This window comes from Protopterus annectens, chromosome 11.part0, assembly GCF_019279795.1.
Source record: "Protopterus annectens isolate FY-2018-M chromosome 11.part0, PAN1.0, whole genome shotgun sequence".
NCBI lineage: Eukaryota > Metazoa > Chordata > Ceratodontiformes > Protopteridae > Protopterus > Protopterus annectens.
In genome coordinates, this window is record NC_056745.1 from 21,228,684 (window position 1) to 21,372,862 (window position 144,179).

The 144,179-nt window shown below is 39.6% G+C and overlaps 1 protein-coding gene across 1 annotated transcript; it reads right to left on the reverse strand.

Moving 5' to 3' along the window:
* Window positions 1-10,223: 10,223 nt before the first annotated feature.
* LOC122815135 (zinc finger protein 501-like) lies at window positions 10,224-83,529 on the reverse strand. Its single transcript, XM_044087388.1, has 4 exons — window positions 83,350-83,529; window positions 61,386-61,512; window positions 49,222-49,344; window positions 10,224-11,943 (listed from the first exon to the last, which is right to left on the reverse strand). The coding sequence occupies exons 1-4, from the start codon at window positions 83,359-83,361 to the stop codon at window positions 10,805-10,807; spliced, it is 1,401 nt and encodes a 466-aa protein (XP_043943323.1). The 5' UTR covers window positions 83,362-83,529; the 3' UTR covers window positions 10,224-10,804.
* Between the last annotated feature and the right edge of the window lie 60,650 nt (window positions 83,530-144,179).

Sequence of the window (144,179 nt, forward strand, 5' to 3'; positions counted from 1 at the left end):
CTGAGGTGGATACCATGACAGGCTGGAACATGCGATAAAATGGAAGTGTAATTAAATGAGCTGAGGTGGATACCATGACAAGCTGGAACATACAATAAAATGGAAGTGTAATTAAATGAACTGACGTGGATACCATGACAGGCTGGAATATGCGATAAAACAGAAATGTAATTAAATGAACTGAGGTGGATACCATGACAGGCTGGAACATGCGATAAAATGGAGGTGTAATTAAATGAACTGAGGTGGATACCATGACAGGCTGGAACATGCGATAAAATGGAAGTGTAATTAAATGAGCTGAGGTGGATACCATGACAGGCTGGAACATGCAATAAAATGGAAGTGTAATTACATGAACTGAGGTGGATACCATGACAGGCTGGAACATGCGATAAAATGGAAGTGTAATTACATGAACTGAGGTGGATACCATGACAGGCTGGAACATGTGATAAAATGGAAGTGTAATTAAATGAGCTGAGGTGGATACCATGACAGGCTGGAACATGCGATAAAATGGAAGTGTAATTAAATGAGCTGAGGTGGATACCATGACAGGCTGGAACATGCGATAAAATGGAAGTGTAATTAAATGAACTGAGGTGGATACCATGACAGGCTGGAACATGGGATAAAATGGAAGTGTAATTAAATGAGCTGAGGTGGATACCATGACAGGCTGGAACATGCGATAAAATGGAAGTGTAATTAAATGAGCTGAGGTGGATACCATGACAGGCTGGAACATGAAATAAAATGGAAGTGTAATTAAATGAGCTGAGGTGGATACCATGACAGGCTGGAACATGAAATAAAATGGAAGTGTAATTAAATGAGCTGAGGTGGATACCATGACAGGCTAGAACATGCGATAAAATGAAAGTGTAATTAAATGAGCTGAGATGGATACCATGACAGGCTGGAACATGCGATAAAATAGAAGTGTAATTAAATGAGCTGAGGTGGATACCATGACAGGCTGAAACATGCAGTGATAGTACAGCTGCAGAAGAATGACCCATTAAAGGAAAGCCAGATGGCACAGAGAACCGAGTCTGGAAGAGACCAGGCAGGACCATGAAAAGGCTGTCTGGAGTATTTATTCAAAGTTCAGTGTCATCCCCTTTGGTAAAAACTCTGTACCCATGAACTACCACATAGGCAGCAATCTACTTAACACCAAAAGTGTGATAAGAGACCTTGGGACCCAGGTGGATAGTAGTCTCTCCTTTGATAGTCACATCGCCACAGTAGTCAGGAAGTCCTTCTACGTGGCACACCTCATCATAAAAGGGTTCTCATCCAGGAAAAAAGAGGTCATTGTTCCCCTCTACTTGTCACTCATTAGACCCATTATAGAGTACAATGCCCCTTTTGGAATGTACCTCACAAGCCATCTGCAGCAGCTGGAAAGGCCACAGAAGTACCTCACAAAGAGGATTACTGGCCTCAAACAAATGCCCTACACTGACCACCTCAAAAAACTCCAGCTTTACTCTGTAGCATATCACCTACTCCGAGGTGATCTCTGAATAACATATAAAGCTATGTCAAACCCAGAGCTGTTGGACATGCTACACCTAAAGAAATCCCGATCCCTCCGAGCTACACGCTCTAGGGACCTAAACCTTGTCACCACAATAAACAGGACACGCTGGATAAATAGATTCCTGTCCCAGAGATTTCCTATACTCTGGAACAAGCTACCCATCCATGTCAAGCAAAGTTCTTCATTAGCACTCTTCAAGAAAAATCTTGATGAGTGGATGGGAAATAGGAAATACACCCCGGGGATCACTTCTGTGTCTCTGCTGGACTTGGGTGCATGAAGCTATGCTGCTCTGGGCTAGGCCTTTAGGCAGGCCTGGCCAGATAGCCTCACCTACCTATATGAATATATATATATATATATATATATATATATATACACACACATATATATATATATACATATATATATATATATATATATTCTTTTACTAAGCAATATTACATCAAAAGTTAACAATATCATATGAAATGAAGTGGGGGGCTTCGCCCACCACACCCCCCAACTATATATTCTAACTCCAGGGTCGCACTACAGTGGGGAAGGGGGCATATTCCATTTTCTTGCTAATAATTCTTGTCGGTCAAATAAAGGGTCGGACAAATGAACTTTCAGTCAAATGGGGTCGGGAAAATGAGTGTCGGGCAAATGAAAGAAAGTAAAAGTGAATATATATATATATATATATATATATATATATATATATATATATATATATATATATATATATATATTTTTTTTTATCTAAGTCAGCATATCTTGGCAAAGAAATTACCCGGTGACTACTTTTTGAGATAACTCAAGTACCAGAAATCCATTGCAGTATTATTCAGCACCTAAGAATAAGTAGTTATTTATTAACCAACTGATTTATAATTGAAAAACACAAAATGCCCAAATGAGCAGTGTCCAATTTCACTGTAGTCCAAATGAATAAAATCATTGTTGTTATAGTTTATCAGTTACCAAACGAATGACTCAGTAAGCAATAAAACTAGAACATTTTACAATCAGAAACAGAGTATAGAGAGGTTAGGTATAATCAAGTTAAAGATTTAGCCACACAAACAGTACTTTAAAAACAGAAACAAAAAAATTAACTTGAATATAAGACAAGAGAAAAATTGCCACTATTAATACTCATTGGCAACTTTTTGTTAACAGAAAGTGTAAATCACTAAAGAAAGACAGCCTTTCTGATTACTCTAGAATTTTAATGTTTCTTTTTTATTTTTAACAACATATTTATTTGATTAAACACAACACATTTCAAATTGATTATTTTATCTTTTTTACATATTTCATTTAAGGCTGCAGTTTTCAGTGTTATACTTTTACTATTTCTCTCTGTGTAGATTTGTTACTCAAAGTTTTGGTAAGCTTCTGTAAAGGTCAAAGATCATCATAATGCAGGTTCTAAGCTTAGAGTAGACAGCTGTTGAATGATTCTAGCGCATTATGTATTCCTTAAATGTAATGCAAGTCTGTCCCATGATCTTGCAATACTTACTGGGAAAAACTTTGACTGAAAGCTGGTTTTGTATTTTGCTGTTTGCAAAGTAGAATTCCCCCCAGGAGAAATTCATCCTGACTGCAACAGCTCAATACTGAAGAAAAATTGTTTTTTTTTTCTTCATCATGAAGTACATGGTACACTAAGCATAATCTGCCATATAAACATTGGTAACTGATAGAAAATATGGGACTTGCGTTCCCAAGCATACCCAGTACATCAATGCTTTGAAACGGAAGCAATGGAGAAAAGAAAGTCTCCGTTTCTCTGTTTTTTTCTTTTCTTTTTTATTTACAGCCATCTGTGATGGCTTTAATAGTAGGTAATATCTTGTTCCATTCCATTTAATTTATTATTCTTCTGTTCTATACCTTTTACTGAATTTTCTTCTAAGAGATTGTATGCATTAATTCTAGTGAATAGCTTATGTACTTTTGGAAGACTAGTTACTGGTCTGTAGTTCTTAGGATGGTTTGTGGACTATTTTTTAAAACAGTATACTTTTACCTGTTGTTAACCATGTTGTTTGAGTTCAGGATGTGCATATATGTAAATTTACTCAGCCAGTCCCCCCAAAACTAGTTAAACCAGGAATAGCAAATTGATTTAAGCTTAAACTTCATTCCTACACATCAAGGTAGGTTTCAGTGTTATTAAGGAATACTTCAGAAGACTAAAACTGTTTATTTTCATTTGTTCATGTTTTGCTATTGATCCTTCATCTATTTCAAAATATGTATACACTCATTCCTGCAAAAGTTTCTTTACATCACATTTCTATCCCAGACTGATATTTTCCTGGTGACACAACTTTCCTGTTTTAACTGTTGCTATTGCACAGTTAACACTAAACGATATTCTTATACCATGTGAGAAAGATTTATTCATTTGTAATTGTGTTTTCACCATCTCATCTGATGAGCTATACACAGAAGGCAGATGAGAAATCTGTAAACAAGGTTGGCTTCTGGGAGCCAAATTGTACCCATAGCCTAATCTGTTAAGTAAACAGCTTAATGGGTTAAGGGCAAGACAAAACACCAGCAGTGACAAAGAATCACCCTGGGAAATTGCCCTTTGAATGTTTTTCCTTGGGATAATAATTTGCCCTTCATCATGGCTCAACTGCAAAGTAGTTTGCCAGTGTTTCATGGCCACTGCAATATAACTGATCAGTGTAGGGTGTATCCTATAAATCTGAACGTATTCCTTTATCTATGAACGTTGAATGCTGTCAAATGCCTTTTTGTAATCATGCCATACAGCTTGTTCTCCTTTACACAGTTTTCTGTTATGGCTTTATTTACAACAAATGATAATTAGTTCCATATGACTTTCTTTTGTCACCCTTTTGGTCCATTATCATAATTTAGTTTTTGCTAAGTGACTCTAAACTGTGTCGGTATGAATTCCACTATATAATTTGTCTATTGTCGGGGGGAAGTTATTGTGCTATAGTTTTTAGGATGGCCTGCTGGTTCGTTTTTCCTGTTGTTAGCCAGGTTAGTGTCCATTTGTGATGTGCATGTAAATAATTCTTACTGAGGGCTATATTCTTTGTATATAGGTATTGTGTTTGTGGTTTTCCATTTGGTAGCTTTTGTAAATTGTCTCAATTTCTCTGGCTGTTACTTCATCCCATATCATATCCTCTGCATTACAACTCCTTACTTTTTTATAGATCTTCTATCTATTCAGCCTCTTCATGTTGAAAGGGGTCTACATAAATATTCCTGCAAACTGTGTTAATGTCTTCTTTTTCGGTGTTCCTATTCCTGTCTTTCCCAATTCTCTATACACCTTTTTCTGTCATCAATGAATTGCTTATTTTGTACTGTTTCCTCTATTTATTTGCATATCTGTGTTTCTGCTTGTTCAGATCATTTTAGCTTATTATCAATAGTGTACAATAGCTGCTGGTTTGTTTTGATAATGTGCATTGCTTGTGTGACGTCTAGCTTTCCAAACCTTTTGAATAATCTGTTCCCTTTTCTGTATTCTTGTAAAGTGATACTTTCTGTCTTAATTGCTTTATACCTTTCTCTGTTTGATGTTTCCATGGTGCCATTTTACTTGTTCCCTTCCTTTGTTACTTTACTTTTTTGGGGTAACAGTTACCTGTTATTAGTTTAGCGACACAGTCATACATTTTATTTATTTTTGTTATACCAAGTGAATTTCTCTCAGCAGTCCTGATTAATGTGTATATCTTTACCAGTCTTCTATCCATTTGGCTCTTATTTACTTTCTGTAATCTATTGCTTTCATCTGTCTTAGTATGTTTAGCCATCTCTATTAAATCAAGCAAAATCTTCCCTTAAAACATTTTCTTTTGGACTGAGAGAATCACCTTTGCTCTCCGTTTCCTGTGAGTATTTCACAGAAAGTTCCAGAACATCTTTCTGTGATGCATCCTCTTCAGATGCACCCTGCTGCTTGTTCAAATGGGAGCCCACTGTCCCTCAGCAGAGTTAAATGGGAACCCACTGACCCTCAGCAGAGTTGTCACCGTTTCCTGCTCTTTTGATTGGTGTGCAACTTCAGCTGGACTTTTGCACCAGTCTCTTACAGAAGGCTCCAGAACACCACTATGTGGCAACTTTTCTTCAGATGCCTGCTGCGCCATAATCTGGAGACACATTATTCCATCATGCTGCAACATTGCCTGCGTTGGATTCTTCACACTAAATCCTTCATTCACAGATAGAAATCCAAGTTATGGACTATTTATTTAACTTTTACCTTACTAATCCTCTTTTTTATATTCCCCCTTTGTATTATTTTTATTTTTTTTTGTATTGTAAAAATTCCCAGAACTGGGGACCTTATATTTATCGTTAAATATCTTTGGGGCTACTATTTCTTTTGTTTTTGTAAGTGTGGCTCTCTCCTTTGCACAAAAATTGCACCATATCAGATCTTTCTTTCTCATATCCAAGTTTCTTTTTTATATCTTTCAAAAATCTCTGGGTTTTCTTCATAATATGTTTGCACTTCCTTTGTTACTTCTTTTTCCAAGCAGCCCAAAGTTTCTTCGTCTATGTAATGTTTTTCATAGATCTGTCGTATTAATGAAAACATTTTTTTTCTTTGATTGAATTTTTCATGCACAAGTATTTTTTTTTCTTTCTTCAAATTTCTTCCTTAATCTTTCTGAATGTTCTATTTGGAAATGTCTTTGTGGGTAATAGTAAAGATTCAAAATGTTTTCCTTATCCTCCAATAGGTCACTCTGTCATCTTAATAACTCTTTTTTTACCCTGTCAGTCTGCAAAAAAACCACAAAACTATTATTTTATTCTACAATGGTGGTGGTGGGGGTGGCATTTTCTATTCTTCTGTGTTTAATTTCTCAATGTATTTTGTATTTCTGACACCACGATGGGAATGGACCCCTACTCCTAAGTCAGTGTATTATTAGAATTTGTGAAATTAGTACTGGTGCTGTTCTCCACACCTGCTGTGTGCCCAGAATTCCTTCCTCCTGTAATTCATATGGAGTTGCATGTATTGTAACATATCTAAGTACAACTGTAAATACTTAGAAGCATTGCTCTACTGCTGGAACTGTCTGGGTATCTCTTTCTTCCACACTGCTTTCATCTCTTTTCTGCCTACAAATCCTGATATTTTATGACTCTGTCTCACTCTTCTCTCTCTACGTAAGACACTAATCACTGGGTACAGCAAATATTTTCATGGATTACCAGATCTATTTTTTCTTGCATCTATTTTTTGAATTGTTGGTAATTGGTGACCCCATTTGATATATAATTCATTCTCTATAATGCTTTGTGGTTCAGGTTCCCACTGCTGCTCAGCTACTTCTATACTGTAGTGTTTGCACAATCCCCAGTGCAACATTCTTGCCACCTTATTAGGTATTTCAGTGTACAGACCTTCTGCCATGAGTGTATCACACCCAGTAACAACGTAAGTGCTTCTAGTTCTTTCTTACAGAACCTATATTTGTCCATTTTTTCATTCTTTTCAGAGGAATTTGTATCCCAGTGTGTATGCAAGTCCTCTATCCTGGGCTGCCATTATTAACTGTTCGTCTTTTGAATTCATTTCAGCTCTTGTTAATCATTCTTGCATCAAATTTTGGTCAACATGAGGTTGTTCCAGAAGATCTTTGTACCTGGTATTATATTTATGAATTTTCCAATTTCTTTCCTTCTCATCTGATTTTCCCTTTATATACTTTCATTTTTTGGCACATTCCGTTTTGGCCTGATTTTAACTACTTCTTGTTTGATTTATATTCCTGCTTGACACTGAAATGGTTCTGTGAAGCAAAGCACAGATGCCATCTTTGACTACTATTTCACACATCTTAAAACTTTGACTACGTTTTTATGTGATAAGGTCAGAGATATACAAGCAGACCCATGATTGCAGATCTATACATGTAGATCAATTTCAAGGAGGTCTATACTTCCTACAGAGCAACAAACATATAACCTTGGTAGACACTGATTTTTAAAATCATTTGATAAGCATTTTTCTTGTTTTCATGTCCAATTGATCCAATAATTGTTGGGGTCAATCTAGCACCCGAAAACTGTATTTTAGAACAGGAAGAACAAATTGGTTTATAGTTTGGACTTGATTCCTAGATGCCAAGGCAGTTTTTAATATAAATTTTAATCTTCTGAAGTATTCCTTAAGGAGATTGATTTGCATTTGTACATTTTATTGTTGATCTTTCATCTATTCTTAAGTATTTATGCACTCCCTCCTATTCCATCATTTATATCACATTCCTGTCCCAGGTTGATATTTTCTTGGTGCTGCAGCTTTTCCATTTTAAATTTTGCTTTTGCACCTTTTATCAAAACCAATTGTCATTCTTATATCATCTGAGAAAGCTTTTGTGCTTTTTACTGTAGTTTTTTTGAGGAGATAGGAGGACCCGGGAGATAGGAGGACCCGCTTCATTGTGAAACTCTTGACAAATTTAATTTCTCCAAATTTTAGGGGTTTCTAATGTTGTGACAAGAATATGCTCCCTTCCTCAAGTAAGGGTATGTTTAAAGTTTAAGAAATTATTACTTAATCATTCACCTTTGCCAAGAGTGTGGTTCTCAACACTCAATATATCCAGGAATGTCTACTTCTGCAGTTCATATTAAGTTGCAGGTACTGGTACAGTATTTAAGCATGCTGGAAATGCCCTTTTTATTATACTTGTTTAGTTTCTGTTGTACTTTAGGACTGTCTCTCAGCATGCAGGACACTGTCACCACAGATGTTATTACTTTTCTCCTTTTCCTTTGACTACTGTATCTGTTTTCCTTATTTCCGGTTTCTTAGCTGTTAGTATTGGATGATCCCAAGTGATCAAATGTCTTTAACTTCTTCATTTTCAAATATTCTTCATGGTTCATGTTTCCAGTACTGCTCAGCTACCTGAATGTTACAGTACATACACAAATCCTGTAGCAGCAGTCCTGCCACATTATTACGCATTTTCAAATATTCTTCATGGTTCAGGTTTCCAGTACTGCTCGGCTACCTGAATGTTACAGTACATACACAAATCCTGTAGCAGCAGTCCTGCCACATTATTACGCATTTTCAAATATTCTTCATGGTTCAGGTTTCCAGTACTGCTCAGCTACCTGAATTTTACAGTACATACACAAATCCTGTAGCAGCAGTCCTGCCACATTATTACGCATTTTCAAATAGTCTTCATGGTTCATGTTTCCAGTACTGCTCAGCTACCTGAATGTTACAGTACATACACAAATCCTGTAGCAGCAGTCCTGCCATATTATTATGCATTTTCAAATATTCTTCATGGTTCATGTTTCCAGTACTGCTCAGCTACCTGAATGTTACAGTACATACACAAATCCTGTAGCAGCAGTCCTGCCACATTATTACGCCTTACTGTATACAAACCCTCAGATACGAGTATACTGCAACTGTCAGAAAGATGTACAACTCTTTTTAGTTCTGTACTACGGAGTCCAAATATCTGTTTTCCCAAGTTATTTTCTACAGACTTTGTAAACCAACATGTATGTAACCCACTTTTCAACATTTGATTGTAAATTTTCCTCTTTTGACATTCATGCATCAAATTCCAAATCAACATGTGGTTATTCCAAGGGATCTCCATTCTTTCTACTTTATAGGGGGGGATTCCAATAGTCTTTCCTTTTCTTCTGGTCATGTTTTTATATAATTTCTTTTGGTCATGTATTTATATAATTTCTTTTGTTTCTGATGCTTTCTTTTGCTGCCTGACCTTTTCTTTCCGCGTTTGCATTGATTTTCATTCCTACTGCTTTACAAAATGTTTCTGCTAATCTGAGAAAACATGTCATGGTAGGCTTGTTTTCTTCATAGTTTAGAACTTTCAGTATATTTGGATCTGATGATACCAACAAATATGTATGCAGTCCCATGATTGCAGACTACTCATCTAGTCAATTTCTAGGATGCCATTACCTCCTTCAGGTCAAGGGATGATGTCTTGCTATACACTGTTTTTATATACCATGTGATAAGCATGAAATATTTTTTTTCACTGTCCACCTGATGCAGTACATTTTGGAGCCACTCAATTACAACAAAGCTGTAAGTTAGAACAGGAAGAGGAAGTGGAAAGTGGATTTGTATCTTGATCTATCAAAGGAGTTTTCAGTATTAGCTTTAATATCATACACAGTACTCCTTACTAAGCTTTGGTCTCGTTTCTTCATGCTTTACTAATGACCCTTTATCTTTTCCCAGGTGTGGATAAACCCCCTATGGAGTTCAACAAGTTGTACAGCACATTCCTCTCCTATGCTGATATTTTCTAGCTGTTTCAGTTTTCCTGATATGTTTATGCACATTTAACAAGGCCAAATATAATTTTATATAGTCTGAGAAAGTCTTGACCATATGTAGTTGTACTTTCAGGTGCTTGACTGATCACCTGTACAGTTTTAAATCATTCAAAACCACCCATCTTCCTCAAAAATTAGATGAAATAGGGTTCCTATTAAATGATCAAAGACGCATTCTTTGAATGCGTCGATCAAACTTGAAAGCGCGAAACGGCATATAAGGAAAGAAATTGCTTGGCCGCTTCCATTATGTTGCCATTTTCTTGCCTGTAGTGTGATCTCGGAGTTGGTATATTGAAGTGGGGGGGGGCAAAGCCCCCCCACTTTATATAATGTTTTAATTTTTTTTTTGTGGAACAGCGATTTTTCACTGTTATAAGCCTTAGAGACTGTAAGCTTTCACTTACATGGGTTCGATAAATCATCGTTCGCTTTTTAAAGCGTTCGATGATTTAACATAGACCCAATGAAATATCATTGGGTAAGATTGGTTTCAAATAATTAAGACCAGGACACGTTTGCAAGTAAACAGCTCAATGGATTAAGGCCAAGACAAAATAGCAGAAGTAACAAAGAATCACCCTGGAATATCTCTCTGTGGATTATTATTCTTGGGTCACATTCCTGAGACAGGTTACTATTACAAGAAATTAGCACTGCTTCAGTCTTTGACATTTGCCAAGTGTGCTCTTCTCAGCACCCATAATGTACCCAGAATTGTCCCTTTCTGCAATTTGTAGAGAGAAACATGTATTGGTAGCATATTTAAGTACACTTAAAAACATTTTTTAGCCCTGTTGCTCCTTCTACTACTACTACTGGAATTGTGTGTCTTTATCCATCATTCCATTTGTTTCTGCTTGGAAATCCTGGTGTTTAATTACTTTGTTTTTCTCAGTAAGTAGGACAGGGTAATATAATACAGAATATAGTATTCCCTCCAATATGAGTTTTTTCGTGGTACAGGAGACGACTCTTCATAAGAAAGCTCTTGCCACATGTTGTACATTTATGTGGCTTGTCTTCAGTGGGTTTTTTTTCATGGTATACAAGACTACTTCTGTGTGTAAAACTCTTGTCACATGTCGCACATGTATATGGCTTATTACCAGTATGTGTTCTCTCGTGGATTGTCAGAAGCCACTTTTCTGTAAAGCTCTTGTTACACCATGCACATTTATATGGCTTCTCACCAGTGTGCATTTTTTCATGCTTTGTGAGTTGGCCTTTCAATATAAAACTCTTGTCACACGCAGCACATTTATATGGCCTGTTGCCAGCGTGTATACTCTCATGGCATGTCAGTAGCCACTTCCGTGTAAAACTCCTATTACACAGCGTGCACTGATATGGCTTCTCCCCAGTGTGCATTTTCTCATGCTGTGTGAGCTGACATTTCAATATAAAACTCTTATCACATGTAGCACATTTATAAGGCCGATCACCGGTGTGAGTTCTCTCATGCGATACGAGTTGAATTTTCTGTATAAAACTCTTTTCACATACTGCACATTTATATGGCTTCTCGCCTGTATGAGTTTTTTCATGGTAGAGGAGACCACCCTTCTGTTTAAAAGTTTTCTCACATGTTGCACATTTATATAACTTCGTTTGGTTTAATTTCTGCAAGTCACACTTCCGCTCAGTGTGAGTTTTTTCATGGTATACGAGACTGTTCTTCCATGCAAAAGTCCTGTCACATATTGAACATTTATACGGCTTATTGCCAGTGTTTGCTTCCTTACTGTTTGTGAACTGGCTTTTCTTTTTAAAACTTTTGTCACATGATTCATATTCATATAACTTCTCCTCACTGTGGGTTACTGCATGGGATGCAAGGTTCTTTAGTTCATTCTCCTTACTAAAACTAATATAATTGTCCACGCATTTAATATATTTATTTCCAGATGGAGTTAATTTCTGCCTATTGGCAAACATCTGCAATAAGCAGCTTGTGGCACATCCAGATTTCGGAAGCTCCCTCTGTAGTGACATCTGGTGTGGACTCCGGCAGCACTGTGTACCCCTGCAGACTTAATAGAACAGTTAATAATGTTATTAAAAATTAAAATGATGGTATCAGCTGTGTACAGTACAAAATCACAAATACTTTTATTTATGCATTATGTTATATTTCTGTACTTAAAAATTTACCCTGCCAACACAGAGTACCACAGAGATGTATACATAATCATCTTTAATCTACACAACTTTGCACTTTGCTCAGATTCCTATACCTCTATCCAGCACATGCCTTAAATATTTTAATGCACTTCCTAAATTTATAAATCCCAACAGTTAACAGGGGTTTGCTGCTAGTATTGAAATGCTTGTATTTTTCTACCAATCTGTAAGCAACACTTCTTGGTGTTACCATCATAGGTTTATAGGTTCATACTAAGCTATCTGCCCTAGGGCATTTATAAGCCTAGCCAGAGTATGTTTGGCTTTCGCCACCCATTTTAAATTAATTTTGCTATGCCCTTTTTCGAGGTTAGTATACTGTGCCTCTGTCTAACAGTGACACAGAAGTGATACCAGGGTAAACCTACGATCTCCATCCACTCATCAAGATTCCTCTTGAAAAGAGTCAATGAGGGACTCTGCCTAACCTGGACTGGGATTTTATTCCAGAGTGAAGGGAGCCTCTGGGTTATGAATCTGTCCCTCCAGCATGTCCTATTTATTTCAGTGCTGAGGTTCAAGTCTCTCGTGCGTGTACCTCGATGGGATTGGATTTTTGAGGTGCAGCATGTCCCTTAATTCCGGGTTGGACATGGCCTTATACGTCAGGCACAGGTCACCTCTGAGCAGGCGGTATGCCACTGAGTAGAGCTGGAGTTTCTTTAACCGGGCAGCATATAGCATCTGTTTGAGCCCTTTGATCCTCTTGGTGAGGTACTTTTGGGGTCTTTCCAGTTGCTGCAGGTGTTTGGTAAGGTACATCCTAAAGAGCATTGTACTCAATTATGGGCCTGATGAGGGATGAGTAAAGAGCGATGACCTCCTAATCTAGATGTGAATCCCTTCATGATTAGGTGGGCTATATAAAATGTTTTCTAACCACTTTCGTGGTTGTCAAATGAGAGATTGCTATCAACTTGGGTCCCCAGGTCCCTAATTACTTCTTCTGTGCTTAATGGATTACCACCTATGTGGTAATTTGTGGGCACTTTGTTTTTGCCAAAGGGGATGACTATACACTTTTTGGCGTTTAGCTTGAGGCCATGGCTCTGGCACCAGTTGTCTGTTTCTGTGAGGCCCTTTTGGAGGATGCTTGTGTCGGCTGGAGAGTCAATTATGGCGCCCAGTTTGCAGTCATCTGCGAACTTGGTCAGCCACAGTCCTTCCGTGTTGGCCTGTACCTCCGAGAAATATATACCAAACAAGAGAGGTACCAGGACTGAGCCTTGTGGGACGCCACTTGTAACTGGTTTGGAGTCTGACATGGCTCCAGCAATTCTAACCATGTGGGTTCTGTCCTTAAGCCAGTTTGCAACCCATCTAGTGACACAGGGGTTTATATTTAAGCTGGTGAGCTTATCTATAATGCCAGTGGGGTATTATGTCAAGGCTTTTGCGAGGTCCCGATAGGCTGTGTGGACCACCTTCCCTTCGTCAATGGCCTTGGTGACTGTTTCAAAGAAGTCAACCAGGTTTAAGAGGCAGGATCTGCCCTTAACAAAGCCAAACTGGGTAGGATCCAGTGTCTGTAGGTCCCCAATATCTTTATTTACGAGGTCCATGATGATCCTTTCCATAGCTTTGCAGACCAAGCTAGTCAGGCTTATGGGGCAATAGTTTCCAGGGTCCGTTGAGGCACCACCTTTGTGGAGAGGGACCACTGTTGCTGTATGCCACTCTTTGGGTACATATCCTGTAGTAAGGCACCAGCTGGACCAGAGAGGAGATTGACAACTGACCTTTGGACATGCTAGAATAATATTGGGAATTCCTTTATAACATCACTTCACATGTACATTGGACAGAACATTAAAGGCAGTATGCATGACAGCCAGTGGGAGGAGTTAATGAGGGATGTAATGCTGGTGTATGAGATGACTGCAGAATGACATCATCTGAATTCCACCAATAGTGCAAAGTTTGATACCGATGTCGAATCTTGGTATGCTGTTTTATTTGTAATGCTGCAAAGGACTGAAAAAATGAAAGTGGCACCAAAAATACAGGAGAAAAGCAAATATCAGAAATCATGTTTTTGTAAACAAGCTCCCCGCATACCTCCAAAATTATACATATCAGGCTTGATATTGCCATACCTTAGAGCAAAGGAAATAATCCAAGAAATAACTGTTGTGTTCCATCTTGGTAATACCAAGGGCCAACAAGAGGATCAAACTTGCATTTAACAAAACTATGGATGATTATAGCAAATCCATGTAAAATAGAGGAACGTTAAGAGCAAAAGTCATCAGTATGCAGGCTGCTAGCGGTGTGCAGCTACTTGGACTGCCAGCTGTGGCTCCTGCAATTCTCTGCAGCCAGAGTAAACCCTGGTGTAGATTTGTTACCAGGAGCACTTCACTGGATGCATAGTGGCAGTACCTGCTTACACAGCACCTTATCTCAGTCGTGTCACTAATCAGAGTAAATAGGATATAAATTGTCATAGTTATGGTCATAAATAACCAAGCACTGTTTATAACTGGTGTACTTTGCCTGGTGAAATGATACTGAAATTAAATTTTAGGGTCCCCTAAATCTGTAGGCACACCACTTGTGCATATAACAAACAAAAATAATCAATAGCTGGAAAAAGAGGAGTGAAAGTAGCATGTCCTCTAAAAATTAAAAGACAAGCAAGTGATGTACATATTGTGTTCAGCAACGGTTTAAAATGCCAGTACTCACAATGCTTGAGTCCTAAAATTTGGGTGCTGAATGACCGAAAACCCAGCCATACATATACAAAGTCTGAGATTGCCGCTTCTTGGACTGTTGCCCTATTTTTTGAGGTATGGTCACATTTTAACTACTGCACAGACATGAAGGTCAAAGATAAGGAATTATGAAAGCAATGCTCAACAGGCCTAAGCCCAAAGCTCTGGAAAGGGCCTGCTGAAATTTGTATAAGAATAGTATTCCCAAGAGAAAAAACACAATCTAGAAAGATATATGCATGACCAGAAACAAAAGGAAGAACAGAAGGCTGGGTTTAAAGCTCTGAACAGACAGGAACAAATGGACATTTTGTCTGAAAACTTAATCACAGTAGGCTAGCATGTGAGCTCCTTGAAACAAACAATAGAACAACAACAAACAAAGTGGAAACTGTTTAGAAGAAGGCAAGGCATTTATTAAAGCTGAGTTGCAGGAACAGAATAACAGAATACAAGAGCTAACAGACATAAGACTCACCGAGAAAAGATGCTTAATCTTGAACAATCACTCAGGATGAAGCAACAATCAGGATAATTAGAGTACAAGAGAGACGAGGTGACAGTGAACTGGAGCAGTCTGTAAAGCAGCTATTACAGGAGATCCATCTACTAGGAAATCAAGAGAACTTATAGGATACAAAGAGTAGGAAGGCAGCATGCAACAGCAAAAAGAGTAGGAAGGCAGCATGCAACAGCAAAAAGAGTAGGAAGGCAGCGTGCAACAGCAAAAAGAGTAGGAAGGCAGCGTGCAACAGCAAAAAGAGTAGGAAGGCAGCGTGCAACAGCAAAAAGGAGATAAAGGCATGTTTCAGCATGCTTCCATTCCTTTGATGTAAAAATATGAAATAACAAGGCAAGTAAAAGACAAAGTTATCCCTTTTGCAGAAATAAATCTTTGTTGAGGATTAATCAGAAGCACTCTATAGGTTATGGGAAATCTATGCTGGATATATTAAATGAGCCAAGTATGAGTGAAACAGCTGTGTGGTTGAAATAGTCCACAACACTAGAAAGTATAGCAGGAAGGGGAATGATTCAGGCTACACAGTATGGAGGATATTCAAATGTTTTAACAAAGATATCAGATAACTAAGACACACAGGCAGTAAAAAATTCTGAATTGCTTACGAGACACAGACTAGGGGAACAACAGATGTAAGGGGTAATTTAAGCATAAAAACAGAAAGAAGCACAGCAGACAAGGAAAGCTGTAGGGAGATGGGGCACTGACTGTTTCATCTGACTCAGACGTGAACTGCTGGATAAGTGAGGGAGTAAGTACACTGGAGAGAAGCATTTATGATTGATGACACAGTCAAAGAGAAATCAGAAAGAAATGGGGGCAATAAATAAGTGAAAAGAATAGAAACTGAAAAACAAGTGACTGAGGGCAGGGTAGGAAGACTGTTTTAAATGAAGCATCTAATTAACTTGCAAAACACACACTAGGAAACAGGAGATAATGGGTTTCTCGATTTTCCCTCATAGCCTGAAAATTTTTTTTAAGCACTTCCAAAATTTAAAATCCCCATTTAAAAGGTTTTGGCTATTTTAAATGCTTTTTTTTTCCCCTTGAAGAAATTGGGTTTACCTTTCCAGTCTTTGAAAAAAATTAAAAACTATGTGAAAGGGGGGAAAGGGTTTGAGGGATGACTTTTTGGCGCTAAAAGCATTCTGCCCCCAAATGTCGTTTTTGAGCCTTGGAGTGTTTTTTTGTAATTGCGGGTGAAAAATGAAATGGCCCCAAAAAATCGGGGCTATCAGAAATTTTTTTTAAACAAGCCCCGATCCCTTTTAAAAACTTAAATTTTTGATCCTTAAGCGGGAAATAACCAAAGTCTGTTTGCCATTTGGGAAACCAAGGGCCAAAAAGGGTAAATTGCAAAAAAAAAAAACTATGGATGTTTAAGCTCCAGTCCACTTTTAAAATTTAAAAGGCTTGAGCAAAAGTCACAGTTAGGGCGGGTTCCCTACAGCCACTTTGGCCCCCCGGGGAAACCCCCTTTAGATTTTTTCCAGGAGCCTTCCTGTGCAAGGGCAGTCCGTTTAAACCAATTTCCGTCGCACAATGGAAAAGGAATTTGTATATTTGGTTAAATCCCCCTTTTTATAAGGGACCCCGGGGAAAGAATGAAAAAAAATTTTGGGCCCCCTAAATTTGGAAACCCTTTTTTAAACAAACAAAAATAAAAATGCGGAAAAAAGGGGGAAAAGCAGCCTTTAAAATTAAAAAGAAAGCGTGATGAATATTGGTTCACAATTTAAAAAATCCATATCCAAGTTGATCCAAAATTTTGGGGTGCTAATGAAAAACCCGAAAATTTAACAAATCGAACCCCTTCGGATTTGTTTTTTGAAGGTCCTTTTTAACCCCCAAACATAATAAAAGATGGAATTTAAAGCAAGAAACCAAGAAACTTGGGGCCTTTAAAAATTTTGAAAAAAGACCCCAAAGGAAAACAAACTAGAAAGATATATGCATGCCAGAAGACAACAAGGAGACAGAAGCTGGGTTTAAAGCTGCTGAAAGAGGAACAATGGACATTTGTCTGAAAACTTTCACAGTAGGCTAAGCAGATGAGTCATGAATACAAACAATAGCAACAACAAACAAAGGGCAAATTTGTATAAGAATAGTATTCCCAAGAGAAAAAACACAATCTAGATAGATATATGCATGACCAGAAACAAAAGGAAGAACAGAAGGCTGGGTTTAAAGCTGTGAACAGACAGGAACAAATGTACATTTTGTCTGAAAACTTAATCACAGTAGGCTAGCATGTGAGCTGCTTGAAACAAACAATAGAACAACAACAAACAAAAGGGGAAACTGTTTAGAAGAAGGCAATGCATTTATTAAAGCTGAGTTGCAGGAACAGAATAACAGAATACAAGAGCTAACAGACATAAGACTCACAGAGAAAAGATGCTTAATCTTGAACAATCACTCAGGATGAAGCAACAATCAGGATAATCAGAGTACAAGAGAGACGAGGTGACAGTGAACTGGAGCAGTCTGTAAAGCAGCTATTACAGGAGATCCATCTACTGGGAAATCAAGAGAACTTATAGGATACAAAGAGTAGGAAGGCAGCATGCAACAGCAAAAAGAGTAGGAAGGCAGCGCGCAACAGCAAAAAGAGTAGGAAGGCAGCGTGCAACAGCAAAAAGAGTAGGAAGGCAGCGTGCAACAGCAAAAAGAGTAGGAAGGCAGCATACAACAGCAAAACGTAGATACAGGCATGCTTCAGCATGCTGCCATTCCTTTGATGTAAAATAGGAAATAACAAGGCAAGTAAAAGACAAAGTTATCCCTTTTGCAGAGATAAATCTTTGTTGAAGATTAATCAGAAGCACTCTATAGGTTATGGGAAATCTATGCTGGATATATTAAATGAGCCAAGAATGAGTGAAACAGCTGTGTGGTTGAAATAGTCCACAACACTAGAAAGTATAGCAGGAAGGGGACTGATTCAGGCTACGCAGTATGGAGGATATTCAAATGTTTTAACAAAGATATCAGATAACTAAGGCACACAGGCAGTAAAACAATTCTGAATTGCTTACGAGACACAGACTAGGGGAACAACAGATGTAAGGGGTAATTTAAGCATAAAAACAGAAGCACAGCAGACAAGGAAAGCTGTAGGGAGATGGGGCACTGACTGTTTCATCTGACTCAGACGTGAACTGCTGGATAAGTGAGGGAGTAAGTACACTGGATAGAAGCATTTAGGATTGATGACACAGTCAAAGAGAAATCAGAAAGAAATGGGAGCAATAAATAAGTGAAAAGAATAGAAACTGAAAAACAAGTGATTGAGGGCAGGGTAGGAAGGCGGCTTTACATGAAGCATCTAATTAACTTGCAAAACGCACACCAGGAAACAGGGCAATAATGGGTAAAACTGTCAGTTAAGGGGGTACAGGCACAATATAGCTACTTAATGACGTACAATACCCTGCAGTAAACATATGTTTAATAGCAAAGCCTAAGAAGAAATAAGCAACTGCTGGTGATGTAACAACTGGGAGAGGGGCAAGACAATGAATGTATTGGGGGGGGGGTGAAAATAACCAACAAAAAATGTGAAATAAAGGAATAGTGGTAGATAAGTGTCACAGTGGAGAGCTAGAAGACTGCAAAGAAAGAAAAAACACTGGACTGTCACAAAAATGAAGCTGAAGCACCAGACAAGTGATAAACAATGGGGAGGGTAGTCTGATGAATGGAATGATTGGGTATAAAAAGACTGTGACATCAGTACTGGGCTGACATGCAATCTGTGAGGGACACTAAAAGAAAACAAAATAAAGTCTTAAAAGACCCATGTCCAGGTCATATCCATGCAAATGCGAGAGCCAAAAGGCAGAGATCCAGTGGCTGGGAAGGGGGGGGGGGGTGTCAGAGTAGACAGGCACTAAAGAACACAAAGTTCAGCTTAGACAGTAGGCCAAGAGGAAGGGGAATGCCAAAAGGCAGCAAATGGGAAAGTGGCATGAGACAGGAAAACCAACAAGGAAACGTCAGATAATTGTGTGGAACATCAGGGGTTCAGCAAATCCTATCAGAACAAGAATACAGGAAAATATAAACGGGACTGGGACAGACATTGTTTTATAACAACAAGGAAATGACAGATAATTGTGTGGAACATCAAGGGTTCAGCAAATCGTATCAGAACAAGAATACAAGGAAAAGATAAACAGGACTGGGAGAGACATTGTTTTATTACAGGAAACAAAACTGAAAATCAGAAATAGGGAGAAGATCCTTATGACTACCCACAGTGAGAAATGGACAGCAAGGCTGGGAGAGGAAAGAGGGGAGTAGCAAATGTATTTTGTAAAAGGCTTCATACAACCACAGAGAGAGAAAGTGATAACAAGTAAGATAGGAAGACGGACTGTCTGGCATGGAAGTCTGAAGTGGCACGTCGGACAATGGGAGACATGTATGCACCAAACAAGGATGAAGAAACATTTTACAAGATCTATTTTGCTAACTCAGCACAGAAAAGGAAGGTGGTCATTTGGCAGAAAAGGTATCCAAGGAGAAGGAAAAATACCTTCACAAGAAACATTTTTGTATAGGAAAACTGACAGGTTCTTAGGGAAGGAAACCCTAATGGAAATAATGGAAGTGACCCAAATACAAGAAATATATATAAAATATATATATATAATATATAATATATATAAAATGATGTGGCAGTGAAGCATAAAGCGAGTGTGCAGGAACGGAAAGCAGTGAGAAGTCAGTGGATGTAGGTTAGTCGTAAATGGAAGGGAAGCTACGAAACACTGCAAGGTCTAGTGAAGGAGTTTAATACAGAACAATATGAAAGGCTTGGGGGGGGGAATAGATGAGCACTGGGTGGATAGAATCAATGCCAGTGTCAGGGGAAAACTGATCAGTGCAGAAGAAAAAAAAAGAGAAGACAAGGATGACTGAAGAGCAGGAGGAGGTTACAGGAGAATTTAAAGTAAAAGAGAAGTGGTACTGGTCAGAGAGAAAAACAAAAAAGAGTTAAGATTATTACAGAGCAAGAGATTCCAGATTGGTAGTGAAGGGACTACTGGTGGATAGTGCAGGAGTCACAACAAAACCAGCTAACCAGGAAATACAGGAAACAGACAGACAGGTACATAGAATTATGGGAGGAGATGGGGAACATTTAGAATAGGATTAAATAATCAGGGAAATATTTAAAGAATCCTCTAAACAACAGGAAGGGACAGAAGTCTCAGAATATAATGGGGAAAATAATGTGGAGGTATACATGCTGAAGGATGAACAAAGAGACAAGATGAATGAAGAGGAGATAAGGGAAGCCATATACAAACCAGAGGAGAAAACAAGTTGGGGGGCCATATGGATTCCTCTTAGAATTCTACAAATGGGGAGGGGAGGAAATGTGGAGGGTTCTATTGGATCCTTCCACATTTATACACACAAAAGAACACAGGACTCAGATACAACATCTAAAAGCACAAGGACCACCAAGATAACCATGATATCACCATGATATCATGATATCAACATGATAAACATAATATGTTCCTACATCCCTCCAGGTAAGAACATCAATACCCTGGAAAATATCCTTAGCTGGGCCTCCTGTAGCTTTCCCCAAGAAACCATAATCTTAGGTGATTTCAACATTGACTGGAACTCCTGCAAATCCCCCACACCCTCCACTCACCTTAATCTCTTCAACTATCATCAAACCATCAACTCCCCTACTAGAATAAATAAATCCACCAACAAACAAACCATTCTAGACTGGATACTAATCAACAACAATCCCCTCTCCTATAAAACAGGAATACTCCCTGACAATATCAGTGACCACCTCCTTACCTTTATCACTAAACAAAGATTCAACAATCCCAAACCAACTACTTTCCGTACCAAACATAACAAAACAGAATTCAACCTAGCATCCTTTCAAAATGAACTCAAGGAATACAACTGGTCTACTCTAAAATACCTCCCAATAGATGAGGCTGTAACCTATTTCAACAATACCTTCCTACAAATTCTAAACCAACATGCCCCATCCCGCTTAGTCAGAGTCAAATCCAAAGCAGCCCCATGGCTCTCTAAAACAACTAAACAAACTATGCGAGCTAGAAATAAACTATGGTCTAAATGGAGGTCCACAAAAAACCCAATTGACCATCAAAACTTCAAACAGCTGAGAAATAAAGCTAAGAAGCTGACCATTCTGGACAAGAAAAACTACCACCTTCAATACCAACAAAACCAGCACCAAAACCCAAAACAATTTTGGTCAGGAATAAACAAACTACTCCATCCTGGCAACACCAAAACGCCTACCCCAGCTAGCCTAGCACAAACCCAACCTAACATAATAGCCGACACTTTCAACAACTTTTTCTCTCAAACAGTCACCTCACTTGCAAGTACCATGACTCCCCCCCCAACCCTCCAAACTACCCCCACTCAAAACAACACACATATGCTAAAGTTCAATACTGTCTCAACAACCTATATACATAAGCTTCTATCTAAACTCAAACCCTGCACCCCTTCTGCAGACAAGCTTCCAGCTGAATATCTGCAACTAGCTGCATAGAGATAGCCTACCCAGTCTCCATCTTAATAAACAGAACCATAACTGAATCCAAAATCCCATCCTGTTGGAAAATCTCCCATATTATTCCCCTCCATAAAGGAGGAAACTCCAACGAACTCTCCAATTTTCGGCCTATTGCCCTTCTATCTCCTCTATCCAAAATAATGGAACGCTGCATTCACCATCAACTTCTTCATTATCTCTTAAATAACAACTTGCTTGTAGACTCACAACATGGTTTTAGACCCTACCACAGTACTTCAACTGCCCTTCTCTCCTTCACTGACTCTATCAATAAAAACCGCAACAACAACCTGTTCTCCTCTGCACTATTCTTAGACCTCTCAAAAGCGTTCGATATGGTCAACCATAAACTTCTCCTCGATACCCTACAATCCCTCTCACTTGAATCACAAGCATTACAGTGGTTCAACTCATACCTGACTAATAGAAAACAAGCAGTCCTCTGGGACAGCCATCTATCCTCTCAACTCCCAGTTACTATCGGTGTCCCACAAGGATCCATCCTAGGTCCCCTACTTTTCTCTATTTTCATAAATAACCTGCCCACTTCCCTCCCAACATCCACTTGTATACAGTATGCAGATGATTCCACTCTCATCTGCTCTGCTTCTTCCCCAGCACAACTCCACACTGCTACCCAGGTGGTCTTCACTGCAGCAGAAAAATGGTTCCAACATATCTGTCTCCTCCTAAATCCCAAAAAAACCAAACTTCTACTGTTCACCCCTACCTCTAAATCCACCCCTATCACTTTTTCCATTGTATCATGCAATGGCACTGTCATCCAACCTGACTTTTCCACTAAACTACTAGGCGTAACCATAGACAATCAGCTAAATTTTGACTATCACATTGACTTAACTATCAAGTCAGTCAATAAAAAGATGGGTGCCCTTTACAGACTTAAGCCCTTCCTTACTGCCACTTCCCGAGTAGCTCTCGCCCAAACTCACCTCATTTCTACATTATTGTATGCTTCTCCTTCCTTTATCAATATATCTAAAGCTAATCTTCAAAAACTGAATACCGCCTACCACAGTATAGCCAGATTTGCCACTGGCTCTCTATTCCAAACTCATCACTGTCTTAACTTAAAAAAACTACACTGGCTTGAACTTCCAAACCTAATACTACTACAACAACTAATCATCACCTTTAAAATTCTACATTACCCCTCCAACACACCCACACTAAATAAACTCATCACTCCTTATAAAAATCTCACTTCACTTAGATCAGCCAACAAGCTACTAGTTACTACCTTGAAATCTCACAATAAATCAGGTGATTCCTTATTTGCAAACACTGTCGGTTCTTACTGGAATAAACTCCCCACAGAATTGACCTCCCTAGGCTCATGTCATCTTTTCAAAAAACAAATGAAAACTCACCTAATAACTCACTGGCTATGCCCCTGCTCTAATCCTGACTGACCTCAGCAAATTTATTACTCTCCCGAATCTGCTCCTCTGTACTTTTGCTCTTCAGTTCTAACTTCAACTGACTTCCACAGTCCCTTTTTTATACCTCCACTCTTCTGTTCTTAGCTCTGTTTGACTCCCCCTCTGACCACTCTGTTTTTTCTGTCTCTTGCATCTATTAGCTGACCTCTTATAATCCTGCTACCTTTTACATTTCTCACTATCTTTGTTTTTCCCCCTCTCCTTTACCTACTGCCTCTTCCTTAGCCTCACTAAGTCCAGAAAACCTATACCTAACAGTAACTGTACTTTATTATTTCCTTTCTCTTTACATCATTTCTGCCTCTTACCTATCTCTAACCTTTTAATATCTTTTACACTACTAACCTGCCTGTTTTAACACTATATATTAACCACTTTTATGCTTTCAGCCAATACCTATTTGTTGTTATTACTAGCTACTATGGATATTGTTTTAACTTTAAATTGTTTTTGATACTGAAGCTTCTCTCCTCAGCCCCTGACTGAATTTTGATTGTCATCTAGTCAGATTTGTACATGAAAAAGGATTTGCATTTGTATTTTGCCATATTATACTATATTAGATTTAGTTGTATTTGTATAGTTAGTACTATTAGTGACTTCATATATTGTAGTGTATTAGTCTGATAGTGGAGCTTTTCTCCTCGGGCCTCTGCTGAAAATGGACATGTATCCAGCCAGACTAGCCCGGTTAACAAATGTAAAATAAATAAAATAAATAATAAAATAAATGTAAAGGAAGAGGAGAAAGGGAGGAAGTGGGAAATTACAGGCCTACCTGCCATTAATGTTGATGATACGTAAAGGAAGAGGAGAAAGGGAGGAAGTGGGAAATTATAGGCCTACCTGCCATTAATGTTGATGATACGTAAAGGAACAGGAGAAAGGGAGAAAGTGGGAAATTATAGGCCTACCTGTGATTAATATTGATGATACGTAAAGGAAGAGGAGAAAGGGAGAAAGTGGGAAATTATAGGCCTACCTGTGATTAATATTGATGATACGTAAAGGAAGAGGAGAAAGGGAGAAAGTGGGAAATTATAGGCCTACCTGCCATTAATGTTGATAATATATAAAGGAAGAGGAGAAAGGGAGAAAGTGGGAAATTATAGGCCTACCTGCCATTAATGTTGATGATATGTAAAGGAAGAGGAGAAAGGGAGGAAGTGGAAAATTATAGGCCTACCTGTGATTAATGTTGATGATATGTAAAGGAAGAGGAGAAAGGGAGGAAGTGGGAAATTAAATAGCTTCATGAAGAAAAAGAAAGCAGAAAAAATGGTGAGACCTGTTGGAATCTCTGCACTGGGAACAGACACAGAAAGGGAAAAGTAAGATTGTACAGTTTGACCTGCAAGGCCTTTGACATAGTGAGGAGAGAATTTCTAAGGAAGATGCTGCAGCAAAAACAGGTAGGGGAGATGTTCATACATTGGATATAGGCCATACACCAAATCCCGAAATCTGAAACACTCCTAAATGCAGGAGTGTCTAAGGAGACGAGGATAGAGAAGGGGCCAGAGAGGGGTGCCTCCTATCCCCACACTTGTTCACAACTGTAACTGGAGAGCTGGAAGTGGAAGTCAGACACAGTTTAGTAATGTTTGAAGAAAAGGAGGGGATAAAAATGGACAGCACAGTGGTGTAGCAGTTAACGTTGTTGCCTTACAGCAAGAGGTTCGCCGGTTCGATTCTTGGTTGGGGTGGCTTTTGTGCAGAGTTTGCATGTCCTCTCTGCAGTCGTGTCGGTTTCCTCTAGGTGCTCTAGTTTCCTCCCACATTACAAAGACATGTGTCTGGAGCATTTCTCTCCAGGCCTCCCCTGAAAATTCGCTTGTTCCAAGTCAGACTTTCCCGGTAAACAAATATTAAATAAAATAAAAATAATAACATAAAAATCTGTTTGTGTTCTATACAGATCACGGTATGTTTATGTGGCAACAGCAATGGGAGCTATAAGAGAGGCATTCAAGAAGTTTAGGAAATGGTAGGATGTAGGTACAACAACAAAAGGACAGTGGTAGTGATATTAGGGAAATGGTAGGACGTAGGTACAACAACAAAAGGACAGTGGTAGTGATATTAGGAAATGGTAGGACGTAGGTACAACAACAAAAGGACAGTGGTAGTGATATTAGGAAATGGTAGGATGTAGGTACAACAACAAAAGGACAGTGGTAGTGATATTAGGGAAATGGTAGGACGTAGGTACAACAAAAGGACAGTGGTAGTGATATTAGGGAAATGGAAGGACGTAGGTACAACAACAAAAGGACAGTGGTAGTGATATTAGGAAATGGAAAGGAACGTTCCTGATGCACCTAGGACTTCATACTTGGAATACCGTTAGACAGGTAACTTAGACGATACTGGAAAAAAATGTAATGAATACTTTGCAAGGGGGAAGGGGGACTTATCCACTGCTTGTGAGAATTAATGCAGCAAAGGTGATGGGATGAGGATACCACCAATAAGCCCCCACCTAGTCTGCAACATAAACAGACTCCCCAGGGACAAAAAGACAGAGCATTGGGTCAATAAAGGCAAGTGGAAAAGAGTGAGCAAAGCAAAAAGAAGGCTGAATAGGATAAGGGAAGGCTGGGGCTTCCACATCTTCCCATGTAGGCACTGACATGTAACATCATTCACTGGACCAGATCTGAATGGAGAGATGATAAAATCAGCAAGAAAAAAAAAAAACAAACAGTAGTATTGCTGAAAATGAATTCATCCTCAAGTCTTGGGGAGTACCCTCACAAGGTGGACCTTGGTTTTAAAGAAACCTAACCCAGATAACACTGACATATAGACTTTTTATGTAGCATATATCATGGACAGAAGTAGGTTAAAAATAAAAAAAAAAGACAGCTGAGTGCTCAAATCCCAGGATAAAAAAAGTGCCCAATCTTGGTAGGTACACTGGTGTCAGGACTGGAAAAATGACAGAGCAGAATCCTTGGGTTAGGCCAGGCTCAGGGGGAAGATGGTTCAACTGTTGTAGAAGGAAAGTAGTCCACACAAACTGAAAAAAATGTAGCACACAGTTGCTACAGTTTATACCCTGCATGGAGTGCTACAATGCACGTTTTAGTTATTTTTCTTTAAGCTGTAGCAAGCAGTTTGCAACAGTACAGTGCTCAGGTTTGATTACAAATGCGGTAAAGACTTTTAAAATCTGGTACTGTACTAAAGCGCAGTTGGGATGTGGATGGCCAATCATGTCCACTAACACTTTGCACTTGGACAGTTGCCCCTTTTGCCCCTTCCTAGCTACTCCACTAATTTATTTATTTACTTGTCTCTGTTGACTGGCATAGTCTGATTGGGCAAACCCATCTGCAGTGGCCTGGGGAGAAAAGCTCCATCTAGTTTCAGTCTAGATGCATATTATATCAATAATATACATGTACATGTACAATTTACAATAGCATATTATATATACAGGTACAATTTTTTTGTTTAGCAACAAATGATCCTTTGTTCAGCAACAAATGATCCTTTGTTCTATACAACTTTCGTTTCCCTTTTATTCTATCACCATAAATGAATCAAATAACCATAAACTCTGCATCAAGTCCAGTATATAATCTGTATATTGTTGGGAGGCAAGGCATTGGTGTATAGTTTTATGACTGTGTACAGGCTCACTCTTAGAAGACTATCATTTTTTTCTGTTGTTAACTATGTTTGTGTCGGTTTGGTTGTTAACTATGTTTGTGTCGGTTTGGGATGTGCATATAAATAATTCTTACTCCGGTTTAAATCTGTGTGTAAAGATGTTAGTACATTTCGCCAGACGTTGTCTGCACCTAAGGTTTTCCAGTTAGATTTTCTTAATTTTGTCTCGATTTCTTTGGCCACTATTTCATCCCATGTCATATCCTCTGTATTAGAACTCCTTACTGTTTCTTTTAAATCTTTTATCTGTTCAGCATCTTTAATGTTCAACAGTGTCTGCATAAATATTTCTAAAATGCGTCTTATTTTATCTTTGGGTTTCTATTCCTTTTGCTTTGTTTCCCAGTTCTAAATAAAACCTTTTTGGGTCATCAATGAATCGCTTATTTTGGACTATTCTTTTAATGTTTATCTACATATCTTCTACATTTTTCTGGTTGTGCTAATAATTTTTAATTTTATTATTAGTAGTAATAGTGTATGACAGATCCTGCACTGCTCTGACAAATATACTTCATGTTGCTTTTAGAAGTATTTTTGTTGATCTATTCCCTTTTCTATAATCTAATAGTGATACTCGTCTTAATTACTTTAGAGTTTTCTCTATTTAATCCTTTGGTGGTAGAAATTCTCTCATTTCCCTTTGTTAGTCTATGTTTTTGTTAAGAATTTATATTAGTTTAGCTGCACATTACTATATCCTGTTTACTTATCGCATGAATTTCTGTTAATAGTTTTGATTACTGTGCTCACCTGTTTTACCAATCTTCTAACATTTTAGATCTTATTTACTTTCTGTAATCTATTTCTTTCATCTGTCTCAAGTCTATCCATCTCTGTTAAATGAAGCACATCTTCCCTTAAATCTTTCTTCTGGACTGAGAGCATATTCTTTGCTCACTGTTTCCAGCACGTATTCCACAGAAATTTCTAGAACACCTTCCTTTAACATATCCTCTTCAGAATCACCATGCTTCATCTGCTGTTCCTTCCTATGGGACCCATTGGCCCATCACTCAACATTATCCATGTCAGAGTTGACACGGTTTCCTGCTCCTGTCTTTGCTGTGCACTTCAACTGAGCTTTTATACCAGTTTCCTACAGAAGGTGCCAGAGCATTATCATGTGGCAAATCTCCGTCAGATGTCTCCTGCTGCTCCTTAATCTGGGGACACGTTGTCCAATTACCTGTGCTGATTTATCCACACTAAATCCTGCACTTTGCAAATAATCCATAACATAACTTCAGTTTCTATTTGCTTAACATCTTCCTTCCTAATCTCCTCTTCTAAATTCACCCTTTGTTTTCTGAAATTTTCCATAGCCGGGCGCCTTTGCCTGTATTTCTCTTCAAATATTTTTGAAGTTGCTTTTTTGTATTCATTAGTTTGGCTTTCTCCTTTGCGTAAATATTGTACCATAACAGATCTCTTTCTTTCCCATGTCCAAGTTTATTTTTTTATCTGGGTTTTGTTCTTCATATTTTCACACGTTCTCTGTCGCTTCTCTTTCCTGATGGCCCAAAGTTTCTTCATCTATGCAATTTCTTTCATGGACCTGTTGCATTAATTGTTGCATTACTCAATAAAAGGTGGCAGATGGGTTTGGAATGTTTTATAAGGACATTTGAGAGGCTTTGTATTCAGCATAGCATTGACCAAGGACAGTGGGTGAAGTAACTCCCTTCCTCAAGGATAAAGCAGTATTACCAGTTTCTAAGTTCAATGGTACAAGTATGTCAAAGTTAAAGAAATGTTTTGCCTGGTTGTTTTAAACTGACACCAGAGGTGCACAGAAAGAGTTCTGAAAGCACAAGAGGAGGAGTATGACTGAGCACATTGCAAAAATCAGCACTTATTTTCACAGATGCGTGAACGGATGGAAGGTCACCATATTTAAAACAATTGCAGATCTTTTAGTCAGGGAACAAGCCCTTAGCTCTGTGGCCTAGAAGATGAGGATTTGGTTGTCACACCCAGGATGTAACACTGCTGAAGAGATGGGCAGGAATGGGAACCTTTACCTAACTGGTGATTTGTCACTGCATAGGAGAGGGGACCCAGCACTGGGTCTGAGTGTCCAGAAACCCATGAGGCAACAGCCAATACATAGGACAAGTGAGAAGCCACAGGTTTGGGTACATGCCCAGGTTTGGGGCTTGGATGTTTCAAATGTAACCAAATGGTGGACATATGGTCTCACAGTCTACTAACGCAGAAAGAGAACATAGACTTAAGGAAGCATCAAACAAGATTAGCACTGTAACAATCATGGGTTGTTTTGAGACAACAGTGGTGTCTAATTATCACAGAAGTCTGTGTTCTAACCTGGTAGAAGGAAAAGAGGCAATTGCCAAAAGGGACACAGGTTAGACGTTACAATAGCCAAACCTGCACTGGTTAGACAGGAGCGCTACTTGCTTGGCATTCCAGTCCAGTTAGGGCAATCGGTGGAAAATATTTTCTGGTATTTTGGCCAGACCTCATGTAGACTGGGAAGGGGAGCAAAGCAATAAGCAGGAGGCTGTGAGTGAGGACATTCCTGCTGATGTTCTAATAGGGAATGACTTTGGCAATGCATGACTTTATGCCTTACTGCATGTAACAGCATGTGCAGAGACAAACTTGTGGGGAGGATAGTAGAGTGGCGATCTAGATGAAGACCACTTCTCCGTCTGGGACCGGAAACATGGCAATCTTAAGGAGGCAGCTCCTCAACAGTAGTGACCTCCGATCTGAGCCACATGAGGGGAAAGGGTACCATGCTTCCATTAGAGTGCGATACTTCTAGGGAAGAGATAAGCAATAGTAGTCCTAGAGAAATAAAGGCACAATCGGCAGACAGTAACAGACATCCTCAGTAAGGGGAGCTGGGGATGGTCAGTTAGGAGGAACAGAGACAGCCCCAGCTCTCAAACCATAATTTATAGGACTTTAGCGTTGGCAGCCAAGCAGAATTCAGAAACTCAAGGGCAGAGGTAGTCCACACACTGGGACAAAGGACTGTTGTACACAGAATTTACCCTTGAAGGACAGCTACAGGTTTAGCAGTACAGCGGCTGGTAGTACACAGGGACTACCAACTTGCACTTCTAGCTATAGCCTGTGATATTTCTTTTGCAGGCCATATATGGGCATAAAGGATATTACGGACAGCTAATGCAGAATTTTAAATGGCCTGGAACACCAAAGAATGCAATAAAGGTACTTTAGGGTGGCAAACTGGTGACAAAAGTAAAGGCTACTTTGGGAAAGTAAGTTCCACAGGCAAGAAATACTGCCTAGTAGCTGTGGATTATGCCACTATGTACCTAGAAGTGGTGTCTATCTCCTCCATTGAAGAGCAAGGAGGTAGCACATACTTTGCTAGACATTTTCAGCAAGGAAGACTTTCTTCAGGAAAAACTGATGTATACAGTTGCTACCTTTATGTTAGACCTTCTGGTATGGTTGTGCTTGGGGGATAATGCAGCTAAAGACTATACCCATCACCCAAAAATAAACAAACAGTCTGGTGAAGAAGTTTAATTTTACACTGAATACCATACTGAGGGCATTTACACACCAAGTATCTGCCTCATCTTCTCTTTGCATACAGGGAGGTGCCCCAGAAATCTACATTTTCTTTTACCCTTTGAATTTCTGTGACCACAAGGTAAGAAGGCCTCTGGGTTTAAGTCATGATGAGTTGGAGAACAAGAAACAATTGGCATAATGGTTAAGGTCTTTGCTTCCAAAGCACAATGTTATAGGGTTTGATCTGGACTCCTGGTAAGGGTTTGATCCTGACTTCTAGTAAATGCCATTGTGTAGTTTGAATGTTCTCCCATTTGTTATTGTAGGGTTTTCTCCTACCACCCAAAAACATGCTGGATGTTTCCACATCAGACTTACCCAAAACTGAATGAAGTCATAGGCATCACCTAGAGTCAGTGCTGATGCCCGTCAGGGAAAGAGTTGTGTAGAGCAATTGTTTTAGGCATTAACTGTGGTGCAAAATAGCCTCTACATGGAAAAACACAGACCAGACTGTGCATCCTGTCAGGACTAGCCATTCAACAATTTAAAAATTGCCTTATTAGCCTCACTGACATGTTGCCAGATATGGGCATGGGTATTTGCTAGTGATAAATGGTTTGACGGCATGGCCTGCTTCAACCTATGCAATGGAAACAAGCAGACAGTGGTTGGGGTCCATATGGCTCTGTTCACTAGCAGTATCTGCCATAAAGCCCCCCATCCCAGGGTTAATAAGCTACTGTCCAGCTGTCCAGCCTAAATTACCTGGGATAGCACTGTTGAGCAAAAGCTGGACATAAAAGCAAACATTTGCCAAATTTGAACTAAGGATTGCCACACTGAGTGTACGTTCATTGACAGAACACAACTTGGAAGTGGATGATATGATGGAAACTGGACATCCTATGTATTCAGGAGTCAAACAAGGTGGACAGGCAGTTCAGGAGTCAACCAAGCTGTACAGGCAGTGCAGCAAAGGCACTAGGCTTTGGATCCAGAACTGGAGCGGGATCTGTGCTGTGGCAGAGCCTTCTAAAGAGAGGGAGGGATATCATCAGAATTACTGATAGATTCATGGCAATCAGACTCTAGTCTAAAGATCAGCTAGTATTTATAATCTCAGTATGTGCCCTACTGCAGCGTTTTGATGGGAAGGAAATGACTGCATTCAGGCAGCAGTTGCCAGACTTACTACATAAAGCAGGGCAACATGACTTGGCGTTGAGGAAATATGTGCAGTTGATGAAGAATGGCAGTGCCTCAAAGAAGCAAGTGTGAGGACTACAGAACAGGTATGTGGACAGCATGTGTGAGGACTACAGAACAGGTATGTGGACAGCATGTGTGAGGACTACAGAACAGGTATGTGGACAGCATGTGTGGGGACTACAGAACAGGTATGTGGACAGCATGTGTGAGGACTACAGAACAGGTATGTGGACAGCATGTGTGAGGACTACAGAACAGGTATGTGGACAGCATGTGTGAGGACTACAGAACAGGTATGTGGACAGCATGTGTGAGGACTACAGAACAGGTATGTGGACAGCATGTGTGGGGACTACAGAACAGGTATGTGGACAGCATGTGTGAGGACTACAGAACAGGTATGTGGACAGCATGTGTGAGGACTACAGAACAGGTATGTGGACAGCATGTGTGAGGACTACAGAACAGGTATGTGGACAGCATGTGTGAGGACTACAGAACAGGTATGTGGACAGCATGTGTGAGGACTACAGAACAGGTATGTGGACAGCATGTGTGGGGACTACAGAACAGGTATGTGGACAGCATGTGTGAGGACTACAGAACAGGTATGTGGACAGCATGTGTGAGGACTACAGAACAGGTATGTGGACAGCATGTGTGAGGACTACAGAACAGGTATGTGGACAGCATGTGTGAGGACTACAGAACAGGTATGTGGACAGCATGTGTGAGGACTACAGAACAGGTATGTGGACAGCATGTGTGGGGACTACAGAACAGGTATGTGGACAGCATGTGTGAGGACTACAGAACAGGTATGTGGACAGCATGTGTGAGGACTACAGAACAGGTATGTGGACAGCATGTGAGGACTACAGAACAGGTATGTGGACAGCATGTGTGGGACTACAGAACAGGTATGTGGACAGCATGTGTGAGGACTACAGAACAGGTATGTGGACAGCATGTGTGGGGACTACAGAACAGGTATGTGGACAGCATGTGTGGGGACTACAGAACAGGTATGTGGACAGCATGTGTGAGGACTACAGAACAGGTATGTGGACAGCATGTGTGAGGACTACAGAACAGGTATGTGGACAGCATGTGTGAGGACTACAGAACAGGTATGTGGACAGCATGTGTGGGACTACAGAACAGGTATGTGGACAGCATGTGTGAGGACTACAGAACAGGTATGTGGACAGCATGTGTGAGGACTACAGAACAGGTATGTGGACAGCATGTGTGAGGACTACAGAACAGGTATGTGGACAGCATGTGTGAGGACTACAGAACAGGTATGTGGACAGCATGTGTGAGGACTACAGAACAGGTATGTGGACAGCATGTGTGAGGACTACAGAACAGGTATGTGGACAGCATGTGTGGGGACTACAGAACAGGTATGTGGACAGCATGTGTGGGGACTACAGAACAGGTATGTGGACAGCATGTGTGAGGACTACAGAACAGGTATGTGGACAGCATGTGTGAGGACTACAGAACAGGTATGTGGACAGCATGTGTGAGGACTACAGAACAGGTATGTGGACAGCATGTGTGGGGACTACAGAACAGGTATGTGGACAGCATGTGTGAGGACTACAGAACAGGTATGTGGACAGCATGTGTGAGGACTACAGAACAGGTATGTGGACAGCATGTGTGGGGACTACAGAACAGGTATGTGGACAGCATGTGTGAGGACTACAGAACAGGTATGTGGACAGCATGTGTGAGGACTACAGAACAGGTATGTGGACAGCATGTGTGAGGACTACAGAACAGGTATGTGGACAGCATGTGTGAGGACTACAGAACAGGTATGTGGACAGCATGTGTGAGGACTACAGAACAGGTATGCAGCCAAGGCAGGTAGGGAAATACAGGTATAAGGAAATCTGGTTCAAGTCCAGGAAGCTATCAAAAGAAAGAAAGGAGTGCAGGAAAAAATAGGAGATGGAAAAGCTAGACCTGGCTATGAAGCAATACTGATTGTTAAACAAAGATGCTAAGAGAGCAGCTACAATAGCAAAGACCAAGCATGGCAGGTACTTGATCAGCTTCCAGAAAGTGACTCAGTAGATGGCACAAAGAAATTCAGGTTGCAAGGAAAAGATTAAAGTAAAGTAGTTAGTCATTAGACACTATTCATAAGGGATGCCAACAACAATCTGCTCACTGGTCCACAAGACATCAAAGGCAGATGGAAGGAGTACTTCCATCAAATTCTGAATGAAGAAAACCTCACAGAAACTGTACTGGCCCACAAGCAACCTACAATGAAAGAAGAAGAAAAGCTCACCTAGAAGAAGTAAAAACATCACTAAGGAAAAGGAAGTCAGGGCAAGCAGCAGGCTCAAAATATGCTCAAGACGTTGCACGAGTTTGGGGCAAAATGGTTCCTGAGGATAGTCATAGCAGTGTGTAGAGGAAGCGTATTCCAGATGACTGGAGAGTAAGCATTCTAGTGCCAGTGTACAAGAATGAAGGGGGCATTCACAACTGTGGATGTTATAGAGGTATCAAACTCCTGACAGTGCATGAAAGTGCTGGAGGGGATGACTCAAACTGATGCACAAAGTAGAAGAAAATAAGACGGAAGATAAACCGTTCAAATTTAGATAATGTGATATTTGCACAGAGTCAGAGAGTAGAGAGAAAGGTACAAATAATAGTGTCTAAATAGGCATTCCTAGACTTTAAGAAAGCATATGACAAAGTCCCAAGAAACTTGATTTGGGCAGCCCTGTGATTAAGTCCTAGAAACGCTGGCAGAATTAGTGTAGACTATGTACAAGAATCCAATGTATGAACAGTGTACGGCCTCAGAGGAGCTCCCAGTGGAGTGTGGCTACATCAGGATTAGTCTCTTAGCCCACTGCTGTTCATGCTGGTGAAGGACATTAGCTAACAGGTTGGAAGGGACAGAGAAACACAACTGCTGTATGCAGATAATGTGGCATTACAGGCAGACTAAACGGGAACTCCTGCAAATAATAAGGGAATGGAATGCAAAATTCAGCACTCACACAGGATGAAAATGAGTCAGACAAGATTGCCATAATTGCAGTAGATCGGGGAAAATTGCAAGAAGCTGAAAATTGAAACAGAAAGAAAACAGAGGAGCAAGTTAAAAAAAGCTTCACGTATCTGGGAAGGAAGAATGAGAAGGAAAGTCTGAATGAAGACGTCAAAACTAGAATCAGTGGGGTTGCAACCAAATGACAGGAAGAAGGGAAGGGAAGATAAAACAATAACACCCAGCTAAGAGAGGATGGATTTCATGAGAGAAGAGCTATGGCAGTCAGGCATGACTGCTGAGGAAGGTAAGAAAGTGGCAATTAACTGAGAAAACTGGCAGCACTTGATATGACACCCCAACCCTCACGTAAAAAATGGGGAAAAAGGGTTTATGATTATGATGATGAGCGGGAGGGTTGTTGGATTCCCACAAGGAGTTTGTTGTGGAATATGTCGAACTTTAAGACGAGGCTTAGAGAGCTCAAGGAGCTGAACCAAGATCACCTGGCACAGGTGTGGCAGCAGTAAAAGATCTGGTATGACAGAACAGCAGGAGCAACAGAGCATTCTGCAGGGTAACAGGTGATAGTGGGACACAAGTTGCAGACAGCCCTGAAAAGGCCATTTCTCCAATGCGAGAAAGGAAATGTCAAGGACATGATATTGTTGTTAAGCAGGAGGCCAAAGTACAAAAACTCTGCCATGTTACCATGATAAAGCCTTAGCATGACAGACACTCCCTGGGACTTAACAGCTGCAGTAAGTTGCAAGAAGAGCCAGATGGGGATGTGCAGGTAAAACCCGGTGATGCTTGGTCAGGCGCCTCAGTGAATGGAGTAGCTCTCTCCCTACAACTAACCCATACCCAGGTTCAGGAAATATGTGTAGTATTGCAGGAATTTGGGGATATGTTTACTGGTAGGCTAGAGTAAACCCACTTGGAGTACCATGTAGATATGACACCCCAGCAACCCATCAGACAAGCTCCTTACAGAGTACCCAAAAGAGTTACAGAAACTCTGAAAGAGGACCTGAAGGGCATGTTGGAACTGGAGTCCAACAGCTTTTGGGCCTCAGCAGTAGTACTGGTGCCAAAGAAGGATGGCGGCATCCCCAATTATGTGTGCATTACAGTAAATAAGTCACACAGCTGAAACCTTGGAATAGCTGGGAAGGGGTTAAGCATAGAAGTACTACTGACTTGACCCAGAGTTATTGACAGGTACCCCTGACATCTGCAGCCAGGGAGATGCCAGTGTTTGTAATTTTATTTGGGAAGTTCAAAAAATGCCCTTTTTATGAAGAATGCCAGACCAACCCAACCAGTGGATGGCAGATTGCAGCCTAGCAGGAGATTATGCCCTTGCTTAACTGGATGGCACTGCCATCTACAGCTGATCATGGAAAGAACATATGCAACATGCCATGAAGTGCTGCCAAGGGAAGGTCTGACTGTCAAGGTGAAAAGTGTCAGTTGGGTTACCTGGGTTATAGTGTGGGTAGTGGAATGATGAGGCCAGAACCTGCCAAGTTTGAGGCTATTCAAGCATGACCAAACCTTACTATAAAGAAAAGGTACATGCATTTTAAGGCAAGCAGACTACTATAGGAAATGTATTTTCTAGTAGTCTGACTGCTACTCCACTCACAGAACTCACCAGGAAACCAGAGCTGATGATGTGGTCTTAGCAGCAGCCTGTGATTACGCATTTCAAAAGCTCACGGATGTTCTTGATGGACCCCAGTTCTAGCCATTCCTGATTACAGTCAAGAACTCACTGTACAAGTAGATGCTTCTAACTATGGGATGGGGGTTATAAACAGCCCCTCAGAGGGGAATGAGAACCCTGTCATGTTTATAAAATGCTGTCTTCAGCCAGAGAAGAGTTATATGCAGCCATAGAAGGAGTGTCTGAGTAAATTCTGGCCTTTGCAAAAACTACAACCCAGCTTGCATAGCAGAAAGCTGTGTGTGGTTATAGACTGTAGCCCTTTAAAACAGCTACACATACCAAATGGACAGAATGAGAAACATCTTAGATGGTCATGTTATAGGACTGCAAGACTTTATTTATTTTTATTTTATTTTTTATTTTACATTTGTTGACCGGGCTAGTCTAACTGGATATATGTCCATTTTCAGTAGAGGCCCAGGGAGATAAGCTTTGAGAAAACAAAATCACATATACAAAAATGAATGTATACAATGAACATTGCAGGTGCAGTACAGAGAATAATCAGAGAGGTCATTCGTTCATAACATAGTGCAAAATATACTGATACAATTAGTACAATACAAAATGTAGTTGTAATACATCATAAAGAAAAAGATGGCAGCTGAATTCTACAATATATTAGTATACAAGTAGTCATAAAGAAAAAGTAGGAGCTGAAATTATACAATATATTAGTAAAAGACTGACACAGACAGGGGAAGCACCAATAGTAATACAGAAGGTTTATCTAGAAAAGGTATGGGGTCACATACCAAAAGATTGCAACCTTGTCTCAAGCTGCAGGGATGCTTCTAGAAGACTTGCCTGAGTTTCTTAAAGGGAAATGTGAAGTCAGGGGTAATGCCAAGCTAAAGGGGATGGAATTACAATGTAATCTAATTTTTCTTTTCTCTCTCTCTCTCCCTCTCTCTCTCTCTCTCTCTCTCTCTCCCTTATCTGTAATTAAACTGCCTCATAATTTGGGAAAGTGCAACTTTGCTGATGAACTTAATGACTTGCACATCAGTGGAACACATGGTACATCAAGGATGTAAGGGAAGCAGACATGAATATGTCCTAGCAATCTTAATGGTTTCTATGACAAATAAAAGAAATGGCTATGCTAGTTGTTTTCTCCAGCAACAGGAGAAAGATACCGTGGACACTGAGGGCTGGAGGAAACATGCTATATAACTGTGCATGCTGTGAAGATAAACAATGGCTGACTTTTGTGTGGAAACATCCGTATGTACTAGTTACTAACTTATAATAGTTAAGGATATTTCTGTTGCAGGCTTTGCAAGGAGTTTTCTGGAGCTTAATTTTTTTCTGTATGAAATTTGCCTGTTTTTATTGAGTTTTATTTCTGTGCGTGTCAAACTACACATTTTACTCTGTACTTGTACCATTTTCTTTACGGTTTAACAAATGGACTTTACTCAGCATTTAAGTTCTTAAGGCTGGTATTTACTTATTTATAAGAGTATTTAAGTAGTGTTATTTATCTGACATTAGGGTAAACATTACTTAAAATTGTTTGTTAAAAATGCATCGTGTACATTTCCCATTAGCCCACTTCTAGGTGAAAGAAATATTGACTGGTATGCTTCATTCTTTGGCTTTATTTAGAACAGCCATGTAACTGGAGGTCTCTGACCCTAACTCAGGAGTGGTGGTAGTACTACCCTGCCAGGAAGAAAGCTATGGGGAACTGGAAGATTCCACCAACATTCCCTGGGAGGTGTGTGTGTGTGTTTGTAAATACCTTGTGTGAAAGGAAGTTACTGTGACTATAACAAGCACTGAAGACATTGGTTCATAGAGTAGTGGGGAAAAGGTCAGTGAGTGTTTTGACAAAGACCCAAGCTAGAAGAAGCCCATACCCAGGATAGTACAGATTTCCTTTATGGTGTTGAGGACTGTAGCTACGGAGATATACTTGTGCACACCTTCCTTCTTTTACTTCACCCTTGTTGGCAGTGGTAGAACTGAAACCCTGTTAGTGTCAGCTATCGTAATTCATGGCATCCTGCCACCTGGGGATCACAGGGGTGGCAGTGGTACTAGCCTACCAGCCCAGTGCTCATAAATGATTGTAATTTAATGATTACCAATTATATTTCTAGATATTACAGTATTTCTGCACAATAACTGCTACTAAATATGTTATAAATGAGTGACCTGAATCCATATTTCAGGACAGACAGGATAAGATAGGATGACTGCCTCGGTTCAGATGGGTGGGGCAACAAGAATAAAGAAGGAGAGGCCATTCTGGACTTCTGCTTGACAAATGGCTTGGGGATGACCAACACATTGTTCAGCAAGACAGGCAGTGAAGAGATCACATACAGGAGTGGCCAACATGCAACTCGGGTCTTCTTCCTCCTAGTAAGGACAGGGTATTGGGGTAGAATCAGGGCAGAATCACCAATTGCAAAGTCATCCCCAGTGAAACAGTCAGCATACAGCATAAACCACTGGTTGCCATAATCAACTGCAAGCAGTGGTCAGAAAAGGCTCTAAGGTCAATACAGACCAGGCAGAAGACCTAGAAGTTGACTGGAGAGAAAGTACAAGACGTCAAGGAATTACTCTGGTATCTTAGCACCTCAGGAAGAGGAGGAAATAGGTGGAGCTGATGAAGAGTGGCAGCATCTCAATACAGCATGTGTGAGGACTACAGAACAGATATGAGGGTGAACCAGATATGGGGAAAAGGTGCACAATGAAAGCTGGTGGTCAATGCAGAGGTCAGAAACACATCAAAACAAATAAGGAGGGGACTGATAAATGAATGTGCACAGTAGTACAAAGTAAGACAAGAGATAAGTGGTTTGGATTCAGATCAGAATTCAGCATAACTGAGCAGAGTCTGTAGTGAGGCAGGTAGATGAGAAGAAGCTTGAGATGAGGAAGCAGTCCAACTGGAAATCTACTTGGAGAAAGCATTAGGACATGGTCCAAGGAAAGCTGACATGGGCAGTCGTGTGGTGGTCTGAAACAGTGGTAGAGCTGGTGTAAGCTACGTACAAGGACCCAATGACTCAAGTCTAAACAGTGTTCCATCTCACAAAGGGATTCCAAGTTGGAATGAGTGTGCATCAGGGTTCAGCCCTAAGCCCACTGCTATTCATATTGGTGATAGACTAAGTTAGTAACAGGTCGGAGTGTACAGATCAATACTACTGCATGGTACAGAAACCTGAACAGTAAAGGCATAGTGGTTAAGGAAGCTAGAGGTGGTGGAGATGAAGTGCCTGAGATGGGTGGTAGGATGCACACATGGGATAGATGAAGACATGAGGACATCAGAGCAGATGCCAGAGTAACTCCCATTGCAGAGAAGGTCAAAAGATAACAGATTACGGTGGTTCAGGCATAAGTGTCAAAAAGCAGAAGACAATCTGTTGAAGATGATTTGAGATGGACAAGAATACGAAGACAAGAAGAAACAAGAGTGTCCAGCAAAGAGGTGGATGAGAGAAGGTGGTCAGGGGTATAGGGAAAAAATCGACAAAGATGGTGACAGTTGACAACACCTCATGCAGAAAATAAAAAGAAGGAGGTCGATAATGATTAAATATTTACACAAATTACCATTTTCATGCTATGGTGGGTGAAGGCGCTAACGAATCTTACAAAGCAATTAATACAATAACAGTTGGTGGGTGGTCTGGAAGCCCGTCATGCAAAGTAAGAGCAAAGTCAATAAACACTGATGCCAGACCATCTAAATACGGGTCAGTGAGAAATAGCCAGGCCATCTAAACAATGGTCTCCGAGAAATGAAGCGACTTGTCAGGAGACATCAGCAGTTCAATATAGAGAAGAAAATATAGATAATATTGTCAGTAAATGCTTAACAGTTAGAAGAGAAAATTGTAATTTTTAGGTGGAATTTAAATAGACTGGCTAGGAAAGAGAAAAAAAGGGTACTGGTGGCCATAAAAACATAGATGGCCATGATGACAGCACTATAGGCGACTCACCTTGATAATAAGGAACACCTGACATCACAAAGACAGGGGATTAGACTGGCAGTATGTGCCTCCTATCCAGGGAGTAGAAGAAGTGGGTTTGTTCTTCTCTCATATTTACTGCAGAGTAAAAGATTCAGTAATTATGTAAAAAAATTAATTTATGTATAAAAGAAACTCTGCAGTAAACGACAGTAAAATATGGGAAGAATAAACGTCGCACTCTGAATGACTAATAAAAGAATCAGCTATGATCACAACAAAGAATGGAAGGAAAAGGCTGACGAAGAGGGGAATTCCACTGAGAAATGGGGTTATATTGCCAGGATGCTCAAAGTCCCAAGAAACGCAGGGATATTTAGAATTACCTTGAAGTACACACCAACAAGCAAAATGTTTACAGCAGCAGCACACGATAGCTGCTGGACATATGACACTGTAGAGATGGAAGGGGTTATATGCTATTTCGCTTTGTTTGAATTGGCAAATGTTTAAAACTTAAATCCAACACATCACAAACGAGGTATTAGCAATACATTTACAGATTATATCTTAACAACATTTTTTAATCCTCATGGAAGATGATGAACATAATCGAAAAAGCAAAATGTTTACTTACCTTAGACATTAGAAGTCCAGAGTTATACTTCTGGTGAGGGAACTCAGAGCTTTGTTGACAAAGAAAGGTCAACAAAGAAAAGACAAAGGGAAAATTTCTCAATAAATGGTACCCCTAGATGAAATATATTGATCAGAAGAAGTTTAAGGTTGGAGTTAAATGCACATGTATCACACAGCTAACAATTGCCCCCTTAACACAGCCTCACCTAGTTAACACTTTCTAAAAGCTTGTGATATTATTGTTAAATTCAGTATGAAATAGCCTGAGGTAAAAATTACAGCGACTGTGAAAATCTTAACCTTAAGTAGCAAGACTCTGAACTGAAAGTAAGCAGCTTTTTCAGATTACAGTTATTATGTTTTTGTTTTCTTTTGATCTTTCTTTTGTTTTTGAGAAACGATTTAATTTTAATGTAACAAAATCAAAATAAGTGCAAATAGTTGTTACTTACCGAATTTTGAATAATGTTCAATAAAAATCTATACAATACTGGCATCTATATAGGGATCCTTCTACAAGAAAGGGATTCCATTTTACTGACACACACACACAAAAGGCAATAATCTATCTTTGTAAAATAGTTTCCATCATGTATCTGTGAAGAGGTATGCCTTTTTTTCCAGAGTACTATAAAAGGTGTAGTCAGACGGGTGGTCATTTACATACAGTATGGAGTACACACTTTATGGTTTGAGGTACATCTAGAGAACTACAGGATTATTCTCGGAGATCATTTTGCCATTCTGTTCAACAGAAAAATTCAGATTTTTAAAGCTTTGCTTCAACTGTTTCAGATGTCTCGCAGCTGCAGGATCTAAATGCGTGCATCTGTAAGGTTGTAACTGTGCTACACAAATATTACTAGATTGCTACATGGGGAGTAAATATTCTTTAAGTTCAAATTATGTCTCAATTTTTCATGAAGAAATTTGTTTTAATGCTGACACATGGATGCTTCTTTCTCTGTCCACATACTACGACAACTATGCAAGTCTCTCTCCTGCCACATGCCCCCATTATTCAGATGCCTTTTGCCACTGCCCAAGTACTAATGATTCAGAATGGGATGTTTATGGTCCCTCCAAGGACCTTTCTTCTGTTTTCTCTTACTGTTTAAATTAGTACATTTTTGCTTTTACTTTCAGCGTTGTCTCTATACTCATCACGATTCTTTCTACAATTGCCCAACAACCCTGTTTGTGTGCTTACAGTGATAATTATTTAAAGTACTCCAGAACTACTTAGACTAATCTTTTGTTAGACACCGATACTTTAAGCTTATGACTCACATTAAACTGAGCTCTTCTCGCTGCAGGGGCCAGGCCCACTCAATTCACTATGCTTTCTGCTCCCCACCCTGCCCCCATTGCATTAACCTTAAACCTAACCTGACCTCTCCCCACACCTCTCATCCACCTATACCATAACCCCCCAATTAGTCTCCCAGTCATACCATACCTCCTACCTCCCCACCCATTCTAAATAGGGCCATATAGTGCTCCATCCCCTAAACTATCGCTATCCTGCTCATATTCATTCTGTTATCACACTGCACTTAACCACCATCATGTCCATCACTACTATTACTATGATCTCACCTCTCTCACTTACACTCTCTCTCTCCTGACAATAATCACAACTCTCCAGACACCCAACATACCTCCTACACCCACCTGTACAACCACCACACAAACCACACTTATCAAGTTACTTGGTCATCCACCCTAGCTTATTCACAGCTAATACTTCTGTACTATCCAAAGTAAAAATTCTAACTCTCCAAAGACACCCCCATTATCACACCACCAGCAGCAACTATACCATTTCTAGGAAAAAAATGATAAGTATAACCCACATAATTTGCCAAAGCATTAGATCCCAGTGCAGTGATATACAACCCAACCCAGGCCCCAACCGCCCTCAGCCCCAGCAAACCTAGCAAATCTCCCATATGCTATCAGCCATAAATCTCCAAAGCCTTAGAAACAAGATACATGAACTCCAGGCATGGATTTCACAAAACAACTAGGATATTATACCAGCTAGCAAAATCTGGTTGAAATCGTATGTAAACAAAATACTGAATTTCTCCCTCCAGGCTTCTCAAACCTAAGAGACAAATCGGCCCCACAAGAGTGGAGGGGAGTAGCAATACTCTTTCCTACTTTAATTCTCTACTCAAAACCAACACTCAACTTCTCCCCAGGTGAAGTACTAATCTCTAGATTAAAACGTAAAAATCATAAAAAATATTTGCATAATTGCCCTTTATATTCCTCCAGGAAACAACATACCAACATTAGAGAACATACTTGCCTGGAGTTCCCAAAACATAGATAATGAAACCATCATCCTAGGTGATGTAAACATCGATTGGCTAGACATTGCCCACAACAACCCCTCAAAAAACATAAAACTTTACAACTTCTCCCAACTAATTCAAGACATCACCAGACCCCACAAAAAATACAACTGGGGCCCAACAACAGACTAGTCTCCCACCCTAACAATACCACCACTGCAGGCATACTACCTAATGCTATTAGCAACTACCACCCAGCATATATCATACACAAATCTACCCTAACCCCAGGCCAACACCAATATAAATCAACCAAAAATTTGACTAAGTTCCAACCATCCATATTTAATGAAACCTTAGCTAAAGTAAATTGGGAACCCCTCAAATCGCTACCATTTATTGAGGCTGTTATTTCTTTAACTCAACATTCCTAGACATCCTAAATAGGCAAACAACCACCTGGCAAAAACAAATAAAGCATAACTATGTAAGCTGGTTCTCAAAATCCACCAAAGAAGTCATTGTCCATAAGGGATAAAATCTGAAAATCATGGCAGAAACACAAAGACCCCTCAACTCTACTACATTACAAGCAACTCCATAACCAGGAAAAAGGTCTAATAACTAGAGATAGAAAAACCCAATACCTCCACCTCTAAAGCCAACATAAAGATATAAACTCAAAAAATTCTGGTCCTCCATCAGCCTACTATTACACCCAGGCTCTCAAAGCAATCCATCCCCTGACCCACAAATCGCCCCCACTGTACTTGCTACCCTCTTCAATTCCTACTTCACTGACACCACAGCTAACCTAACCGCCACCTTTCGTACAGTTAACAGCACCACCACCAACAGAGCTGATGACCAAATCATCCCAGAAAACAAGTCTAGCCTTAACCCTAACCTAAAATTCTCCGGCATACCCACCAGCACAATAAAAAAACTTTTACTTAAGCTAAAACCCTGTACTCTAGCCCCTGACAATCTACCCCCACGCTTCCTGCAGTGAGCTGGAAACTCTATAGCTTATCCCATCAGCATACTCATTAACAGATCAATTAAAGAATTCCTTGTCCAAGACATCTGGAAAAAAGCATTCTCCCCTTACATAAAGGCCGCACCAACACAGACACCGCAAACTTCGGGCCATAGCAATTCTCCCACCCGTATCTGAAATATTGGAAAAATGCATCCATGTCAAACTCCTCAACCACCTGCTTGAAAGCCAGATTCTCTCACCCACTCAGCATGGTTTCAGACCAGGGTACAGCACCACTACCGCCCTCATATCCTTCCTTGATACAGTCTCAGCATGGTTTCAGACCAGGGCACAGCACCACTACCGCCCTCCTATCCTTCCTTGATACAGTTTCAGCATGGTGTCAGACCAGGACACAGCACCACTACTGCCCTCCTATCCTTCCTTGATACAGTCTCAGCATGGTGTCAGACCAGGACACAGCACCACTACTGCCCTCCTATCCTTCCTTGATACAGTCTCAGCATGGTGTCAGACCAGGACACAGCACCACTACAGCTCTCCTATCCTTCCTTGATACAGTCTCAGCATGGTGTCAGACCAGAACACAGCACCACTACCGCCCTCCTATCCTTCCTTGATACAGTCTCAGCATGGTGTCAGACCAGGACACAGCACCACTACTGCCCTCCTATCCTTCCTTGATACAGTCCCAGCATGGTTTCAGACCAGGACACAGCACCACTACCGACCTCCTATCCTTACTTGATACAGTCTCAGTATGGTGTCAGACCAGCACACAGCACCATTACCGCCCTCCTATCCTATCTTGATACAGTCTCAGCATTTTGTCAGACCAGGACAGAGCACCACTACCGCCCTCCTATCTTTCCTTGATACAGTCTCAGCATGGTGTCAGACCAGGACAAAGCACCACTACCGCCCTCCTATCCTTCCTTGATACAGTCTCAGCATGGTGTCAGACCAGGACACAGCACCACTACCGCCCTCCTATCCTTCCTTGATACAGTCTAAGCATGGTGTCAGACCAGGACACAGCACCACTACAGTCATCCTTTCCTTCCTTGATGCAGTCTCAGCATGGTGTCAGACCAGGACACAGCACCACTACAGTCATCCTTTCCTTCCTTGATACAGTCTCAGCATGGTGTCAGACCTGGACACAGCACCATTACCGCCCTCCTATCCTTCCTTGATACAGTCTCAGTGTGGTGTCAGACCAGAACACAGCACCACTACTTCCCTCCTATCCTTCCTTGATACAGTCTCAGCATGGTGTCAGACCAGGACACAGCACCACTACCGCTCTCCTATCCTTCCTTGATACAGTCTCAGCATGGGTTCAGACCAGGACACAGCACCACTACCGCCCTCCTATCCTTCCTTGATACAGTCCCAGCATGGTTTCAGACCAGGACACAGCACCACTACCGCCCTCCTCTCCTTCCTTGATACAGTCTCGGCATGGTGTCAGACCAGGGCACAGCACCACTACCGTCCTCCTATCCTTCCTTGATACAGTCTCAGCATGGTGTCAGACCAGGGCACAGCACCACTACCACCCTCCTATCCTTCCGTGATACAGTCCCAGCATGGTTTCAGACCAGGACACAGCACCACTACCACCCTCCTCTCCTTCCTGGATACAGTCTCAGCATGGTGTCAGACCAGGGCACAGCACCACTACCACCCTCCTATCCTTCCGTGATACAGTCCCAGCATGGTTTCAGACCAGGACACAGCACCACTACCGCCCTCCTCTCCTTCCTTGATACAGTCTCAGCATGGTTTTAGACCAGGGCACAGCACCACTACCGCCCTCCTATCCTTCCTTGATACAGTCTCAGCATGGTGTCAGACCAGGACACAGCACCACTACCGCCCTCCTATCCTTCCTTGATACAGTCTCAGCATGGTGTCAGACCAGGACACAGCACCACTACAGCTCTCCTATCCTTCCTTGATACAGTCTCAGCATGGTGTCAGACCAGGACACAGCACCACTACCGCCCTCCTATCCTTCCTTGATACAGTCTAAGCATGGTGTCAGACCAGGACACAGCACCACTACAGTCATCCTTTCCTTCCTTGATGCAGTCTCAGCATGGTGTCAGACCAGGGCACAGCACCACTACCACACTCCTATCCTTCCTTGATACAGTCTCAGCATGGTGTCAGACCAGGGCACAGCACCACTACAGCCCTCCACTCCTTCCTTGATACAGTCTCAGCATGGTGTCAGACCAGGAGACCAGGGCACAGCATCACTACCGCCATCCACTCCTTCCTTGATACACTCTCAGCATGGTGTCAGACCAGGACACAGCACCACTACCCCCCTCCTATCCTTCCTTGATACAGTCTCAGCATGGTGTCAGACCAGGGCACAGCACCAGTACCGCCCTCCTATCCTTCCTTGATACAGTCTCAGCATGGTGTCAGACCAGGGCGCAGCACCACTACCGCCCTCCTATCCTTCCTTGATTCAGTCTCAGCATGGTGTCAGACCAGGACACAGCACCACTACAGTCATCTTCTCCTTCCTTGATGCAGTCTCAGCATGGTGTCAGACCAGGACACAGCACCACTACCGCCCTCCTATCCTTCCTTGATACAGTCTCAGCATGGCTCTGTACCTGCTCTATAAACAACCCTTCCTGGCTCTGTACCTGCTCTATAACAACCCTTCCTGGCTATGTACCTGTCTAGAACAACCCTTCCTGGCTATGTACCTGCTCTATAACAACCCTTCCTGGCTATGTACCTGCTCTATAACAACCCTTCCTGGCTCTGTACCTGCTCTATAACAACCCTTCCTGGCTCTGTCCCTGCTCTATAACAACCCTTCCTGGCTCTGTCCCTGCTCTATAACAACCCTTCCTGGCTATGTGCCTGCTCTATAACAACCCTTCCTGGCTATGTGCCTGCTCTATATCAACTCTTCCTGGCTATGCACCTGCTCTGTAACATCCCTTCCTGGCTACGCACCTGCTCTATAACAACCCTTCCTGGCTACGTACCTGTCTATAACCACCCTTCCTGGCTGTGTCCCTGCTCTATAACAACGCTTCCTGGCTCTATACCTGCTCTATAACAACCCTTCCTGGTGATGTACATGCTCTATAACAACCCTTCCAGGCTGTGTCCCTAATCTACAACAACGCTTCCTGGCTCTGTACCTGCTCTATAACAACCCTTCCTGGCTATGTCCCTGCTCTATAACAACCCTTCCCGGTTCTGTACATGCTCTATAACAATGCTTTCCGGCTATGTACCTGCTTTATAACAACCCTTCCTGGCTCTGTACCTGTCTATAACAACGCTTCCTGGTTCTGTACCTGCTCTATAACAACGCTTCCTGGTTCTGTACCTGCTCTATAACAATGCTTCCTGGTTCTGTACCTGCTCTACAACAATGCTTCCTGGTTCTCTGATTGAATTCATCTGGAAACCAACTAAATTTCTGCTTTTATGTATATATTCTGTATATATTACTGTAATCAAATCAACTAAATTCCTGCTTTTATGTATATATTCTGTATATATAATTCTAAATCAAACCAACTAAATTCCTGCTTTTATGTATATATTCTGTATGTATAATTCTAAATCAAACCAACTAAATTTCTGCTTTGTCGAATTTTGTATATATTATATATTGATCACTGTGTACACTGTTCTACTTCTCTGTACAATTAATGTTTAATTTTTCTTTTCTACTACGTTGTTGGAGCTTTTCTCCCTGGGCCTCCACTGAAAATGGGCTCTTTTAGGCCCAGTGGACTTTCCTGGTAAACAAATGCAATAAATAAATAAATTCTCACTCTAAGGATGCATATTTTCCTTACATTCCACCTATCAAACTGAACACACAAAATCAAGCTGCCATCTCCAACTACCTTACTAGTCTCTGTCCACCGGCAAAGCTACTTCTTCTGTTACCACTACAAAGCTCTTGGTATTATCAGCAAACAAGTTAACCTTGCTCTTCTGTACCTCTGCGTTCTCTGTTGTTACAAAGGACTGTTCCCAGCATTGAACCCTGCTTCTTCCTATTACTTAACTTACCTGCTTTTTCATGAACTATTACCTCTACCTCTAGTCAGTTTCCTATCCATGCAACCATTTTTTGGCCACAAACTCACATCTTTTAAATTTTTTCACCCTACAAGATGCAGTATCACAGGTCTTTGGAAGTTCTAATTCATTGCATACACCTTAGTAATGACCTAGTCAAGTAACAGAGCTAGTTTAAATTGCAAACTATAAAGGCATGCATTTGGCCTTATGCAAATGAATTAGGAGCCAGGAACCCTACGAGCCTGCTACAAAAACATTTTTATAAACTTCTCTGGGATAAGAGCAAGATAAACTGGTATATAATTAGTGTCTCCGTATTTAAATACAAATAAATTATTAAAACATTAATTAATGAACTTACAAAATCTTATCTTCTAAATTGTGATATAACCATCATATATTTACTACCCCATGTCTCCAACCAGTCCCTTAATTTCCTGTTGGGCACAAACAAGAAAATCAAACCAGTTCATAATGCACCAGGTGTAACAAGCATTGCACTGGTTACACCTGACCTGCATGAGTGTGTAAAACCAGAATTTTCCCTTTTATACAATACAGGTTTTGCAACTGTGTGTGAACTAAGAAGTAAAAAATACACGGTTCTTGCATTCGATCTAAATAAATGTTCTGTGTGCAAATTGAACATGGAACAATGACAGGATACCAGCCATCTACTTACTGCGTGTGGGATCATCACACACATTCGGCCCAGGTATGGTGTCTGCTCCTTCCAAAGATTCAGGTACAAGTTTGTCATGTTTTCCAATCAGTAGCAGCAGCTGATCCAATGGGATATTGTATCCTGTACAAGGAAAACAGAAGAAATGTATTTAAAATAACCCCTCCCAAGAACTGGTATAATATTTATCAAATCAGACAGGGCAGATAATGATTCACATATATTTTAAACCGAGACACAGGCCATAAAACATGCTTAAAATCAAACTACAGTCTCCTGAAACAGAAATTCGCTTAAAAAAGATTCACATTAACTGTGGCCCATAAAACCTGCACATTGTCCATGCCAAGGCACATGTACTGCTCAAAGATCTTGGATAAATAATGGCCATTTTGTGTTATCTGCACATTCATTGTATGAAATCATTATGTTGCTTGTCAGTGCCCACATTTAGAACCTTTAATAAATGTAAATGTTTTATGCATTATTTTAAATCTAAATTTAAAAATTGTATAACTGTAGCTTGAAAGATCATACTTAAAGACAGAACAGGTTTTGGTGCCCTCGTATTTGAGATCAGAAGATTAAGACAACATCCTCATTCAACTGCCTTATGACAGGAAGTATCTGAAAGGGCTTGGAATGAACACACACTACTTTTTTTTACCTGGTATACACTGCAGAAAAGATATTAACCACGGTCACTTTTTATGCATATGCAAATTCTTACATAATTTTATCAGTGAAAACATTACAGAAAACTGGGAGACAGAAAATACATTGCAATATATACATGAATAGCACTAAAAAACATAGATCAACAGACTACTGCCTGACATAAAACAACTTCAGATGGTGCTCTTGAAAACTGTCACCAAAATGTTCAATTCAATTTGTTCAGCTTGTCAGATAATGTTAATCAAACTTCTCCAAACATATAAACTATCTTGAATGGAGCTGCTTGAAGTCACGTGAGATGCTGTATGGCTAAACAAAGTGCTACTGCAAATGTGTGTATTTGCATTACAAACTCAGAAAAATATGTACATTTACAGAAAAATTAGAATATTAAATCCATTAGGCTATGCAACTACCATTTAAAAAAATAACTACTATATTTCAATTTTCTTGTTAAATTTTTCAAACTGATATGTGTCCACTGCTCCTGGAGGGTAAACTACCTTCCTTGATAAGCTCAGTTAGTCAGCAGGAGGATGGGCTTACTGCATCTGGACAGTAAAGCTTGACCTTTTAAAAACAAACTACTGCATCTGAAACATTTACAGGCTATCTAGCAACACAAGGACAGATGAACAGTTTTAGAAATACGTTTCTTTGGGAAATAAACAGATCAGTCATTTATAACTGCAGTTATTCTGCTCAGCAGGATCCGAATAATAAGAACATTAGGAAAAAAAATACAAAGATATTCTTACAGAGTGTCAGCTTTACAGTTTTGCAGAAATATGTACACAGTTAATATGTTTATTTCTTTGGGTCGGAGGAAATTGTGCGTGTGCTTGTGTGTAAGTGCATGCATTTATTTTAAGCCAAGGCTCAGTTGAGACAATACTACAGAAAATTATATAAAAGGGCACAAAAGTGATACAGACTAAGAACCACCAGCTTGTAAATGACCGACAAAGAATGTTAGTTAAGGAGAATAAAATATAATCTTTACTACAGATCATTTTGATTTACTGCTTTAGAAAATAAAAAGGCTTGTTGTTAAGAAAAATAGAAAAGGTAATGAACTATTCTTATAACAGTAAAGCATAATTAATTATGTTATACGAAACAGACCCGATTCCCAGAGAACATGAAACGTTTGAAAGGAAGAAGAATGGCAAGGAGGGTTTCTTTGTCGGAACAGGCCGACAGCAAAAGAAAGGGGTCTTATTATTAACTAGAGACAGTACAGGAATTAAGATTGAGAAATGAACGAAAGAGAGGCAGGGTAGATTCACAGTAGTGTGAGGTTACTGGCACTATATAAAAATTACATTGGCTGCACTACACAATCCAATCCATCAAACGTAGTGATATGGGATATAAAGAATATTATGGGAGAAGCTACAGCCTTTCATCAAGGATGCATCACACTTGCAAGAGACTGGAACACAATAGGAAATGAGGAAGATGCCTCTGGAAGGTGAAGATAACATGGAATACTGGCTGAAGGTATAAGACAGAAAGACATGTAGTAAACATTTTGCTCTGAAATATGGTTCTTGGATAAGATCAGATAGATTGAAAGAATACGCCAGCATGGTCCAAACGAAGAAAACACATACAGTGATAGTGTAAGATTATGCACCTATATTAATGATGATCAGAACACAGATTTAATGAGTGGGTAGATCAAACATTAACTGAAATTTCATTTCATGTGAACCAGAGTAAACACCTTGCAAAAAACTGTGACTATTGTATACTGAAGATAAGAAATATGGTCACAATAAATGCAAATGAGGTACAGAACAGCCATAGCAGTATCTTAAAGGCTTAAAGATGGTAAGGGATTTACAGAAGTAAAAATGAAAGTGTGGCAAGAGACCTTGGAACATGGGTAGATAGTTCCCCTGCCTTTGACAATCAAGTTGCAGCAGTGGTTAAAAAATCTTTTACTTGGCATAGCTGATTACAAAAAGATACAAGAAAGCTGTTATCCCTTTAAGTTCTGCAGACCTATTATGAAATACAGTGTCTTGGTTTGGGATTTATCTTATTAGGCATATCAAACTACTCTAAAGACCCCAAAGGTTCCTACCTAAACATGTCACAGAACAAGAGGTGCCAGGAAAGGCTGGTAGTGCTGTCCCTTTACTTCAATATATGTGCCTTGCTTTTTGAGCCATTCAGGAAATAGTAGTCAAATACCTCTTATATCCAGCAATTCAAACAGCTCCACTAACAAAAACCAGGGATCTAAATCTGCTTCAGTTAGGGGCTGGCATAATGGCTAAGGTGTGTACCTCACAGACACAAAGTTCAGGTTTTATTTTCACCATTGAAGGGAAATTGTCTAGGCTTATAATGGCCTACAAGGACATCTAGCCTAGTACTTACATATAAATTTGCGAACACAGTGGAGACAAATGTCACTTAACACTTCACTTAAGAGTGGAAGTTGGTGTCAGTGAAGGTTAGGCAATGCAACACACTTCTCTTCCTTTTAAAAGGAGTTAACAGCATGGGTATCCACAAAATCATTCCCTGATATGACAGTCATGTTGCTACTTGAAAAAAAAAAAAAATGCACAAATGCCCACAGGGCAATGAAGAGCAATCGAAATAAGCTAGAATGTCTATGCAACATGAATGAAAATTAGAGTAATGACCTAAAACAACTATGTTTTGATGATAACCCTACCACAAGCAAATTGTTGGCTCAGTGTCTGAGGCAATTAAAAGGTTAAAAGGCTGCTGACTAAAAATCAGAAATTATGAGAAGGGCTGGGTAAAAGTGGACCCAGTAAAATTATGAATGCAATGGTGAATTACTAAAGTACACTAGACAAGATGTAGATGTTGAGAGAAACACACAGGAAATAGTAACATTTTCAGGCTGTACAACTTCCTCAGTTAATACACCTCATTCAATGTCTGTTAACATTGAAAATCAGGAAACTGAAAATAAAGAACCAATGAAAAAACAGAATAAAGGGACACCCTGTGGGTAGTGATGGAACTCCAATGGATGTGCAGAATTAGGATCAGGAGCTAATAAAACTATGGGTAGAATTTTTTAACAATATTTTCTGAGTGGGGATGTACCTTTAGCTTAGAAAGAAGCAGTAGTGATACTTATACCAAACGAGGGAAACGATTTCCTAGATCCAGGCTCATACAGCCTTACTGCAGTTCTGAATCATGATTATAAAGTGTTTATGACAATTCTGACAAAGAATGGCAGAAATGTTGCCAAAATAATAGACCCAGGTCAGCATGGATTTATTGGAGGTAGGCAAACATCTGACAATATCAACAGAACCCTTATTATTCAAAACAATACAATGTAGAATAAGTATATACAGATAACAATAGGTCTGGATGCTGAAAAAAGAGTTTGCAGAGTAAGTTGGGAATTTCTTTAGAAATCCCTGGAGGCATTTGGGATTCTAAAAATATGGACAACGTTAATATTCAATATACACAGAACAGCTAAACTTATGATGAAGTGTGATGGTGTTTAGTCTTATAAAAGACAAGGTTGTCCACCTTCACCATAAGTCTTTGCTTTATATTTAAAGCCATTAGCCACACACACAAGAAACATAATTAGATATAAATGGAGAAACACTATGGACAAAATATTCCTTTTGTGGGTGGTATATTATTATTTATTACCAATCCAGAACAGGACATAAAATTATATGTGATAAAATGAAATGTATAAAAGGTAATGAATCAAAAACAAAGACTACAGTAATGAACTATGTACAGAGGTTCCCCTTTTTGTCATGTCAAAACAGAATGGGATACTTGCAGATTTGGCTGAAATGAGATATTGAGCAAGCAGCTAAGGTATCGTTGGAAGAAACTAGTCAAAAGATTATAAATAAGACAAGACTACGGAAACTTATTTATGGACACTGAAAGATGCAAGTGATTAAGATGTCTTTGGTCCCTATCTTTTTTTTTTTTTTTAATACAGATCAGGCATATACATATCTACTGAGAGACCATATATGAAAGAATTTAATTCCCTTTTTATATTCATTCCCTTCTATTCTCCTTGGGTTTGTTCACACATCTGTTACCACCTTTGAATGGCTCTCTCCTCCTGGATTTCCCCTTGCAAAGCTGGGCATTCTGTACTTTGATCTTCATCTGTGCTCCTCCCGAGCCTATAATTAGAGCACCTCTGTACCTAATCACTCACCTTGTCCTATTTTTTGCAGTTCTTTTTTTGGCCCTGTCCTGCTTTCACCTATCCCCGATTGTCCTCAAGAACAAAGGTAGGGACCAGAAGCAAATAAAAGAGATAAGACAAACTTTTTTATTTTCTAAAGCAATAAATCAAATTTATACAGTTGCCGTTTCTGGTTTTCCTTTGCATTTTTTTATATTACTTTTATGACGTTTTCATATATTCCACTTCATTCTGTTCTAATACACTGCAGTCAAATCCAAGACTGGTGTTTACATAAATGAAAAATGGAGGAAACAGAAAAAATTGGGTACCACAATGCTTCTACCCACTGTTTCAAAGAGAAAGCTTAATTTTTATGAATATATAAACATGCTATAAAAAAGTGGTAAATTATAAGAAAGACCATTCTAAAAAGGTATTACACTATAAGAAAGACCATGTAATTGCAATCTGCCTATTTGTGCCCCCCACCCCCCCCACCTTACCGTGCACTTTTCTCTTACAACCCTGGTCAAAAAGGTTCAACCTGTAAAACAGTTTGGAAGGGTCATGCTAGAGGATGCTACTAAAGTGTGCAAGTGCATAAAATTACTGCTGGAACACAGTGCATTAGAACACCTTTTACCCTTAAATAGTGCCCCGTCTTCATAAAATCTTCAGACCTTTTCGATTTCATTTACTACTTTTGTCCCCTCACTTCCATGACTTCAGTACTTTCGGCATGCAGCTAAGACCCATGGATTGCATACCAGGTTCATATCCACTCATTTTTCTCTTATACTGCCTATTGTTTTTCTCTGAGCTATCTCCATTTAATTAGTCTGTCCACTTCCTGATGCCTTCTCTCCACCTGGCCTCCTCCTCTGGTCTAAATTTTCCTGCCTCTATTAAATTTCACGCTTCTGCCCCCTCCTTTGACCAGTGGTCCAGCACAAGCATTCTGAATCCCCCGAGACTTCAGCTGCTCTCCTCTTTGGCTGCATGTTCTTTTCTGCTTCTTCATTCTCTGTCCCTGCATCTGGCTGCATTTGCTGTGGACACGCCTACCCAGTTGGGTTTTTGCTTTGACAAGCTTGTTGTTCTTCTTATTGTATCATTTCTGTATATTTTTCTCATATTTACATTGTTTGCCTCATTTTACTTCAATTTCTATAGCCTGCTATGCCCAGAGTCTTGTCCACATCACTCTGTGTACTTCTCTTTTAGTACTTTTTACAACAGCTACTTCAAATGTTCTCCAGGACCCTTGTAATCCCTCCTCTAGCAAGACCCTTCCACGATACTTGTAATTCAACCTCCAGCATGACCCTTCTACGACACTTGTAATTCAACCTCCAGCATGACCCTTCCATGACCCTTGTAATTCAACCTCATCTCTGTCCCTTTACAAGTTTGCATGCTAGGCCATTTCTAGTGGGATATTTGAATTTGAATTCCTTTGCATCTGTTGCTCCTGCTTCTATTTTGGACAATTTCTACAACAAAAGCTTGTGCTTCCCCTCTCTGTGAAACCTGCATCTGTTTCCCTTCCATACTACAGTTGAGAAGGCACAGTAGTTGATGCAGGAATTCCCTGAGCAATCAATGGCTCAAACAAGTCAAATATCCCTTTGCTTAGTTCATGCAGTGAATCAGACTAATCCCCCACCAGTTTTACAAATATACCATTAATAAGTATCAATTTAGGTGTTCTGGCATGTTTTGATTTCTTCATTAAGTTTATAGCTGTGTGGGCAAATTCATGTGCGCGTCTCATGTGTCCTACTCTTGCACTCCAATTCTACCTTCTCTGTAGGTTCTTTCTATTACAGAATCTTGTAATTTGGGTAAGTGAAATCATCAAGAAAAAAAGGAGGTCATTGTCCCACTGTACTCATCCCTCATTAGACCCATTATAGAATACAACGCCCCATTTGGTATGTACCTCTCAAGACATCTGCAACAATTGGAAAGGCTGCAGAAATACCTCACTAAAAGAATCACAGGCTTAAAGCAGATGTCCTATGCTGACTGTCTTAAAAAACTCCAGCTATACTCTCGCATATCATCTACTCCGAGGCAATCTCTGCTTAACATATAAGGCCATGTCAAACCCAGAGCCGATGGACATGCTACACTTAAACAAATCCCAATCCCTCAGAGCCACAAGCTCCAGGGATCTAAATCTTGTCATCACAATAAAAACATGCTGGAGGGATAGGTTCCTGACCCAGAGACTCCCCAGACTCTGGAATTGCTGAGTGCCTCTTTGGCCTTCTTCAAAAGGAACCTTTATGATTGGATGGGAGAAAGAAAATGCACCCCGGGGATCACGTCAGTCACCCTGCTAGACAAGGGTCCAGGGAAGAAATAGCCAGAGAATTGTTATAGCTAGGCTTGTAGCCTAGTACCAATCTATGAACCAATGAACCTATGTTTTTGGCAATTCCAGCCGCAAACCTTTCTATTTTTTTTTTATCCAGAGTGTGCTCTAATACCTCAATTATCCTCATCTTATTTCTCCTAGTGTCTGAACCTATTTTCTAGGTCATTGAGCTTTCCTGTTTGCCTTTGTAGCTTTTTGCTATTCCTAGCAGCCTTCTACTGTGTTCCTACATCTATGATCACACTGCTGTTCTCTTCAAAATCCTGGATTATTTACTTTTGCTTACTCACACTGTCTTTGTTGATGGCTTATGGTTTCTCTCATTATGCCTACATCATCAGGAACGGACATCAGATTTTGGAACAGTTTACAAAGTTGTTCTTTCAGTGAAGCTACTTTAAACTCTGCCAGAAGATGCTCTTTTTTTTTTTTAAACGTGGAACTGTTTGATAAATTACTTTTTTCATTGACCGTTTGTCTATCTTGGGCTCTATGCCATCACCTACATGTTTAAGGAACAATTTGCAGAAGGCCTTTGTTCTTCAGATGTGGCTACCTGGAAACTACTCTTCAGACTGGACAGTCTTCCTAGACAAAAAGTCAGGAATTCACTGAGGCAACTGCCCCATAACAGCCACCATGGTAGCTGCCTCTTTCTGGTTCACCTTCTGCTTATTTCACTCTCATGACACAAAGACTGGTAATGATAACCCTGCAAATGCAACTTCATTACGATCAGTGTGTACCCCAGGCACATCAGTCATGATGTCACAATACACATATGCACAAACACAATTATAAATGTAACATGTAAACACATACCTATACAGTCCAAGTTTAGAAATGCACTGAAGAAAAGTTATATAACCCAGGTTTACTTGATAAATAAAAATGAAAAAAATGCAACTCTAAATACAGCTGTTAATAATACAAGCACAAGAAATAACATTACAGTGTGCTGCTTTAATTGACAACATGCAAACTTGAGGTGTGCGACATTTCTACAAAATATGAATCTTTCTGCTATTTTTTTAAATGCAGCAGGTGGCTGTGCTACTTTAGGATATGCCATTATCAGTACAAGAAGGATACAGTTTGTTAGTAATCCACAGCGCTTTGAGTTGTGATTCTAAATTAGAGTGAGGCACTGTATCAGCATGCTTAGGTAATATATCTGGAGGTAAAAGACAACTGTCAAAGAACAATGTTCTTATACACTACAAAACTTCACCAGTATTTGACCTTGTAGCCACACTCCAGTTCCATGCAGAAGGTAGTTACCATACTGTCTGTAAAGAATATCTGCATACCTCCCAACTTTGTAGTGTAAGAAGTCTGGACAAGGCCATACAAATGGGGGGACAAAGACCCAGAAATAGTGATACTTTGCTTTAACAAACTTAGAAAGCTGATAGAGTAATAGGTTTTGCATTAGCACAAATTAAGTCTGAAACTCAAGTGCCTTATAGGAGATCCTATCGACCCAGAGGTCATTTTAAGCCTAGACATTTCATCCAAATGTAATACCATGAAAATGCTAGTCAATACCCAAGATTGCATTTAGTGATGACTGCCCATGTCCAGGAGGGTTGTGGGCTCTATCCCCGGTAAGACTTTATGGTGCCCCATCCACTCGTCCAGATTCCTCTTGAACAGTGTCATACCGGTGCTCTTTTTCACATGAATTGGTAAGCCTGGTCCAAAGCCATGGCAGTCACTGGGAGATAAATCTGTCTTGTCATTATTTTCTGATGTCAGTCCTCAATGATTTACTGATGATTTGCCAGAAAACCAAATTTTGAGGAAAAGACCAAAAATATGAGGCAAAAATCTGGCCAGCTGAGAGGTATGATGAATAGCTGACACACTTTAGTACTGCTGTCTATTCACGTTACAATAAACATTTCCATGTACTGGAAGTCCTCTACCAGTAGAGGGCGCTTATTCTGTACAGAAGTGTCTCTGAAGTGGCTGTTCTAAACACACTTTAAAGAATCATTGTAAAATCATTCAGGAGAGTCATGAGAGTGATCCAGCAGTTCTCTAGAGAATCTGGAAAAGAATCTGGGAACCATCAAAGGTGCAACAGCAGAAGTGAGAATCCTCTTGCAAGAACTAAAACAAATCTGTAGCTTACTGTAAAATTAACGAGGGAAATATTAAATGGATACTGGAAAAAGAATTAGAATACAAGAAAACATCTGAGGAAGACAAACTGACGAAATTATTCATCTGTTGGTAAAAATTATATTCTCCTAGCATATGAACTGTACATATGGGCCCACAGGAATATGTATATATTACTTCAGTCTGCAGATTACCGCAGTGGTGGTGCTGCGGTAGTGTTGTCGCCTCACAGTAAGACGTTGTCCTGTTCGATTCTCAGCTAGAGCGTCTTCTGTGTGGAGACATGCGTGAATGGACGTACCTTCGTTGAAGGTTGTGCATCAGGGCCGGCAACTCGGCATTTAAAACTCTACTGCCAATCATTAGTGGACCGAAGTTCCGCTGTGGTGACCCCTAACTGGGAAAAGCCAAAAGACACAACTTCAGTCTGCAGATTATATGAATGAAAGACCTTTTGTAAAGTTTTACAATAGGACATCATCTGCTAGCAAGAAACCAGAGAACTGACAAACAGCTAATGAACCATGATATAGAAGAACCGGGACCTTGATGTGTGCAGAATACAGCCCTTGACAGGTGCAGAACAGAGCCCTTGGCAGTTAAAGAACAGGGCCCTTGATTTACACTACTGATGCTGGACATACATGGAACATGTGCAGAACAGAACTCTTGATGTACACCACGGAACATGTGCAGAACAGGGCCCTTGATGTACACCACCGATACTGGGAATACATGGAACATGTGCAGAAAAGGAGCCTTGATGTACACCACTGATAGTGGACATACATGGAACATGTGCAGAGCAGGGCACTTGATGTACACCACTGACATTGGACATAAATGTAAAATGAGGACAGCACACAGACTAAATAAAACATCCTCACCAGCCTAAAGGTCTGGAATGTGGTGCAGGGCAGTTGATTCTGAGTTATGTAAACATTCCTGTTTTGTAAGCCATGTGCATGTTTAATTCTGTACCACATGTAGCTCTGCAACCATCCTACTTATCTAATAAAACAATAAAGTTGTGTGCTCATAGTTCTGTAAGCACCTGTGTGCTTATCCAATGATGCCATGTGTATCATGTTCTGTATCATAACCACCTGTGTGCTTATCCAGTGATGCCGTGTGCTTGCAGTTCTGTATCAACCACCTGTGCGATTATCCAGTAACATCATGTGCTCATAGTTCTGTATCATAACCGCCTGTGTGCTTATCCAGTGATGCCATGTGCTTGTAGTTCTGTATCATAATCGCCTGTGTGCTTATCCAGTGATGCCGTGTGCTTGTAGTTCTGTATCATAACCACCTGTGTGATTATCCAGTAACATCATGTGCTCACAGTTCTGTATTATAACCTTCGTGTGTCTTTTTTTAGCTCCGGCTCCAATGTCCTTACCAAATGACATGACATTCTAATAATACTGTACCGTCACGTTCCTGTGTGGCTTTGGGAAGATTTATTTATTTCACATAAGTAACTGAGTACATATACCAGTTTGAGGATTCTTTTCAGGTACGGTTCAGATCACCAAGTCAGTAAGCAAAACAAAGCAATAGATAGAGGACTTAACCACAACAAAGTTTGCCTGTAAAAAGACCATAAATTATCCTACTTTAAAATGAGTAAAGAACATACAATTTTTTATAGACGACAATCACACCATGTGCTGATAGCTTTGCACTCACTAGCTCTGTGACCACCCTCATTACCTAATGAATCCATGGTCTCAGAATTTTGTGCTGTCACCTCCCTAACTAGCCCTGGAGGGATGTTCTTCACTGACAGCATATGCTCATAGTTCTGTAGCATCACCTCTCTGTGTAAATTTGCTAAGAGTTCCCTTGTCTACAACACCATGTGCTCATAAGGTTGCCACCCGTCCTGTTGTCAGCGGGACATTCATGGGTTGAGCTGCCTCATACCGTTGCCAGCTGTGCAAAGTAGTGGGACTTGAAAGTCCCACTTTACAATCGCACTGAATTGCCGTGGAAAAGGCGCAATTACTTCTGGCTTTTCCACGGCAATTCAGTTACGTCACCAACCCGGACCTGCAGGCAAAGCTGCTGCCTGTTAGGTCCGGGTGCTTTAATTAGTGCAGCAATTGTCTGCAATTCTTGAAAGGGGTGGGGATTGGGGCAGGAAGATGCCTGCAAAGATCGTGGCTGTAGGAGAACTTTGTTTTAAGCACATCTACAGCCGCTAACAAACTACCGAGATTTGTTTTTTTTTCTTTCTAACGAGCCATCCAGCCAGCCATCCATTCATGCAGCCAGCCAGTCATCCATTCATCCAGCCAGCCAGCCATCCATTCATTCATGCAGCCAGCCATCCATCCGGTCATTCATCCATCCAGCTGCTACTCCCACCAACCAGCTAGCCACTCCAGCAGCCAGCCAGCTAGTCAGCTAGCCACTCCAGCAGCCAGCCAACCAGCCACTCCAGCAGGCAGCTAGCCACTCCAGCAGCCATCGTCGTACCCATAACAGCATCTCCTTCACCACTCCTGTGGTGACATTATGGTAGAGGGTATGGCCAGTGTCATATTGGCCATACCCCCATGTCCCACTTAAAAGGTAGGAACCCTATGTGCTCATTGTTCTGTGACATCACTTTATTGTGTAGCCTGGGTAGGATTTCTCCTTACTTACCTAATGACATCATATGCTTACAGTTCTGTACCATCAACTCTATGTATAAATCTGATGCAAGTTTCCCTACATAGTGAAATCATGTGATCCTGCTTTTGTGACATCTCTTCTTTGTGTAGCTCTGGTAGGATTCCTCCTTACCTAGTGATACCATGTGTTCATAGTTCTGTGACATCACTTCCTTGTACAGTTCTTTTTCCTGGTCACTCAGGATCTTCCACTCTTCCCTTGAAAAATCAACAGCCACATCTTCGAAGGTTTCTGGTATCTAAAAGAATAAGGGAGTTATTTAACGTTTGATAGCTTTATACACAAGAAACTGAAAATTTACAGGAAAATGTTAAAATATGATAGCATGTCTAAATTACATTAATGCATTTGCTTCTATACCCAACAATAAACAGACATAATAATCCTAAAATGTTTCTTAGGTTTGCAGGCCGAACACTGGTCTATAAGGAAACACATGGCTGCATTCATAAAACATGGGTGTAACACACTGCAGTGCAATGATACCCATGTGGCAGCTCCACAGTTGCAGAGGTAGGTAGATGACAACACTGGGCTATTCGTGGAGCAGGAAACGTGGCACAAGGTAGTATGTGCTGAACTGAAACTTTCCAAGAAAATGTTAAAATGTGACAACAGGTGTTGGCCAAATTTTATTAATGCTACTTTCTGGCAGTATAAAGTGTATTTTCTTCTACGCTGTAACAATAAATAAGCATTAAAAAAAGAAAAGAAATGTTAGAAAGTCTCTTAGGTTTGCAAACTGAATTCTACAACTAGAATGAAAACACATGGCTACATTCAGAAAATGTGGGTGTAGCACATTGCAATAAAATGACATCAGAGTGGCACTACTTTGTACATGAAAAAATGGGCAGAAAGTGACATTGGACTATGCAGGAAGAATGGAATTTGGCAAAGGATAGTTTGAGCTGTCTGATGAAATGCTACATGTAATTTATGCATATTCCATGCAAGCCCTGTGAACTGCCAGCAATAAAACTAGGTGAAAAAATGGAAGACAGTACTGGCAGTAGAGCAAGGTTTTTGCCCCCGTACAGGCCTTTCACAGTGGACCTTGAAAAAAATATTGAATCCTGTACTTCAATGTAACTGTGCACCTGTGAATGGGGAATACAAAATGTCAAACAATGATTCAAGCCTTACTCTACAAGGGGATCAATCAAGTGTCACAATTTTGGCAGAATGTCTAAATTGTTGCCTCATATTTTTGGACTGTTCCTCATAATTTGTGGTTCTCCGGCAAATCTCTGGGGACAATCTGAAGACTGAAATCACTAAATAATGACAGACATTTCAGTTTCAGACGTCATCATCTTCTTCCGGCTATTCCCGTTAGGGGTCACCAAGATGGATCATTTGTTTTTTATTTCTTCCTGTCCTCTGCATCTTGCTCTGTCACACCAACCATCTGCATGTCCTCTGTCACCACACCCATAAACCTTATCTTAGGCCTTCCTCTTTTCCTCTTACCTGGCAGCTCCATCCTTAGCATCCTTTTCCCAATATACCCAGCATCCCTCCTCAGCATATGTCCAAACCAATGCAATCTCGCCTCTCTGGCTTTGTCTCCAAACTGTCCAACCTGAGCGGACCCTCTAATATAAAATTCCTAATCCTGTCAATCCTCATCACACCAAATGCAAATCTTAACATCTTTAACTCTGCCACCTCCAGCTCTGACTCCTGCCTTTTTGTCAATGCCAAACCACATAACATAGCTGGTCTCACTACCCTCTTGTAGACCTTCCCTTTCACTCTTATTGGTACTCGGTCTGTCACAAATCACTCCTGACACTCTTCTCTACCCATTCCACCCTGCCTGTACTCTCATCTTCACCTCTCTTCCACACTCACCATTACTCTGAACTGTTGATCCCAAGTATTTAAACTCATCCACCTTCATCCCAAGTACTTACTCAACCACATTCATCAACTCTACTCCCTGTATCCTCAGCATTCCTCTATCCTCCCTCTCACTAACACACACATATTTTGTCTTAGTCCTGCTGACCTTCATTCCTCTCCTCTGTACAGCATATTTCCACCTCTCCAGGGTCTCCTCAACCTGTTCCCTACTCTCATTATAGATCACAATGTCATCCATAAATATAGTCCACGGGAACTCCTGTCTGATCTCATCTGTCAAACTGTCCATCACCACTACAAATAAGAAGGGACTCAGAGCTGATCCTTGATGTAATCCCACCTCCACCTTAAACACATCTGTCACTCCTACTGCAGATCTCACCACTGTCACTCCACCCTTGTACACATCCTGTACAAACACCTACATACTTCTCCACCACTCCCGACTTCTTCATATGATTTCTGTAAGTCCACAAAGCAACTCCTTTGGACCTTCTCTATACTTCTCCATCAACTCTCTCAGAGCAAACATCACATCTGTAGGGCTCTTCCCCAGCGTGAAACCATACTGCTGATCACTAATCATCACCTCCCTTCTTAACCTAGCTTCCACTACTCTTTCCCATAACTTCATGCTGTGGCTGATCGATTTTATCCCTCTGTAGTTACTACAGCTCTGCATATCACGTTTATTCTTAAAAAAAATAATCAGTACCAAAACACTCTCGCTTTCCAAGATTTCATTAAACAATCTGGTTAGAAACTCCACTGCCATTTCTCATTAACACCTCCATGCTTCCACAGGTATGTCATCTGGACCAACAGCCTTTCCATTCTTCATCCTCTTCATAGCTATCCTTACTTCCTCATTGCTAATCCATTGCACTTCTTGATTCACTATCCCCACATCATACAACATACTCCTCTCTTCATTAATCATCCCCGCAAAGTACTCTTTCCATCTGCTCAACACACTCTCCTTTCTTGCGAGTACGTTTCCCTCATTATCCTTTATCACCCTTACCTGCCGCATATCTTTCCCAGCTCGGTCCCTCTGTCTAGGCAATTGGTGCAGGTCCTTTTCTCCCTCTTTAGTGTCCAACCATTCATACAACTCTCCATATGCCTTATCCTTAGCCTTCACCACTTCTCTGTTTCACCATATGCCTCATCTCCTTGTACACCTGTGTACTTTCTTCATCTCTCTGACAATCTCATTTCTTCACCAACCTCTTCCTGTGTATACTCTCCTGTACTTCCTCGTTCCATCACCAGGTCTCCTTGTCCTCCTTCCTCTGTCCAGATGTCACACCAAGCACCTTTCCAGCTCTGCTGTAGTTACCCAGCTATTTGATAACTCTTGACTGCCACCCAGTGCTTGTCTTAACTCTTCCTTGAACATCACCTTACAGTTATTTTTCCAACTGCCACCATTTGATCCTTGGCACTGCACCTCACACTCTTCTCCTCTTCTTGATTACCATCATCCTACAGACCAACATCCTATGCTGCCTAAACTACACTTTCCCTTGCCACCACTTTACAGTCTCCAATCTCCTTCAGACTGGCCCTCCTGCATGGGATATAATCCACCTGTGTGAATCTTCCTCCATTCTTGTACATCACCCTGTGCTCCTTCCTCTTTTTAAAATACGTATTCACCACAGCCATGTCCATCCTTTTCACAAAATCCACTACCATCCTTCTCTTTCAGCCAACAGTACCCCAATTTCTGCCAGCACTCTGCTGGCTAACAGTACTGGTGGTGGTCATCGTTAACCCGGGCCTCGACCGATCCGGTATGGAAATCTGTATTGTTGTCCACCTGTGTTATTTGGCAGAGGTTTTACACCGGATGCCCTTCCTGATGTAACCCTCCTCATTTATCCGGGCTTGGGACTGGCCCGAAGAAATGCACTGGCTTGTGCATCCCCAGTGGCTGGGTTAGTTTCAGACTTCATATCCTTCAGAAAATGCATGAAAACACAAATACTGCTATCCTAGCAAATCTCTAAGTTTATAAGAGCAATATTAAAAATCTGTCCTTGTTTTGGGACCTTTGTCCATCGTTATGTGAGACTTTGTCCATATTTCTTGTGCTATGAAGTGGATCACTGATCTTTCTGTCACCATGTCAGTGCTACGCATTTTCCTGAAGAACAATAAATTACTTAAATACAGTAAAAAGAATAGAAAGTCTGTATCAAGAAGCTGGCAAACTGGATGTGTAAATCACAATGTTTATACACTCTGTGAAAATAAAATATAAGCAGCACTACGATCTGTCTAAACAAGAATATAAACTTTTATTTTCTTGTGGGGAAGACAATGTAACCAGATAATGCAGAGAACAGAGAAGCTCCAGTTACCAACATGGTCTGCACACAATCCACTGTAAATTATGAAGCACAGTATACATGCCATGATAAATAAGGCAGACACTGTACTGTGGAAAACGCTAGGCATATACAGTATATAATACACATCATTTTTAAGTTAAGTGGAACAGAAACAAAAAAAAAAAAAAAAACACAGACAGTAAGAGATTGTGCTTTGCTACTGAAAAAGTTCAAGATGATATTTAACAAATAAGGACATCTGACACTTATTTTTTTACATAGCATGCTATCTACAGTGCTGGAACAACATGGCTTATGAAATGGGATAAGAAAAGCAAACGGGGCAGGTTGAACTCATATTTGTAATGGTGACAATTCTGACTTTTACTTCTTCGTTTTTCTAGTTCTGTACCCAATGCAGGTCAGCATTTTATATTCCGTAGATTTTCAGCAGTTTATATTATTATGTTTATTCCAACATTTAATACATAGTTACAGGTTCATAGGTGTTTAATAGGCCAATGACCAGAAGGGCCTATTTAACCCTAGCCATGCATCCAAATCTCTGACAAGTTCTGATACCCTTGATAAGTGTAAGCAGGAGCTTGGGAGGTGAACCATTTACAGGTTACCTGTTTGCATTAGAGACATAGGTGCCACACTAGGGATGAATTTCCGGTTTCTCATCCAATTGTCCATGTTGAACTTGACTTGGATTAGGGAGAACTATGCTTCACATGGATGGGGAGCCTGTTCCAGAGACGGGGTAGTCTGGGATATAGGCCTATCTCTCCTGCAGGTCCTATTTATATCACAGACAATGTTTTAAGTCTTCAGAACAGATAATTCTAGTGATGTTTGTTATGTGGAACATTCTGTGGAGCATTATATACATATATGCATTAATTCTAGCCAGTTTTTGATATGACTGCTTCGCTAACACTTGCCCACTAATACATGCTTGCTCATAGATACTAGCACTCACATGCACATAATGCATTAGATCATGCATTAGTTCATTCCAGTTTTCAAAAACAAGATACTGAAGATGATTATCAGAGTTCTAGTTTCTTGTTATGTACTGCTCCGTGAAAAATCAACATAAATCAGTCATATGTCAGGTATCTGTGAAGGGTTGGCTGCATAATACAAAACTGTTTGTTTAAAAGTTTGCAGTTGTGTATGCTACTTCTTGGTGTGTGTGTGTGTGTGTGTGTGTGTGTGTGTGTGTGTGTGTGTGTGTGTGTGTGTGTGTGTGTGTGTACTTCAAAACATCTAAAACCCATAACATCGAATTTCATAACATCTAAAATGTGCATCATAACATCGAACACTACAAATCACATGAAAATAACATCTCCTCCGCATATAACGACACCAAACTACCAAACACACTTTTTAGTATGTTTCTGCAAGGGAGCAAGCCACCCTGCACCCCCACACCCCCCGTAAATTAAATATACTAACTCCGAGATTGCACTACAGTGGGAAAAAGTTAATTTCCTAACCCCACTGTATCAAGCCCCCCTGCAGAAACGTAGTAAAAAGTGTGTTTGGTAGTTTGGTGTCGTTACATGTTGAGGGGGTGTTATTTTCATGTGATTTGTCGTGTTCGATGATATGATGCACATTTTAAGAGGTTTTGAAATTCGATGTTATGGGTTTTAGATGTTCTGGTCTCAATGTTATGAAATTAGATGTTATGGGTTTTAGATGTTTTGACCCGTGTGTATATATACATGGGTTACTAACTTACATCAAAAAGGCTTTTTCTGAAATTATGGAAAAGCAGATACTACAGCTAATCAAAAAAAAAAAAAAATATATATATATATATATATATATATATATATATATATATATATATATATATATATATCAGCTGATTGGACTGAACCCGCTTTTCCTGAGCAACACTGCGGTACAGGGTGGAGTGGGGAATTTGCCCCTTTCCTCACATTAGTGTGATCTTGGATTTGGTATATATACTTAGCAAGGGGTACTAGGGCATAGCTCCCCCATACATGTAAAAAAGATGCCTTTTTGTTTTTGTCAATCTTTTGAAGATTGATATTTTGTGTTTGATGTTTTGTGGCTCAGTGTAATGACATTTTGCTGAAGAAAGTCCAAAAACAAAAACTTTACAAATTAAATAAATTTTACTTCTTGTCTAAATGTTGTTACTCTGTGAACAGCCGCAATCACACATTGATATATCCAAGGGTTGTGGCTGGCTAGTTGGAGGATTATAGGCCTGGTGGTGGGATCACCACTGTCTGGCTAAGGCCAGAGGTGTTGGGTTGTTATTGGTCTTGTACTGGGCCTTCTAAAGTTCTATGTAGTTTAATGGTTTATCACATTGCCTTGGTAGTGTACACTGGTACCTTGTGGTGGGTTTGATACAGATTTACTTATTAACATGTGTGTGTGTGTTTGTTTGTTGTTAGTGTGTTACACCACTCAGTTCTAAAAATTGTTGGTTACTAGTTAAGAAGTATCTACTTATCGATTCATGCCCACAATGCGGGGGTAACATTAAATGCTACGAACTGGCATATAAAATCAGTGTTCTAGGGAAGTGCTTATATAAATTAAGAGGTGGGTGTAGTTCTTGTGCAAAAGAGCATAAAGTAAATAGAAAGTACAGACAATGTCTGGGTCAAACTGTGGAAGGCTGACTAATGTTCATTGATTAGTACTAGGCTAACTGCCCTTGAGAGCCATTTTCAGCTAGACTCAAACCCTGCACCTTGTGTTTGTAAGGCAAACACCTTAACCATTAGGCCACCCTCCCTATGTCTACCTCAAATACTGCAGTGGCAATCGTTGTGAGCCAGAACATGTGGTGGATTCTTATGGATAGTATGAAGACAACTTCAGAGGAATGGGTCATGGCCAGAGTTCAGAACTCAGGGGGCAAAATAATCTTAGGTCAATATTATCCTGCCTTTGCAGCACAGTACACGACTGCTTTAGAAGGTTTTAATGCTCAACACTTGCCAGCCCTTCTAGGAGGTGATTTTAATGGAGTAGAATATTCAGTCTTGGACAGATCTAATCCCAGAAGTGAAAGCCACCCTAAGGCTCAGTCAGTGCTGTATACCACTATGGGAAGGATGCGTCTTATATGTTTGGAGCCTAATCTAACCTTCTGACACAGGCTATGTGACCTCTATAGGGAACATCTGCAGCCACCTGGATGATCTTTTAGTGTCAAGAGACACAGTTCATAGGTAGGTACTAGGCTATTGGCCCTGGGGCCTATACAAGCCCAGCCAAAAAGGTACCCTGGCTTTTGCCACCCAAGAAAATTATTTTCCTGTGCCACTGTCAAGCAGAGTCACAGAGGTGATCCCCCAGGTGAATTTCCTATTTACCATCCAATCATCAAGATTTTGCTAATGAGGAGCTTTGTTTGATATAGATAGTTTATTCCAGAGTATGGGAAGTCTCTGGGACAGGAACCTATCCCTCCGGCATGTTCTGTTTATTGTGGTGACAAGGTTTAATTCCCTAGAGCATGTAGCTCGGAGGGATTGGGATTTCTTTAAGTGAAGCATGTCCAACAGCTCTAGGTTTGACATAGCTTTGTATGTTAGGCAGAGATCACCTCTGAGTAGGCAATATGTGACGGAGTAAAGATGGAGTTTTTTGAGACGGTCTGCGTAGGGCATCTGTTTGAGGCTGGTAATCCTCTTTATGAGGTAAAGATGTTATGGAGGAGGAAGTCCTACCATGTCTGATCTCAGACCACGAAGGAGTCTAGATCTAGAGTTGGGTCCACTGGTACAGCCTGTTGAGTTGATCCACCAGTGGTGGTAGATAGTGAATGGCAAGTGTGGATTTTGTGTATATCACAAGAAGTGTAAGAGTCATAAAAGATATATACCTCAGTTAGGGACAGGTTTATGGACAGTCTAGACAGGCACATACAGAATGTGGAAGAAGTTTGTCATGCATACAAAAGGGTGAGGGTTACTAGGCTTAAGAATAGAAAACTGCTGCTGCTCCAGTGGCAAAGAGGGAAAAAGCCCTGACTACAGCTTTGGATCACATCCAGTTTTCTAACTACATACTTTAGCCATGATGTTGAATATGGACAAGTTCCATAATTTCTGGAAATCCTCCTGAAACTCATTTTGTGTGTCATTATGTTTGGTACTAGATTGTAAGAGCAGTGTGTTACTTGCTTACATAACTAGCTTGAGACATGGCAAGTCAAGAGTGGAGGTTGTTTACAAGGATTAACAATAGAAGATTACATGAAACAGACCTTTGTGGAACTCCCGTGTCTAGAAAGGTGACAGAGAATCCAGAATTGCTGTAGTCCTCTTGAAATGATCTATTTTGTCAATAGCTTTGAAACCATTAGTGATTTTATCAAAATTCAGTTTTGCCAACTTATTAAGAAAGATGTTATGACTGTTGTGAAGGCCGTAGTTTCCGCTGTTCAAATACAGATATTTTCTTTCATTACAAATACTAAATGCTGCAGCTACTTAAGTCTTACCTGAAGAGAATCATCTGTCCCTGCAGTGATAACGAATTGGATCCTGACCCTCCATTACTCATTCCACTTTCGTCCTTTTTCTGTCCATGTTTGTAGTCTACGTAAACATGGCACTTCCTGAAACATGAATTCAAACTCAAAATCCCGATGCTATCCTTATATTTGAACCCTGGCTAAAAGTTTAGGCTTCTATTTCATCCTCACCTTCCAATCACCGATCATGTCAACTTCTACAAGTGACCAAGTCCATCTGAGAATGAGGTGTAATTTCTTCTTAAAAAGAGAGTTTCTTATAACAAACCATTCATTAAATTCATACTCCCAATACTACATTACTGTTAAAACTAACACCTGGTTACCGTATTAATATTTTTATATCTAAAGTTTATATCAATCCTCCTGCCACTGTGTACAACAGCTAAGCTCATGGCCACACAGGAATATAAAACCTATCATTTTGGGAGATTGTAATCTTAACTAAGGAACAGAGATTTTTATTATGAGAGACTGTAGCACAATGTCTTGTATTGCAGGCATGAATTCCTACAATCTTAAAAGCTGCCCATTGCATAAACAGTAAGATATCAATTAAAAATAAAAGTGTTACTGTAGGGGAGGTCAGCTTCTTGCATCCTTCACATGTCCCAAACATACATACAACTTCACTGATGACATAATTATATGAAGTGGTGACCAAGTCCCCAAAACAGCACATAGTGGTCTTGAGTAACAAGATAAGGTAAGTGATTTCAAAGATTTCACATTTGTAGGACACACGTTAAAGTAAGGAAAAGGAAGCCTCTGATCTCCAAAGTTTCAAAAACGACAAGACCTAACCTTCTTGCTGGATTTTAGACTGGAATGTTATCTCTGCAGCTGAAGAGATGAAACTGATGCCAGAGCAAGATAAGAAATTGGGGATGTTAAGCACCCATGTATGGGGTGAGCAGAGTGAAAGAGAAGAAGCAGGCAGAAAGCAGAAAAATAGGGCAAGATCCATGAGATGGAGGGGAACTGATATGGCGCAGAGACAGCAAGAGTTCTCACTAGAGACCAGAAGAGAGGATGGGGGGACATGACATGGTTACAAAAGATCATGTGAAGCAAATGTGAAGGGTTATCATTAATAGAAGGGACAGAGGGAGAAGTAGGGACAAGGGGGTAAGAATACAGGAGTAACTACTAACTGGAGCTTTGAAAACAATTCTTCAGACAGAGGGTGGTAGACCAATGGAAAGGACTACCAAAATAGGTGATGAAGAGAGGCCTTCAGGATGGCATGTGACAAGTGAAAAAAAAAAGTAATGGAGGTAAAAGGTACAATGCAATAAAAGGGCAGACTAGACGGGCGTGTTGCCACCAGCGATTAAGCAGGCATAATGTACAAGTTGCTTGCAGTTGTGAGCATAGAAATACCACATTCTATTATATTTTTCTAATGCTCTTCAACAAATATATGCCAAAAAAGGACATTATGTTCAACAATAGGTCTAACAGATGAATAAAGACTAACTGATTTCTTTGGACCTACAGAAAATATCTTTGGAAATTAGTTAAGTCAGACAAAATATTTCAGAATTACTATGGAAAAACATGATGGTCAAAACAAGACTGCTTAGAGCCCTTATGTCAGTGGTTCATTGGGTTGTGTGTGTGTATCACTTATATGGTAGAAAAAAGGGCTACTTTGTTTACCAAAATAAAATGAACTACATTTTTCATATTTAGGTTGACACTATTGTCCTTGTTCCAGTTATTAACGCAGTCTTAACTCGTGTCAGAGTAATTGTGAGGAATTAACAACACCACGTAATTTACAGTTGTTTGCAGATTTAAAGAACCATCAGCCAGTGGTATTGGGATGAAGGTCTGAGAAATAAATGACAAACTGGACAGGGTCTACACTGAGCCCCACAGTACACAAAATGGACAGGGCCTACACATAGCCCTATAGCACACTACTGGTAACCTTTTTGCAATTAGAAGCAACACCAGCAACTCTAACCACATGGGTTTGGTCAAGTAGCCAGTTAGCAATCTACTGCACAACAGATGGATCAGCATTCAGATTTACATGGTTGTTGATAATACCTGCATGGAAACAGTGCCAAAAGTCAGGCCATATGTGATGCATGTGTACTGTAGAATCACTAAACAATGCTTCAGTAACTCTCTCAAAAAATTAATAAGGCTAGGAAGGCAGAACTTGTATTTGACCAAAGCCAAACTGACGATGGCGTAGGGTAAGAGATTTCCGATGTCCAGACTGATGAGGTCTGATATAATCTGTCCCACATTTTTATATATTAGGGAAGCGACATTAATAGGCCTATAGATACCATAGTCTTTGGCTTGGAAAACCTTGCAGAATAATTTTACAATTGTTGCTTTCCTGCCTTCAGGAATGCAACCAGTGCAGACACTTAGGTTAGAGAGGTTAAGGGGGGGGGGGGTCAGTCATGCAACTTGGCATGTTATTATGGCATATGGATTAAATATCCTTGAGGGCTTGTTCTACAGAAATTATATGGGTGGATGGGATTATGAAAGAGTTATAATTGTGGGTAAAATGTGGCAGGTGGGCTATAGCTTTTTCCTTTAGATCAGAACAAACTCGTACTATTGGAGAATAGCTCCAAACAATGCTGGGTGCTATTTCCTACCTTCCTGACACAGTTAAGGGAAGATTTGCAATTATTTTTCATTTCAGCGGCTTTTAAAGTTCATACTCAGCACTGAACTTCATAACGGTGTCTTTAAACTCTTTGTTAGATTGCTTAAGTTGGCTCTTAATGAGGAAACAGCAGGACCTTTTATAAGCATGACTTTACTTTTTATATAGGAGGTAAAAACAGGACTTTTATAAGCATTAATTTCTCTCTCTTTTTATATAGTATTCCACAACAAGAATTTATGTTTAGCCTTCCCATTATATATTGTGCCTTTCTAATACCACTAATTATGAAGTAGTACATGACAGCATACAGGCAGGAGCTTTAGGAACAGAGGTCTGTCAGATGATTACAGTAGAACGTACTTCCTTTATAAATTAAATTATTGATGAAGGTTAGATTTTAAACATCGCTAAACACAGTGGTATCTGGTGAGGGAAGTAACACCAATGTTAAAGGAAAAGTCTGTAGTTTAGAATACAATTTAACAAGAGATGATTATACACACAGAGGTGGTGTGCATGAAAAGGCCATCTTTGGGAAGGGTAGAGCAAAGATATTTAAAACCCCAATAGGATGGTTTATTATTTGACAAAAGGAACAAGAATTAGTAAAATCAAGGAATTGCTGGACATGACAACTGTAGGTCTAAGTCAGCCAGTTAACTGATGGATCATTGAAGTTCCCCAATATAAAGCTGTTGGGACAAAGGAGGGCTTTGGCCAAGGCACGAAGATAGTCATCACGGCGTTAACTGATGGATCGTTGAAGTTCCCCAATATAAAGCTGTTGGGACAAAGGAGGGCTTTGGCCAAGGCACGAAGATAGTCATCATGGCTTTAACTGATGGATATAAAGCTGTTGGGACAAAGGAGGCCTGAACACTTAGCACAGCTGTTTAAGCATAAGCAAAAGCAACCATCATTTGCACTGATGCAAACTTCTTGACTACTGGGAATAACTCCAGATGAATGGCCATGAGCCAAGACTTGCACTTTCACACCCAGACAGGAATTCTGATAAGGAGTAACTCCAAAACAGTGACCACACTAATTAAGAAGTTTGCTTGCAGAGGCCTTGCTGTGTATAACTGAGTCTGACTGTATCCAGCTGGTACTTTTTTCATGATTTGCACCAGATCAGATTGATTCTCACCACTGAGATGAAGCTCCGTGTCTTTAAAGTCAGCTTCCTTTGTGAAAGCCTATGGTACAAGATTCCATCAAGCTCATGTTTGTTACCCAACTGCATTACGCAGCCTTCACCTTTCATCTTGCGGGTAGAAAGCCCATAACATAGCTGTAAGTAGCCAATACGAGTAGTGCCTGGTTGGGACATATTGCTGCCCCAGGTGCCAGACACTCTCCAACATTCATCCACCGGCATTGTGCAATGGGTGTGCCCCTGTAACACTACAGCAGGCTGGGGCCTCGCCTCCTGGACTAATATGTCATTACCACTTTTTGTCTGCCCCTTCATCAAGTGAAGCCCTCCTATGAATATAGACTGAAGATGATTAAGACACGCAAACCTCCCTACCATGCCAAATTTGGCAATCCTTGGTCTCAAGAAAGCTTCTGAAACCAACTGGTGTAACAACTTACTGTTGAGTTTACAACAAATGGCATTGGACGTCAGTGTTTGAGTTGTGTCAGAAACAAGTATATACCCAAGTGGACAATTAGTGGAGGTCTCTGTAAGATAGCCATCCACTAACTTTCAAAGTCTTAACCACAAAAAAAAATTTAAATATGGCTGGTTTGGTTTTACTCAGTTATAAACTGGCTATGGCGGTTATGGACATATAGCACACTTACTTACTCCAGTCATGTCTATGTTTCATGTGTAACTGGTAAGGAGGCTGGAGGGATAACTTTAAACATTCAAAAATATATAATCTACTTATGTTGCAGCAATCCCAAGAAACTAAGTTTTAAAAAAACATTTATCCCTTTTGGCATCCCAATTCCCTTTATTATGCTACAGCACTCAATGTCCATCTGTAACTACAGTACAAGAAGCAAAACACTGGGGGCAATAATGCCCAAACTATTACTTTCAGCATGACGGGAAAATGATGTCACTACACAGAGCCCTCTGCCACCCTCCCCTCCCCTACAGTACTATGTCCAGGTCTGGGGAGCAAATGTCAGAAATGACCTCACACTCTTTTTACCTAACATAGCATTACTGTTAAAAGACAGAGGGATCATTTGGTTTAACCAAGCAGAACACGACTCCAAAAATAGTATTCGACAGCACCAGCTAATACAACCCTCTGTAGTCACAGCCTTTAGTAACAATGTAAGGAGGGAATGTCCATTTTCTCTGTAGTTTGTGTTATTTATTGACATCTGATTGCCAAGAAAATCTAATTGGGTAGGTGCTCATTTTCAGCACAGGCCAAGGGAGATAAAATGTTCAGCAACATTTTAAGAACAATGCTTCTACAATCCTGAAAAATAATAGTAAAAAATATCTACAGGTTAAATAATTGGCAACATTGGTTAAAAATAGATACAACTTATATGACAACAATTTAATACTTGTATAAATTAAGGGTACGTTAGTATAACATTTATTTATTTTACATTTGTTTACCGGGATAGTCCCACTGGATACATGTCCATTTTCAGAAGAAGCCCGGGGAGAAAAGCTCCACATAGACAAACTTACATAGATTACATAGAAGTTAGCAAACAATTATAAAAACAAAGTGATTATATACACAATGGGTTAGTAGTGTTCCCTAGCAGGGACTCACAATTCTCATGGACAGACACAGTTAAAAGAAACAGACATCAGATTGGAAGCAGAGCTTGGTGACGTAGTTACAAGTTATGATAATTACAGAATATGCTTTCAGTTTATAACTTAACCAGGGTTGGCACATGGACATAGCCAATTCACTTTGAGATACTGTTTAAGGTTTTTTTTGAAGAGACTTTTGGAGGATTGTAGGATTATATAGTTTGGCAACGAATTCCAGGTTTTGCCAAAGAAGTTGGCAAACAGGGATTCACCAGCAGAGTTACTAGCTTTGTGGGTTTGGACCAGTAGTTTAACCGGCTGACCGTAGGGATCTCAGGTTGCTATATGGCTTAATAATATTTTTAAGTGAGGGGGTATCCTCAGGGTGGTACAAAATTTTATGGGTTATTAAGAGCTGATTGAACTGAATTAAGCTGGGCAGTTCTAGCCACTCTAGTTGTTTAAGGTTCTGGCAGTGGTGGGTTCTATAGGTGGAGCCAGTGGTGAATCTGGCAATATGATTGCAGCTATGGGACAGCTTACCTAGTTCAGATTTTTTGAGGTTTGAGAGTACAGGCGGACCATATAAAAGAGTGGAGAGTAGGTGTGATCGGGCGATTGCAGTCCTAGCCATTGAGGTTAAAAAATGTCTTGTTTCTATACAGTGATCCAAGCTTCTTATTGATGGTCTGTACGGTTTTGTTGACTTGTAGGTCAAATTTGAGATTATTGTCTATGATAACCCCTAGCAGTTTGTTGTGATTATCTGGGGAAATAGTGGTACCATTGTTCGATGTGACAGAGAATGAAAGTGTGGTGGATCTACTAGTGGGGGAGAAGAGTAGATGTTTAGTTTTACTGGGGTTCAGAAGTAGGCGTTGATTGGTGAGCCAGTTCTCGATAGTGTTAAATGTATTTTGGGTTAAGGTTTGCATTTTGGACGGGGAGGTGGCTGAGCAGATGAGAGTGGAATCATCTGCATATTGAATACAGGTAGTTTTAAGGATAGCAGTGTGAAGGTTGTTGATGGGGTGGCCACAGTGGTGCAGTGGTTAGCATTGTCACCTCACAGCAAGAGGTTCTCCGGTTCGATCCTTGGCTAGAGTGCCTTCTGTGCGGAGTCTGCATGTCCTCCCTGTGGTCGTGTGGGTTTCCTCCAGGTGCTCCGGTTTCCTCCCACATCCCAAAGACATGCTGCAGGTGGATTGGACACTCTAAATTGGCCCTAGGTGTGAGTGCGTGTGTGTGTGTGCCTTCTGTGGAAGGTTGGGCGCCGGGCTGGCAACTCGACACTGTAAAACACCACTGCCAATCATGAGCAGACAGGTGATCCGCTGTGGCGACCCCTAACCGGGAAAAGCCAAAAGAAGAAGAAGAAGTGTGAAGGTTGTTGATAAAAATAGAGAAGAGTAGTGGGCCTAGTATGGAGCCTTGAGGGACACCAAGTGTGAGAGGAAGCTGGCTGGAGAGTTTGCCCTGCCATAATACCGCCTGTTGTCTACCAGTTGGGTAGGACTGGAACCACTGGAGTGCGGGCTTGTTGAGGGAAATAGATTTTAGTGAAAGAATGAGAATTTCATGGTTGACCATGTTAAAGGCTTTTGCTGGGTCAAGAAAGAGGGCAGAGGTTAGCCTGTTGTCATTCCCGTTTTGGTTTATGGCAGTAGTAAAGGAAAGGAGGGCTGAGGTGGTGCTGTGGTATGGCCTGAAACCATGCTGGGAGTTGGATAGTAAGTTATTCTGTGAAAGGTATTGCATTGGTTGCTTGTGTACACATTTCTCCATTATTTTGGCTAGTGGGGGAAGAATGGCAATGGGTCTATAGTTGGATATGTCTGAGGAGCTACCACCTTTATGGAGTGGGATGACGTGAAATATTTTCCACAGGGAGGGGATAGTGCTTTCGAATAAGGTTCTGTTGATGAGGATAGATATGGGATATGCAATGGCATCTGCAGCTATTTGTAGGTACTCTGCAGGGAGGAGGTCAGCAGCGAGGGTGGTAGGTTTTAGTTTTTTTAGAAGTGTTTTGATAAAACTAGTGGATATTGGTTAAATTTGGGGTGATTATTGGGTAGATTAGGCATGTGGCTTAAGTTAGAGGGGGTTAGTTGATTTGCTAGGAATTGGATTGTTTCAGTGAAAAAGTTATTAAAGGCACTAGCTATGGTCTCTGGGGAACTATGGGTGTAGTTAGCCAGAGTTGGGGTGGTGGAATGACCTGGATGAAGTAGTTGATTTAAGCCTGCCCAGAACTTTTGAGGGTTGTTATGGTGTTTTTGTAGGAGATTTTGGTAGAAGCTTTTTTTATCCAGTAAAATAGATTTTTTTTGTATCATTCTGAGTTGACGATATTTTAGATGGTCAAGTGGGGCTTTGGTTGTTCTCCAGCTGGCCCAGGCTCTGTTTCTAGTTTTGATTTTAGATTTGGTATCTTTTGTGCGCCATGGTGCTGTGATTAATCTAGTTTTTATTGTACGTGCTGGAGCATGGGAGTCAAGGATAATTAGGAATTTAGTGTTAAAATGATCTATGGCCTCCTCTAGTGTTAGATTTTTTAGTTTTGACCAGTCAACTGCTTTTAATTTGTTTTGGAATATAACAGCATCAAAGTTTTTCCTGTTTCTAACTTATATTTGGGCTGATGAGGGTTTCCTGCCTTATGTTTTATGATATAGGTTAGACAATGGTCACTGAGGTCATCAGGGAGAGTACCAGCTGTGTACAGTTGGGGTTGGTTATTAACTAGGATCCAGTCTAGGATACTTTCCCTGTTGGTTGGTTTGTTTATCCTAGTGGGAGAGGTTATGGTCTGTTTAAACCCAGATAAGTTTATATAGGTGGGGAGGGTCAAAGGAGCAGGGGTGCCAGTCGGTGTTAAAGTCACCAAGAACTATGGTTTCTTAGAGGTAGATAACCAGTAAAGGATATCTTCTAGGGTATTTAGGTTGTTGCCTGGTGGAATGCATGCACAGACCATGTTCAAGTGCTTGTTTTGGTTACTCTGTAGCTTGGTTATGAGGAGTTCCACATTATTAATTTGGGGAGGTTGAATGGTGTCTCTATTAATGGTTAGAGTATTTTTGTAAAGGACTGCTATCCCACCTCCTTTCCTTGTAGCATGGTATAACCAGTGAATATTATATCCTGGAGGTAGTATCTCACTGTCAGTAGTACTAGGTTAGTACGGTCTAACCGGTGAATATTATATCCTGGAGGTAGTATCTCATTGTCAGTAGTACTGGGTTTTAGCCAGGTTTCCGTAAGACACATAATGTCTGGGGAGTGGGTTGCTAGGAGGGCATGTAGGTTGGGAATCTTATTGTTAATACTTCTAATATTTAGGTGAAATGCTAGGAGGGAACTAGTGGGAGTACTCATGGGTAGCTTGACTGTGGGGGTTGTGGTAGGGGAGTGGAGGTTATTGGGTGTGTTACAAGGTTATAGTGACAGGATATTCTGAGCTTTAGGAGTTTGTTTATAAGCTTTATATAGTCTTTGTCTTTAGGATTATGTTTTGTGGCTGTACAGGGATGGTATTTTATAGAGGGTCGTATATTCGATGTGCTGGGGAAGGTAAAGTGTTTGGTGTTGTGTGTGAAGTCATGGGTGTCTGTTTGACCATTTGGGTAGTGAATACTATGGTTAAGTGTTTGTTCATAGGCAGTGAGATGGTAAAATAGACACAGTATAGGCATTTGGGTAATTAGTGTTTTTTTGCTTGTTTGCATTTTGTTAATACAAACAGGAATTGTGACATGAAGTGAGAGAAGAAAACAGGATTATAGCACATTTAGATATAGAATCAAGGGAAAGAAATTAATTGAAGTGAGAGAAGGAGGGGAAGTAAGGAGGTGTCAGGTATGAACAGGTACTTGTACAGGTAAGAACAGGTAATTGTTTATATTTAAGGATATAGTCTATCTTGGGGTTGAGCAAAAACGGAGACAGATTTTGGCAACGAAGTCTTTCAGAATGATTTTAAAGGACTGGAGGGAGGGTTCTGACCTGATGGGTACAAGCAAGGAGCTCCAGGACTTAGCAGCATGGTACAAGTACAGACCATGCCCAGCAGAGCTGATAGGATTGTGGACACAGAGAGGAGTTTTTGGTGAATGGATTGTAATGACCAAATGTGAACATACATTAGTAGAATGCTATTTAGTGCTGGACAACCAGATGGATGCTGAATAATTTCATCAGTGCTAAGAAGATGTGTATGTGTTAATTGACGGGGCAGTTCTAAACAATTTAGGATTTTTTATGCCATATAGTTGTTAGTTCTGAAAGTGATACATACCTCTCAACATCTTAGCACAAAAAATCTGGACAAAGGCCCCAAAATAGGTACAGATTTTAAATATTGCTCTTATAAACTTAGAACTGATAGAATGATAAGATTTGTTTAGCATGCACTTTTATGAAGGCTATGAAGTCTGAAACACAAATGTACATCATTATTTAGTGACTTCAATCCTCAGATCATCCCAGTGATTTGCCAGAAAATCATAAACTTTATGAGGAATAGATCAAAAATATGAGGCAAAAATCTGTACAGTTGAGAGGTATGAAGTGATATTTGCTGCAACTTTATCACTTTATTGTAGCACCGTTCAAGTTTTGCTTTTTGAGATGCCTGGAGGTTAGCACAGAGGGGATCACCATAAAATAATGTGGGGAAGAGGTAAGAGTGGCCAGTGTAACTTTTAGCTGAGTTTGTGAGAGTTTTTGGCTCTACCCGTGAGTGTTTTTATGCAATTTTTTTATCTGTATGTCGAATTTAAGATTAACATCCGCTATCATCCCTATTAATTTGCTATGAAAAATGACTTCAATGGTTGTATTATTCACAGAGAGGATTTTAAATTTTGTTGTTTTCATGAGAGGGATTTGGGGAAGAAAAAGGTAGTAGTTTTTTTTTTTGGGGGGGGGGTGGCAGGGTGCGAGTTACAAAGCCATGACTCAAGTGGCTGTTAAAGCTTACAGTATAATTTTTTGGAGATGGGCCAGGTTGTCTAATGGACACATGAGTGTGGAACCAGCAGAGTACTGCATTAGGGAGGCCTGCTGTGTAGATGTGTGGAGGGTGTTGGTGAGAATGTTAGAGAGGAGGGAACCAAAGATAGAGACTTGTTGTACAGTGGTTGTGACAGATCAGTATGGAGACAGGGTGGAGTGCCATTTTACTTACACCTATTGGGGAAGTAATTTTTGAACTCGACACTGTAAAACTCCACTGCCAATCATGAGCAGACAGGTGATTTGCTGTGGCGACCCCTAACCGGGAAAAGCCGAAAGAAGTAGTAGTAGTGTGGGCCGAGACAGAGCCAGCGAGGACATTTGAAGTAGAAGTTTGCAGTGACAAACTGTGTCAAAAGCTTTAAACAAGTCTAGAAATAAGGAAGAGATCAGTTTGCCATTATCTACAGCTTTGATAGTATCTACATAGGTTAGAAGTGGAGTTAGTACTATGGGAGTGATAGAAGCCATGTTGTGTGGGGGATAGGAGTTCTACTCCTGCAGGGGACTGTATTCAAAAACAATTGCTAAACTTTTGTCATCTGTTTTGGAGAGGGGGAATAAGATTACTATAGGTCTAAAGTTAGTGATATCCGAATTTCCTCCTTTGTGTAGACGGATAATGTGTGACTTTTCCAGTGAGAGGAAATGTTACATGGGATTCCTGGAATGATCTAATTATAAGGATTGCAACAAGGATAGGCAATACCTTCCTGACACCAAATTTCTTCGAATGAAATAGTGAAGCAGAAATTATTTTACCTTCCATGAAAAAATAATGCAGTAATCTGGCACATGGACTCCACCAAGCAGCTTTACAGACTGTTGAAAGGCAACAGTTTAAAGTTCACAAAGTAAAGGAGATACTTTGCTTTGGAGCCGTTGTAGAGGAGTACCTTTAACGTGATATCAGAGCTGCCACCCTCTACACATTATACCAGGGAGGTAACTCTACCCCCCCCCCCCCCCCATCTTTCGAACCCTGTTCTGTAAATATAACCTACTCACATCATGTACTGCAAATGGAAAAGTACAAGAGTGTCTCACAAACTGAATCAAAGGACTTGTACCAAAGACTACAGCATTTCTCCCTATCCTTTGAAACTTATCACTCTGTCGTTGGCCCATGCCTGACGCAACATTAAATAATCCCTTACCGCTTGAAAGCCTTTACAGTACCATGTGATGGCCAGAATAAAGAAGCTACTTGGCTTCTATGAAAATTATACAACAATACTGTGAAATGTGATAACTTTACATTTCAAGCAATCCCACCTGTATGGAATTAATTCCTCCTCACAGTTAAACTCACCCCTTCAAACTATAATTTAAACATGGGTGTCAGATGAGCGCTTTTGTTCCCTTTATTAGTTGCAATGGAATGAAAGGACTCCTCTGACACCCATGTTTAAGTTATTCTTTCCTCAAGTGGGGAATCATTGTGTGTTTTTTGCTGTTATATTGTTTGTTTATTTGGATCAAACATTTCAAACAGGAACTGGATTACTACACAGGCACCTGAAACTTCCAACAGGAGATCTGGGTTGTCAAACTCTAGATGTCCAAAAGGCCTTAAGCTTGTTCAGCAAATCTATTCACCTATGAAGCTTCTGATCCTTGCACATTTAAACATGATTAAAGAACTGTTTTCATTTATTTTCCCCATTGTCATTCTGAAATAACATTGCTAACACTGAACTGTTTTCTTAGAAAACACACACAACTTTAAAACCTTGCTAACAAGAAAGGGATCCCAGCATTCCATGCTATAAGAGCAGCAAAGATGTTGATGGCAGCCTAGGACAGAATGGAGTCACAAAAGGAGGTGGTATGTCTGGTCCTTTCTACCATACCTCTCAACCTCGTTAACACAAGAAATCTGGACACAGCCTAAAATAATGGGGGGACAAAGGCCCAAAAACAGAGACAAGACAGATTTTAAATATTGCTATAAACTTAGAAAGCTGCTAGAATAACAGGATGTGTTAGTATACTTTTTTGAAAAAATAAAAGTCTGAAACTGAAATATACGTCATTATTTAGTGACTTCAATCCTATGTGATTTGCCAGAAAACCACAGATTATACTAGGAACAGACCAAACATCAGAGGCAAAAATCTGGAAATTCTGTGAAAACCCATACAGTTGAGAGGTATGCTTCCTACACTATGAAAGCAGGTGCCTCAGAAAACGATTTCCTGCTACTTCTAGGTGTCACTCCTGAGGTAGGATTCCCTCATATGCTCTCCATGAGGGAGGTGATGAACAGGCTTTGGGACCACTTCTTCCTTTACCCCAGACCCTCTAAAGCCCAAGTTGCTGTTAGAGCTTGGGCCTCCAGCAATACAGACAGACATACAAGCTACCCCTTCAACACTGGGCTGATTTATTCCAAGGCACAGCTATGTTACTGTTAAGGAGAAAGGGAAGTTCTTCCTGAATGGGACAAGTGTAATTAAATCTACATATTTTGTCCAGTATTTCTACTGTACGTGTGGGTGTGTAAACATATGATACTCACAAAATAAAGTTTAATGTATTCCATTTTAACTTAAATGGCCTACCAGAATGGCTTCTTACACAATAGAAACAGTATGTATGGACACAGCAGAGGATCTTGTGTCTGTCTGGACAAGGATTTCAGCATAATGATACAGACAGCTTAAAACAGTAGCTGATAAAACAGTCACTGTTAAAAAATACAAGCAGGAGTCACACTCTTAGCAAACAGAACTCTCAAAAAGTTATTTAGTACAAAGTAAATTACATATCCTTTAATGTTAAGCATTCCTGGCATTTAGCTTTACTTTAAACAACTTTAGCCAAAAAAAATACTACGCTGAATTTTTTTCTGATAACTAGAACCCACATCATACAAACAAAGTCATGTGCAGTGTACTCTAAATATTACTTACCTCTAGCTTCATGGCTCTGTTTCAGACTTCAAAACCACAAACTATACTCTTCAGAAACATGGGCAGACGTTCTCTCCACAGGTCAAGCAAAACAGCACAACAGATGATACCAAGAATTACAAATTCTTTTGATAGAACAAAGAGAACTTAGTAGCTTAAACTTCATTTCCTGTCCATCACTGAAAGGAGTTCCACCTACATCATGCAAATTCACTTATTAATATTTATAGCTGGGCAGCACCGTAGGAGGAAGACTTGAACAGATTTCCAAATCTGCTCATTAATATGTATAAAAGGGCAGCACTCTAGGTGGAAGAATTGAGCAAATTTGCAAATCTACTTATTAATATGTATAAAGGGACATTATCGTAAATAAAAGACTGGAACAGATTTGCAGATTCACTTATTAATATATATAGATTCCACAGTACTGTGGGGTGGTGGACTTGAGCAGATTCATTTTAAATTGTTGGATTTTTATCATTGGGTACCTGGCAAGGTTAAGAAAACACTTTAGGCTTCTTCATTTAGAATATAGATAGCTGGTTTGAAATGCAATAATATCTAAGACACCATAATTTTCAATTAAATGTTGCCACAGAGTAACAGCAGCAGAAACCTAGGTGCTGCTTAGTGTCACAACAAATCAATAATACAAACTGCAGAGGAAATACGCATTCCCTCACAGAATTATTAGCAAATTCTGTGACTGCAGACAGCTGCATTACTTGTCGCTGGCGAATGCCATTTTCTGGAGCGGTGTATCCTGCTTGCTTAAATAAAATGATACCTCTGTCATTTAGTTTTATACTGTAGCACCATTCTAAGCATGCAAAGTAATTTCTGAAGTGGGGATACTAGACCTTGGCATGGTACTGTATGCAATGGTAGGAAAGGGCTCTGTAAAATGACATCATTTGTCCTTCCTCCTACAAGTATCAGTGTGGACATTGCAGCCCAGCATTTCACTTTCCATACTGGTCACAGACAGACACTGACTGGTGTGGCTTGATAGGGAGTCTTAAGATGGTAAAGGATAAACATTTTTAATATATATTATTGGGATTGCTGCAGCATAAGTAGATGATAACACATTTTTGAATGCTTAGAGTCACCCCTGTGGCTTCCTGTCTAATTAGACATCACAAAGTGGTATGACATCAGTAAGTCATGTGTTACAGGTTCATAACCTCATTAGCCAGTTGAGTATCAACAAAAATAATGCTGATTTGAGTTTGCTTTCTCTGAGTGTTGTGTGTGATGGAGATACTGAAAGGTACTGGATGGATGGCTTAAACAGGACTCCATTAGTGACCCATAATGTATGCATTTAAAATGTCTGTTTCTGGCATACCTCAAACATTGCGCTCCATGGCCAGTTATTTTAAACTCAGCAGAAAGTTATTGTTATAATCAATTTAAACAGTTTTCTTTAGACTAAGGACTGACATCTTCACATGATGGAGAGGTTCGTGAACATAAGCACTAAGTCATGTGGTCTGTATTCATTGTAGTGCCTCACTTAGTGAATAGGTCTAGGGGTGAAGGGGCAGACTAAACAAATAATATTTTAATGTTAGTTGAAGAGGGCTCAGCATGCACTACAGTTTATGCTTATGGGCACACTCATGGCACAGTCACTGGGAAATATATGCTGGCATGTTCTTGGTGGCTGGGGCAGCAGTATGACTCAGTCAGGCTCTGGTCAAGCTGACTACCTGGGACAATTTTATGGGATTTCCACCTACAAGAAGAAGGGTGGTGGTGGTTGGATGGAGTGTAGATGGGGTACAAACTTGAGTATAAAAGAATCAGACACCCTAGGCCTTGGTAATGGAAAGTGGCTTTAAAGGCATGGAACAACACCTCAGTGGAGAAGAGAACATAAGATCTGGTACAAGAAGTGAAAATGTACCAGCAAGATACAGCAAAGCCTAATGGATAGTTGAATGATGGCATTGGATGCTTGCTTTATATCTGCAAAAAAACTAATAATAAGTAGGTTAGAATCAGTCATAGAAAGAACAAAACTTGAGATTGAGAGTAGAGCCGTGTGACTACTGTACCCAGACCTAGAGATGTGCTGCTCCTTGGGAAGATGACCATGCTTCTCAATAACTGGAGACACTGTGCATATGCAGGGCTTTTAGAACTTTAACCAGCAGTATGAGAGTGGAAACTGGTCCATAGTCAGAGGAAGGAATATGAGGACATTCACTGTCCCATACGCACGAGAGCGTGCACAAATATCACACGTCTCAAGCATGAGCACTGGCAGCCTGTGAGTAACATTAGTATAGGTATTCCCAATTCACTGTCCCATACACACGAGAGCGTGCACGAATATCACACGTCTCAAGCATGAGCACTGGCAGCCTGTGAGTAACATTAGTATAGGTATTCACCACCGACTGTTCCATACACACGAGAGCATGCACGAATATCACATGTCTCAAGCATAAGCACTGGCAGCTTGTGAGTAACATTAGTATAAGTATTCCCCACTCACTGTCCCAAACACACAAGAGCATGCACAAATATCACACATCTCAAGCATTAGCACTGGCAGTCTGTGAGTAACATTAGTATAGGTATTCCCCACTTACTATCCCATACGCACAAGAGCGTGCACAAATACACACGTCTCAAGCATGAGCACTGGCAGCCTGTGAGTAACATTAGTATAGGTATGCCCCACTCACTGTCCCATATGCACAACAGCGTGCACAAATATCACACATCTCAAGCATAAGCATTGGCAGCCTGTGAGTAACATTAGTATAGGTATTCCCCATTCAATGTCCCATATGCATGAGAGTGTGCACAAATATCACACGTCTCAAGCATGAGCACTGGCAGCCTGTGAGTAACAGTAGTATAGGTATTCCCCACTTACTATCCCATTCGCACAAGAACGTGCACGAATATCAGATGTTTCAAGCATGAGCACTGGCAGCATGTGAGTAACATTAGTAGAGGTATTCCCCACTCACTGTCCCAAACACAGGACAGCATGCACGAATATTACATGTCTCAAGCATAAGCACTGGCAGCCTGAGAGTAACATTAGTATAGGTATTCCCCACTCACTGTCCCAATTACACTAGAGCGTGCACAAATATCACACATCTCAAGCATGAGCACTGGCAGTCTGTGAGTAACATTAGTATAGGTATTCCCCACTTACTATCCCATACGCACAAGAGCGTGCACAAATATACACGTCTCAAGCATGAGCACTGGCAGCCTGTGAGTAATATTAATATAGGTAATCCCCACTCACTGTCCCATACACACAAGAGCTTTTGGGAATATCACATGTCTCAAGCACGAGCACAGGCAGCCTGTGAGTAACATTAGTATAGGTATTCCCCACTCTCCCATATGCACAAGAGCATGCACAAATATCACACGTCTCAAGCATGAGCACTGGCAGCCTGTGAGTAACATTAGTATAGGTATTCCCCATTCACTGTCCCATACACACAAGAGCTTTCGGGAATATCACACGTCTCAAGCACGAGCACTGGCAGCCTGTAAGTAACATTAGTATAGGTATTCCCCACTCATTCTCCCATACGCACAAGAGCGTGCACAAATATCACATGTCTCAAGCATGAGCACTGGCAGCCTGTGAGTAACATTAGTATAGGTATTCGCCACTCACTGTCCCATATGCACAAGAGCGTACATTAATATCACATGTCTCAAGCATGAGCACTGGCAGCCTGTGAGTAACATTACTATAGGTATTCCGCATTCAGTGTCCAATATGCACAACAGCGTGCACAAATATCACACGTCTCAAGCATGAGCACTGGCAGCCTGTGAGTAACATTAGTATAGGTATTCCCCATTCAATGTTCCATATGCAGGAGAGCATGCACAAATGTCACAAATCTCAAGCATGAGCACTGGTAGCCTGTGAGTAACATTAGTATAGGTATTCCCCATTCAATGTTCCATATGCACGACAGCATGCACAAATGTCACAAATCTCAAGCATGAGCATTGGCAGCCTGTGAGTAACATTAGTATAGGTATTCCCAATTCACTGTCCAATATGCACAACAGCGTGCACAAATATCACACGTGTCAAGCATGAGAACTCGCAGCCTGTGAGTAACATTAGTATAGGTATTCCCAATTCACTGTCCAATATGCACAACAGCCTACACAAATATCACACGTGTCAAGCATGAGCACTGGCAGCCTGTGAGTAACATTAGCATAGGTATTCCCCACTCAGTGTCCCATACATGCGAGAGCGTGCACAACTATCACACATCTCAAGCATGAGCACTGGCAGCCTGTGAGTAACATTAGTAGAGGTATTCCCCATTCACTGTCCCATATGCACAAGAGCATGCACAAATATCACACATCTGAAGTGTGAGCACTGGCAGCCTGTGAGTAACATTAGTATAGGTATTCCCCCCTCACTGTCCCATACGCACAAGAGCGTGCACAAATATCACACATAGAAGTGTGAGCAATGGCAGCCTGTGAGTAACATTAGTATAGGTATTCACCACTCACTGTCCCATGCACATAAGAGTGTGCAGAAATATCGCACATCTCAAGCATGAGCACTGGCAGCCTGTGAGTAACATTAGTATAGGTATTCCCCACTCACTGTGCCATATGCAGGAGAGTGAGAGCGTGCACAAATATAATGTCTCAAGCATGAGCACTGGCAGCCTGTGAGTAACATTAGTATAGTCATTCCCCACTCACTGTCCCATGCCCCATACATGTGAGAGCATGCCCAAATATCACATATCTCAAGCATGAGCACTGGTAGCCTGTGAGTAACATTAGTATAGTCATTCCCCACTCACTGTCCCATGCCCCATACATGTGAGAGCATGCCCAAATATCACATATCTCAAGCATGAGCACTGGTAGCCTGTGAGTAACATTAGTATACATATTCCCCATTCACTGTCCCATACACATGAGAGCGTGCAGGAATATCACATGTTTCAAGCATGAGCACTGGCAGTCTGTGAGTAACAGTTGTATAGGTATACGCAATTTACTGTCCCATATGCACGAGAGTGTGCACAAATATCACACGTGCCAAGCATGAGCACTGACAACCTGTGAGTAACATTGGTATAGGTATTTCCCACTAACTGCCCCATACATGTGAGAGCGTGCACAAATATCACAAGTCTCAAGCATGGGCACTGGAAGCCTGTGAGTAACATTAGTATAGATATTCCCCACTCACTGTCCCATACGCACAAGAGCGTGCACAAATATCACACATATAAAGCATGAGCACTGGCAGCCTGTGAGTAAGATTAGTATAGATATTCACCATTCACTGTCCCATATGCACAACAGCATGCACAAATATCACACATCTCAAGCACGAGCACTGGCAGCCTGTGAGTAACATTAGTATAGGTATTCCCCATTCACTATCCCATATGCACAACAGTGTCCACAAATATCACACATCTCAAGCATGAGGACTGGCAGCCTGTGAGTAACAATAGTATAGGTATTCCCCATTCACTGTCCCATATGCACAACACCATATCACATATCTCAGTCCCATATACACAAGAGCACGTACAAATATCACACTTCTCAAGCATGAGCACTGGCAGCCTGTGAGTAACAATAGTATAGGTATTCCCCATTCACTGTCCCATATGCACAACACTGTGCACAAATATCACACATCTCAAGCATGAGCACTGGCAACCTGTGAGTAACATTAGTATAGGTATTCCCCACTCACTGTCCCATACACACAAGAGCACGTACAAATATCACACTTCTCAAGCATGAGCACTGGCAGCCTGTGAGTAACATTAGTAAAGGTATTCCTCACTCACTGTCCCATGCACACGAGAGAGTGCACAAATATAACACGTCTCAAGCATGAGCACTGGCAGCCTGTGAGTAACATTAGTATAGGTATTGCCCATTCACTGTCCCATATGCACAAGAGCATACACAAATATCACACATCTCAAGCATGAGCACTGGCAGCCTGTGAGTAACATTAGTATAGGCATTCCCCACTAACTGTCCCATATGCACAAGAGCGTGCACAAATATCACACATCTCAAAAAGGAGCAGTGGCAGGCTGTGAGTAACATTAGTATAGGTATTCCCCACTCACTGTCCCATATGCACAAGAACATGCACGAATAACACATGTCTCAAGCAGGAGCACAGGCAGCCTGTGAGTAGCATTAGTATAGGTATTCCACAGCCACTGTCCCATATGCACAACAGTGTGCACGAACATCACATGTCTCAAGCATGAGCACTGGCAGCCCATGAGTAACATTAGTATAGGTATTCCCCACTCACTGTCCTATACGCACATGAGAGTGCACAAATATGACACGTCTGAAGCATGAGGACTGGCAGGCTGTGAGTAACATTAATATAGGTATTCCCCACTCACTGTCCCATGCACATGAGAGAGTGCAAAATTATCACACATCTCAAGCATGAGCACTGGCAGCCTGTGAGTAACATCAGTATAGGTATTCCGCATTCACTGTCCCATATGCACGAGAGCGTGCACGAATATCACACATTTCAAGCATGCGCACTGGCAGCCTGCGAATAACATTAGTATAGGTATTCCCCACTCACTGTCCCATACATACAAGAGCGTGTAGGAATATCACATGTCTCAAGCATGAGCACTGGCAGTCTGTGAGTAACATAAGTATAGGTATTCCCCATTTACTGTCCCATGCACACGAGAGAGTGCAAAATTATCACACATCTCAAGAATGAGCACTGGCAGCCTGTGAGCAACATTAGTATAGGTATTCCCCACTCACTGTCCCATGCACACGAGAACGTGTACAAATATCACACATCTCAAGCATGAGCACTGACAGCCTGTGAGTAACATTAGTATAGGTATTCCCCACTCACTGTCCCATGTGCACCAGAGGGTGCACGAATATCACAGCTCTCAAGCATGAGCACTGGCAGCCTGTAAGTAACATTAGTATAGGTATTCCTCAGTCAGTGTCCCATATGCACAAGAGCATGCATGAATATCACACATCTCAAGAATGAGCAAAGGCAGCCTGTGAGCAACATTAGTATAGGTATTCCCCCTTCACTGTCCCATACACGTGAGTGCGTGCACGAATATCACACATCTCAGGCATGACCACTGACAATCTGTGAGTAACATTAGTATAGGTATTCCCCATTCACTGTCCCATATGCACAAGAGTGTACACAAATATCACACATCTCAAGCATGAGCACTGGCAGCCTGTGAATAACATTAAAATAGGTATTCCCCATTCACTGTCTGATACACACAAGAGCATGCAGGAATATCACATGTCTCAAGCATGAGCACTGGCAGTCTGTTAGTAACATTAGTATAGGTATTCCCCATTCACTGCCCATATGCATGAGACTGTGCACAAATATCATATGTGTCAAGCATGAGCATTGGTAGCCTGTGAGTAACGTTAGTATAGGTATTCCTCATTCACTGTCCAATATACAGAAGTTTCTAGCATGAGCACTGGCAGCCACTGAGTAACATTAGTATAGGTATTCCCCAATCACTTTCCCATACACGCAGGAGTGTGCACAAATATCACACATCATAAGCATGAGCACTGGCAGCCTGTGAGTAACATTAGTAGAGGTATTCCCCATTCACTTTCCAATATGCATGAGAGCATGCACAAATATCACACATTTCAAGCATGAGCACTGGCAGCCTGTGAGTAACATTAGTATAATTATTCCCTATTCACTGTCCTGTAAGCAAAAGAGCATGCACAAATATCACACATCTCAAGCATGACCACTGACAGTCTGTGAGTAACATTAGTATAATTATTCCCTATTCACTGTCCCATAAGCACAAGAGCATGCACAAATATCACACATCTCAAGCATGACCACTGACAGTCTGTGAGTAACATTAGTATAGGTATTCCCCACTCACTTTCCCATACATGCGAGAGTGTGCACAAATATCACACATAATAAGCATGAGCACTGGCAGCCTGTGAGTAACATTAGTATAGGTATTCCCCACTCACTGTCCCATACGCCCAAGAGCGTGCACAAATATCACATGTCTCAAGCAGGAGCACTGGCAGCCTGTGAGTAACATTAGTACAGGTATTCCCTACTCACTGTCCCATACACAAAAGAGTGCACACAAATATCACACGTCTCAAGCATGAGCACTGGCAGCCTGTGAATAACATTAGTATAGGTATTCCCCACTCACTGTCCCATACGCACATGAGAGTGCACAAATATAACACGTCTCAAGCATGAGCACTGGCAGCCTGTGAGTAACATTAGTATAGGTATTGCCCATTCACTATCCCATATGCACAGGAGCGTACACAAATATCACACATCTCAAGCATGAGCACTGACAGCCTGTGAGTAGCATTAGTATAGGTATACCCCACTCACTGTTCCATGCGCACAAGAGGGTGCACAAATATCACACATCTAAAGCATGAGCACTGGCAGCCTGTGAGTAAGATTAGTATAGATATTCACGATTCACTGTCCCATATGCACAACAGCGTGCACAAATATCACACGTCTCAAGCACGAGCACTGGCAGCCTGTGAGTAACATTAGTATAGGTATTCCCCATTCACTGTCCCATATGCACAACAGCGTCCACAAATATCACACATCTCAAGCATGAGGACTGGCAGCCTGTGAGTAACAATAGTATAGGTATTCCCCATTCACTGTACCATATGCACAACACCATGCACAAATATCACACATCTCAAGCATGAGCACTGGCAACCTGTGAGTAACATTAGTATAGGTATTCCCCACTCACTGTCCCATACACACAAGAGCATGTCCCAATATCACACTTCTCAAGCATGAGCACCGGCAGCCTGTGAGTAACATTAGTATAGGCATTCCCCACTAACTGTCCCATATGCACAAGAGCATGCACAAATATCACACATCTCAAAAAGGAGCACTGGCAGCCTGTGAGTAACATTAGTATAGGTATTCGACATTCACTGTCCCATATGCACAACAGCTTCCACAAATATCACACATCTCAAGCATGAGGACTGGCAGCCTGTGAGTAACAATAGTATAGGTATTCCCCATTCACTGTCCCATATGCACAACACCGTGTACAAATATCACACATCTCAAGCATGAGAACTGGCAACCTGTGAGTAACATTAGTATAGGTATTCCCCACTCACTGTCCCATACACACAAGAACGTGCACAAATATCAGAGGTTTCAAGCATGAGCACTGGCAGCCTATGATTAACATTAGTATAGGTATTCCCCACTCACTCGCCCATACACACGAGAGTGTGCACAAATATCACATGTCTCAAGCATGAGCACTGACAGCCTGTGAGTAACATTAGTATAGATATTCCCCACTCACTGTCCCATACACAAACGTGTGCACAAATATCACACGTCTCAAGCATGAGCACTGGCAGCCCGTGAGTAACATTAATATAGGTATTCTGCACTCACTGTCCCATACACACATGAGAGTGCACAAATATGACACGTCTCAAGCATGAGCACTGGCAGGCTGTGAGTAAAATTAGTATAGGTATTCCCCACTCACTGTCCCATGCACACAAGAGAGTGCAAAATTATCACACGTCTCAAGCATGAGCACTGGCAGCCTGTGAGTAATATAAGTATAGGCATTCCCCATTCACTGCCCATACACACAAGAGCGTGCACGAATATCACACATCTAAAGCATGCGCACTGGCAGCCTGTGAGTAACATCAGTATAGGTATTCCCCATTTACTGTCCCATACATACGAGAGCATGTAGGAATATCATGTCTCAAGCATGAGCACTGGCAGTCTGTGAGCAACATTAGTATAGGTATTCCCCACTCACTATCCCATGCACACGAGAGCGTGTACAAATATCACACGTCTCAAGCATGGGACTGTGAGTAACATTAGTATAGGTATTCCCCACTCACTGTCCCATATGCACGAGAGCATGCACAAATATCACACGCCTCAAGCATGAGCACTGACAGCCTGTGATTAACATTAGTATAGGTATTCCCCATTCACAGTCCCATATGCACCAGAGTGTACACAAATATCACACATCTCAAGCATGAGCACTGGCAGCCTGTGAGTAACATTAGTATAGGTATTCCCCATTCCCTGTCCCATGTGCACCAGAGGGTGCACGAATATCACAGCTCTCAAGCATGAGCACTGGCAGCCTGTAAGTAACATTAGTATAGGTATTCCTCAGTCAGTGTCCCATACGCACAAGAGCATGCATGAATATCACACGTCTCAAGAATGAGCACTGGCAGCCTGTGAGCAACATTAGTATAGGTATTTCCCACTCACTGTCCCATACACATGAGAGTGTGCACGAATATTACACATCTCAAGCATGACCACTGACAGCCTGTGAGTAATATTAGTATAGGTATTCCCCATTCACTGTCCCATATGCACAAGAGTGTACACAAATATCACACATCTCAAGAATGAGCACTGGCAGCCTGGGAGTAACATTAAAATAGGTGTTCCCCATTCACTGTCTGATGCACACAACAGCGTGCAGGAAAATCACATGTCTCAAGCATGAGGACTGGCAGTCTGTTAGTAACATTAGCATGGGTATTCCCCATTCACTGTCCCATATGCACGAGACTGTGCACAAATATCATATGTGTCAAGCATGAGCATTGGCAGCCTGTAAGTAACGTTAGTATAGGTATTCCTCATTCACTGTCCAATATACAGAACAGCGTGCAAAAATATCACAAGTTTCAAGCATGAGCACTGGCAGCCAGTGAGTAACATTAGTATAATTACTCCCCATTCACTGTCCCATAAGCACAAGAGCATGCACAAATATCACACATCTCAAGAATGAGCACTGGCAGCCAGTGAGTAACATTAGTATAGGTGTTCCCCACTCACTGTCCCATACATGCGAGAGCGTGCACAAATATCACACATCATAAGCATGAGCACTGGCAGCCTGTGAGTAACATTAGTAGAGGTATTCCCCATTCACTTTCCAATATGCATGAGAGCATGCACAAATATCACACCTTTCAAGCATGAGCACTGGCAGCCTGTGAGTAACATTAGTATAATTATTCCCCATTCACTGTCCTGTAAGCAAAAGAGCATGCACAAATATCACACATCTCAAGAATGAGCACTGGCAGCCTGTGAGTAACATTAGTATAGGTATTCCCAACTCACTGTCCCATACGCCCAAGAGCGTGCACAAATATCACATGTCTCAAGCAGGAGCACTGGCAGCCTGTGAGTAACATTAGTACAGGTATTCCCTACTCACTGTCCCATACACAAAAGAGTGCGCACAAATATCACACGTCTCAAGCATGAGCACTGGCAGCCTGTGAATAACATTAGTATAGGTATTCCCCACTCACTGTCCCATACGCACATGAGAGTGTACAAATATAACACGTCTCAAGCATGAGCACCGGCAGCCTGTGAGTAACATTAGTATAGGTATTGCCCATTCACTGTCCCATATGCACAGGAGCATACACAAATATCACACATCTCAAGCATGAGCACTGGCAGCCTATGAAAACCATTAGTATAGGTATTCCCCCATTCACTGTCCCATACACACGAGTGTGCACGAATATCACATGTCTCATGCAAGAGCACTGGCAGCCTGTCAGTAGAATTAGTATAGGTATTCCCCAGCCACTGTCCCATACGCACATGAGAGTGTACAAATATAACACGTCTCAAGCATGAGCACCGGCAGCCTGTGAGTAACATTAGTATAGGTATTGCCCATTCACTGTCCCATATGCACAGGAGCATACACAAATATCACACGTCTCAAGCATGAGCACTGGCAGCCTGTGAGTAACATTAGTATAGGTATTCCCCACTCACTGTCCCATACGCACATGAGAGTGCACAAATATGACACGTCTCAAGCATGAGAACTGGCAGGCTGTGAGTAGCATTAGTATAGGTATTCCCCACTCACTGTCCCATATGCACGAGAGCATGCACAAATATCACACGTCTCAAGCATGAGCACTGGCAGCCTGTGAGTAACATTAGTATAGGTTTTCCCCATTTACTGTCCCATATGCACGGGACTGTGCACAAATATCATACGTGTCAAGCATGATCAATGGCAGCCTGTGAGTAACATTAGTATAGATATTCTCCACTCACTGTACAAATATCACATGTCTCAAGCATGAGCACTGGCAGCCTGTGAGTAACATTAGTAGAGGTATTCCCCATTCACTTTCCAATACGCTTGAGAGCATGCACAAATATTACACATCTCAAGCATGAGCACTGGCAGCCTATGAGTAACATTGGTATAGGTATTCCCCACTCACTGTCTCATGTGCACCAGAGCGTGCATGAATATCACACATCTCAAGCATGACCACTGACAGTCTGTGAGTAACATTAGTATAGATATTCCCCATTCATTGTCCCATATACACAAGAGTGTACACAAATATCACACATCTCAAGCATGAGCACTGGCAGCCTGGGAGTAACATTAAAATAGGTATTCCCCATTCACTGTCTGATACACACAAGAGCGTGCAGGAATATCACATGTCTCAAGCATGAGCACTGGCAGTCTGTTAGTAACATTAGTATAGGTATTCCCCATTCACTGTCCCATATGCACAAGACTGTGCACAAATATCATATGTGTCAAGCATGAGCATTGGTAGCCTGTGAGTAACGTTAGTATAGGTATTCCTCATTCACTGTCCAATATACAGAACAGCATGCAAAAATATCACAGTTTTCAAGCATGAGCACTGGCAGCTAGTGAGTAACATTAGTATAGGTATTCCCCACTCACTGTCCCATACACGTGAGAGCATGCACAAATATCACACATGATAAGCATGAGCATTGGCAGCCTTTGAGTAACGTTAGTAGAGGCATTCCCCATTCACTTTCCAATATGCATGAGAGCATGCACAAATATCACACGTTTCAAGCATGAGCACTGGCAGCCTGTGAGTAACATTAGTATAATTATTCCCCATTCACTTTCCCATAAGCACAAGAGCATGCACAAATATTACACATCTCAAGAATGAGCACTGGCAACCTGTGAGTAACATTAGTATAGGTATTCCTCACTCACTGTCCCATATGCCCAAGAGCGTGCACAAATTTTACATGTCTCAAGCAGGAGCACTGGCAGCCTGTGAGTAACATTAGTACAGGTATTCCCTACTCATTGTCGCATACACAAAAGAGTACGCACAAATATCACACGTCTCAAGCATGAGCACTGGCAGCCTGTGAATAACATTAGTATAGGTATTCCCCACTCACTGTCCCATACGCACATGAGAGTGCACAAATATAACATGTCTCAAGCATGAGCACTGGCAGCTTGTGAGTAGCATTAGTATAGGCATTCCCTGCTAACTGTCCCATATGCACAAGAGCGTGCACAAATATCACACGTCTCAAGCACGAGCACTGGCAGGCTGTGAAAACCATTAGTATAGGTATTTCCCCATTCACTGTCGCATACACACAAGAGTGTGCACGAATATCACATGTCTCATGCTAGAGCACTGGCAGCCTGTGAGTAGCATTAGTATAGGTATTCCCCAGCCACTGTTCCATACGCACAACAGTGTGCACGAATATCACATCTCAAGCATGAGCACTGGCAGCCTATGAGTAACATTAGTATAGGTATTCCCCACTCACTATCCCATACGCACAAGAACGTACACGAATATCAGACGTTTCAAGCATGAGCACTGGCAGCCTGTGAGTAACATTAGCACAGGTTTCCCCACTCACTCTCCCATACACAAAAGAGTGTGTACAAATATCACACGTCTCAAGCATGAGCACTGGCAGCCTGTGATTAACATTAGTATAGGTATTCCCCATTCACAGTCCCATATGCACCAGAGTGTACACAAATATCACACATCTCAAGCATGAGCACTGGCAGCCTGTGAGTAACATTAGTATAGGTATTCCCCATTCACTGTTCCATATGCATGAGAGTGTATACAGATATCACACATCTCAAGCATGAGCACTGACAGCCTGTGAGTAACATTAGTATAGGCATTGCCCATTCACTGTCCCATATGCACAAGAGCGTACACAAAAATAACACATCTCAAGCACGAGCACTGGCAGCCTGTGAGTAACATTAGTATAATTATTCCCCATTCACTGTCCCATAAGCAAAAGAGCATGCACAAATATCACACATCTCAAGAATGGGCACTGGTAGCCTGTGAGTAACATTAGTATAGGTATTCCCCATTCACTGTCCCATACACATGAGAGCATTCAGGAATATCACATGTCTCAAGCATGAGCACTGGCAGTCTGAGAGTAACATTAGTATAGGTATTCCCCACTCACTGTCCCATGCACACGAGAGCGTGTACAAATATCACACGTCTCAAGCATGAGCACTGACAGCATGTGAGTAACATTAAAATAGGTATTCCCTATTCACAGTACCATACACACAAGAGTGTGCGTGAATATCACATGTCTCAAGCATGAGCACTTGCATTCTGTGAGTAACATTAGTATAGGTATTCCCCATTCACTGTCCCATAAGCATGAGACTGTGCACAAATATCACACATCTCAAGCATGAGCACTGGCAGCCTGTGAGTAACTTTAGTATAGGTATTTCCCATTCACTGTGCAATATACACAACAGCATGCACAAATATCACACATCTGAAGCATGAGCATTGGCAGCCTGTGAGTAACATTAGTATATTTATTCCTCATTCACTGTCCCATACACACAACAGCATGCACAAATATCACACATCTCAAGCATGAGCATCGGCAGCCTGTGAGTAACATTAGTATAGTTATTCCTCATTCACTGTCCCATACACACAACAGCATGCACAAATATCACACATCTCAAGCATGAGCATTGGCAGCCTGTGAGTAACATTTGTATAGTTATTCCCCATTCACTGTCCCATAAGCACAAGAGCGTGCACAAATATCACACATCTCAAGAATGAGCACTGGCAGCTTGAGAGTAACATTAGTATAGGTATTCCCCACTCACTGTCCCATAAGCACAAGAGCATACACAAATATCACACATCTCAAGAATGAGCACTGGCAGACTATGAGTAACATTAGTATAGGTATTCCCCACTCACTGTCCCATATGCGAGAGAGTGCACAAATATCACACGTCTCAAGCATGAGCACTGGCAGCCTGTGAGTAACATTAGTATAGGCATTCCCCACTCACTGTCCCATACACTTAATTGACGAGTTACACTCAGCTGGATCAATTCCTGGAAAACCCCAGGTTTAATTTCCATTCATGAAGAGCCTCCTTGGTCCTGCTCTGGTTGACTATGAGTAGCCTGAAGGGTCAAATTGAGCTGAGTTGTTATTTCCAAGGTTATCATACCTAGTCTGTAAAGAGAGTAAGATCTATTAGCCACCTGTTTAGGTTCCACATCAGTGTGGTGTTGTCTGTGATTACTAGTTGAGGTCTAGGAGACTGAGAGCTTTTGCAGCATTTATTACAGTCGTCATCTCTGACATTTATGTGTTTTAGTCTGTTATAATTGTCCCACAGACCCAGAATTGTCATCACATTGGAAACAGCTCCCCAGGCAAAGTTTGTTGCATCTGTAGTTGCAGACTGAGGGGAAAGAGGAAAGGAGAAGGGAAGACCTGGGTTGGGAGATAACTGGTCCACCACCAGTGTGACTACCTTCTTAGAAATCCCAGCACAAGAATCTGAAAAGATTGAGAGTGCTTATGTTTTGTCCAGACTGATTTAAAGTGCTATTAAATTTTCTTCATATGACATCTAGCTAGTGGAATTATGAAAATTGTAGAGGCCCTGAAACCCATAATCCTGAGATATTCCTTGTCTGAAGTTAGGGACTGATTGGAAATGATCCAGAAATTGTTCTTCATAAAGGTCTACTTTGTACGAAGGAAGAAAGGCCCTTCCAACAGATGTATTCAGAAGGCATCCCATGAGAAGGAATGAGAGATGATTTCTGAATGCTCACCTGGAATTCCAGACTGAGGAGAAGTTCCTTGGCCCAGGCCTGAGAATCCGGAAATTTTGTCAGCAAATTTAAAACAGCCATATAAACATGGAAAGATATGAATGTTTTGTAATTTGCAATGAGCGATTACTGATGCCAGACACTTTGCAAATACTCTTGGTTCTGTAGATAGTCCAAGCTGTAAAGAATTCAGAGAGGCTCTAATTACAGAAGAAGGGAGGGTAACAGTTAACTTCCTCATATTCTCAAAACAAGTCAGCAAAAACTAACACATGAGCCTGGCAGTTTAAAATTCTAAAGGTTAAAGTAGCAGACTTTCTGTGACAGGAGGTTGATTGTTGGGCATACTGCAGGCTTTCAAGAAAACATCCTCTAATGCTGGCAAAACAAGAGGAATATCTGTAGACTGATGAACTAATTTGTAGTATATTGTAATAGTTTTTTCCCCAATATTTTAATTAAAAATGAAAAAAGAGAATAAAAATTGCCTAATACAGTGACCATAATGAACAGACAGTGTTTAACAACAGTGAAACTAAATAATTATTTACATTATTTACAGAGGCCTGAAAACATTTTGAATAATACAAATATTAAAAAAAAAAACTTTCAGTGAAGCAAACAAATAATGATTAAACAGTGTTAAAAGTCAGTTCGGAAAGTCACAGGTTTGAAACCTGTGTCCCTGGATTGTTGGTAAAACTCCTTTCTTTCTTTAGTTCTGACTTCCTTGTTTATGGTTTCTTTAAGTAAGGAGAGAAATTCATTAAAAAGCGGAGAGGTAGTAGAGGTCCATTTCTTTGTAATACATTTTCTGGTTACTGATATTATCCATAATAAATATGAATTTGATTTATTTAAAGAAAATGTTTCATCAGCATTAAGAAAAATTAAAGTTTTAGTTAATGTGAAGTTATCTGATAATAAAGCTGAAAGAAATTCAATATATTTCCAAAAATTCCTTATTTTAAAGCAGTCATAGAAAATGTGGAACCAATCTGCATTACATGATGTTAGGTATCTCCAGCAAATGAGATTTTTCAATTTTTTTGAATTTAGCAATTTTGTCAGGAGTTAAATATATTCTGTGGAAAACTTCCAAGTAAATATACTTCAATATTGACCCCAAGAAGTGAATATTACTGAATATATAATTTTAAGTTTTTCTGTCTGAGAAAGACTATGTGGCAGGCCTTTAGTCATTGTGTTCCATTGCTTAGTTGTTAAAATGTACCTGTAATTTAACAAAATACTGCATAATTTGTATACTAAATTATCATACTTTTGGTCATTAAATAATATTTCAGATACGAGTGTGATTAAGGGAGGCTGATCTAAAGAGGATGAGTTCTGAATATTTCTGCATAAGTCTTGAGAATAAATAATTAAATTTTGTAGTAATAACCAGTCTAGCAGTGATAAGTTATAGCCTTTTATAATTTGTTGAAGTTGTAAAGTTTTGAAATCTTTAATAGATTGTTGCCAACAAATACATTTTTTAGTTTCCCATTCATTAAAGATGTTAATATGAAGCTTATCCAATAATTTTTTTGTGATTTTAAAAGGGATCGTTAGGTCAAACCAGGATTTGATATCTGCATTTAAGTATATTATTTTCCTAAAGTTGTTAATAATGTTACTTAGATAGTTTAGTTTTGTCTGTTTTGTCACATTATATTGAAGAGTGTGACTAAGAAGAAACCAAAACTTATTGGAGGGAATTTTGGAATGAATTTTACATGACAGCGAATTTTCGTTAGCTATATGGAGAGCTTTCCAATCTAAGTTATAATTTGCGTCAATCCAATTTAATGTACTTTTAAGTAATGATGCCTTGATATAGGTTTCCAAGTCAGGGACTCTTCAACTGCTGCCATCCCAGGATCTAATATGGTGTCTATACGCAATCCTTTTTTATGAGTCTAATATAATTATTCACAGGATGGGTGTCTTAAGCCAAAATAATATATAAAATGTTGGGAAGGAGAGTCATTTTTAACAATTGCAGTCTATCCTCAAATGAGAAAATTGTATTGTTCCAGCTGCTTATGTATGTATTTACCTGAAGTTTTTATAATTTGTTTCTCGTTTTTTTCCAAAGTTTTGCATAAGATTATTTCGAAATAATTTAGTGCATTAATTTGTTCTCCAATGATGCTTTGGTTAGCTAGTTTAGATTTCCGTTTCTCATTAAGAATAAGATGTTTAGATTTTTGCTTATTAAAGTATAGGCCTGGCATTTTTTGAAAGTTATTTATGCTTGTGTCTAGTTCTAATAATTCTTTATTTGACATAGGTAAGGTAAGCAGAATATCATCCACGCTTTTTTAGAATTGTATTGATTATAAATATTAATGGCTTTGATGTCTTGATTATTTTAATATTTCTATGACAAGGTCATAATATTGGGGATAATGGGCAAACTTGTTTGGTGCCTTTGGTTATGGGGATGCATTTGAAGCAAAGGGGCCTAATTTGATGAAAGCCAAATTATCTTTGTAAATAGCCTTTATCATGGAGATGAAAAATACTGGAAACGAAAATGATTTTAGTGTTTCAAACAAAAAATCCCAGTTTACTAAATCAAATTACTTTTCTTTGTCTAGACTCAACAACAAAGCTTCTTCATTTTCTTTGTTTAAGAATTCTATTAATGTAGAATAAAAAATATAACCAACAGCTGAAAGCAACTTAGTACAAAAATCAAGGAAATGTTCCACCAAAACCAAGCTGCCGCCAAGACTGATAATAATGAATAAGACTTTATTCAAGAGGATAAGCGCTTTCACACTTAGTGCTTCATCAGATCCATAAAAACATCACAAATACACATTACCTTATATATAATACAAAGGCAATCAAATATAAACAGCAATTACTGATGTATGCTTCACTTTTTTAATGCAGATTTTAAAGGTACAGATGAATTAAGCCCAGGCAGCTTATCAGCCTGCAGCCTCACAATCCATTTAGTTTCGATATTCTCTAGTCTATTATTAAAGTCACCCCTTCTCTTACTAGCATGTACAAGTTGCAAGGCACTGAATACAAAGGAATGCCCAGGTGCCAGAGAAACATGTTTGGCTAATGCATTTAATATGTTCAAACGTTTAATATCCCCCATATGCTGCAAAATGCATTCCTTCGTCATTCTAACCATCTTGCCCACATAGAAACTTGTACACAACCTACTCCTAGCCAAATAGATCAATCATTTAGACCTACAATCTGCATTAAAACATGGTTTAAAAAATAATCAATAATAGGATGCTGAAATTCTTGTAGCACAGAAATAGAGCTACAGGCTTTACATTTTTGACACATGTAAGTGCCAAGATGATTAGAGGCAGGCAAAAAAGCATGAGATGATTTATAACAAAGTTGTCTGTTCAGGGAAAAAATTATTCCTGAAGGCATAATGGGGTTTATCACCCACAATATATTTAACTTTCTCATCAGAAAGTAAAATGGGCCAAAACTTACTAACAACATTACACACTTGTTGACTATTATTACCATATCTAAAGGACAATCTCACATTAGTAATGGTATTAGCATGAACATTTCTTTCACATGGAGTGTAAGTTCGATGAAAAAATGGTTGACCTCTATCTGAACGGGATCCGTACAGATCCCCAACTGCACTTTCCACCAAAACACAAATCACTGAGCATACTTAACCGAAAGTGCTGTTCACCGAAGCAGTACTTTCGGATAAGTATGCTTGTTGTGCCAGTCGTACTACAGTGCAGATAAGGGAAAATTCCCTTTTCCCCACTGTAGTGCAACCTCGGAGTGAGAATATTAAAGTGGGGGGGTGTGGGGGGCACAGCTCCCCATATGGGGGGTGCGGGGGGGCTTGCCCCCCTGCATAGCAGTAGGTTTAATGTTTTTTTTTAAACATACTTTAACGAAAGCACTTTTTCGGTGAAAGTGCTTTCGTTAAAGTGTGTTCGGTAATTATGGATTCGGACTTTTGATCTTTTAATCAGAAGTCCTAGATCCATCTGAATGCATTGCTCTAACCATATTTAGACTATTCTCCAATGACTGTTCATTGTAACCTCTCACTAATAAATCTTCCTTGATGCCTAACATGGCTTCATGACAGTGAACATCATCCGTATGTAAATGTGACATACGCAAGTATTGTCCTGTAGCGATATTCCTAAAAATATGCTTAGGATGCATACTATTAAAGTGCAAAAGTGCATTCTTTCTACATTCCTTCCTATAAACAGAACTGGACAAAATGCCATTATTCAATGTAATCCTAGTATCCAGAAACTCAATTGTCTTGTGTGAGTGACTCACAACAAATTTAAAACAACTGCTGGTGGATTCAAGATATTGCACAAACCTCAGAAGGTCTGGAACTGAACCATGCCACAAAATAAAAATGTCCACAAAACGTTTATAGTACAGAAGTCTGGAGGTGAACTCATGACTACAGAGGACTACCATGCACTCCCAGTCCGCCAACACTAGGTTGGTATAACTGTTAGCACATGGAGTCCCCATGGCTACTCCAACCTTCTGTCGATAAACTAAATCACCAAATAAAACACATTGTTATAAAGCACTACCTCCATTAATGTTCCTAAACAGTCTATAAAATCCAATGGGTAGCCAGCATTCTCCCTTAAAAAACTCTTAAATGATGCTATCCCCAAATCATGTGGAATAATGGTAAAGAAAGTTTGGATGTCCTTACTAACCAAGACAACATTCTCATCAAATACACCACGGCCTCTAGCAAACTCACCCAAACTACTCAAGAAATGCTCAAGTGTCCCTTAAAACAGCCACCGCTTTCTCAAGTGGCTTCTTGAGTTGCCCCTCCAAGAAAATTGAAATAAATTCAGTAGCCCAACCTCTCCCCGAGACTATCAGTCACAAGGGAGGGTCAATAAGGGTCTTATGAACTTTTGGTAAACCATGTATAACTGGAATTAAGGGATCAGTCACTAACATAAAATCATAAAGTGCCCTATCAATTGCTTGCTCCATCAACAAGTCATAAAGACAATTATGTACATTAGCAATAATATATGTTAATTGATTCTCAGTCAAACATTCATATGTAGAAACATCATTAAGCAAAGTTGTCATATAAAAAAATCATACATTTTACTATCTAGGACCACAATTGAACCCCTCTTATTGGCTGGACGTATAATGAGTTCATTATTAGTCCATATCTCATTCAATGCCTTAAACTCAGCACTGTTTAAATTATAAAAGCTATTCTTTTCTAAGTCAGTACATAGCAGTTCCTTTTCCAAAGTTCTAGAGAAAGTCTCGAGTACAGGTGGCAACTGTGAAACGAAAGTACTTGTGCATTTAGGCTGAAAAGCATTATTTGCAGCCATAGAACTAGTATTATCACCATAAAGTAGCTTAAAAGCTACATTCCATGTAAAAAGTTTCATATCAAGCAATACATCCTCAATGCACACAGGTTGAAAAGGCACAAAACTGAGCCCACTATTCAATAAACTTACTTGTTCAGTGGACAAGGGAATGGATGATAAATTAAAAATCAACAAATAACTTTTTTCCGACTGCTCTCCTCCATTACAGAATCGTTCTCCATGGACGGTTTCTACTTCTTCCATCCTAAACTGGTGCTCTGCCCCTGCTGAAGGTTTGCAGCTGTTTGAAGGGAGCTGGAAAATTAAAAAAATGTTCTCATGAGAAGATGCACTGCTGTCTTTAAGTCTTGCACCCAAAATGACCCCTGATGTACTATCAGAGCTAGCAATAGAAATGGAAACATCATGGTTCACAGCAGGATTCTCCACAGAATTCAAAACTTCCGAAACTTGATTTACTTCTGGCTGTAGGGTACAAGTAGGTGAACGTAGTGGCTGTTCAGCCCCAGTTGTGATGACTGATTACTGGATGCAGCAGAAGTCCGTTCGGACACACGAGGCCATACAAATATATTACCCTTCTTAAAATCAGCCATATCTCTGGCCAATTTATGTTTTTTGATGATTTGCTGTCTATCATCAAATGCTAGTACATTCATTAATACAGTGTCAATTTCAGCCATAACAAGCTGATCAGAGAACTTAGTAAACAGTTCATTCTGCATGCTCTCAAGCTTTAAAGTTAATTCCCTCTCATATGGTGCAAAAACTCATTTAAGAGACACATGTAATTAAAACTTAATTCAACATTAAGCAACTGCCATATTTTTAGAAGGATGGGGTATGTATTGCCATAAGTGGGCATGCGGAGAACCCGCAGGTCCCTAGGTATAACCTTATGATGAAGACATGCCTCCATATGGAGGCGCTGCCATTGCATACACTTTAGTTTGTATAAATCATTCTCAAAGTTTTTAAGCAAGTCTTTAAACATACCCCATTAATTAGGTTCAGCTGTTGGTGCCTCTTCAGAAAAAAACACAACTCAAAAGAGGATTACTATCAATGCTGTAGAGCTGCTTAAAACAATGCTGTTGAGACAATACCATTGCCTGGACGATAACCAAGTTCAATATCCACTTGCTCAGCCATGAGCTGCTGGCTGCACACAAAGTTAAAATGTAGAATAAAAAATATAGCCAACAGCTTAAAGCAGCTTAGTACAAAAATCAAGTAAATGTTCCATCAAAACCAAGCTGCCACCAAGACTGATAAAAATGAATAAGATTTTATTCCAGAGGGTAAGCGCTTTCACACTTAGTGCTTCATCAGATCCATAAAAGCATCACAAATACACATCACCTTATATATAATACAAAGGCAATCAATTAACCAATCAAATATAAACAGCAATTGCTGATGTATGTATTGATTATAAATATTAATGCATTTGATGTCTTGATTATTTCTTATTGATGATTTTAATATTTCTATGACAAGGTCATAATATTAGGGATAAAGGGCAAACTTGTTTGGTGCCTTTGGTTATGGGGATGCATTTGAAGCAAAGGGGCCTAATTTGATGAAAGCCAAATTATCTTTGTAAATAGCCTTTATCATGGAGACGAAAAATTTTGGAAACAAAAATGATTTTAGTGTTTCAAACATAAAATCCCAGTTTACTAAATCAAATGACTTTTCTTTGTCTAGACTCACCAACAAAGCTTCTTCATTTTCTTTAAGAATTCTATTAATGTTAATATTCTTTTGATATTATCATGAGTGTGCCTTTTATGAAAAAACCTGGTTTGATCATTATGAATTAATTGTGAAAGTGGAACCTTTATTTTGTCCACAAATATAGACATAAAGATTTTATTGTCATTGTTTAATAAGGATATTGGTTTATATGATTTACATAGCTATGCATCTTTGTCAGATTTAAGAATAGAGGTTATCAAGGAGTGTCTCTAAGAGGGAGGGATCATATTTTTAGTTTGTACTTCAACCAGAATGTTACGAAGTAAAGATATAATTGAATCTGTGGGCCTTGTTAGGTTTAATGTTTTTGATTTTATTTAGAGATATTCATTTCTCAAGAGATGTTCTAACCTCCTCTGGGATGGGCTTCAAATTCAAAGTGATTAATTCTTGGGTTGTAGCATTTTTGTTTATATTATCAGAGTTATAATGTTTGGTGAAACAATATCCAAAGGCTTCTAATACAGCTCCAGTGTCAGAAACTGTTTGTTAGCACCTTCATATAGTAATTTTAAGATATTATTTGTCTTGGAATGTAATTTTGCTCTTGATTACAAATTGTATGTGTTTGGGAGTACAAGCATAATAATTACATTTTTTCTAATGCTAAGTTTATTTTGTGTGCCAAAATATCTACATATTTCTTGTTTAATGCACCTATTCTTTTTTTATTTGGGTTTGTGGTGATCTAGACCTCAAATAGGACAATTGAGACTGTAGGTTTTGTAGCTCCAATTCCCATTCCTTAAGTTTTTTTTTATACCAGACTATAGTTTTGCCCTAAATATATGTTTTCAGAGAGTTCCAAACCATAATAATATTTGTTTCAGAGTTATTGTTTGTCTCCAAAAAGAAGTTTAATTTTGATAATAATCATGGTTTGAAGTCATTTATTTTGGTGATATAGGCAGAAATTGTAGTAATAGTATTTAGTCTAGTGAAGTCCATTTGTATATCTAAGCTAAGACAATCATGGTCTGACAAAGAACAAGGAAGAACAGTAAAGGATATCAGCTTTAATTTTAAATCACTGGAGATAAGGATGATCCAGTCTTGTTTTACTTTTAAATCTATGATTAGTGTGAGTGATTTTTTTTTATTTTTTGAGTTATATGTATCATACAGATTATAAGAATGTATCAATTTCTTGAGAATTTTAGCAGTAGATGTAAGTCTAAGTGGGTGACTACTTGTATCAGAAATGTCTAATTAACAGTTAAAATTACCCCCTAGAATAAGATCCCCTTTTGATATACTATCAATGAAATCAAGATGTTGTTTGGCAGTTGAAGCACCTGATCCTGGGAACCAATAAATGTTAGCAAAAGCATCTAAATTCTAAATTCTTTGCTTAAATTTTAGTATGATGATAGCTAGTAGCCCTTGGGGTCTTCATGCTTATATAATATTTGAGAGTAGATAATATTATTCTTCCATAGGATCATCACTCCTCTCCTTTTAGACTTAAATGAAGCATGAGCTAGTATTGTATAAGGGTTTGGTTTCCAAACATGTTTCTCTGTATTTTTAAAATTAGTTTCCTGTAAGAATAATAGTTGTAGTTTGTTTAATTTAAGGTATCTTAAAAGGTTTGACCTCCTCTTTGAATTATTAATTACATTTATATTGACTGAGGCTAAAGACATGGTGAGTTATAAAACTAATTTATCCAATGGTCAATAATAATTGATTTTATTATCTCAAAGCATTCAATGAAAATTTGAGACTTCCAAACTTTAATTTGTATAAGTAACATGTTTGTAAAAATCATGACTGTGAATATGACATGAAGTATTTTATAATCAGGTCCGAGTGTAGACAGAATAATCATATTAAAAATAAAGAAACAAATAGTGTATTTCCCCAACGGGTCCACTTCAGAATTTCGAAGTTTAAAACTTTGAATGTCATATGATCTAAGTTTTATAACTTCAAAATTCTGAATGGAGATTGACATACAGAGCAGAATGGGAGATTTCCCTTTTCCTCACAGTAGTGCAATCTCAGAGTTGGTATATTTAAGTAGCAGGGGGTGAGGGCGGTGCAGGGGGGCTTGCCCCCCTGCAAAAACATGTTTTTTTGTTTTGTTGACTGTTTTTTTGACAGGGACTTCAGAATTTCAAGAGCCCGAGGTTTGAGTTCGATATTTTGAACATTGGGATTTTGGTATTTTGAAATTCTGAAATGAACCCTCCCCAACACATACATGGAATTAAATAAATCCAAGTTTGAAAGATAAGATAAAATCAAACTGCTTTTCCAAACCATCATGAACATACCTACCAGCTCTAAACTGTACTAGTAAAGAGACTTGTGCTGTAAACATACAATTGATTGAACATTTTCCAGTAAGATGTTAACGTGCAGTGAGGAAAAAGAAGAAACACACAAGTATTAGCATGTACATATATAACACTGGATGTGATTCCTATTTTAACCTGTGAGTTTAAGTCTTAATTCTTTAATGATGGTTAAAAAGAATTGTAAAAACTAATAAATAGACAATATCTCAGGTGAATTTTGCTGAGACAAGTAATCTAGAGTAAGTTTAACTTCAGGTATATTAGTTTATGTCTTAACGAGAAAGGAGAGTACCAATAATATAAACATTTTAACACCATGGCACTCTAATAGAGTTGACTCTGATCTAGTAAGGAAATGAAGAAATCTTTGACATGAAACAATATATGAGGTATAACGAGTTTAAGACAAGTACAACATTTTTCATCTATTAGCTTGAATCAATAAGAATTAGTATTTTAATTACATTATCCAAAATCTAAACAGGTAAAAGGAAGTTGGGCGCCCTCTTTATGATATATATATATATATATATATATATATATATATATATATATATATATATATATATATATATATATATATATATATATTCCAAAAGGTTCGTGCAGACATATTAGAAAATATTGTGAAGAACACCAATGAACATCAAAGGAGCCTATAGTCTGGCTCAGTCATTTATATCTAGTTAGAGTTTATGTCAGTCCAACTGTAATGCTCTCATTTTGTATTTAAAAACATGTTAGTTAACCAACAGCTTGTGTAAAAATCTTTGGGACAGTATAATGCATACATAAAAAAATGCATAAATGATTGCTTGAGCATAGTTGTTCATCAAAACTAACTTTTTGTTCATGTATATCGTTCTAATCAAGTAAAAGCTGAATGTAAAAGTAAAGATTCCAAAGATTTCTTTTAGTTTAACATTAAGGGGCTTCATGATTATTTCAGTGAAATACATTAAAGAACATTATGTAAGATGAATAGATAATGTTGGACTGCATTTATTTTTATAGAATTAAAAGTCTGAATACATTGTTGTCTATATTATTTGTAGCAAGAATTAATGAATAACCAGATCAGTAAATTAAAATGTGCTTACTACAGACTGTTTACAAACATTGCAAAAATAAAATGTAATACAGGCTATTCTTATAATGGTAATAGCACAGCTTCCTATAACTACTAAGCACTATTAATTATGAATCTGTCATGATTATTACATTTCCTATATTACTAAAACAACTTTTACATTATGCTCCATTTCATCTTCTATGTAGATGCAAATAATTTATTATGTGCTATATTCTAACCATTCTTTTTGCATCAATTTATTATTCCTTTATACTTCTGCAAGGACTTCTTAACCTGCTCAAATTGTATTATTTCTGATGGGATACTGGAAATTCACTCTATTCCTACTAAAACAATTCTTCCATTTTGGTTATAATTTCACAAAAACATAACTCACTTGAAGATTTTTTTTCTGAATTACAACCCTGAACTTGAGAAGAATTCACTAGAAAATCCCATCCCAGCCAGTCCCTGTCCTTCTGACTGGGAATCAGTGTCAGAAAGAGAAGAAATTATTTTTCTTTTACCATGCAATGAGGAGTCAAGATTAGGAGTTAAGGCCTGGAATAAGCCCTTAACAAAGCTGAGCAAATCTTCTCTGTCTATACTGACTGAAACATGAGAAGCCATAAATTTAGCTTGTTTTCTTTTTCTAGGTGACCCCTAGAAAGAGACTGACTCAAGGCAGGGGCACTTTCCCAGGAGTCAGGTAAGTTAGCCCAGCTACATGGTAAACTATTTTTCACACATTCCTCTAAGACTGACGAGAGGTTCTCCTTTGCTCACAAAAAATATCCCAACAACCACAGAAAATGTGTCTAATGAAATTTATATTTAAATGAAGAAAAACTTACAAGACTGTACAGCAGATCTAAAGACTCCACCTACAGTCAAGAAAAATATAAATTTGTCTAAGAATTGTAAAAACAACGGCAGCCCATGAACTCAGGTTGGCATCTGAAACCAAGGACAACTACAAATATTTTTTTAGTTAGAAGCAACACTCAACAATGTAGAGAACTCATGCTAAATGACAAAACCTGCTCAGAAACAGTGTGCATTGCCAGTAACCTAGGTTCATAGGTGTTTAATAGGCTAACAATCACAGGGGCCTTTTTAACCCTAGCCATGCATCCCAAATATCTAACAAGCTCTGGTACCCGTGATAAGTGTAAGCATGGGATTGGGAAATGAAAAATTTACAAGTAGAGGCCTGGGAGATGAACCATTTACTGCCTGTGTCCATTAGAGATGTAAGTGCCAACCCAGGGATGAATTTCTTGCTCCCAATCCAACTGTCCAAACTACACTTGAATTGGGTTAGGGAAGAACTCTGCTTCACATGGATGGGGAGTCTGTTCCAGAGACAGGGTAGTTTCAGGGATACATACCTGTCTCTGAGCAGTTCCTATTTATATCATAGACATTTAAGTCTTTACAATGGGTAATTCTGGTGCTGTTGTTTTGTGGATATGTAGGAGATCCATCAGTGTGGGATCTGACAATGCCTTGTATACCAGGCATAGATCTCACCTCAACAGCCTGTAAGAGACAGGATACAAGGAATGGGCCTTGAGCTGGTCTGCAAAGGAGATGTTACGTATGTATTCTTTTAGTGAGGAACCTCTGTGGATGTTCCAATTGTTGGATATGCCTGGTTAGGTACACACAAAAAGCAGCATTATACTCAATGATAGATCTGATGAATGCCAAATACACTGAACAATGACTTCCTTGGACCTAGATGCTATACCTTTGTTTATAAATTGTACAACATAGAATGATTTCCTCACTACTGTAGACACATTATGGTCAAAGGCTAGATTACTGTCTATAGGTGTCCCCAAGTCTCTGACTACTGGGTCATCTCTTAGGGGTGTGTTGTCAAAAGGATAGTTACCAGTGTGGATGACTTCCTGAAGGATGGTATTATGCATTTCTTGGCATTTAGTTTTAAGTTTTAGTCCATTGCTCTGACACTAGTTATTTGTCTGTGTCAGCCCTTCATGGAGAACATTTGTTTCTGTGGAGGATTCTGTGACTGGTCCTAATTTGCAATCATCTGCAAATTTAGACAGCCAGAGGCCATTGACATTAGCCTTGACTTTAGAGATGTAAATGCCAAAAAGAAGTGGTCCCAAGACCAATTGTTGATGGACTCTACTGGTGACTGGCCTCTTTGTAGAGATGGACTCATCAGTTCTATTTTCCTGGGTCTTGTCTGTGACCATCTGGCAATCCACTTGGTGACATAAGCGTTTATATCGAACATCTTGAGTTTGTCAACAATGCCCGAGTGGAGTATTGCATATAATGCCTTGGCCAGGTCAAGGTAGGAGGTGTGAACTATTTTTCCCTCATCCATTGCTTTGATGACCTTCTCGTGTCCACCAGGTTGATTAGGCATGACTATTGGGTTGGGTGCAGTGTCTGGAGGTTTCCTATGTCATTATCGATCATTTCCATGATAATTCTTTCTGTACAGATAAAAAAGAAGCAAACAGCAACTAAAGGATGCTGCGATAACCAGTATAAAAATGTGAAATGAATCAAAGCGACCACCATGGCTACTGGCATAAACTTTTAATGGATAAAACAAAAACAATAGGATAAGCATTTTCACGCAGTCAGTGCTTCTTCAGATCCACATACAAAGTTCTTTTTCAACATATTCTTTCCTAATGTCACACAGATGTTGTTTTACAACATCTGTGTGACATTAGGAAAGAGAATATTTTGAATGCATTGGCCAAGCATATATCTAGTAATCATGGTTATTCTTTTATCCTGACTGTGAAAATTGCATCAGAAGATATAAAAGGTGGGGACTTGATAAAGAGAACAGAAGTGGCTGAGCTGAATTGGATTGCCACATTACAGGCAGATAAATCACCAGGTATCAATGTTAATATGCCTTTAAAACCAGCCCTAAAGAAAACTGTACTACATTATTGAATTAATTGCCCTCTTTTTATCGGTTGTTGAATGATTTATTCATTGGTTCCTTTGTGTTTTAAATCACATATTAAGAGGCTGTATTTTATTTTGAATGTGGATCTGAAGAAGCACTGACTGTGTGAGCCAGTAGCCATGGTAGTTGCTTTGATTTGTTGTTTCATATAATTCTTTCTGTGGCTTTGCATTTGAGCCTTATGGATCTGTAGTTTCCAGGGTCTGTGGATGGTCCACTTATGTGCAAAGGGATGGCTGTGCATTCATGAGACATGAAGCCTGCTTGGAGGCTATGGCTATAGTTAAATAGCAATTCCAGAAGGCCTGATAGGTTATGTTTCCTGACTATACTGAGAAATGTTTCCTGATGCAGTTTCCATTTGTGGGGGATCATCAGGTTTATACTCAGGTGATCTGTTACTGTATTTTGAGTACCTGGAAGGTATTGTGTCAAGAGATGCAATCCCAGAGAGTGAGCAGTCTCTCAAACCTGCATTGCAAGGTGACATAGACTGTAGCAATAGGTGACACCTTGCTTGTTTATGTATGACATGACTGTGGTGTTGTCTGTTTTGAATAACAGGACCCCTGGTTTCCATTTTTTTTTCTGAATGCTACCAGGCATCTTTGCACTGCCATCATCTCTTTCCAGTTTGTATTTGTCTCTGGATTGAATTTTTGACTTTCCTTGGGATTGGAAGTGTTTACAATGAACCCCCAGTCTGTCTCTGAACCATCTGTGGTGAGTGTTTGCTCTTGAGAAGTGAATTTGAAAGGAAGGCCCTGGTTCTTAGCACAAACCTGTGCCCACTATGCAAATTCCTCCTTGAGACAAGAAATCAGCTGTATTTCAGTCAAAAGGGATTGAGCATGCTGGCACCACACATTTTTGAGGTACCACTGTAGCTGTCTCATGTGCTGCCTAGCCAGAGGAACCATGAGTATGCAAGATGCCATGTATCCCAGTGATCTGAGGAATTCTCTGGCTGATAGGCATTGTCTCTGCATGATCTTTTGGAAGTAGTGAGTCAGGAAAGAGACCTTCTCTGATGGTAAGAAGACCTTTTAAAGGGGATGAGTCCAGTAGAACCTGGTTGATGGATTTGTGTTGGAATTGCTTAGATTAATGGAAAAACCCAGGAAGTTGAAGAGGTTCTGGGTGAACACCAGATCCATATGGAGTTTGGCCAGACTCATGGCTTATATTATACAATTGTCCAAGCAGGGATAGATTTGGACCCCTCTGGTCCTGCAAAAGGCAATTATAGGGGCTAAGCACTTTGTGAAGACCCTGGGAGTGGTAGACAAGCCAAAGGGCAGTGCAGAAAATTGAAATAGATTGGTACCTTGTCTGAAGCATAGACAGTTTGTGTGATTCCTTTATGAGAATGTGCAAGTAGGCATAATTTAGATCCAGAAAGACCATGAAGGCCTGAGCAGCTATTATAGGTAAAAGTTTTTGAAGCGCTAAACATTTTGAATTTTGTAACCAGCAGGGACTGATTGATGGTAGACAGGTCTAAAATGGGATGTCAACAGGCTTCCTTTCTGGGAACTAAAAACAGCCTGGAGTAGAAACCCCATCCATTTTGGTGTTCTGCAACTGGCTCCACTGAACCCTGGGAGTACTAAATCTGAGAATGGGCCTCTGTTCCTTGGTGTGGTAGAATATCTGGATAGCTGGAGTATTTTAAATGCTCTTTGAAAATGAGTTTGTAGCCATTTGAAATAATGCTTAAAAACCAGCTGCCTGAAGTGATGAGGAACCAACTGTCATTGAACAGGGTAATCTTTCTCCTAGTCTTGTGTGGGGGGGGGGTGCAAAGAGAGAGGGATGAATGCGTCATTGCTGCTTTGCCAGGGACCAGTGGCCTAAAACGCCCTTGCCTGGTGGTGTCTGAGGTCCACTGCCTAGGTCTTTGAATTGCTTTTGCCTTTGTGTCCTTTCCCTCCAGGGTTTCCTCTGTCTGCTTTCAGATTGTGAGGGAAAGGGACAATGTTTAGATAGATAGTTCCTACTACTAACCAGAGTAAAAGAGAAAACAAGCCCCAATCCAATACTCAAACAAATGAATCAAACAGGGCAAGAGGAGAAACCACTCAAAAATGATGGGCTGAGAAACAACTTTAATGTACACAAAACATAAGCATAAATGTACAGACTAGTACAAGCATTTTCATCTAATTACTCAAATTTCTTCAGATGAACAACCAGAATTAACAGTCCCACCTTTAAATACTCACAAGATCTAATTTGAAAGAATGTAGAAAGTAGATTGAAAGAATTTCTTAAGTTTATTGAAGCTACTACTGACTTCTTATGATTTACTAGTATAGTCACATATGACAAAAGGGACTTCTTGGACATTAGAGAAAATTGAACAGAGGATTAAGTCTAAGGATTACCATATGCACAAATCCAAAACTCAGAGCTGCTGTTAGTTGAGGTAGGATACTCACGCTAAAACACTAGTAAAACTCAGTCCAAAAAGATGCGTGACTTTCCAATGAGCAATAAAATGAAAGTAGAAATTCAAACAAATAAATCCATGTAAGTTAGCAAATTGTTTATTCCAAGCGCTTTCGCCAAAGGCTTCTTCAGACTCTTTACACAAACTAAAACTTTGAACATCACTTTTAAAACCAACAAAAGCTTGTGATAGGATCTCTATAATCACATGTTTCCTTCATTTAAAAATACAGTAACCCATTAAACTCAGTTCCATGAATGTTACCTTGTTCAGCTAAGAAAAATACTGGTATATTAAAAGTAAGAACTGAATAGTTCAAAATAAACATACATAAAAAACATACATAAAAACATACATAAAAATGCATCGGTGCCCAAACATACATTATATTATATTAAACAATTGAGTATATCTCAGAGCCTTGTCATATTTACTTATCATCTCATGGTGCTTTAGGAAAATCGTACTGAACTTTCAGGCAGTATATATCAAAAAGCCATTTCAGACTTGGTTAGTATAACCCAAACTGCTTGTAATGCACATATTTACAAAGTGTGACTTTAGATATTTCCGTGTTTTACTGGAAGTTCATACTATCCAGAGTAGACTCGTAAAACAGTCAACAATTACAGGTGGTTAAAACTTGTATCACATTAGTTAGGCTATTCTCGTATAAATCAAAGTTAAAACAGTTTTCAAAATTACTTATTTTCTGCAGACTCTGAAGCGCTTTTAAAAATCACAGCACAACAAAGTATTCCTTGCGTATGTGCCTGGTTAATTCTTGAATGCAAAACAAAGAACGCTACTGTGCGCATTACCATAGCGTTCATAAAATAAACATTGTGTCTATTTAAAAAGCCGATTAGGCTTACAACAGGCATAAGTACATGACGAGCTTTTCAATAGCTGTCCATTAGTTCATGCCTTAGTCTCTTCAATCTCCGTTAATAAACAGGGACATTTGACATTTCAGGATGTGAGCGTAACTTACAAAATGTGGGTGGAAGAATGCTTCAACAATAAGCGAAGCAACAAAGCGTCTATATGGAAACAGAGCAATATCTTAATAATTAACTTGACTCTCGTACAGATCCACAATGGTGGAAATAAGCACACTGACTTAAGCAACCATTAATTGCACTTTATAATTGTTACATCCTTGATACCCAAATTTAAAATATAGACATTGTGAAATGTTAAAACTCTTATGTGGTGAAGCGGAAAATATAGGGAAGGAATACATGAGGGAAAGGGAAAATGGGAAGTATTTTGGCACATATATTCTGTTAATCCCGAATGGCATCCTGAGGTGTCTTACATTAGTTTTATAAACAGTACTTTTCAATACTAAATATATGTGTGCAAAGATTCATTTCTTATGACAAATGTTGAAAGTATATGAAATGCCTACAATATGTCTGAGTATATAGATAGGTCATCTACACCATGGTCATAATGTTGTGAGGAAAATGTACCTAACTAATGTGGAATTTAGAACAGTTAGTGGGAGATCTCTTTACCTCGTAATCTTCTACTTTTCAAAAATGGCTTTATTTGGATTTTATCGTTAAGGCCTGGTGGTTTATCGGACCTTAATCTTATGATCCATCTTGTTTCTTGTTCTAAAGTTCTGTTAATTAGATCACCACCTCTGAATCCTTCATACACACATTGAATGGCACAGAACTTAAAGGAATGACTGGTACCAGTTGAACTTTTATGTCTAGCCAATGCATTGGTTTCTGTACCTACTCTAAGGTGGTACGTGTGTTCCCTAATCCTCTCCTTAAATGATCTATTTGTTTTCCCTATGTAGTAACTATTACATCCTAAACATTTAGCCATATATATGACATTTTTACTTTCACAGTTGGTGTTAGTGTTAAAATTGTAAATGCGTCCTGTAGTAGGGTGCTCAAAACTAGTTTCTTTATTAATATAAATACATTGATTGCAATGACCACAGGGTACTGTGTTTCTATTCACTTAGGGAACACACGTACCACCTTAGAGTAGGTACAGAAACCAATGCATTGGCTAGACATAAAAGTTCAACTGGTACCAGTCATTCCTTTAAGTTCTGTGCCATTCAATGTGTGTATGAAGGATTCAGAGGTGGTGATCTAATTAACAGAACTTTAGAACAAGAAACAAGATGGATCATAAGATTAAGGTCCGATAAACCACCAGGCCTTAACGATAAAATCCAAATAAAGCCATTTTTGAAAAGTAGAAGATTACGCAGGTAAAGAGATCTCCCACTAACTGTTCTAAATTCCACATTAGTTAGGTACATTTTCCTCACAACATTATGACCATGGTGTAGATGACCTATCTATATACTCAGACATATTGTAGGCATTTCATATACTTTCAACATTTGTCATAAGAAATGAATCTTTGCACACATATATTTAGTATTGAAAAGTACTGTTTATAAAACTAATGTAAGACACCTCAGGATGCCATTCGGGATTAACAGAATATATGTGCCAAAATACTTCCCATTTTCCCTTTCCCTCATGTATTCCTTCCCTATATTTTCCGCTTCACCACATAAGAGTTTTAACATTTCACAATGTCTATATTTTAAATTTGGGTATCAAGGATGTAACAATTATAAAGTGCAATTAATGGTTGCTTAAGTCAGTGTGCTTATTTCCACCATTGTGGATCTGTACGAGTCAAGTTAATTATTAAGATATTGCTCTGTTTCCATATAGACGTTTTGTTGCTTCGTTTATTGTTGAAGCATTCTTCCACCCACATTTTTGTAAGCTACGTTCACATCCTGAAATGTCAAATGTCCCTGTTTATTAACGGAGATTGAAGAGACTAAGGCATGAACTAATGGACAGCTATTGAAAAGCTCGTCATGTACTTATGCCTGTTGTAAGCCTAATCGGCTTTTAAATAGACACAATGTTTATTTTATGAACGCTATGGTAAATGCACAGTAGCGTTCTTTGTTTTGCATTCAAGAATTAACCAGGCACATCGCAAGGAATACTTTGTTGTGCTGTGATTTTAAAAGCGTTCAGAGTCTGCAGAAAATAAGTAATTTTGAAAACTGTTTTAACTTTTGATTTATACGAGAATAGCCTAACTAATGTGATACATGTTTTTATCCACCTGTAATTGTTGACTGATTCTAGAGTCTACTCTGGATAGTATGAACTTCCAGTAAAACACGGAAATATCTAAAGTCACACTTTGTAAATATGTGCATTACAAGCAGTTTGGGTTATACTAACCAAGTCTGAAATGGCTTTTTGATATATACTGCCTGAAAGTTCAGTGCGAGATTTTCCTAAAGCACCATGAGATGATAAGTAAATATGACAAGGCTCTGAGATATACTCAATTGTTTAATATAATATAATGTATGTTTGGGCACCGATGCATTTTTTATGTATGTTTTTTTATGTATGTTTATTTTGAACTATTCAGTTCTTACTTTTAATATACCAGTATTTTTCTTAGCTGAACAAGGTAACATTCATGGAACTGAGTTTAATGGGTTACTGTATTTTTAAATGAAGGAAACATGTGATTATAGAGATCCTATCACAAGCTTTTGTTGGTTTTAAAAGTGATGTTCAAAGTTTTAGTTTGTGTAAAGAGTCTGAAGAAGCCTTTGGCGAAAGCGCTTACTCGTTTGGAATAAACAATTTGCTAACTTACATGGATTTATTTGTTTGAATTTCTACTTTCATTTTATTGCTCATTGGAAAGTCACGCATCTTTTTGGACTGAGTTTTAAGGATTACCATAAACAAACATTTCCAACTCTTATTTGCACTTTGGAAGTGCACATCCTTTTTATCAGAAAAAAAAATCTACTCAGAGGTCATTTCATTAGGGTGAGTAGGATGAACTCTCAACTCTGATTTTGAGTGGGAATATGACTTTTTGGAGGAGTTGTTCACCGAGAGAGGTTACCCATCATACATACTGAAATAGGCTAGGAGTGAGATTTCGAACCTTAGGGAGAAAAAAGTTGCCCCACTATTAGGTAACAGGGTTCCAGTTACTAATGATGATAATGGACAGTCGACAAATCAGTCCAACAGAGCTTTTATTTTGGAATGCAATATGGATTCAGGGGCAGTCGGGGGTATTATCAAAAAGGAATGGGACAGGTGTAAGAACCTGATTTAAACAACCTTGGTGATGAACCACTGAAAATTGTTTTTAGAAAGGGTAGGAACCTTAAATAGTTATTTCAGGGTGATAAACTGTCTAATACTGGAAGGAATGCAAGAAGGAAAGGTAGGTTTAAATGTGGGACATACTAACAGTGTGGTTACATCACGAATAAGGACAGGGTGTGGCTTGAAAGTAGGGATAGGGAAATTGTTAGAAGCACATACAGTAACTGTGAAACATCAGGGGTGGTTTATTTAGCTATGTGTGGTGCTTGTGGAGCATTTTACATTGGAAAACTGAACGTAAATTGAAAAATGCATCTACGAGCACTACTATGATATTAGGATATCTAATTATAAGAATGCCCTGTACAAGCACACCTTGGGATGTAAGGATGCAAAATTCTTATGCTTTGTACTTGAGAATGTCCACGTGGATGCCGGGGGGATCGTGGGAGACATGACTGGAATACAGGGAATTATTCTGGAGGTGACTTTGGATGCCGAAAGACCCCCTGGTTTAAATGAATATATTTCTATTGCTCCCCTATTAAAATTAAGAGCTGCTAAATTATAATATGTTAGCTTGAATTGTCCACACACTTGTAACCATCAGTAAGTTATATCACTTTTTACCTTATTTTTCTTATGGATACATACTTTTTTATCTGGATATACATTTTTCAAATAGACATATATACATATACTTTTTAACTGGACATACTTTTTAACTCTTTTGATGTTTTACCTAAGACACTTGTTGATTTTTTAATGAAAACAATCAAGATGTGTAATTTTATTTTTTTGTAATTTTTTTTTTTAGTTTTTTACTGATTTATTCATGCTTGTGGATACTCAGTTTGGCCACTAGATGGTGCTACTCATCCATTTTTTTAGAATAATAAATATATTAAGTTGGAATATGTACATATGGATTCACTTTATAATCTTGAAATACTGAAATGTCGAATTTCAGTATGGCGAGACTATTAAGTCGACTCTTCAAAATAGCGAAAGTGCATAATCGCGAATCCAGATATGTCAAATTTGCAGTTATGGCTTTATGCTATGTGACGTGTAGTGTATTGTGTGGATGGTGTCCGGTGTAGTGTGTGGATTTAGGTGAAATTTAAGGTAATTGAGTGTTTTGTAAGGGTTTTGGGTAGGTATTTGAATGTATGTGAGTGTGTTTGTAAGTTGTACGTGTGGGTAAAGGTAGGCAGGTAAAAGTATGAGTGTTTCAAGTGTTGGATGTGGTGGTGTGTGTGTGTGCGTGCTTGCGAGGGACTGTAGAATTTCTGGTTGTGAGTTTACTGTCTTTTTCTGTTTGTGTGATCTTGGAGTTAGTATATATAAGTAGGGGGTGTAGTGTTACGTTTGTGTGTGTGTGTGTTGTTTTTTTTGTAGTGTGGGTATTGTGGTGTATGTATGGTGTGTGTTCACGATTTGAAGTTTTGTGATTTTGGACTGTCGGTGTTTTGTGGATTCAACTTTATGGTCTCGACATACTGAAATTCGACATTTCAGTATTTTGAGATTATAAAGTGAATCCGTACATATACGTGTTTTTGGGATTGGGATAAATTATATTATTATAAGGGATTTTTAATCAATATTACCAATTCCTATAGGGTAAAATATATACTGGCTGAACATTTGTTACAAGTGTGATTGTCAAGGTGTTTTTAAAAAAGTTTCATGCTTTTAAAAAAGTTTTGTGTTTGAAATATTTTAATTGACAGTGTACTCAATGTCAAATTAGATCTTGTGAATATTTAAAGGCGGGACTGTTAATTATGGTTGTTCACCTGATGAAGAGTGATTAGATGAAAACACTTGTACTAGTTGGTGCGTTTAGGCTTATGTTTTGTGTACGTTAAATTTGCCGTTTCTCAGCCTGTCGGTTTTTTGAGTGGTTTCTTCTCTTGCCCTGTTGGGATTTAATAGATCCTGCTAAACCTAGGTGGCTGAACTTGAAGGAAGTCTTTCATAGTTTGCATAGATTTAGCTTTGTCTACCATCTTCTTAAGTACAGCCTCACCTTCAAGTCCAAAGAGGAAGTCCTTGTCCAGAGGGGTATCCAAGAGGTTTGACTTGACATGCTCAGGGAGAGATTGTTCCCTTAGCCATATATGCCTTCTAATAACAGAGCCAGTGGCTGCAGTCCAGTTGGAAGCCTCCATAGCATCATTTCCACAGTGTAAGGAATGCCTACCTACTTGAGAGCTAGAATGACAAAGGTCTAATAATTCATTGGAAAGGTTCTTGTTCTCAAGGGTAGTGAGTTTTTGCTTCAGCTGATCCAAAATTGTCTGCTGGTATTTAACCATGTGGAATTAGCAGTGAAGTACCCTCATAGCTAAGATGGGAGAAGTGTAAACTTTTTGCCAAATCTCTCAAGAGCCCTGCTCTCTTTATCAACTGGTAAAGTTTTTTTTTTTTTAGGAACTGGTTCTACTCCCTTTGGGTCCTGGGGTGACAACCTCTAGATCAGCAGAAGGGTTCTTAAAGAGATGCTTATGAGAGTCCAGCAGCCTATTAAACCTGTCTGTTTTTTGAGGGACTGGAGGAAGGGAATCAGGAATCAAAGAGGAATCTAAGAAAACATCCTCTATAACATATAAAACTGGAGAAATGGCATGAGGCTTGTGCTCTGGCAGGTCAAGGAATTCTCTAATCCTCTTTTTGGATTTTGGGTAATCCTCTGCTTCCCACTGGAGATATTCCCTCATGGCATGAATAGTTTCTCCAAAAGTAATGCCAGCAGGGGGAGAGGCAGAAGCCAGGTTTTCTTCAGAATCTGAATCCTCAAATGAGGTCAGGGAGGGTCCTTCATCAAAAACAGACTACTCCTGGTCAAAATCCTCATCAGACTCAAAGGAATCAGAAAGTACTTCGGGGGTAGGATTCATTTTTCTTTTCCCTGGGGGAAGACTCAATGCGGGGTTGTCTAGATATGATGAGGGAGATTAAGTCTTCAGCTAACCTGACTAAATCTTTTTGATATCCATATGAATAGGGGCCAGTAGGCATAAGCGTAGGCCCTTAGGAAGTTTCCTTCTTTGGGGTAGCTTTGACCTTGGACATAGGAAAGTCCACAACTCTGACACCAGTTTCTGCAGAAGAATGAATAACTGGTGCAGGCTGAAGCCTGGTTAAAGCAGGGTCATCAGAAGCCAAGGCCTGCTGAGCAGCCCCAGACCTGACAAACTGAATGCAAAGGCCTGTGTAGAAGTTGAGGGACCACATGGCGTGTTGGACTCAACAGAGGCCTGCAACACCACCTCAGCTGTGGAAGGGGACTGTAAAAGCACCTCACCTTCTTCAGTGATAATGAGCCTTAGAGGACTGACTGACAGAGAATGTCATCCAAGGCCCTAAGGTTGAGTCTCTTTTTTTATCCCTCTTATACTTAGAGAGCTCAACCTCAGAATGACTGGCAGATTCTATCAGAATCTGAGAACTAGCTGCAAGACTAAGGTGCCTAGCTAAGACCTCGGCCCTATGCCTAATAGTCCTAGAGTTGAAATGGGCACAAAAACAGCAGTTAGGTATCTTGTGATGTGAGTCTAAACAGGTAACATAAAGTGAATGGAAGTCACGGTGTGGAATCTGCTTACCAGAATGGAGACAATTGTAACTTTATCTTACATGAATTAACCAAGAAAAGAGAGCTCCTCAATGGGGTACTTAGCTTTCAGAAGACTTCTCTCTTTTTTTTTTTGATTTCTCCAAGTCTTTTGAGTTTCTAATACCATGACGAGAATGGACCCCATTCCTAAGTCAGAGTACGATTAAAGTTCATGAAATTAGTATTATTTCACTCTTTGATGTTAGCCAAAAGTGCTCTTCGCAGTACCCGCAATGTGCCCAGCAATGACTCCTTCTGCAATTCATACAGTGTTACATGAATTGGTAACATATCTAAATATGATTGTAAATTCTTTTTATAAGACCAGTTGCTCCTACTACTATTGGAACTGTCTGGGTATCTTTCTTCCACATGGCTCTCGTTTCTGCCTGCAGATCAAGGTATTTTATGACTTTGTGTCTCTCTGTATGCAAAACACTATAGTCACTAATTGTGGCAATTTCAATGATCAATGCTATTTTTGTCTTCTTTTCTTGGATCACTATGTCCGGTTTTCTAGTATCTATCTTTTGGACTGTTGGTATTGGGTGATCCGATGAGATGTAAACTTCATCATTTTCTATGATTCTCTGTGGCTCATGTTTCCAATGTTTTTCAGCCACTTCGATATCATAATGTTTGCGCAATCTCCAGTGTAACAAACTCGCCACATTATTATGCCTTTCAGTATACAGTCCCTCTGCCATTAGAGCATTGCAACCAGCAATAAGGTGTGTAACTGTTTCCAACTCGGTTCCACAAAACCTCCATATGTCTTGTTTCTCCCACATGTTCAATGGACTTAGTAAACCAGCATGTACGCACCCACTATCTTGGGCTGCCAATATTAACCTTTCATTTCTTGATGTAAATTCACCTCTCCTTAACCATTCCTGCGTTCGTTCTTGATCAACATGAGGCTCTTCCAGAAGTTTTTTTATGCTTGCAACTATATTTATGTTTTTTCCACATTTCTTGCCTTCTCGTCTGATCCTTCACCTTATATAATTTTTCTTTTATAGCACATTCAGTTGCTGCCTGGTTTTTATCCACTTCTGGTTTGATTTCCATTCCTGCTTGACGTCGATATGCTTCTGCTAAATTAAGCAGAGATGTCATCTTATATTTATTCTCCTCATATTTCAAATCTTTCACCACATTTAGATCTTGTGAGGTCAATAGATATGTGTGGAGTCCCACGATTGCAGCTCTATACATGTAATCAATTTTAAGGAGGCCCATCCCTCCTTCAGAACGGGGGATATATAATCTTGGTATACACTGACTTTTATAAATCATTTGGTGAGCATGAAGCATCCTTGTTGTTTTGATATCCAGTCTATCCAACACTTTTTGGGGCCAGTCAATCACACCAAAACTATAAGTTAGGACAGGAAGAGCAAATTGATTTATAGCTTGGATCTTGTTCCTAGGTGTCAATGCTGTTTTCAGGATTAATTTAAGTCTTCTAAAGTACTCCTTACTAAGCCTTATCTGCATTTGTTCATGTTTTATTGCTGATCCTTCAATTCCCAAGTATTTATACACCCCTCTTGCTCAAGTTCTTTTATATCACATTCTTGTCCCAAACTAATGTTTTCCTGGTGCTGCAATTTTCCTTTTTTAAAGGTTACGTTTGCACATTTATCAAGACCAAATGACATTCAGATATCATATGAAAAAGTTTTGACAACCTGCAGCTGTGCTTTCAGTTCCTCATCTGATGAGCTATACAATTTTAAATCATCAACAAAGAGAAGATAAGTCATTAGACTTTGTTGTTTTCTAGAAGACAAATTGTAGCCATGGCCTAGGCTGTTGAGTAAGCAGCTTAATGGGTTAATGGCAAGGCAGAATAACAAGGGTGACAGAGTCGCCCTGGAATATCCCCCTTTGAATTTTTATCCCTTGCAGGTTCACTGTTAAGTAAAAGCATTGTTTTTCCTGTTGTTAACCAGTGCTGTGCGTGTTCGTGGGTGCATATATAAATAGTCCTTACTCATGGCTAAATCATCATGCAAAGAAGTTATCACTTTAAGCCAAAAGTTAGGTACTGCATCTGGGCCTGGGGTTTTCTAGTTAGAGGCTTTTCTCAACTTTATTTCAATCTCTATAGTTGTTATTTCATCCCATTTCATATCCTGTACCTTTAAACTTCTTATTCTCTCTTTTACTTCTATCCATTTAGCATCTTTGTTATGTTCCACAGGATCTTCATAGATACTTCTCCAAAATGTATCTACTGCCTCTTTGTTTTGGCAGTCTATCTATTCCTTTTACCTTATTTCCCAGTTCTCTATAAAACTTTTTTGGGTCATCAATAATTTGTTTATTTTGTGGTTTTCCCTTATATTTATCTTCATATCTTCAAAGTCTTTCCGCCTGTTTTGTAATTTTTTAGTTTGTTATCTCCAGTAGTGCACAATAGATCTTATTTTCATTGATCTGTTCCCTCTTCTATAATCTTTTAACAATGATACTTCTTGTCTTTGCTGCTTTATAGTGTTCTCTATTCGATATTTCCATGATGGTATTCGCTGTTGCCCCCTCTTTTCCCTTGCTACTCCATGTTCCTGTGATAGAACTTTACCAGTTATTAATTTAGCAGCACAGTAATATATTCTGTTTATTTCTGTTATATCGCATGGGTCTCTATGGACAGCGGTAATTACTGTGTTCATTTGTTTTATCAAGCTTCTGACTTTTGGGGGTTTATTAACCTTCTGCAGTCTATTTCTCTCATTGATCTTGATATATCTATCTTTGTCTATTAAATCAAGCAACTCTTCTCAACTCCTTTTCTTCCATACTGAGGGCACATCCCTTGTTTTCCATTTCCTCTGGGAATTCTATAGAAAGTTCTATAGCATCTTCCTGTGGCACATTCTCTTCAATTTCATCATGTGTCTTCTGTTGTTCTGTCATATGGGAACTCACTGGCCTATCACTCCTCAACATTGACTGCATCAGAGTTTCCACAGTTTCCTGTTTCTTTCCTTGCTGTCTAGCTTCAAATTAATGTTTATACTGGTTTCTTGTGGAAGGCTCCAAAATATCTTGATATGGCACCTGACCAGTTACTTCCTGTTCCACTGGTTTCCCCTTAATTTGGATATCCATTGCTCTATCCTGTTGTGGTGCTTTCTGCATTTGATTTTCTACACTGAATCCTTCTCTTTGCAGCTTTTCCATTACTTCAATTTCTATTTCTTTGACTTCTCCGTTACTCATCTCTTTTTCTACTTTTCCTCTTAGTCTTCTTATTTTTTGTATTGTAAAGTTTTCCATATCCAGATTCCTTTGCCTATATTTTTCTTCAAATATCTTTGGTGCTGCTCTTTTTGTATTAATTAATTTTGCTTTCTCCTTTGCATAAATATTACACCATATTAATTCTCTTTTCCTTTCCCCTGTCCATATTTCTTCTTCAGATGTCTCCTAGTCTTCTTGCTTTTCCTTATTCTGGGGACATTCTCCAGCATACTGTGATGTAGTCTGTCTTAGACCTTCTACATTAAATCCTTGGGAATGGAAATGGGAAGCCCCATTGGTGGATGGGTCTATTTATGTAAGAATGAGTATTCACTGTTCAAAGGTATTTCACTGATGAAGGCTATCTTGCCGAAACCAGTACGGACAATAAAATTACTTTAGCCATTCTTATGGCATGATTTGATTCCATTTGCTGTGTTTTGTGCCTTTTTTGTTTCACCCACATGCTGGCCATTAGTGACTGTTTCCTCATTTGGTTCGGCCCTGCCTTGCCGTACATGCACAGCGTCTTCACTTTGCAGAGATGGACATCTGTCAGGTGCATTCTCTGCAGTCATTACTATCCAAAGTATTGATAGTCACCCACCAACACCAGGCATATTTGTACTACTTAAGCCAAATTAAATTTATCACTTTTATTTGTATGAAACTGAAATGAATCACAATGTATACCTATTAATAAGCAACTACTGCTGCACTACACCAATATGTGTCCAGCCTCCTCACATCTCTTAGTTACATCACTATTAACATTTATGTCTCACAATATCAGGACTTTAGGTAATGCCATAGGGATGGAAAATGGGACAGGTAACAAACAAAATGCTTTTATTTATCACACAGCAAGCACAATTAATATTGACATAATTTCAAATGACATGTCTGTCTTTCATGTTTAGTCAATACTGACTTTACTTGGGTTTCCCACCTCAACAAATTCATACACCAAAATGAGTGACAAGGGGCTGGATTCAATAAAGCCTACACTGAGTGTATACTAATGTACACACTATGTATTCAATAAAATTCTTATTACATTTTTTTGCTCTCTAGTCACTCAAATATTGCATTAAGTGTACATGTAGACTACACTTTGTGGTAACCTGTATGAATCCCTGTCAATATTTAAAGCTGCAAGAATATTAGTAGGAAAACTAGAATTAGGAAGAAGGTGTTAGTTATGTCTGAGTTGTCTGTTCACTCAGAAGAGTGTACACTTAGTGCAGGCTTTATTGAATCTAGCCCAAGCACAACCTCCTTCCGTAAAATGATCTGTTAACAGGTTTTAAACCCTGCATTACATGCACTGATTCTCTAAGCTCAATACATTTAAACATTATGCCATGGAGATAGGTGTGTGAAAACTCAAACTTCTTCAATCAATATTGTCCAGAGTACTGAGGAAAGGACAACAATGTCAGTCTCAACTGTGCCATTGATGGCATTCCAAATTAAATTTCTGTTTTTACCTTGGGAAGTGAACTGCTAGTCACTGCTACTGACCTCTGGCCAGTCAGTGGAGTGCAATGCCAAACAGCATCCAAATGATTAAAAAATAAAAGTAAACAAGTACTTTAAATGTACATTTCTAATGTTTAATCAGCTATGTTGTCTTGCAACAAGAACCTGTATGGATTTGAACCATCAAACCAATGTATTAAGCACAATCATTTAGAATTATGCCCCATATTTGCCACAGACATATATTAGCAAGAAGAAAAACTGTTTAGATGTATTCATTGTGACACTGTATCAAGTCATAGTGAAAATGCAACAGAAACAAGTTATGAAAGGTATACTTTCCCATTTGCCAGTGAATGCCTGGATGACTGGGATATTTACAACAGTTAGGATTCTCATATAGTCTTCTTTCAGCTTTTCCCGGTTAGGGGTTGCCACAGCGGAACTCCCGTCCATTAATGATTGGCAGTGGATTTTTATGGTGCCGAGTTGCCAGCCCGATGCCCAACCTTCAAAGAAGGCACGCCCATTCATGCACGCACCTACCTGCATGTCTTTAACATCACTCAACCACAGGGAGGACATGCAGACTCCACACAGAAAGCACTCAAGCCAAGAATCGAATGGGAGAACCTCTTGCTGTGAGGCGACAACACTAACTGCTGCACCACCACAGCCTATCTGTACTTGTACAATATTAAACAGAGTGCAAATGCAGCAGGTGTATTCCCTCTTTCTTTATGGTGCCTCATTCCCTTATCTGTGCTTTCCTAAGAGCAATGCTATCTCATTTTTACTGCATATGGTATCTGTATCAATGCTTAATATACTCTATTGAATATGCACAACATTTCTAAGTAAGCAGCAAAAGTGTGGTCATCAAAAGAGCATTGGAATGTTCGGAATGTTGTTCTCCTGATTCAATGTCCTTTCAGAATTTTTTCAAAGTCTTTTGTCCCTGACACACCGCCAGTAAGTGTACATCAAAGATGGGAGATTGTGCAACACTGATTTTTCCTTTAGTCAGACTAATCATTGACACTTGCAAGCTATTAGCAGGTAACACTTCTCACTGCTTGTCCTTGACGCCCTACAGCATGTGCATGGAATCATGTAGCTCCTTAAACCATGTTTACCTTCCCTGCACTTAATGCAGCTTGTAGTATTCAGGAATGCTAATGATTTATCTCCTTATTTGCATAATCACAGGGCTGACTCTACACTATAGAAAGGTAATTGTGTAGCTAATGCACTTGTATCATAGTGGTGAGACTGCTTGGACCCAGATAACTATGTACTTTTTGCACTGCTTTATTGTCAAGGTACATTGCTATTTCTTATTAATGCTTTTAATGCAACTTTAAGGATGAATTGCAATGTCCATCACAAACTTCTTCTCTATCTTTCTTGTTTCTTCTTTATCCTTTACTGTTGCCATAGTCCAAATATATCAGTTATGTTTGCATTATAAAAAAAAATTGATACAGAATGCAAGCTGACTTATATTTTGTATGTTTTATTTTATTTGGATTTGGACAGTTATTGTAGATGAGTGTAATACAACTTTATAGCAATGTCAGGTATTTTTCACATTGGCACAAAGAAATGCATTATGTTTGTGATATCTACCTGGCTGCCCTCCACAGCAGTGAAAATGGCACTGTAATAGCTTTCTACATTTCAAAGTGCACATTGTGAATTATTATTGATGATGCTGCAATGTATTACACATTTACACAACCTGTTCTTTGTATTACATAATTGTATATTAATACTTTTTTTTTAGGGGATGTCTTAAATTGTGTGTAATCATCATCTTCTTTCGGCTGTTCCCGTTATGGGTCAACACAGCAGATCACCTGTTTCCATTTCTTCCTGTCCTCTGCATCTTGCTCTGTCACACAAACCACCTGCATGTCCTCTCTCACCACATCCATAAACCTTATCTTAGGCCTTCCTCTTTTCATGTTACCTGGTAGCTTCATCCTTAGCATCTTTTTCCCAATATACTCAGCATCCCTCCTCAGCACATGTCCAAACCAATGTAATCGTGCCTCTCTGGCTTTGTCTCCAAACCTTCCAACCTGGGCTGACCCTCTAATACACTTATTCCTAATCCTGTCCACCCTTGTCACATCCAGTGCAAATCTTAACATCTTTAATTCTGCCACATCCAGCTCAAACTCCTGCCTTTTTGTCAATGCCACTGTCTCCAACCCATATAACATAGCTGGCCTCACTACCCTCTTGTAGACCTTCCCTTTCACTCTTACAGGTACTCATCTGTCACAAATCACTCCTGACACTTTTCTCCACCCACTCCATCCTGCCTGTACTCTTCTTCACCTCTCCTCCACACTCACCGTTACTCTGAACTATTGACCCCAAGTATTTAAACTCATCCACCTTCGCCACCTCTACTCCTTGCATCCTCACCATTCCTCTATCCTCCCTCTCATTCACAAACATATATTCTGTCTTAGTCCTGCTGACCTTCATTCCTCTTCTCTCTAGAGCATATCTCCATCTCTCCAGCGTCTCTTCCACCTGTTCCCTTCTCTCACTACAGATCACAATGTCATCTGCAAACATCATAGTCCACGGGGACTCCTGTCTGATCTCGTCTGTCAACCTGTCCATCACCATTGAAAATAAGAAAGGGCTCAAAGCTGATCCTTGATGTAACTCTCCATGAAAAAGAACAAACCAAAAACCAACAAATAAAAATGAAAAATGGACCAACAACAGGAACTAGAGGACGAAAACCACCACAACGAATTTACCTAGGTTTCGTCTTTATTCAGACTTCTTCAGAATAAAATTTTATTCTGAAGAAGTCTGAATAAAGATGAAACCTAGGTAAATTCGTTGTGGTGGTTTTCATCCTCTAGTTCCTGTTGTTGGTCCATTTTTCATTTTTAATTGATCCTTGATGTAACCCCACCTCCACCTTAAATGCGTCACTCCCACCGCAGACCTCACCACTGTCACACTACCCTCGTACATATCCTGTACCACTCTTACATACTTTTCTGACACTCCTGACTTCCTCATACAATACCACAACTCCTCTCTAGGCACCCTGTCATATGCTTTCTCTAAGTCTACAAAAACACAATGCAACTCCTTCTGACATTGCCTGTACTTCTCCATCAACACTCTCAGAGCAAAGATCGCATCTGTAGTGCTCTTTCCTGGCATGAAACCATACTGCTGATCACTAATCATCATGTCCCTTCTTAACCTTGTTTCCACTACTCATTCCATTAACTGCATGCTGTGACTGATCAATTTAATCCCTCTGTAGTTACTACAGCTCTGCACATCACCCTTATTCTTAAAAATCGGTACCAAAACACTTTTTCTCCATTCCTCAGGCATCCTCTCACTTTCCAAGATTTCATTAAACAATCTGGTTAAAAACTCCACTGCCATTTCACCTAAACACCTCCATGCTTCCACAGGTATGTCATCTGGGCCAACAGCCTTTCCATTCTTCATTCTCTTCATAGCTATCCTTACTTCCTCCTTGCTAATCCATTGTACTTCATGATTCACTATCCCTACATCATCCAACCTTCTCTCCCTCTCATTCTCTTCATTCATCAACTCCTCAAAGTACTCTGCTCATCTCCTCGACACACTCTCCTCGCTTGTGAGTATGTTTCCCTCATTATCCTTTATCACCTTTACCTGCTGCACATCTTTCCTAGCTCGGTCCCTCTGTCTAGCCAATCAGTACAGGTCCTTTTCTCCCTCCTTAGTGTCCAACATTTCATACAACTCTTCATATGCCTTATCCTTAGCCTTCGCCACCTCTCTCTTTGCCATGCACCTCATCTCCTTATACTCCTGTCTACTTTCTTCATCTCTCTGACAATCCAACTTCTTCTTTGCCAACCTCTTTCTCTGTATACTCTCCTGTACTTCCTCATTCCATCACCATGTCTCCTTGTTGTCCTTCCTCTGTCCAGATGTGATACCAAGCACCTTTCTAGCAGTCTCACTTACTAGCTCTGCTGTAGTTACCCAGCTATTTGGTAACTCTTCACTGCCACCCAGTGCCTGCCTTAACTCATCCCTGAACTTACCTCACAATTACCCTTTTTCAATTTCCACCACTTGATCCTTGGTGCTGCCCTCACACTCCTCCTCCTTCTCTTCTTGATAACCAATGTCATCCTACAAACCACTATCCTATGCTGCCTAACTACACTTTCTCCGGTCACCACTTTACAGTCTCCAATCTCCTTCAAACTGGCCCTCCTACATAAGATATAATCCACCTGTGTGCATCTTCCTCCACTCTTGTATGTCACCCTATGCTCCTCCCTCTTGTTAAAATATGTATTCACCACAGCCATGTCCATCCTTTTCGCAAAATCCACTACCATCTGACCTTCTGCATTCCGTTAACACCATACCTACCCATCACTTCCTCATCCCCTCTGTTCCCTTCACCAACATGCCCACTGAAATCTGCTCCAATCACCACCCTCTCACCCTTGGGTACAGTCATCACCACTTCATCCAATTCACTCCAAAATGTTTCTTTCTCATCCATTGCACACCCAACTTGTGGAGCATACACACTAACAACATTCATCATTACACCATCAATTTCCAGCTTCATAAACATCACTCTATCCAACACTCTTTTCACCTCCAAAACACTCTCAGCATACTGTTCCTTCAGAATAACTCCTACGCCATTTCTCCTCCCATCCACACCATGATAAAACAATTTGAACCCACCTCCGATACACCTAGCCTTACTCCCTTTCCATCTGGTCTCTTGCACACACAATATGCCAACCTTCCTTCTGTCCATCATATCAGCTAGCTCTCTCCCTATACCAGTCATACTGCTAACATTCAAAGTTCCGACCCTCACTACCACAGTCCTAGCCTTTCTCCTCTCTTCCTGCCTTCGGCCATGTCTTCTGCCTCTTCTCCTCCTTCGGCCAACAGTAGCCCAATTTCCGCCAGCACCTTGTAGGCTAACAGTACTGGTGGCGGTTGTTGTTAACCCAGGCCTCGACCGATCCGGTATAAAATTTTTTCTTGGTGTCTGCATTTTGTTTGTTTTCTATTTCAACTCATACAGGGATGACACCCAAGAAGACATTTTTGCCCTTCAAGCCACCATCCACTGATGCAGAAAATGTCATTATCCAAGCCTTACACTGTCATGGGGCTTTTAAGTTAGATAGCGAAAGAGTGACCAAACTGCCCAAGACAGGATATGGCTGCAGGTGGTTGACGACATCAATGCAGTTGGAGGACATGGAAAGAATAACTACTTCTAGATTTGACACAGAGCAAGTGACAGGTTAGCCTCTGTTGCAGGCTGCAACTGCCTGAGAACAGGTAGCTATGGGAGATGGGCCTGCTACTGAACCACCACTAACTGAAAAAGAGGAGTTCCTGCCCACTGTCACAGATCCAGATAGCTCTACAGAGTACTCATGCAGAATCTTTGATGCTGATGTGGATGACAGACCCACAGTGTTTCAGTCAGACCATTCAGGTATGCAAAATACAAGTGTCACTGTTATATCTTTATATGCATATATAAGTCTGACCCATCTAGAGCCAGCAATAAGTATGAGTCAAATGACCAAGTGATAGTGAGCTTGAAGATGGTGTTGGGTAATGGAGATTCAACTGGTCAACACATTTTTATATGAGAACATACATAAACTGCACAAGTAAAGGGACTGTTCTCTGTTTTTTTTTTGTTTGTTTCATTGGCATCATGATACTTATTAGCCTTCTTTCTTTCCCAATCCTTAAAATACAGGGACATCTTGATTTCAGGTCACAAGACCACCTGCACATGGTGAGCATGTATTTTGTTTATTACTGTATACAAGATACATGCAGGCCTACATGAGAGGAACATTTATGTTTATTTAGCATCTATTACAGTTTAACAAGCCTTTCATTTAGAATAAAATGTGAAACATTTTATTCTTTATTTCTCCATTTGTTATGTTCATTGATTATCATGGGTGATCTTAACAGTGGCACTGTGGAACTCCTATTACCTGATGTCAGGATAGTTGTAGTCTCTGGTGATGATGAACAGGCCCTTGTTTGGGAGTGCAGAGGGTCAGTTTGGCACTGAGGTTGTGGCTTCTACATCCCCTGTACATATTTCAGAAATAGCATCCTTACACATATTCATTACACGGTGACCGCTGATACAGGTCAGGTTGAGAGTGGCAGAACTAATCAGGGTAGTGTGATTACTCCAGTTGCAGAACTGGTTGTTTGTCCCCATGGTCACCTTGAGAATGAGGTGCCGCAAAGAAAGGCTGGTAGAAATAAACGAAAAGCAAAACGGCTATACAGGTAAAACCCAGTATATAAAAAGAGAAGTATATGAGAGAAAGCACTATACCGGGTACCACACAATAACGTCTTTATTTAAACAAAGTAAAAAGGAGAGCTTCATCAGACAAAGAACTAACTGTTCAACTGCTTGTTTTATATCACTCTGTCAAAAAAATTTTTTTCCAATTAGTGACATCATACAACTTTTGAAAATTTAAAGGCATATATGACAAGAATATTGTAAAATATGAATATAAAATATATATACAAAATTGTAAAGTATGTTCATATTTATGCCTATCTAATTTAAAACAGTTAAATAATCTCATTAAAAATGCATATATATAAAAAAGCATATAAATAAAAATGCATAGTATATTCATATTTATGCATATCCAATAAAGTATTTAAACAGTGGTTCATCTATTAAATCAGTAATTAATAAGTCAAAAATCAAAAAAGACACTTTATCAATGATGGCATTCACTGTAACTTTTGAGATTCCTCTGTATGTATCATTATTAAGCAGTAACTTATACATTTGTAATTGCTTATCTAAAATAACAATACCTCCACCTTTATCTGCCTGTTTAATAATGACAGAATTCAAGTTCTTTAGTTCAGTGCTCTATATTCACTTGTATTTAGATTTCCATAGTAATAGTCACTCAAATTATCATCATATATTTGCCTAAAAGATGTTTCATATATATCAAGGAATCTTTGTATACTCGGGGGAGTATAAGGAATGAAAGTGCTAGGCTGTTTAAACACATTCATATTATTTGTAACATTGTTTGGGAACAAAACTTTTAGAGACAAATTCCTGCCTAATAATTTAAGGTCTTTAATCATTTCTGTAAGATTAGCCTTTCTAGCAGGTATAAATGAAAGGCCCTTATTTAAAACATTCAACTGTTCCGGTGTTAAAATAATAGAGGAAAGGTTCAAAATCAAACATGTAGTTAAGTCGAGAATGTACTGCTCCTTCCAGTGAACCCAGTTGCAGTGACTGTCCTTTGTGTACATATTGTTTCATTCGATTCTTGTAAGGTAGTGGTACTCTCAAAGTGAAGTTGCCTTGTTTGCTGGCATCTAAAAAAATACTTTGTGTTTTCAGTCACTTGTATGTTTGAAGTTCCTTCCTTTCTTAGAGTCGATGAAGTATGACTTGTAGATGGTAAAACTGCATATGTTTTCTTTGGAATAGCTCCTAATTTACTGTTTTTATCTGGTAGATAGGCTGGTAGAAGTGCTCACAGCAAACCTGCTGTCTGCCTGCCTCCTGATGCTGGTGTAACATTAAATGCCTCAAGACTTAATGTGTAGTGCCACAGTAGAAGCACACTAATGATTTAACAGGGTCTCGCAAGAGATAGTGTAAGTGCTAAACTTCATGCATTCTGACGTGGGTGATTCCTTGGACAGGATGAATGACGCACTGGATCAGGCAGTATCTGTGATGGAATATCTGCTGGGAAAGGGTGGGTACTCCTGTGGCCAGAGAGTCACTACATTTTCTGTTAGCAGACATGGTTGTGCAAACTCCAGCTCCCATAGTGACATTACTTCCACTGCTCTGTAAGTGACTGCAGTGTCCACACCCATTGTAGGCAATCACTCACATTCAGGTAGTACCCAAAGTTCTAGTCTAGCCAGGGCCATGGAAGTAGCAGTGCAACTGCTGGGAGAGGTGGTTCTCATGGTTGAAGGCAATGATGTTCAAATCTCTACCATGCAGGAATCACACCTGTCAGAGATGCCAGGACATAGTACTAATACAGTGCTTGATTGTGCTCATGCAGACTCGTACATTAAAAAAAGCACTTCCCCCATACCACCTCACACACATGTAGACTATCTGCACAATACTAAGTGCTATACATCTGCTGTTACTGACCCTGAACACTGTATGCTTTAATAAATACAGATGATTCTTGCTTGTACACACACACACACACACACACACACACACACACACACACACACACACACACACACACACATTTGGTGTCCATCTTGCCATCTTGCCCTCCTACCCCCAACCCTGTGCAAATGATGACTGTGCCCAGTCCTTTGCACATGCCTTTGTAACTTTGAGCATATATGTGTGATGAACACAGTGGATAGCTAATGCTTGCTTACTCACCAGTTTGCATTTATCAATATGCTTTGCAGAAGAAAAGTTTTTGATTTCTTGCTCCTAAATACTTGTGAATGACTGCTTAAATAATTGTTGAAGCTTATTGTATTTCAGTTAGCATTGTAAGTAAAGCAGTGGAACCAGCAGGTACTTCTGTCTTGCTTGATAAGGTTGTGCAAATGAGCGCATAATTGACCTGTTCCACATTTTACATACAGTGATCAATTGAATTGCTTGCTGCGCAGTATTGGTTAGAATGAGTTTATATCACTTCTTTCAACTTTTATTTTATCAAATGACTAATCACTGAACCCTAATTGTTGAAATATCTATTCAGCGAATGACCTAAACATCGAATTGAAATTCATCTAAATGTTTTAGTTCACCAACACTACAAACGTTAAATATGCTGTGACAGTAAGCTTTTTTTTTACATTTTTGCTGCGCCTCCCCACACCCCCAGCAAATTTAAATACACCAACTCTGAGAACACATTACAGTGAGGTAATGGGTAAATCACAGCCAGTTATGTCTTATCATACTTTTTTTCAGGATGGCCAACTAAAACAATTCGATGTTTAGGTTGGTCGCTGAAAAGGGATTTCGACAATTAGGGTTCCATGATTAGTTATTCAATATTGTTCTATAATGTGATATAGACCCAGTTAGAATATATAACTGTATATGCAAACATCATACAGTACATATGCAATATTACTGACATAACTGTACACCTCATACAAATGATCTTAAGGGCATACACGTATTTCTATACAAGAGTACTCTTGTTATGCAACCTTCTTGTTTATGTTACAGTTTCCACACTTACCTCATCATTACTGCAGGTAACAACTGTGTCCTTTGGACTGTCCCTCTTTGATGCTATCAGAGCACAGCAATTACATGGTTAAGAAAATGTTGTGGAGTTTGACAGGTAACAGTCTTCTTATATGTATGAATGTATGTATGTATGTACGTGCATGGGATCCTAAGCTTTGACCTAGGTAGTGATTGTGTGCACTCTTCATTGCCTCTTAGCCAAAGCCAGGGCATACTGTGCACACCATCAGCTGCTAGCAACAGCAGCAGCTGGTGGGTCTATATTAGAACACCGAACGTTCAGAATTTCGAGTGTTCTAATATCAACCCGTTTTCAGTGAACTCTGAAAATATCAAAGAAACAGAAAACTAAATTTCTTCCTAGGGAAAGAATTCTGTTGTCCGTTTCTGTTGCTGCGGTATTTTCAGAGCTGTGGTGGAAAGTTACGGGTCGGGTTTAGGTAAGTGTGCGATTGTGTGGACATGAGGGTTAGGGCTGGTTAGGTGAGTTCGGGTTAGGGCGCGGGTCAGGTAAGTGCGATTGTGTGGATGTGAGGCTTAGGTTGGGGTAGGTGAGTTAGGGTTAGAGCACTGGTGAGATGACTTGTGATAGTGACAGACCTTAGGGTTAGGGTTAAGGTAAGTGGATAGTGGTGTATGTATAGTTTAGTGTAGGGTTAGGTGTAAGAGTTTAGGTGTATGTGTGTGGATTGTTGTTTGTTTGGTGTGCTTGTGTTGTGTGTATGTGTTTTGGAACAGCAAATTTTTTCCGTAGGAAAAAATTTACTGTTCTGAATGTTCAATGTTTTTAATTTTCGATTCCTTGGGTTCGATATTAGAACACTCGACATTTTGAATGTTCGGTGTTCTAATATAGACCCGAGCTGGTGGTTCTCCCTCAGACTCCTCATCTTATCTGCTGATGGCACTGTCTGTGGTCCTGCCACTTTCTGTCTTTGTTGAATCTATTTCCTGAGAATTATATTGTATAACATTGCACAGACTAATTACTTCAGCAGAGGTGCCTGGATCTTACTGCAGTGCACCTCCAGATATGCCCAGACCCCCGAACCTTGATTTCAGCAAATCAAACATGTTTTATAATATTCCTAGTTTGAGCATGGGCTTCATTGTATCCTTGCTCAGGGGGGTTTATGGCTTCTCATGGGTGTCATTAGCCAGTGCTCCATTGCATAACCTGCATCCCCTACTAGACATACTTCAGAAATGTCATGCCTAGCAATCCTGGTGTACAGCTCACAGGTATGCCATATCTGTAAAATGTGAAAACTCCCAATGAAGCAAAAAAATCATAAGAAACTAAAAATAAAAGATAATCGGAGAAATCACAATCACAGGTATTAAAAACTGTTTTTAATAAAATACAGTGATTATTGAGCACTTTTGTCTCAATAAAGAAGAGACTTCATCAGAATGCAAATCAAGAATGAAGGACAGACTATTTAAATAAATAAAACTGTTGACCTTTTATGGTCAATTTTCTTGCTGTGGATATTTTGGTGAGTCGACCTATTGAGGTGTTACCACATATCTTCAAGCATCTTTGAAGATGTAGTACTATAATGGTTAATACAGATTTCCTTTCCACATAAACACTGTCCTCCATCAAATCATTTTTTTCTTTGTTGATACCTGGTGTCTTCTTCCTCTTGAATTTTAATAGCCAGAGTTTTTTTTTTTTTTAGCACTTGCTCAATCACATCTTTCTCCAGGTTATCTAGATAGTATTTTCATCTTTTTTCTATTACTGATTTTAATTTTTTATCTATGCCTTTCATACCTCACAACCTCTAAAAGCAAATATCTGGACAAAGCCAAAAATAATGACGGGACATAAGACCCAAAAGTAGGGATGGATTTTAAATATTACTCTTATAAATTATAAGGTTATTAGAATAATAGGTTTTACATTAGCATGCATTTTCTGAAGGATAAAAAGTCTGAAACGTAAATGGATGTCATTATTTAGTGATTTTAGACCTCAACAATTTACTAAAAAATACAAATTTTAAGACCAAGAGGTCAAACGTAGGATGTAAAAATCTGGACAATTGAGAGGTATGATAGCTTTTGATATTTTTCCAGTATACATTGCAAATTTGGTTCTGTTGTACTCTTGCTATGTACTCCCATTTATGACAAATCTAGGCTTGTTGCAAAAAGAGGCAATAAATTATCTCCTTATGTTCAACTATGCACTTTGTCATCTCTGAGTCTCTTATCTGGTCAGTTTATTTGATTTTAGTGGACTACTGATTTCATTTACCACAGAAAAGCCACTCACATCGTGGCCCAACTCTGTGGTAGGAATGTTTCCATTACATAATTTGGCATGCTCTCCTTTTCTAGCCCTGGCATCAGATGCCTATACCAGGAATGGGTACTTTCTATCATAGAATACTTGCATCAGCCTTCCTTTTAATTTCCAACATTTTCTTAAATGACATACATTACAGTTCATATCCTGTTTTTTTTTTAATCAGTGACTTCTTGATGAGATTCTGTAAACAACAAGGCTATCACAAACATTCCCCATGGCTTGAGGATGCAATCAGTTCCAGAAATATTTTATTTTATTTTCTCTCTCATTTCTGTCCCTGGCATGTTTTTTTTTTTCTCATGATATACAAGGTATGACTTCTATGTGAATATGTTATATGGTTTCTCACAATTTAATTTCTCCAAGTGTTTTGGGATTCTAATACCATGACAGGAATGGACCCCATTCTTAAGTCAGGACACAATTAGAGTGTATTAAATCAGTACTTTGTTCAGTCTTTGATGACAGAAAAGAGTGATCTTCTCAGCACCTGCAATGTATCCAGAATTGCCACCTTTCTGAAATTCATATGACATTGCATGTACCAGTAGCATATTTAAGTATGATTATAAATTATTTTTATTAGTCCATTGACCCTACTAATATTGGAACTGTGTGTTTCTTTCCATCACATTGCACTCATTTCTGTTTGCAAATCCTGATATTTTATGACTTTGTCCCTTTCTGTACATAAGGCACTGTGATCGCTCCATGAAACAATTTCAGTGTTAATTTTGCCTTTTTCTTGTGGACAACTATATATGTTTTTTGCATCGTTTTTTTTAACTGTTAATAGGTGATCTACTGTGATATAAATGTCATTCTCTATAATGATGTGTGGTTTGTGTTTCTAATGCTTATCAGCTACTTCGGGATTGTAGTATTTGCACAAACTCCAGTGTAACAGTCTTTCCACATTCCTTTCCCTTTCAGTATACAAACCTTCAGCCATGAGTGCATCACACCCAGCAATGATATGTGTAACTTTCTGGTTCTGTTTAACAGAATCTACCTTTGTCTGTTTCTCCCACTTTTCCAACCGACTTTGTAAACCACCGTGTACACACAGTCCATTATCATGGGCCACTTTTATTAGCTTTTCATATTTTGGTTTCATTTCACCTAACAATTCCTGTATTAAATCTTGGTCAATGTGAGGTTGTTCCAGACATTTTCTATACTGGTTTGATGAAGCACCTTGAGTGTATACTTCTTTCATCAAACTTTATGTGTATTGATGTTTATTTTTGATCAGATGCGGTCAGCAAATGTTTTATTTTCTTTTTTATACTGGACACTACATTTGTGGATTTTTCAATTTTCTTTCATTATCTACAAGTCCTTTTCTTTATATTCTTTTATCTATCTTTTGGCACTTTCAGATGCTGAGTTTTGACTACTTCTGGTTTGATTTCCATGCCTTCTTTATTCTGATATGCTTTTCCTAAACACAGCAGATATGTCATCTTAGACTTCTTCGCTTCATGCTTTATAATTTTCATTATATTCAGATCTGATTACATCAGCAAATATGAATGCAGTCCCACAACTGCAAATCTATACAAGGAGTCAAATTTGAGGAGGTCCGTAACTCCTTCAGAGTGAGAGATGTATAATCTTGACATGGAATGGTTTTTACATTTGTACACATTAATAATTTTTCTTGTTTTCTTGCCTAACCGATTCAATGCTTTTTGGAGCAAGTGAATCACACCAAAGGTGTAACTTAGAATAGGAACAGCAAACTAATTTATAGCTTGGACTTTATTCCAAGATGTCAAGGCTGTTTTCAATAGCAATTTTAGTCTTCTGAAGTATTCTTTTCTAAGTTTTGCTCTCATTTGTTCACATTTTATTGGTGAACCTTCATCTATTCCAAAACATTTTCACACTTCCTCCTGCTCAAGTTCCTTTACATCTCAATTCCTGTCCCAGGTTGATATCGTCTTTGTGCTTCAGTTTTCCTTTTATAAATGCTGCTTTTGTACATTTATTAACAGCAAATATAATTCTTATATCTGAGAAAGTGTAAACAATTTGTTGTTGTGTCTTCAGATTCTTGACTGATGAGCTATGCAGTTTTAAATTATCCACAAAAGTAGATGAGACGTCTTTAGACAAGGATGGCTTCTTTGAGTTATTAACCACAACCTAATATATTAACTAAATAACATGATGGATTAAGAGCAGAACAAAACAGCAGCAGTGGCAATCACTCTGAAATATCTTCTACTGAATCCTTATCCATCAGACAATAAATTGTCCTTTGCAATGTCTTAGCTGCAAAGTGGTTTCCACTTTTCATAGTCACTGTGATGTAAATGACGAAAGTTGAGTGTATCTTATACATCTGTGAGCATTTCATCATCCACGAGTGTACGATACTATCAAGTGTTTTTTTTTTTTTTTTATAATCTATCCATACCATACATAGATGCTTCTCCTTTTACAGCTCTCTATTACGTCTTTGTTTTACAATAGGTAGCAATTTGTTCCATACAACTTTATTTTTATTACCCTTTTGTTCTATTGCCAGAAGCATTTTTTTTTCTAGATGCTGTAAACTCATGAGTGCATCAATTCCAAAATACAAGCTGTACAGTGTCAGAAAGCAGGTTATTTTTCTATAGTTCTTATGATGTTTGCAGGTTTACTCATAAGAAGTATAATTTTTTTCCTGTTAAGGATAATGGCTGTCTGTTAAACATGCATATATAAGTAATTCTTATTCATGGCTGCAATTGTAACACCGTACTGCCTGTGTGCCCAGGGTCTTCTGTTCAGGAACTTTTCAATTTCTCTGGGTATTAATTCATGCCATTTTATATCCACTACATTAGAGCTCCTTACGGTTCCTTTTTAATTTATCTATCCAATCAGTATCTTTGCTGTGTTCAAACAGGGTTTTATAAATACTTCTTCAAAATGAACCTAGTTCTTCACTTTTGTTCATGTTTCTATTCTTTTGATTTGTTTCCCAATTCTCTTTTTCTTCTTCTTTTCCTTTCAGCTTGTGTGCGCGCACACAGACCTAGGGCCAATTTAGAGTGTCCAGTCCACCTTCAGCATGTCTTTGGGATGTGGGTGGAAACTGGAGCACCCATAGGAAACCCATGTGACCACAGGGAGGACATGCATACTCCACACAGAAGGCACCCTGGCCAAGTATCGAACCAGAGAACCTCTTGGGTCATCAATGAACTGCTTATTTTGCACTTTTCCTTTATATTTATCTACACAAATTCTAATTTTTTTCTGCTTGTGCTGATATTTTTAGTTTATTATTGGAAAGAGGGTATGATAACTCCTGGTCCTTTTTGATAGCATGTATTGCTTTTACTACATCTAAGAATTTTTGATGATCCATCACCTTTTCTGTATTCTTCTAACAGTGATACTTCTTTGTCTGAGTTGCTTTATAGTTGTCTCTATTCGATGCTTCCATTATGGCCTTCTACTTGTTCCCTTACTTTCCTTTGTTACTCTAGGTTTTTTGTAGTAACAGTTTATTATTTATTAATCTTTTAAACAATAATATATCTCATTTACTTCTATCACATGAATTTCTATTAATAGTCTTAATTACTGTGTTCATCTGTCTTACCCATTTTCTGACATTCTGTATCTTATTTACTTCTGTAATCTATTTATTTTGTCTCTCTTAATATGCATATACATCCCTATTAAATAAAGCAGGTCTTCCTTTATATCATTTTCTTCTGGACTGAGAGCATAATCGTTGCTCTCCGTTTCATGCAAATGTTCTGCTGATCATCATCCTGTGACATTTCCTTTTCAGATACATCCTGCTTCGTCTGCTGCTCCTCCATATGGGGACACATTGGACTCTCATGGCTTAATACTGACTGCACCAGAGTTGCCACTGTTTCCTGCTCCTTCCCTTGTTGTGCAACTTCAACTAGACTTTCATGCAAATCTCCTACAGGAGGCTCCAAAACATAGTGCTATGACAAATCCTCTCCAGATACATCTCACTCCACCCATTTCTTCTGTATCTGGGTATCCACTGGTCCATCATGTGACACTACCTGTGCTGGAGTTTCCACATTAAACCCTTCCCTTTGCAGATGATCTATCACTTCAATTTCCACTTAATTTCTACCTCGCTAATCTTCCTTGTTTTTACATTCCCTCTTTGTCATCTTATTTTTTTGTGTTGTGAAATGTTCCATATACAAATGTCTCTGCCTGTATTTCTCTTCAAATATCTTCAGAGCTGCATTTTTTATTGATTAGTTTAGCTTTAGTCTTTACACAAATATTGCACCAAATTAGATCTCTTTTTCTTTCCTGTGCCCATGTTTCTTTTTTATATTTTCTAAATATTCTAGTTTTGTTTTCTATCTTTCCTCACTTCCTCTGCCACTTGTTATTTCTAGGTAGTCCATCTGTATAATGTTTTTCCATGGTCGGTTTCATTAAGGAACTTACATTTTTTTATTTGTAGCTTCTGACAGTGTCTCATGTGCAAGTTTTTTTTTCTTTCCTCAAATTTCTCTCTTACTATTGATACATATCCTGTCTGGAAATGCTGCACTTCTTGTGTAATAGTAACAATACTCATAAGAGATGAGGATGAGTTCAGTTACAGCAATACTAGTTTATTTTTACTGCTGATTTCATCTCTCCATTTTCACTTG

Bases quoted from the DNA above. Each gene is read 5' to 3' on its own strand.
- LOC122815135 (XM_044087388.1), bottom strand. The intron at 49,345-61,385 runs GTAAGGAGGAAT...TTCCTTGTACAG, and splicing joins TGAACACATGGTATCACTAG to GATACAATATCCCATTGGAT. The intron at 11,944-49,221 runs GTAAGTAGATGG...TGTTCTATTAAG, and splicing joins GTGTGATGATCCCACACGCA to TCTGCAGGGGTACACAGTGC.